Raw genomic sequence first — 101,371 nt, forward strand, 5'->3', positions numbered from 1 at the left:
TTACGATTTTGGGTTCAAATTATGTTTCCTGGTGGTTTTCTGAGCAGAGACACATGCTCTGTCTGCCACACATGGGGTCTGAAGCCTACTTGCCTTAGCGCTATCCAGGTTCACAAACCTACAAACTGTGCAACTATTGGCAGATTAGTTAATCTGTGCCTTTGTTTGTTGTCTATTGTTAATATCTGTACTTTATAGAGACCACTTCAATTCTATTCTTATGAGGATTAAATGAGAGACTCTGTAGAGAATTATACATGGCATGCACAGGTTTTACATTAGGTAAACTCAAGTCGTTGAATGGTACAATAGATGATGGGCTCCTCCAAGACAAGGACTGGATCTTATTCATTGCTAACATTTTTGCTGCACACAGGGTTTGGCTGAGTATTGGGTACAAAATAAATGTTTACTGAATGACTAATAAGTTGGCAAGAGCTCTGCTCTGGTGCAAATCCCTCCATGATCTTCTGTCAATGACAATCTTCTCCTAAAAATCCATCCTCCAACTCCTTCCTTGCCCCCAGTCTAGCTGCTATTACCACTTGGGCTTCCCAGATGGTACAGTGGTAAAGAATCTGCCTGCCAAAGCAGGAGACTCAGATCCCCTGAAGGAGGAAATGGCAACCCACTCCAGTATTTCTGCCAGGATGGGCTACAGTCTATGGGGGTCACAAAGAGTCAGACGTGACTAAGCATACATGCATCATTACCACTTAAACACCCAGCTTTTCTTCCCAAGGCGGGATGGAGAGCCTTGGCTTGAGGCATAGGTCATCCAAGTTATACTTTAGGCTTCAAGTCCAACCCCATGGAGGAATTCACTGAAGTGTCCTGTATAGTTTCCCTGTAGCCAGTGTGATTGATGTGCCAAGACTTGTATGGTAAAGGACATGTGGCCCCATGGGCTGCAGGCCTACCCAAAGGTTGGAGCCTGAAGACAGATTGAAGAGGAGTTCTGAAGCTCTTCTGGAGAAACTAGATCAAAGGGCAGTACAAGATGGGATGAAATGGGGCAGGAGGAGGGCAGACAAGCTGGGGAGGAGGAGGACTGGAACCTGGAACTATCTGGGCCTTGAGTCTAGGGAGGGAGACAGCCCTCAGCAAAACATAGGGAGCACAACTGCTCTAGGGCTGTGCTCTCTAGGGGAAAACTTCACTGCAGCTGGGGTGGGTAGCATATTGCTCTCCTAGGACACTAGATGGGCTTCCCAGGTAGCTCAGAGGTTAAAGCATCTGCCTGCAATGCGGGAGACCTGGGTTTGATCCCTGGGTCGGGAAGATTCCCTGGAGAAGGAAATGGCAACCCACTCCAGTATTCTTGCCTGGAGAATCCCATGGGCAGAGGAGCCTGGTGGGCTACAGTCCACGGGGTCGCAAAGAGTTGGACACGACTGAGCGACTTCACTTACTTACTTTCACTTACTTAGGACACTAGATATCATGGAAGTGAAGTGAAGTAAAAGTTGCTCAGTGGTGTCCAACTCTTTGCAACCCCATGGACTATACAGTCCATGGAATTCTCCAGGCCAGAATACTAGAGTGGGTAGCCTTTCCCTTCTCCAGGGGATCTTTCCAACCTAGAGATTGAACTCAGGTCTTCCGCATTGCAGGCAGATTCTTTACCAACTGAGCCACAAGGGAAGCCCAAGAATACTAGAGTGGGTAGCCTAGCTCTTCTTCCTGACCCAGGAATCGAACCAGGGTCTCCTGCATTGCAGGTGGATTCTTTACAAGTGAGCTATCAGGGAATCCCTAGATATCATGGAACTGCTTGCTAAAAGTTCAGAGCACTTTCCCACCCACCCACTCATGCCCATCCCATTCTTTTGCAAAGGTTCATGCCTTGTCAGCACTGGGCCTAGGAATTACAGGTTTCCCTTGGTGAATTCCGATCTTTCTTAGCTATAAACGACAGACCAAGGCTTCCCTGGTGGTTCGGATGGTAAAGAATCTGCCTGCAATGCAGGAGACCTGGGTTTGGTCCCTGGGTCAAGAAGATTCCCTGGAGGAAAGCATGGCAACCGACTCCAGTGTTCTTACGTGGAGAATCCCATGGACAGCAGAGCCTGGTGGGCTACAGTCCACAGGGCCTCAAAGAGTGGGACATGACTGAGTGACTAACAAGAACCCTAAGTGGAAGCAGAAAAGAAAGTGGGCAAATTTTGACTTAAAAAATTTTTTTTTCTCTAAAATCCACACTCCAGGCCCATGGTGGTAGGAGGCAGCACCAGAGTTGGCTAGGGCCCCCTTTTATTAGGGGCTCTCTCTTGATATTTGGCTTCTTCCCTCTCCACCCCTGGCACATGGGGTGAATGGCAGGGCACACAAACGAGAGCAGAAGAACTCCCTCACAAGCCCCAGGATCCTGGGAGAGTAGAGAGCTGCCCCACGGCCTTCACAGGAGGGGACAGAGGGGGCGGAGAGGGGAGAGGATTGCTTATTTGTTTCCTGGAACACTGTGTTAAGAATCTCAGCAATTGCAGTTAGTGCCCGGTCGTTTGGCAAGCAGAGTAGCTTCTCATCGTTCCCAGCTGCACGGGATCTAATTCGCAAATACACCATCTTGCATTCAACACTTAAATGGAAAACAGCAGCCCCAGGAGGGAGGCAGGCGATCTACCTCTGTAAGCCCCTTTCGGAGGGATTTATGTTTCTAGGTCGGCTGACTGACTGGCGTCGTCTCCGGAGAGGATTTCTTTGAGCGCCGACCCTCTCTCATCTCGGGTCCTAAAACCCACTCTGGCGGTTATAAACTGCAATTAAACGTCGGGAGAAATCGAGATTTGGTTGGGCCTTGGCCTGCCAGCATAAAATAGTAACTAAAATCTGTTTGAGAGCTCAGATTTTAAAAGGAAGATACTGCTTATTCTTCCCCCACTGGAAACCTAGTTAAAGGAAATTAAGGCCTCTCTTAAAGGTAACTAAGATTAGAGAGCTCGGTTTCCGTTTTCTGTGTTTCTGTGGGCCGAACGCCCAGGTCGGTCAGCGAGTTTCTTTCTGGGTGGAATGACGGATTCCTCTCTCCTGAATCCTAAAATGATAGCTTCTCTTGGTTCTGCAGCTGCGAACGACTGGCGCCCAGTAGCCCTATCCTGGCGGGGGTGTTGCTGGGAGTGGGGGGTATTGGGGGAGAGACGTAGGAGTGAATGGGAAAGGGGAAAGAGCCAAACCTCGGTAAAAAGTTGAGAGAGCTGCGAGGAACGAACAGCGGCTCCTCGAGGCTCTCTGCCCCTTTAAGTGCTTCACTGACTCAGCTAAGCTTCCCCCTCAGGTCGCGTTTTTTATGAATGAAAAACGTCCTTATATTCATTATATAAACAAGCCTGAGCTGATTGGTCAATGGTCCCCCACTGCATAAATTATGCAAAACAGACCCCTGAGGGGGTAGGGAGGGACGCGCTGTTGACCAATGGGAACCGGAGTTGATGGGGCGGCTTGGCTGGATTTGCCCGCAGACAGGGTAAACAAGAAGCGATGGACAGCCGCTGGAGCGGCCTCGGGCCAATGGGAACGCGGCTGGGCTACAGCCGCGGGCCAATAGCAGAGGGCGGAGCGGCAGGCCGCTGGGGGCCGGGCCAGCGCTCCAGCCTGGTTGGCAGCTGCGGCGCAGAGTCCAGCCGCTGGTGCGCGGAGCGGTTCAGAGTCCCCGGAGCGGTTCGGCCCAGCCATTAGCCTAGGCTCCCAGGCCCGGTGCGCGCGTGCGTGAGCGCGCCTGCGCCCCGGGGCCGCTGCAAGGGGAGGAGAGCCGCCGCCTCAGGTGAGGGGGCGTCAAGTGGACAACGGGGGCTTCTGAGGGGGGTGTCCAGGAAGGGCCCAGCTGGCTAGAGTTCACTGGCTGATCAGAATCCTCAAAGTCGGGGTGCACTTTTTAAATCGAGGTTGGGCCCCCCTCCCTCGCGGAGCTCACCTTCCCCCTCCCCTCCCGGGGCCCGGTCCGGTTCGGTTCCTGGGAGGCGTCGGACGGGGGCGGCTAACGGTTCCGGAGCGCGAGGAGAACGGGTTTCCGCACGTCGCGGGGGAGGCCGGCGGGAACGCGAGGTGCGGGGGCTCCCGGGTGGGGATGGAGGGGTGCGGAGTTGCGGTCTTTACAGTCTCTGGAGATCTGAGAACCTCGAGGGGACTTGGAGGCTCGCGAGAAAAGGCACTCCGCCGATCTTTGCAGTGGGGAGGATGGGGGAGAAAGCAGCTTAGGGGGAATGTTTGAGAGGTGATGCACCCCCACCCCAGTACCAGGAGGGGTTAAGTGACATAGGCATGTGCAGCCTGTGGCGTTGGGGGTCGGCCAGGAACTTATGCAGGCCTTGCAAGTTTCAGGTTGTGGAAAGCGGACACCCAATCCCCCCCATCTCTGAGGGCGTCAGGTTGCCGGCGATTCTGGAGAAATCGGGGAACATAAGAACCGCGGCCTGGGGATGGTGGAAAAGAAAAAGATGGGTGCGGAGGGGGATGGAGAGACGATGGAGCTTCGAGCTGGATTTGGGATCTGACCGAATTTTCAGAGGGCAGGGGACCTCTAGGGGGGAGCCGAACTCCTGATTGAGGAGGGGTGCCAAAGAGAGATGTTTGGAAGGGTTTTTGGGGTGGGGGAAGGATTGGAGGCGGTTGGTAGCTCCCGGCGCCGCAGCTCGTTTTTATGAATGTGGGTGACTTTATGAATGAAGCGGGTTTCTTTCCTTGGCTCGCTGCTCCCTGCGGCTTTTTTTTTTTTTTTTCCCCCTTTTTTTTGTGAATGAAGCATTGAGCTTTCTTCCTAAAACGCTGGGGTGAGGGGCCTGCGTCGGAGGCAGGGCTTGCGTTGGGAGTGGGGGCGGGGGCTCATCTGAAGGAGTTTTCATGAATGGAGAAGGCTGGGAATTGGGTGGAAGTGTGTCTTGTTTTGTGAATGGGGCCCAGTGCGAGGGATCCAGTTACAGCCTTTACCTGATGTGGCGGCTGCGGCTCGCTCTCTCATTCATAAAACCGGGCCCGCTGCGCGCCGCGGGGGAGGGGCCTCGATCGCGCCGCTAAGCTGTGTTAAAGTTTTTCCTGGGGGTACCGGGAGGTGGGGGTTGGGGGGGGCACAAAGGAAGTGGTATAAACTCCTGGATGAATTCGAGCTCTCCCTTCAAGCTTAAAAAAATATGTATACTTTGAACGCGATTTTTCTAGCCCTTGAACTTTAAGAGCTGCTTTAAAGACCTTCGATACCTCTTCTTTTGAGTTTGCTTATAACAGCTTTTTAAATTTTTTAAAAACAATTTTTGCTGTTCCTGGTGAAGTATTTTTGCGTCGTATTTCATTGTGAGTCTCTGAAAATATCTCCCCCTCCGATCTCCTACCCGTTGTCCACTTCTCCTATAGACGTTTATAGGCTTTCTAAGGCCATGATTTATTTAAACTGACAAATTTCTGATGGCTACAGAGAACTCGTTTTCTTGCCCTTCAACTCGCTGCTGATGCCCTCTCTGATTTTGTTTACGGGTTGGTGACATTTGGGAAGAAAACTTTATGTTGAACTTTTTAGCGCTTGTTTGGAAGACATTCAGGCAAGCTACCTGGAGTGTTTTTCTAGGAAGTTACGAAGTGTGTAGTTTTGCTTCTCTCCCTCTGACTTTGAAAATATTTTATTACTTGGACTAAGGTGCGGAGGGGAGGCTGGCGGTGAAGGGTTTCCTAGTATACTAACATACAAAAATTTGATACGCTTCACATAGTATGAAAAACAAATTGGATGCCATTGCCCACTGAGAAAAGGTTCCCTATTTAAAATTTGTATACTAGTTAAAAAGATTTATCCTTAATTATTTTGAATTGCTTAGAGCTGGGATGAGTGAAATTAATATTTCTCTCATTTTATTGACCTAACTGCATTTTTATTTGAAGAATGGTACCTTCCTGACATTGTTACTTTATACCTCCCAAATTAGAAACAGTTCCCTCCTGTCCATTTGGATCCCCAGCCTCTCTTTCCAAAACCCAATACTTGAGAGTGCTGAAACAGTTTAATTTTCTAAATCATGTAAGAAAAATTGATTTCACTATAATAAACAGATTTTTCTTTCCATTAAACTTTTACTTTTAATGATTTTTAAAGATCTGTGGTAGACATGCATTTAAAATATGTGTAATGGAATTTAGTTAACTTTATGCATTAGTTTTCTTAGCTGTTTTATTCTTTTAAAAGTTGGAAATGTTATAGCTTTCTTTGTGAGTTGCCATGGAGAGATCTGTGACATTACCAACACTATACCTGTTTGGACAAAAGATTTAAGTTTTAATGAAGAGTTGTATCTGAAGATAAGTATATCTCTGGATCCTTGTATTCTTGGAACTATATATAGTTCTTTACAACTGACCTACAAAATACTTTTAGAAGCACTATGTATGTCAGATTCTTAATTGCAAATAATTTGGTATGCTTAAACCCAGTTTCTCTACTTCCTGTCACTGTATTATCAAAAATTAAATTCTCTTAAAAAAAAAAAAAACCCTACAAACACCCTGGGGAATCTTTTTACAGAAAGAATCTTGAAATCATCTTTTTAGATGAAAATAAGGTCCTTTTTTTTTTTGGTAGGAGACAGATGATAGTAAACCTATAATCTTAATAATTAAATAAAAAAGATTAAAAGAATGACTAGGTGAGTGGATTTGGCACTAAGTGTACCATGAATCTTTGATGCCCTTAATCAAGCCCAGGTTAGTCTATAAGGCTTACACCTTGAATGGTGGTCTTTAAGTACCTCAGAGAAAGTGAGTGATTTCCCACAGAAAAGAACATTGCTAAAAGAACAAGCAATATAAAATCACTTTATTTCTTTCCCCTCACCTGGGCTAAAATCTCCCAAATTCCTATTACAGGAGGACCCCTTCCCCCCAGAAATTGCTCAATGCTGAGAACTTCCAAAGTGATATTAGAGACGCTGGAAGCACCATGGATGGGTTTTATGATCAACAAGTCCCTTTTATGGTCCCAGGGGTAAGTTTATGTGGCTTTTGGTTTGTTTTGTCTTCCTTCTTCGAACGTGAGTCTTATGGCACAGCCCCCTTTGGACCCCTTTACTACACTTACATCTTAACTGTCTATTGGCCTCTTTCAGAAATCTCGGTCAGAGGAGAGTAGAGGGCGGCCTGTGATTGACAGAAAGAGGAAGTTTTTGGACACAGATCTGGCTCATGATTCTGAAGGTAGTGCAGCTCTCCCCTCTGCTGTGGCTTGTTCTTATGGCTCCCTGTGAAAACCGCAGCACACAGCCAGCTTCTTCCCTCTTCCCCCTAGGAGAATTCTCCTCATTCTGGTTCTTCTGTTTTCAATTCCAGAGTTGTTTCAGGATCTCAGTCAACTTCAAGAGGCTTGGTTAGCTGAAGGCAAGTTTCTTGGCTGTTCTGTTTTCCACATAAAACATTTTACTGTGCTTTTTAATCAAACTTAAAGATCTAAAATAAAAAATCTCTTTTCTAGCACAAGTTCCTGATGACGAACAGTTTGTCCCAGATTTTCAGTCTGATAACTGTAAGTACCTTTCTGGTGGTGGCACATGTGTTCTGAGAGTGTTTGGTCCTCGATCATCCGTGTCTAGAATACTTTTCAGCTGTAGCCAGCCTCTTTGGACAGTGGTATGTGTTTGGTTTCTTTTAATAATTCAGAGTTAACCCCCTCCCCAAACTCTTGTTTCATTCCTTACTGAAGTTATTTCTAAAGTGCTTTTATTTTATTGCGGGTAAGGTTTCCCAAACATGATTTTATCTTAAAATTTTTGCCTAAAGAATTTTGCAAAACTTCAAGCTTAAAAAATCCTAATTCTTAAGTTAACTAAAGTTATATATAAGTTATTGGACCAAGCATCCATTAATCAGACATTCTCTTCCAGTGGTTTTTTTTTTTGGTTTTTATAAATTAAGTCCTTGATAGAAATCATGAGCCTGACATTTTTTTTTCTTTTAAAGGTGCAGAAAATAGTTAATTAAAGATTCCAGTTAATTGTGGCTTCACCCAACATGTTGTCAGTTTCTTTTCTAGCTCCAAGTTGACCAAAAAATGGTCACAGAGTGACCTGATTTACACTTATTTTTCATGTAGTTGTCAAGACTATCATTCAAAGAGTAAAAACCTTTACTCAAAATGGTCTTTAAGTGCTCATATCACTGAGATAACAAATGCCGTGGAAGCTCAGAAGACGGCTCTAGGGTACTGGCAAGGGCACAGTTAGCTTTGCACTGATCTTTTGGGGGCTGTCCTCAACAGGTTTGGGAGCTTTTATGGTCCAGGCAGAGCTATCAAGGACAAAGCTGACTGATGAAATTTGAGCAGCACAGGGCAGCTCTAGAGAGCATTAGTCACTGGCGAATGAGCAGGTTTAGAAGAGAGGCCTGGAGAAAATGCTGCCTCTTGAGAGTTGCATCATAGAAAAATTTGTATCTTAGTCATAGTTTATAATAGCAAGCACCTGAGCCAGGCAAGGATTTGATTTCTCATTTTGCACCAACACATTTTTCCGAGCTTTGTTTTATCTTGTGTGTGTGTATGTAAAAATGCCACTGGGAGAGAGGATATCTTTGGATCTAAGTAAAAGCTGTATGTTCTAAATCAATACATGAAAGGCCAGAGATACTAGCTAAACATTCTTTAATGATAGGCCTCATATTCATGGGGAGATGCTAGGAAATGTGAAAAGGGAACAAAGTGTAACTCACAGATGCAGGGTTACCTTAGCTTTGTCACAGCTTGATGTGGATGTTTCCCATAGGAAAGTAAATGCATGTTAATTATTGCCCTCTGATTGCTTTCAAATGATTGGGAAACTTGCCACTGAAGGGCTAAAGAAAGATAACCTAAAGTGTGTGTGTGTGTGTGTGTGTGTGTGTGTGTGTGTGTGTGTGCACGCTCGCGCATGTGTTTGCAAGATAAAAGACAGGATTGTAATCCTACTTTGTTCTGTGTTGACAGTTTGGCCCAGCCTTTCCAGTTCTTGCTCAGAGCAGCATAAACTGCAGTCTGTTTGGGAGGCTTTCTTGGCAGAGGTTCTTTGAAATGCTTTTATGACACTTTTGTTTGTTTCTCTATAACCCAAAAGAGTTAGAAGGGAGGTGAGATGACTGCATTCAGATAGATTTCATGTGCTGAAGCAGAGGTAGGTTCCTTAGAGAAAGATATCAGCAGACAGGATATTTGGATAGATAATTTATCTGCAGGAAGAGGCTTCAGTAAAGGAATCAATAAATGTGTTCTGGCTCCTTAGAAATAATTCCTGCTTGGCAAATAGAACGTGCTAAGTTCTTTAAAGCGCCATACCTAAAATGGAGCTGCTTTGGGAGATGTTTCTGCTTAACAAGTGTGATGTGTTTCTTTGTTTGCTTTTTGCTTTAACTTCTTAAGGTTGGGGTTTTCTGTCTTTAAGGATAAAGCAGATGTTTGAGTAGCGTTAGAGAGTCTTTGAGAATACAGCCCCCCCCCCCTCCCGCCCCGACTCTTCTTTCTAGAGATGGAGCTGAAAGAAGGATAGATTCAGACAGAGGTTAGGCAGGAACACAGATGTGGGGAGGTGTATTCTTGAACTATGTCTCTTTGCTGTTATATGTGTGACTTCTCACTGCAGTTGAGACAGGCAGTATAGACTCACGGGAGCTGGCAGAGCCCAGGGCTGGGCAGACCCTTTCTCTGTGAGTACATCTCACAGTCTCCTATTGAGGATCAGCTTCCACTCCAGCCCCCTTCTGGAAGAGCCCTGACTGTTTCAGGGAAGTAGGAGAAGCTCATGCAAATTTAATAAAATCTTAAACGAACTGGTTTAAATCACTGGATCAATGAACTGGAAACCAAACTTGCACTTGCCGGTAAAGCAAATCCCTCCCCTAGGGTGGCTGAAACATTTGTAACAAATACTCTTATGTGACCTGCCATGAGTAGTAGTCTACCTTTCCTGTTACTGTTGACTTCACTAGTTTTCCATGTTGAACGTGAGAGTTTTGGTATGTATGTGAGAGAAAAAGAAATACCAAGTAATGTGGGTAACTTATTTTAGAAGGTCAGGTTTGAAGATGATGGCTTACTTTTTTTGGTAAACGCTATCAGCTCAGCTTCTAAAGAGATTTTTGTATATTTTCGAGATTTTGGTTCCTACCCATAGGCATCCATTCATAAATATTTTTTTTTAATAAATGAAACCACTGTTCTTAAGAGTTAAAAGAGAGGTGAGACATTTCTTAAGTCTTAAAGAAATGCCCAGCCTACTTCTAGTTGTATAGATTTCCCTTTACTTCACAAATACAGAAGTTAGTTAAGTATCCCTCCTAGAATCTCTTAAAGGTCATGTTCAAGGGAATAAAAAGTGCCACCTGTAGACATAGGGATTCTGCCTTTGCCACCCATTGTCCCTTGATCCTGATAAATAACCCTGAAGATCCCAGATTGTTTGAGCTACAAGTCCCTTTTAGAGATGGTCTTGCCTAACCCTTTCATTTTATTAAGGGGATAATATAAGGTCCAGACAGCTGGAGACATACTGGCGATTAGGGGCAAATGGGAGGGGTTAAGTAAAATGAGGGAGGAAAAGTATATAAAATCCTGTCCTTAAAGAAGCTGTCACAAAGCTGCAGAGCCAAGGGCACTGTCACACTCAGAGGCTCCCTCATGATTTCAGATGCCTGGAGCTGGCCTTCAGGAAAGCCTGGTTGAGGGTGGGCTGCCCAGTCTAATCCATAGTTCTCTTCATTCTACAGTCCCAAGAAACTTATTCAGTACCTTGGTGCTTTGAGTTTTTTGCATAGGGTTTGAAAGAAAGAGAAATGATAAAACAGAAAAATCAGAAAACTGACATGTTTTCCAAAAGACGTTTGTGTGTGTACACACTATTGTATCCTGTGTATTATAAATGTGTTTAGCTACGTGTGCAGTAACACACAGAGCTACCAAGCCACGGAATCTGGGCCAGTAAATAAGTGTGTACTACATTTTACAGAATTAGCTGCAAATCGAAACCGAGGATAATAATGGAAAATCAAAGTGCTTAGTGTTGGGTTAGGGGTGGGAGTTGATAATTCAGTGTTCTGAACTGTTTGTTTGGACACCTTAATATTCAGTTTTCTGAACTGATTGTTTGGGCATCTTAGGGTATTACTCACTTTTCTCAATCTGGTTCTTTGGGACCCATGAACTGTAGCCCACCAGTCTCCTCTGTCCATAGGATTTCCCAGGCAAAAATACTGAAGTGGGTTGCCATTTCTTCCTCCAGGGAGTCTTCCTGACCCAGGGATTGAACCCGTGTCTCCTGCATCGCAGGTGGATTCTTTACCACTGAGCTCTCAGGGAAACCTAGGGTATTACTAGGTTCTAGCATATATACAGGGAGAAGGCAATGGCACCCCACTCCAGTACTCTTGCCTGGAAAATCCCATGGATGGAGGAGCCTGGTAGGCGGCAGTCCATGGGGTCGCTAAGAGTTGGACACGACGGAGCGACTTCACTTTCACTTTCATGCGTTAGAGGAGGAAATGGCAACCCACTCCAGTGTTCTTGCCTGCAGAATCCCAGGGACAGCAGGGCCTGGTGGGCTGCCGTCTATGGGGTTGCAGAGAGTCGGACACGACTGAAGCAACTTAGCAGCAGCAGCAGCAGCATACATACATAGTGTTTTTAAATGCAGATTTAAGTTTTGAGTTTTTAAAATTTCACTCGTTTCAGTGTGATATTGTGACTGTTATACCTGTCAGCATTTTGAAGAACTAAAATATTTTACGCTGAGAAGACACGGTAAAATCTTATTTTAAAACATGATCTCTAAACAAATATAGTTTAAAGAATGGTTTTAAAATCCAAATGGCCATGTTTTCCCCTTGAAGTGTTCTTTTTAGATCTGTGCTTCAAAAAGAATGGACTGACTGGAGGAAGTAAGGGTAATTTCCTAAGACTGGCTAATTAACTGATAAAATCAACTTTTCATAAAGACATTTGCAATAGATGGCTGGGAAATAGGATTAACTGTTATGGCAGCCCTTGAACCTAAAGTACATTGATCTTAATCCCATTTCAATATGAGATTATTCATCTGGATTTTTTTTTTTTTTAACTGCTCAGGAGGTTGATATGGTGGGGGGAGGGGTGACTTCCTTTGGGAGAGAGCAGTCATTTTGGCCCCAGACATACTGTAGCAAACTCGCCGTTTACTTGCTTTCTGTTCTTGGGCCATTTGTATATGAAAGGAGCATCCTAAAGTCTTTCTTAGCACAAGGTGAAAAAGACAACAGTAGGCACTTTAAAAATAAGAGGCTTGAGGGAGTTGAGGCTCTTATTTAATCCTTTGCCAGAGCCTATAGCTCTGAAGGTAGGAGAAACGAGAGCTAAAGCAAGAGCAGGAAAGCTAGAGGTTATTTGACTCCAAGTTTTACAAACCTTTCAATGTCTTTGTTAGCTAGTCCACTCCCTACCTTACCACTGAGAAAGAGCTAAATGATTTGAAATCCTCTCCTTGATAGCCTCCAAAATCCTCGTAATGCAGGACTCCTAAGAACCAAAGCCCTAGCATTCCCATTTATTGAACAGAGCCATGTGTTTACACAAAATCTGTTTTCATCTAACTTTAATTCAGTTAGGCTTATTAAAAACAACAGACTTTTTCTCTTCCTCTTCTATGTCTCTCTGCTCTCAGTCCTCTAATAAAACCCAGTAACCCTTCCAGCCTCCCATGTTTGGTGCAAAAGACTTGGGATAGAAAATTACACCTGTGTCTGCTGGGCAGATCACTTTTGTAGATTCCAGAGGTAACAAAATCCCAGCATCACGAAATTACAGTCTGTCCTCTGTTTTTCAGCATTCTTCTGCCTTAAGATTAAGATGTGGGTAGTCTGATAAAGCTGAGAATTTCTATTATCTGCCATTTCACCCACCTAGTATCACTGTTTTAACTTCAGTCCTAGAAAAAACATTACCACTGGTGGGGTGGGGTAGGGTCGGATGTGTAATCCTCTACCCAGAGACTGTTCCTCCACATGTTTCTGGGGTTTTAATTGTGATAAAGCTCATCTGGGCTCAGAGGCTGACAGCTCCCCCTTGGGCACATGGCTGCCCTTGAGGCAGCCTGGGCCCCATCTGTGCCCTGGCACATAGCGCTTCTCCACTTGCAGTCCAAGGAGCTCAGAGTCTTGTCATGTTGCAGCTCCCAGCTCTTGGACAAGCGCCAGGCATGCTGATGCCAGTACCGGATTAGGTTTCTTTTTTAAAAATTCATTTTGTGAACTCATCAAGCTCATTTAACAGAGGCTTTGGTCGTCAGTTTCTATCATTGTCCCATTCCTGTAAAAGACTCAGCTTAAAATAAAGGAGACACAAAGACACTAGGCCCCTAGTGTGTCTGGGTGGGTGCGCACGTGAGTGTGCGAGTGTGTAACCAAAAGGTTAAGTCCACCTTTGAGTTTGGCAGGTAAATGACCGTGGACTAGCAACTCAGAAACTCAGATGTTACAGTTGAGAAGAGTCCTTTCATAAAGGGGCCCTGCCTGGCAAAGAGGCACACCTGCCTAACAGGAGGAGGCATCTAGACGAAAGCTGCAGCTGAGGGTGAAGATTCCAGGGAGCAGGACAAGATCTAGCCAGGAGTTTCAGACTGTTCTGCAGAGTAGCCAAGGCACTGAATGGAGAGTCTGGTTAGTTAGATTCAGAGAAATGCTTCCAGTGGTCAACCATCTGAGTTCACTGGCTTGTGGCAGTGGGGGCAGGCAGTGAGAAGCGGTCCACATAAGACATTTGAAAATAGTCCAATATGTTTTGAAAAAGAGGGAAAACCCACGTGCTAACATTTATCCCCTGGATCTGGTTTTCCTGAAGCAGCATATTCTTCCCTTGAAACGAAGTCTACACTAGACTGGCTTCATAACATCTTCCTTAAGGTGATTATTGAAGGTTTGAAAAGAATAGAAACCCAACCAGTTTTTAGCCCTGTACTTTGTGTTGCCCTTGGAGTAGGTTTCACCCACAGACGATAGATCTCTTTTGATGTCTCATGAGCATTCAGGGGGAGTATTATAAACCTTTCAGGCCAGATGCAAAGCCAGGAAAAGAAACTGTGAAACTTCATAATAGATAGCTTGACCCCTCCCCCCTTTGCAGCCAGACTCCTGTAGTGTCTCCAGAGACCCACTCCCTTGGGGAGGAAACCAGGTGGCTCCCAATACTGTTATTGGAATGGAAAAGCAAGGAGTCTGGAAAGGCTGGCTTCCAGAGAGAGCTGCCCTCTAATGCAAACCAGCTCACCCCTGGGAGCAGGAGAAATACCGCTGAAGTCTGTTTCAGCTGGTAGCTACAGTCAGTTTCTGAAGTGGGCAGTGCGAGATAGATTCCTTTTGCCAGAGGGCACTTGCCGACCTCACTTGGAGCTGACTTGCACACCCTTGCGGATTTCAGCCAGGGTCTCGGCCATCTGAGTCTTAGGGAGAGTGTGGAGCAGGCAGGCGCCTGCAGTGTCTGAATTTCTTACATAAACACTGCGCGCTGGGCGAGCAAGCGTCCCTGAGGCGACAGCTGGGCTCTGCTCCGTCTGCCCCAGCGAGCTTAGCTGCTGAGTTCCCCACCCCCCTTGCCTGAATGGAGCATTCCAAATTGGTTGTGAATGGAGGGCGGGGCTCCCTTGCAGACTTTTTCAATGAATAACCAGACCCCATTGTGCAGCCTGTGGAAAAACAACCAACTCAAACAACACTGGGACTGTTAGAAATATGCTTGTGATTGGCAGTTTGGAGAACCTCCAAAATTAGTTTCCTTTGGCTTCCCTGCTGCTCCCTGTTCTCCAAGCCTGGGCTTAATAGGGTTTGAGTTTTCTTTTAAGTGCTGATTTTTAACCCTCCAACTACCAGGCTGCTGGCCTGGGCTTAGGCGGAAGGGCTTCTACCGACCCTCCGATCTGCCCCCACCCCTTTGTCTCTCATTTTAGACCGAAGCTGTCTAAAGGGAGTGATAATAGGAGAGGATGGTTTAGCTTCCCTGGAGAGAGAGGTGTTGAGACTTGATCTGAGAATATTACCCTTTTATCTCTTGGTTCCCTTGGGGCTGAGGCTTTATCTCTCCACTGAAGATTCCTGCCTCCTCTTCTCCAGTCTTTATTCCAGTCCTGAAGAACTGGTGGGGTGTTTGCCTGCCACAGCACTCACATGTACCTTTTAACATGGGAGGACCCAGCTGTAACTTCTCTACTCCTTGGCAGTCTCTCCCCCATTTAATTTCCCACTGTGGCCAGAAACATACCATTTTAAAGTGACCCTTCCCAGACTGCTCCTCAGGTAAACTCTCCCACCGGGCACTCAAATGCCTTGCCTCGTCAAATGAGCATCTCAGGAAGTGCTAGAATGAACCCAGCCTCTGATGAACCCCCAAATCAGAGTGGCCTCCTCACTCCAAAACTAGGCCAGCTTCTAGGGGTACACTTGCCTCAGTATTGCCCACCCTAAACATCTCCCAGGCTCTTGGCTAACAACTCACAGACAACCCCCACCCCCAAAAAGGACTGTGTGGGCTAGGCCATGGCTGGGCTTGATAAGCATGGAGGACAGTCCATTAAAAACCAAAACAAAACTTGATAGTAATGATCCAGTGCCATTTTCTCAGGGTTTTCAACTGAGATCTCTTAGTTCCTGCTCTTCATCCTCACAACCTAATGAGGCTATTTGCATTTGTGTTTTGCTCTAAGGATTTTTTTCCTGAAATATTTCCCTTGCTATAAATTGGTTTTCCAAGGATGTCGTCCTTTCCCTATTAAAAAAAAGAACAGGCCTGGGCAGATTGTCCTTTTGTGAGAGTTTGAAACCTCTCAGGAGGTAACCCTAGATATCTGCTGTGTAAGAGGATGCTGATGTTTGTGCTGCTTCTCCAGAGGGGCTGAGGAGGACTTAGCTTACATAAACACTTTTCAGCTGAGTGCCTGGAAATGCTTTGTAATTGCCTGAAAGGGCACTTAATGAGGGTCTTTTATACTTTTCCCATAGAAAAGGTAGAATAGAAGGAGAGGCGGGATGTGTCCTCCACTCAGCTGCCCACTGTAAAGACCAGATCCTGGAAGGCCTACCCCACGTTTCCTAATCTGAATTTTAGTAGAGAATAATTCAGTGGTGATCACGTCACTGGGTTGGGGTACCCTCAGAGTCAGAACATTTCTGCTCCTCCCCAGCTTCCTTTTCTTTCTTTCCCCACCAGCCTTGAAATCTTTATTTCTTGGGGAATAAGGAAATAGCAACATAGGGCTTTAATGTAGTCTGTATTTTGACATATTAAACATAGTCCCTGCTTCTCAATTCACATTCCTGTTGAAGCAAGAAGCAACCAGTTTCTCTTAGGCTCTCAGTGTCCAAAAGCAGAGAACCCCTGTCTTTTGTTTCTTCACCTCTGTCTGAGCCACAGCATCCTTCTCTGCGCGCAGCCAACCCTTGGGGAAATGTGTTTTGCTCACCACCACTCCGTTCTCTTGCCTCCCTACCCTGTTCAGCAGCCTCCAACACCAGCCTCCAGCCTTCAGGGAGGTAAGTCTGTAACATTAGTTCTAAGAGTCCTTGGGGTGACCTTAGGGGTGAATAGGAAAAAAAACGAGCTAGGGCCATTTTCCATTTTCTGATTCTTTTAAAATGCAAACTCTACCCAAGTCTTCCCAGGCTGCCTCTAGATTTTGTGCAGCTAACGCTGTACCCCAGTAAGACTCTGTGCGAGGGGTCAAGTCACCCTGTAGGCCCTCTTCACACACTTGATGTGTTTCTGCCTTTAGGAGCAGCAAAGCTGTAGATAAAGAGGAATGATTCTCTCGGAGGGGAAGCCACTTTCCTTAGGGTTTGAGTTTCCTCCTGTTACATTTTTAAGATGAATTTTATACTTGAAGGTAAAATTTTCCACAGTGATTAAATCCCACTTCAAGTATTGTTGCTGCTTTAATGCCAGTTTGGATGAGAATCAAATGAATTGGGAATAAATTATAGAAGGGCTGTTAAAGAAGGCTTGTTTTGCATTTTTTCTCTATTCAGGAGGATTGCCCTGTTTCCCTCTTTCCTGACGGTGTGTTCCATCTTGAGCAGCCCCTCATGGTAGAGTCTGCTGTGGCTGACGGAAAGCCTACAGTGGGGGAGGCCAGCCCTTCACTTCCAATAGAGCTGGGAGAAGAGGGCTCTCTCTAGGCTTCTCTCTTGATGGTGAAAGTTAAAGAAGTTGTCTATCATATTGGTTTCTCCACAGCCCAGAGTTTGCGGATGTGACACTCTCATGCAATTAGAATACACGTACTGTGCAACATTCTCTGATGGCAGAGCCCCAAATCTACTAATATGCAAGCCCTACTTCAGTCAGAGTTGGGCCTCTTCTTTTCTAAGCTCCTTTTTCTCCCTTTCATTTCTAACTCTTCAAGGCCTCTGGGTTTCCATTTTCGGAATTCTAAAATAACAGCCCTAAATTGTTAGGATAAATGAGTTGCTGGAAGAAAAGGAACTACACAAATCCAAGCTGTTTCAAGAATAATGCTGAAGTGTGGCAAGAGTGTGAACTTGAAGGAAGTCAATCTGAAACTAGTTCATCCAGGTCAAAAAAATCAACCTGTCTACTACCATTGGCATTAGATTATCTTCCCTGTTTGAGAACACCCGTTTTCTGTTTAGAAATGACTATTTGAAAGATGCAGTTTTGTGCTGAGGACATGTAACTGTTCAGTAATAGGTCCTCTTTCTGACCTGTAGTTCCCTTCTGTGAGTCAGGACATTCCTGATTTAGTACATTCATCCAAGGTGGGTTCCTCTTACTAACATGACCACTTCTTTTGGGAGGAGAAAAAAGTATTAAAGAGTCTTTTCCCGTCTATTTTAGCCAGACTTAGAATAGAAACCCTTAAAAAAAAAAAAAATCACCTGTCATTACTGTTAGTACTAGTAGAGGTGAAGAAAGGATAAGGCCAATATCCTAAATTCCAGTTAGAAACTGGTCCTCCTAGTCGATAACCAAGGACATGAGCAGCAACCTCCTTACCCTGGCAGACTCGCCCCTGGCCCACCGGTCCCCCTTGAGGACTCCTTGGCCATTCAGGCTTCCCTGTGCTTAGCCCATCACTTTGACCTCTTCCCAGCTTCTCCCAGCGTTTTCAGCCCCTTTGCAGAAGAAGAGGTAAATAGACAGCCTTGAGGCCCCCTTCTCTTCCTAGCCAAAGCTATGCCCCCTGCCCACCCTTTAGGACTTGGGCATCTTCCTTGACTTGGGTCATGATTTTTCTTCTCTGGATGGGGGGAATAAAGAGGTAGGGGGAACCTGGAGCACCCCCTGGAGACTAGAGGACCCCACACACATTTTGAGTGGTCAGCCTGGGTGGTGCAATTCTATCTTTTGGGTTGCAAGCGTACATTAATACCTGCCAAACTGACTTCCATGGGTGAAATTTAGTTTTTCATCTTTGCCCAATGGTATTTCAGCCAGCAGCTGCTGTTGCTGGAAGAGGCAGTGGAAGAGGAAGGAAACTTGGTGGGATGATGTAATTAGTCATTGAGCTGGGCCTAACAGAAGCAAACCTCCTCTCACCTCTCCTCCCCATTATATGAATTTACTAGAAAACATAAACATGCGTGCATGCTAAGTCGCTTCTTTGCAACTCCATGAACTGTAGCCCACCAGACTCCTCTGTCCATGGGATTCTCCAGGTAAGAATACTGGAGTGGGTTGCCATGCCCTCCTCCAGGGAATCTTCCAGACCCAACCCATGTCTCTTATGTCTCCTGCATTGGCAGGCAAGTTCTTTACCACTAGCGCCACCTGGGAAGCCTCTAGAAAATATAAACATTCTAGTTCAAATAAGATCCCAACCTAATAAAAATGCCCCCAATAAAGCCCTTTCCTATAAAGTATAACCCCCTTGTCCAGTCAGTTCCTCTTTTCCACAGAGAAATTAAAATCCCTTTATAAGTAAAACTGCCACTTATCTTTTCCTGCTTTTACCCTAGCCGCAGGGCTTTGTTTGGATGTCTAACAGAAGCTACAACCTGGGGGCCCCTGAAGCTAGAGCTTTGGTATCTTCAGAGCTGGAGTTCTCCATTGAGAGCTCCAGTATATTAATATCTAATATCTCCAAGATATTAATATGTTGTGTCATATATTTGACATTCCAGGGAACGATAAGAGCATAAAATACCGTAACACCAGTCCCGCCCAAACACAAGTTAGCAGCACGTTACTCTCCAGAGCCAGTATGAGCATCGCAGCTTCTTGCCATTGAAACGCTGACCCCATCTGAAGCCTTTCCCCCAGAGACAGCAGCGTTTGGCAAGCCCAGTACTTGTCTAGGACACAACCTAGACCCGTATCACTCTTGTCAGCTTGAGTCCATAGCAGAGATTTAGGGTCATCGCTGGTAAACAAAATGGAAAAGGGGCTTACAGAGCATGGTTTTAACTTCTTCGTGGTATCAATTCTGTTGTCTAATTTAAAACCCAGGTGGGAGACATTCTATCAATAACCCTTAATTCCTGTCTTCCAGGAGAAATTCCACTGCCTTTGCAGGTGACCTCTCAGGAGTTTCAGATACCGCTCTCTACTGATGCTATTTATACCTTTTCAAAGTTGGGCCATTTTTTTCTTTTTGAGCTCCTTTTTCTCCCTTTCATTTCTAAACTTGTATTCAAGACCTCTAGGTTTCCATTTTCAGAATTCTGAGGTAATCTCATGTCCCTGCTAACCCTGTTTTTCTGCCCGTCCCATTTGTGAACTGATAGGTATGGAGACTGTCTCCAGAGAGACCCCTGTGTTAAAAACTTTTTATTTTATATTGGAGCATAATTGACTAACAATGTAATGTTAGTTTCAGGTGTACAGCGGAGGGATTCAGTTATACATATACATGTACCTATTCTTTTTAAAATTCTTTTCCCATTTAGTTTATTACAGAATACTGAGCAGAGTTCCCTGTGCTATATGGTAGGTTCTTGTTGGTTATCTATCTTAAATATAGCAGTATATACACCTCCAATTCTCAGTTTCCCCAGTGGCTTAGCAGGTAAAGAATCTACCTGCAATGCAGTAGACACAGGAGACTCAGGTTTGTTCCCTCGGTTGAGAAGATTCCCCTGGAGGCGGAAATGGCAAGCTACTTCAGTATCCTTGCCTGGAGAATCCCATGGACAGAGGAGCCTGGCAGCTACAGTCCCATGGGGTCGCAAAGAGTCGGACATGACTGAGCGCCACTCATGCATGCACACACACATGCATTAATCCCAAATTCCCAATGCATACCATCTTTCAAGTAAGTGCCTATCATTTTTTATATAAACTCACCAACAAAGTATTCCTGGACTTACATTCCCCCAAAGGTTCCTGCCCTAGAATTTCCAAGTATTGATACTTGGTATAACCTCATTTACTCTTATGAGTAAGAGAAGTGTCTTCTGCCCTCACCTCTTTTTCCACTGTAGCAAGACCTAGCTCTTCTTCTGCAGGTTATTATTTTGCTCTGGTATTCCCTAGCCATCTTCATGCAGAGTTGTCAAGATTCAAATCTTGCTCTTGGGTTGTTTCTGTTCCAATACTGTGTAATTCTAACCCTATTTGTTGGGATCTGATAGCCTTTTCCCGTAGTCCATACCACGATAATAAGTTCAAAGACGTTTTTCTCAAGCTGACCCATATTACCCCAAATTTCTAGCTCTAAATCATGAAAAGTAGAGTGGTTTGTTTTTTTTTTTTTGTCCACACCCCAATTCCCGAAGCCTGTCTTATGCTGACTGTAGGTTTTTCCCGCAGCATGGAATAAATCTGATTCCTGGCACCAGATGTTCTAGGAACTAGCTTTATCAGTTTCTAATTTGGCTCTTGTGTTATTTATTGTACAGAAGATGGTATTGGCCATATAGGGAGGACTTCCATAGTTGTTAATTGATGAATTCTGCTACTTCAGGGTTGATTCTTTACCTTAGGGCCCTGAGATATACCACGAGGGTAATTAATATCCAGTCCTTTGGTCCTCACTGAGAAACAAGGAAGTAATAAACTGGAATAATCAACACCATAATTCCCTACCACCATGATTAATCTCTAGTCTAAAACCCTGAATATTATTGTTACTCACCATAAACCTTATAGTTCTATTTGATTTCTTAAACTATGTAAATTTATTAGTATGATGGAAAACAGATTACTTAAAATCTTGAATACTATTGCTGTGACAGTCATGAAGAGATCTTTTCCTATACCTGCTGCTGCTCCTGCTGCTGCTAAGTTGCTTCAGTCGTGTCCAACTCTGTGCGACCCCATAGACGTCTGGCAGCCCACCAGGTTCCCCCGTCCCTGGGATTCTCCAGGCAAGAACACTGGAGTGGGTTGCCATTTCCTTCTCCAGTGCATGAAAGTGAAAAGTGAAAGTGAAGTCGCTCAGTTGTGTCCGACTCTCAGTGACCCCATGGACTGCAGCCTACCAGGCTCCTCTATCCATGGGATTTTCCAGGCAAGAGTACTGGAGTGGGGTGCCATTGCCCTCTCCGTTTCTATACCTACTGATACTAAATTCTATCCCAGAACAGAAACCTTGCTTTCTCCATGTAGGACTTTGCCCAGGACAAATATAGCTGTTCTTGCTGTGTGAGATTCAGAACGAACCTACCCGGAAATCTCAGCCCCTAGATGTGGTCTGCTCACCCAGGTGTTGGCTGCACCAGACGTTTGTCATATGAGTTATATGGAGAGCCTTGTTTCCAGTCCAGAGTCCTGCTGCCATTCTTGATTCCCAAGACAAATGCACAGAGGATTCTCCAAGCCAACAAACTTAACACAATTTAGGTCTTAAGCTCCACCCTTTTCTGATCGCTTATCCTAATAAGCTAGGTTGGGCCAGTTGGAGCCCCCAGAAACTCTTGTGCCTTTCTCCCCACCCCCAGGTACTCAGGGCCCCAAAAGACCAGGTCACCCAATCCCAACCTCCTGTCTGGGCCCTGGCCGTGCTTAAACCTCTTTGGGCAGAAGGAACCAAACCAGCTGCTTAGAAGGAAACATGAAGGAGAACACTGGGGAAGAGAACTTTCATTCCTTCTGTCACCAGCACAGGTTGGTGATGGCTGCAGGCTGCCCTCCTGAGGACTCAGGGGATGAAATCTTAGTTGTCCTGCCTTCTGGTTGTGTTCTAAACCTGTTATGCACATACATTCACAAGGAGTGGGCATTCTCCATTTTATTTTTTCCAAAAATGCTTTGTGATCTTGAGTTGAGCTTCTGTTTTAGTTCCTGTTGAATGTGTTATTAATGTGTATACGGAACTACTGGTCGATTTTACTTTTGTTACTGTTTTGTACTTGTGTAATTGCGGTCTTTTTACCCAGCAGCTGTAGAGATGGCATGGACGGTCGTCATGGTGATAACAGTGGCAGTTCATTTTTCCCTCTCAGGTGTTCCCTTCTTCTTTCTAAGTGGGCCAGGGCCAAAAAAATATTTGAGAACCACTGGCTTAGATGTTAGAGTATGACAACATTTGTCCTTGTGTAATTTTAGATTCCTGGGGCTGTATTATCCAAACATGGTAAAAAGTACAGATAAACAGGACAGTCTTCTTCAGGTTTGGTAATAGGCCAGGGGTGACTTCCTTCATGTGTAAGGGCATGGTTTTGAAGTTGTTAGCACGTCTGCTGACCTGTTCAGTCAACCGTAAGATAGGTTTTTTTTCTCCAAGTATCTCAGAGGAGATGATATAATAGCCATTTTATTGATTTTTTTTTCAAGACATATTGCTACATTTACTTCATTTCTCTATATATTCTTCCCAAGTTATTGGAAAGTTGCAAGCTTTATCACATTTCACCCCCAGATACTTCAGTGTGCATCTCAAAAGACTGAGGACATTCTTCTACATAGTCTAAGCATAGTCTAAGAAACTTAACTTTTATTCAGTAATACTCAGAATTCCCCAGCTGTCTTTTATAACTGATATCAATATTGTTTTTGATCTAGGATTTAAGAATCGTACATCAAGCTTATTGTTACATCTCTTATCTCGGACAAGAATCTGCCCACCTTGCCCTCCTCCCCCCAGTAACACTGACTGTTTTGTGTTTTTGTTTTTTTTTTGAAGAGTCCTTGCCAGCTGTTTTGTAGTTGACTTTTTAGGGTACATATTTAAAGGATATGTAGAAACACAAACATACAGAAATGCTGACCTTAGGCGTGGAAATTCCCTATGTTGTGGGTTTTCTCACCTCATATCCATGTTATTTTGTTGACCTTAAAACAGTGGTGAAAGAACTGAGTAAGTCAAATGGAGAGGTTTGTGCACGGTTGAAGAGAAGGCTTTTGAGGGACTTACAGTTTTTAGCACAGCTTACTAAATAGTTGATTTTTTACTATTTATGGATGATTTTTGCTACATTCAATTTTTTAATTTATGCTTACAAAGGTTAGCACTGTCAGATATTAGAGAAAATGGCAGTCCCCCATATCTCCACCAATTTTACTTTTAGAACTTGTGCCCCTAAATTTGATAACATTTCAAATTTTTATTTTTGGAAACTGTTGCCAGGCAGAAACAGTGCTAACCATCCATTCAAACGGGTTTGAGCATGTCTCTTATTTGGTTTAGAAATCCAAAAGGCATCCAGATATTTTTCCAGATATTTTTAAAGTGCCAGAACCTGTCCACTTAATCTCCCTTGAACCTATTTTGTTTCCCAGAACAGGGAATTATAGCCTGTCCTTGTCATTTGCTATAGCAATTACAAGAAATACCAAGATTAGGAATATGTTTTATGTTTGAAATGGTTTCTAATCTACTCAAAGTAGTAGTAAACTAAAATAAAGACTGATTTCCAACTTCCAGTAATATGGTAGAACTTAAATAAACCTCAGCCTGTCTATCCTTTTCTTACTAACTGGCTGACTATGCTTTGTCTCAGAGTTTGTCCAAGGAAGGCCAGGACTAAGGAAAGTCAGCAATATGTTGGAAAGTAGGTCTTTTGGGGTTTATTTGTGTGCAGAACTCAAGGGACACCACATCTAGTGACTTAAAGCCCCCTCTCGTCTTTGCCAGTGGCACCCTGACAAGCTAGGAGTAATCAGGAGAGTAGAGACCACACATGCTCTATTTTGCCAACATCATTTTTAAATTGACATGTCCCTCTGTCTTCTTTCCTGGTATTCTACTCGCTGCCACAACCAAAGAGCAGTATAGGCAGGTGTCTCGGGCTCCCCCTGCCACCATTCTTGGAACTACACAGTACGTATTCCTTACGGAGAAGGAGGTGAGGTGGTAGTGGTCTGAGAAAGGAACAGTGACCCACCGCTGGTGGCAGAGAGAGCAGTAAGCTGAGGGATGAAGCTTCTTTGTAGGATTATGGCTCTGGGAATCCTGAAAAGTCTCTCAACGATGGCCATGTACATCCGCACCACATTTGTTTACAAGTGCTATGAGAGGCTCTGGAGACATGGGCTAGCACTGGGGCATAGCCGCAAGGACGTGCCATGTGGAAGCAGATGTTAGTGTTCTGGTCAACTTGCATCATGAGACACAACCTTCCATGTACAATAAGATCATGGCTGTCAGGCGTAACCAAATAAGGTCTGCCCTGAGGTCAGGCCTGCATGCTGATTTGGGACAGATGAGTCTGCTCTAGATGAAGGTAATGAAAATGAAACTGAAGAAGGTGGAGAGGAAAACCCCAAAACAAAACCTTAACAGCAACACCTAAGAGAAGCAGGCCACTGTGTGAAGCCAAAGATGCAGGACTGGCTTAGTCTCTCCCCGGTCAGACCGCACTATGACTGATTGGCAGTTTCTTTAACACTCAGTATCTATTACATAAATGCTGTATGTATTCACAACAAAGGCTGTGGCAAATTGAAACTTTGACGATCATGAGGCACCAAAGGAAAGGCTTATTAGACAAGGTGGTTTTTGTCTTTCTGAAAAAATTCCTTTTGACTCCAACTGTCATTTATCGTAACATTCAACAAAAGTGTTTTCTTTTGTTTTGCTCCTCTGCGCTGCAATAGTGAAGTTCACTGCCAGCACTGGCATCGTAGCTGCCTTGGACAGAAGCCACAGGCCTGTACTTGTGGGCAGGAAACAGATTTTGTCAGAGGGAATTATTATTTCTCTTGAATGGGTTAGTTTGTCTACTTATTTCTATTTTGAAACAATTGGGTTATTTCTTGAAAGGCTGCTTCTGCACCATCACCAAAGAAGGATTTTCTAAAGCTTGAAGAAATCTTAGTGTTAACTCAGTGGTGCTGTTTGACCAGGACAGGAGCTGCCTTTTTGGGGGGCCGGGCCCCAAGGCATGTAGGGATCAAACGTAGCATGGAGTCCTGACCACTGGGCCACCAGGGAAGTCCCAGGGCTGTTTGTTTAAATAGAAACAACTGAAATAATGCATGACAAGAGTAGCTTGATAAATTTTCACAAATGGTACAGGTATTTAGATCAAGACCTAGAATTTATGAGAGTGAGGAGACTCTACGTGCCCCTTAAAGAGGCACCACCCCTAGAGACAGGAGTAACCGCCATCCTGACTTGAAACACCATAGAATAATTCTGTTTCCTTTTGAATATTATTGTAAATGGGGTCATGAGGTATCTGGCTTTTTTGGTTTTTTGTGAGACTCCCTGTTAAAGCTTGATTGTAATTTCTTCATTCTCATTTCTGAGTACTGAGATTTTGTGGTGACTGCAGCCATGAAATTAAAAGACGCTTACTCCTTGGAAGAAAAGTTATGACCAACCTAGATAGCATATTGAAAAGCAAAGACATTACTTTGCCAACAAAGGTCCGTCTAGTCAAGGCTATGGTTTTTCCAGTGGTCACGTATGGATGTGAGAGTTGGACTGTGAAGAAAGCTGAGCACCAAAGAACTGATGCTTTTGAACTGTGGTGTTGGAGAAGACTCTTCAGAGTCCCTTGGACTGCAAGGAGATCCAGCCAGTCCATTCTGAAGGAGATCAGCCCTGGGATTTCTTTGGAAGGAATGATGCTAAAGCTGAAACTGCAGTACTTTGGCCACCTCATGTGAAGAGTTGACTCATTGGAAAAGTCTCTGATGCTGGGAGGGATTGAGGGCAAGGGGAGAAAGGGATGACAGAGGATGAGATGGCTGGATGGCATCACTGACTCGATGGACTTGAGTCTGAGTGAACTCCGGGAGTTGGTGATGGACAGGGAGGCCTGGCGTGCTGTGATTCATGGGGTTGCAAAAAGTCGGACACGACTGAGAGACTGAACTGAACTGAGATTTTGTTTGATATTGAGCCTATAGATAAATTTGAGAAGAATTAATATCTTTGTAGTATCAAGCCTTCCAGCCTGTGAACTGATGTATTCTTCTATTTATTTAGAATTCTTTGATTTTCCTCGGGGTTTTATAGTTCAGTTTAGCTACCTTGCATGTCTTTTATTAGATGTGTTCCTAGGTATTAGATGTGTTCCTGGGTATTTGATGCTATCTGTTGCTATTTTAAATGTATTTCTTTAATTTCACATTGTTTAGGTTACTATGTATGTAAGTCATTCTTTTTATGTACTTGCCTTGTAGCCAATGATCTTGGTAAGTTAGCTTATTGATTCTCATACTTGGTGGATACTTTCATATTTTCTATGTACCCACTTGGCAATAAGTGATTGAGGTATTTTTCCTTCTCTTTTTTCCTTTAATTCATTTTTCTTAACTTACTACACTGGCTAGGATCAGGCTTGATTTTTGATCATGGTGTCAGATAGAAAAATCTTCCAAGGAGTTTCCTAGTAAGAAAAGGAACTATGAAATTAAGTTGGTTGATTTGTGAACATCCTATCTAAATTTTAAATGGTGTTATGGTGGTCTACAGAGCAATACATTGTACTTTGTAGTGCATGCCCACGGATGTAGACATATCTTATCAGCCAGCCAACCCGTCTTTCCTACCCCTGACAAGTGGAGACTCTCATTTGTGTATGGATCCTTAACAGAGTTCTGATAGTCAAGTAGAGGTCCAGAGAGCCCACTCACAGTGTTCTTGTCTCAGAGGTGGCATTTAGGAGGGAATTGTCAAGCAACAGCTTCAGGAGGGGTGGGGCATTTGGGGGTGCATGAGGGTATCCACAGCAATAGTGTGGCATCTGACTGGTCAGTGACTGGCTGTAGATGCCAGGTCTTCCACAGTGCCAGCTATCTGGAAAGATTTTGATTAGCTGGACAATAGAGGGGGAATGAGATCTTATTAGATGGAATACTGGGATGGGAGGCAAGGACTAAGAAGTAGAAACCGCTAGAATCAAGAGATGTTTGTTGCTAGTAGGAGTGAGGGAGGGAACCTGAGCGTTTTGGGGACCTAGAGACAGGAGAAAGTGTAAGTCCTTGAGTGGCTTCAGATGTGTCAGGCATGTCAGCAGCTGGAGAGTAGAGTACTCGAGGATACAGACCCTGAGAACTAGCAAAGAGCATTCCTCTGCTTCTCTGCAGTTGTCTTCTTTCTCCATCTCTTTCCCTATTTGTTCTAATCCCTTTTTGATTTAGTCCTTTTTGCTCAGATTCCATTTGGGAGGCAATATAATGGAATGACTGACAACTGATGGGTATACTGACCACTGAGAGCTATGAGACTTTGGCAGATTACCTTTAGAGCCTTGATTTTTCTTATCTCTAAAATGGAGACAATGAAAGCAGCTTTCTCACTGGGTTCGGAAGATTGGATAAAATAATGTTAAGTAAACTAGCCAGGGCCAATGATAAGGGATCCGTCTGGTTGCCTCTTTCTTGGTCTACCTGGTTCTTTTCCAGAAGTATTAGTTATCCATTGTTCTTTTGTTCTAGAACACTTTCTCTTAATAAGGTGTAATGTGGTATTTTTGTTGTTTTCATTGAAAACAGGGTTTATGTCCTCTTTTTGATGAACATAGTGGGTGAGTGCAGTATCGCCCATTTCTGCCAATGTGGCAGATGACTGAGATGACAGTTGGGGGCACTCTTCCTTCCTTTCCTCTCCAGTATCAGCAGCTTCAAGACCTCAAGCCATTCCTTTAACTCCTTTGGTCCTCAGGGTCCTTATCCATAACTGTAAAGGCCTAAATTAAGTGGACTATCAGACAGACTCTAGTCCAACTCTAATTACATTTATCGGAAGATGCTAGAAGTCAGATCCCTCACTAAATTATGCATGCCATGAGAAAAGGACCACCATGTCTTTTTGTTTACCAGCATATCCCTAACACCTTCAGGAACCTGACCCATGGAAGATGCTCAACAAATGAATCAATGGATGAATGAATGAAAGAAATCTGTACAATAAGGAAGGTGGCCCATATTTGCCAGAAATTGTTCATAGGACATCATTGGCTTTATGGGTCCATCTTCTGTAACTGAGCTTAATTAAACTCAAGTTTTCTGTTGTAGAAAATGTTTATCAATTCAAACAGCTTTTTTTTTTTTCTTTAACTTCTTCAGGAGTTCATGCTCCTCTTTTAATTGTGATTCATTGCCATGGTTTATAGTCCTCAGTCTCTGTCATGGTTTAGTAAGTCACCTGTGTGAAGGTAAGTACTCTATTTTTGAAACCATAGTGTATGATTATACAACATCATAGCACTATCTGCAAGGTGCTGTGCCATTTTCTCTATTTCTCAAGGCAGCATCATATATCTCATTTTACAAAGAAGGGACAGGTTAAAAGTTACGAGCATTCCTTGGGCTTCTACTTTCCTACTTAAAACACATGCATATGACTATCAGGCTCTTTCATACATCCTCTGACCCAGCAACCTCTCTGTGGAGACTGAGCGTCCTTCCTTACCCCTCAAACGGCCCCCTCCTGGCTTTCCTGTCCATTATCTGTGAAACTTCCAAATCTCATTCCTGCCACATTCTCCTCTCCCTCCTTCGAATGGTTGACTCCCAAGGAGAAAAAAAATATGACTAACATCATGTCTAGCCTTCAAAGGTAAATGTGGACCCTGCCATCAAATTTTAAAAATTAATTGGAAATATAACCCCTGAATCTTAGTAGAGCTTGAAGGGAAAAATTGAAGGCAAAAGGAGAAGACGACAGCAGAGGATGAGATGGTTGGATAACATCACTGACTCAATAGACATGAGTTTGAGCAAACTCCAGGAGGTAATGAAGGTCAGGGAAACCTGGCGTGCTACAGTCCATGGGGTCACAGAGAGTCGGATGCAACTTAGTGACTAAACAAGGATACTACAGACTGGGGAGCTAATAGACAACAAAAATTTATTTCTCACTGTTCTGGAAGCTAGAAGTTTGAGACCATGGTGCTGGCATGGCTGGGTGGGGGCTCCCCTTCATTGACTTGTGTCCTCAGACACCTCTACCCTCGTGATCTAATCATCTCCCAAAGGCCCCTCCCCCTAATATCACATAGGACATTAGAATTTCAGCATATGAATTTGAGAGGTTACAACAATTCAAACCACAGCACTCATTTACTCCTTGAACTCCTCCTTTGGATAGAGAACATAAGATTCCAGGTATAGGACAGTTATGGTATGATAGAGGGTACCATATAATGTAGAGCCCAAATGGTGTGGTACACACTAGGAGTGCCATGTAGATTTGAGGAAATTAAGACATCAGAATTGGGCTCCCCAGGTGGCACTAGTGGTAAAGAATCCACCTGCCAGTGCAGGAGATGCAAGAAACATGGGTTTCTTCCCTGGGTTGGGAAGATCCTCTGGAGAAGAGAATGACAACCCATTCCAATATTCTTGCCTGGAGAATTCCATGGGCCGAGGCACCTCGTGGGCTATATATATAGTCCATGGGGGCTATATAGTCCATGGGGCCTCAAAGAGTCAGACACAACTGAGCGCCCACAGATATCAGAGTTAGCCAAAACTTAAGACTTTCAAAATGGGTATATGGTATTTCTGAAGACATTATAAAAGTTTGCTTTCTGGAAAACTTTGGTTTACCCTCTGGTATTAATCTTGTCAGTAGAACTGATAACTTTTATAATACCGTGAAAATGTCAAAACATTTCTTAAGCCTGAAATGAGGAAGTTGAACAATGCCATTACTGTTTACTCTCCAAACTTAGGAGAAACAGTGATTATAAATGATTTTCTTAAAATAAAGTCAGAAAAGTACTTTCTAGGACATGTAACTGCTGCTTACGTTGGGGCATCATCACCAGTCCAAAACTTTTATGACAGAAAACTGGTAAGAGGAGAAGCAATGACCCAGGAGCAGTGCCGAGAACCAGAACATCCCCTGCATACCCGACTCTCCCTTCTCGTTTACCAACAGCATTCTAACAAGAGCAAGCTTAGCCATTTTCTGTGTCTGAATGTCTGAAAACATTTGATAGCAATTGAGGGTTGGCTGCCATGATGTCACCATCAAAAAAATCACGAGAGAGACTCTAATGACTTCTAAATATAATCTGCCAGTTCCGAACTTATTTTGTGTGTTTGGGAAAAGCAGTTGGCGTTTTGTAGGAAAGGAATTATGAAAACCTGCCCTTGCCAGTCAGTCACTGGCAGGACTTTGCTTTATAAACTTGTCATCTGTGATCAAGTCTTCAGTCTCATTTGTTCACTTCTGAGTCCAGAATTCAGGGTTGGAGGAAGCACCTGAGAAACCAGTTGGTGGAAAGATTGTTCAGTCTTAGAAAAGAATTGTCATTTCACTAATTCTACCTAATATAAATCACTAAGAAAACTAAGCTTCTGGAAGATGGCTCAGGAGTAAACATTGAGTGCAACAGAAAAATTCGGTGGTCACCAGAGCACTAAGCACTGTTAGCCATTTAACGAGAACTGCAATCCCATGGATAACAGCCGGTAGAGAAGCTTAACTCGTTCCTTTCCCTCTCCCTCCCATAGCCAGAAGACAATCCTTACAGTACAGCGTCTTCTAAGAGTTTGCCCTTCTACTTTGGGTAAAGCACCCTCTTTAAAATGAGTTAGCCCCTAAATACATTTGAAAAACTCTTAACTCCTCTGCTGTCTCAGCATCACATATGGAATGTTCGATCGACTTCCATACAAAGCAGCAGCTCTGCTTTGTACTATCAATTTAGGAAGAGTAATTGGCACCGTCTGTGAAAGGATTGGTTATGAGCGCCTGCCCTTCCTGGTAGGGCACTGGAAAGGCATGAAGCAGACACAAGCATGGAGGTTTTCCAGGCCTCCTGTATGCAGCTAGCCTCTCCTCATTTGTGGTTTGGGGTCCATCCTTGTATTCCTTTGCTTTTGAAAATTTGAGATTGACATGTACACACTGCTGTATTTTAAGTGGATAACCAATAAGGACCTACTGTGTAGCACAGGGAAGTCTGCTCAATGTTATGTGGCAGTCTGGATGGGAGGGAAGTTTGGGGGAGAATGGATGCATGTATATGTATGGCTGAGTCCCTTTGCTGTGCACTTGAAATGATCACAATGTTGTGAATCTGCTGTACTCCAATATAAAATTTAAAAGTTTTTGAAGTGCCCCTAAAGATTGCATATTTCTTACTCAGAGCTAATATTTACAGTTGCTTGAGGAAGGAATTTAAAATCATATATTTTTAAGTCATATTTAATTTGTATATACACCTCTTTTTTTTTTTTTTTTTTTTTTTTGCCATGGCAATTTTAAGCCTTAGATAAGCTAACGTGTAATGTCTACCAGTATATTTTTGGGTGTTTTGTCCTTCTCAGAAACAGAATTGTTCTTGTCTGCAATCCTTGGTATTCTTATCACACCTGTGTTTTTCTTGAAGCACCATCACCTACAGGATCTTTAAGGGCTTCAGAGCCTCCAGGCAGTGGACCCAACACAGAAAAAGTTTGCGGGGGTGGGATTGGGGGTGGGGGTGGGGAACCTTGGCTAATTTAAAGTGTCAGATGATGATTTCTGACTTTAAAGAACTTTTCATTGGTTTTAGATGGAAGGCTCTGTGTTAAGTGTTTGGCTTCCTCTGGCGTGTGACTGGACATGAGTTCCAAGAACAATCAGCTAGTATAGGGTTTGCAGAAGGAAGCATTGTGCTCCCTGTTAATCACTGTCGTCTCTGTCCCTCCCCTCATCCCTCTTCTGATTTCAGTGGTGCTTCATGCCCCACCTCCAACCAAGATCAAACGGGAGCTGCACAGCCCCTCCTCTGAGCTGTCGTCCTGTAGCCACGAGCAGGCTCTCGGTGCTAATTATGGAGAAAAGTGCCTCTACAACTATTGGTAAGTGGAGCCAGAGAAAGGCTGGCCAGGAAGTGGCCGGCTCGTTGATTGTTTCCAGTATTATTCAGCAGACGCTCAGTGTAGCACACCCGTCTCTGGTGGCAGTATAATGATCCTCTAGCTGTAGCCAGTCCAAATGGGCTTTGTCTGCATGTAACGTGCAGAACTGTTAAATCAGCCCTGCAGGGGACTGATTTCATGGGGCCCTGAGCCCTCCCAAGGGAAAGAACCCTGAATGCTGGGCTATTTGATCTGTGGCTTCAAGGGAGGGACTATATACTCCTTCATGTCTATCATATGTTAATGTGAACTTTAAGCACCAAAGAAGTAATCTTCACATCAGAATATATGAAGAAAATCCCCATGCCAGTGCCCTTTACTTAAGAATATCCAAGCCCCAGGAATGAAGCTTTAATTTTAAATCATTCTTTGCTCTAGAAGATAAACATAGATCTGCCTGAAAATGGGAGGAGAAGCTTTGTTAAGTGATGTTACAGCAGAAATTTGTCTTTCAAAGGTTCTTGTTCCTGGGAACCCTGGAATTCTTGGGAGAGGGGGCCAGAAAACTCCCCCAGGACCTAATTTCTCCCCTCATCCATCCACCCCTGCACGCGCATACATGGAGAATTCTTTTAGAAAAGGGGAAAAAGGAAACCGGAAGCTGAGGCTAAAATTATCTTTGAGAAGAATCACTAGAAGTGTTAAACAAGTCCCTGTGACGCAGTGTGTTTGTCACTTTTCAGAGGTACAAATATTCCCTCGGGGCTGCCAGCAATTTAACTATGTTAATGCTGTCATTTCCTGGCAACCGTGGGCTGCAACCTCGAGTTCTGCTGGACCTGGTGACCACGCTAATGGCTTCATTGCGGCTAAATGGTTCCTTCTCTTTTTCTGTTTACAGTGCCTATGATAGGAAGCCTCCCTCTGGGTTCAAGCCATTAACCCCTCCTACCACCCCCCTGTCTCCCACCCATCAGAATTCCCTATTTCCCCCACCTCAGGCAACTCTGCCCACCTCTGCGGCACATGCCCCTGCAGCTGGCCCAGTCCCAGGTGTGGGCCCCACCCCCACCCCTCATTCGCTTCCGGAACCTGGACCACAGCAGCAAACCTTTGCGGTCCCCCGGCCGCCACATCAGCCCTTGCAGATGCCAAAGATGATGCCTGAAAACCAGTATCCATCAGAACAGAGGTGGGTGCTGATCTGGGCTTCCTTTACCACCTCCTCCCACCCCTCTATCTCCCAGGGCAAGGGAAAGCAGTAGTCATTTACCAGGTACCTATAAAGCTCTCATTCCACTGAGGCATGTTTTGAGGTAGGACTACTAATAATATGAATATGACCTGTTTATATTATCACTTTGGGGCTTCCCTGGTGGCTCAGTGGTAAAGAATCCCCCTGCAATGCAGGAGACTAGGTTCAATCCCTGGGTCAGAAAGATCCCCTGGAGGAGGGCATGGCAACTCACTCCAGTATTCTTGCCTGGAGAAGTACGTGGACAGAGGAGCCTGATGGGGTCGCACAGAGTCAGACATGACTGAGCAACTAAACAACGTATCACCCTGCTCCTAAGGTACTGCAGAGGGGATATAGGCCTTGCAACACCCTTATGAAGTAGGTAAGGGAGAGGTGGCTGGTACTCTTCCCCATTGTAGAAGCAGAGGAAGACGGACCTGCTCAGCATGTTGACCCTGTCTGTTGACCTTGGCTGAGGGCAGCTTCGCTGGTTCCTCATTGGATACCACCTGCTAGAATCATACCTTGGTTCATGCTACCCACTAATACTTTATTACTATTTTACTTACGTATTAGGGAAGATTGCTGAGTTATCAGAGGTGTTATTACTCATTTGATTTTAATACATTTTCACAGTAGGGGATTACCTGAGGACTGTATTTTTTTTTTGGACTGTATTTTTAATTTTCTACTTTTGAGATAGAGATCTTGATTTCACTCCAGGTATTTCTGCATTCTTAATAAGGAAATAGAGGCATCAGAATAACTTGTCCAAAGTGATTCATTCTCAGAAAAACTAAGATGTAAAAGGAATCTACTCTGCAAGCACCAAACTTAACCTCTTAGGTCCCAGCCTTTGAAGTTCATTATCTGTGGTATTCTAGAACTTTGTGTGTTTGTGGCCTTCCCTTAATACAGGATATTCTGGGGGCCTTTTTTATTTCAGTCCCTCTGGAATGAAGTGATAAGGTAGGCAGGTAGTTATCTGTGGTTACCAATGGCTACAAGGTGATGACTGTTGTTTGTCCTTTCTTGCTCTGCTTGGGGGAGAGGAAGAATATGTAAGTTATCTTCCTCTGGCCTGGTCCAACCCAGATGCCTGCTGGTATTTAATTGGAGGTCACTATTTCTAGATGAAATGCAGAAAAAAGCAAGTACTCTTGTCTGGTTCCAGTTCCCTTCCCCCTTTGCGGTGAAAGTCACCATAAAGAACTGCATAATTTGTCTGGTTAGTGTTTATCCCCCTGCTGATCCAGGGGCCGTGAACACCACTGGTACACAGGGCCTGAGGGGAGAGAGTGTTGACTGTGGGCTGGCTCAGTGGTGGGCCTCAGTTTCCACAGGAAGCCGCTTCATCTGAAGGAGGCAGGTACCTCAAAGTGTGTGTTAGTCACTAGCTTGTAATAACAGTTGTACTTCTTTAAGAGAATTTGGAAATTTGGAATTTTAGTGTAGAAATTCCAGGGGTTTTGTTTTTGTTTTTTAAAGCTGGCAACTAATTCAACTTTACTGCTGTAAAGTATTCCAGCAGTAATACTTTGCAGACTAAACAAAATCTGTGGGCAGAATCACCCCCGAGGCCTGCCAGTTTGTGAACGCAGGCCTGGATACCATTTTTATTTCAATAATTTCGGTTTTGTGTTTTTAAACTGTCTTTTCTGATTGTATGCAGAGATTAGTAATTGAAGAGGCGGGTTGGGGTGGGGTCTATATTTTGTATTTGAAATAATTAGCCAACTTTAATTTGTTATACCATATGTAAAGGGAAATCACTTTGTGTTAAATCTCTTATTCATATTTTCCCTTAATCTGTTTCATGTGCAGAGAGCCTGTGTAAACAGGTTGTATCAATGGCTCACTGAACTGGGGGAGAATCTCCTATTACTAATTCTGCTGGTAGTTATTCATCTTCCTGCAGCCCTGGAAGATAGGATGCCTTAGTCTCAGTGATGGAGTAGCTTTGTCTCCAGGCTACCCGGCCTCCTCCCGAAAGGAGGACATTTGATCCCTGCGATTTGAGTGTCTGTCCTCAGGTATCCAAAGGCAGGAGCCAGAAAGTAGATATTTCTTTTAGGGGGCAATTCCTCCCTGAAATCTGCCTTCCATCTTGCACTCACCTCCCTTTACCCTCCGCCTTTAGGACTGGTGGGTCTGAAATCAAGACCTCACCCACACACACAGTGATACTGAGATCTTTAACAGAACTGAGGTGAAGGGCAGGTGCCTGCATAGATAAAACACAACAAACATGGGCTCTTGGGCTTCTGTCCCAGAGCACTGTATTATCAGATCTGAAGGTGTACTAGAGGAGTCTTCAGCGGGGGATTATTAGTAGCATAGACTTCTTGCTGTATTCCAGAGATGGAGTTGTGGGTCTGGGGCAGGACTTGGAAATATTACTGTCGTACTTTGAGAAATCATGGTGCACCCCTGTCTTTTACCCCCACACCTATTCAACTTTTTTTTTCCCCTAAGAATCAAGTGCCCAGTACTCAATTTTGTTTTATTGTGCTTGTCTATTATTGAGATAATGATATCTGTGTGATGCAAAATACACCAAAAACATGACAAGTGATTATGCTTGTAGATAGAGGATTGCACACAGAAAATGAGACAAACTAAAATCCGTAGTCCAATTCTGGCTCATACTGTAAAGAATCTGCCTGCGGTGTGGGAGACCCAGGTTCAGTCCCTGGGTTGGGAAGACCCCCTGGAGGAGGGCATGGCTACCTACTCCAGTATTCTGGCCTAGGGAATTCCATGGACAGAGGAGCTTGGCAGTCTATAGTCCATAAGCTCACAAAGAGTCGGGCACAACTGAGCCACTAACAACACAATAGAAATTGCAGTCAGGTATGATAAACTCCAGTACTCTTGCCTGGAAAATCCCATGGACGGGGGAGCCTGGTAGGCTGCAGTCCATGGGGTTGCTAAGAGTCAGACACGACTGAGCGACTTCACTTTCACTTTCATGCATTGGAGAAGGGAATGGCAACCCACTCCAGTGTTCTTGCCTGGAGAATCCCAGGGACAGGGGAGCCTGGTGAGCTGCCATCTATGGGGTCGCAGAGAGTCAGACACAACTGAAGTGACTTAGCAGCAGCATGATAAGCTTAGTAACTACACATTTAATAACTTATGCCTGCTTGAAACTGGAGTAGATTAGTTAGTAACTGGAGTTTTTCTTGTGCTTTTAAGTTAGAGGGAATGTTACTTCAAAATTAGCCCCATAACAAAAATGTGGTATTTTGCAGGATAGAAGGAAATCAGTCTTATCTGAGATTTTCTAAATAGCTCTGTAACAAAGGCAAGATAAAAACAAACAAACAAACAAAATGTATCTTACAGGTTAAAAAAAAAAAAATTAGACCTCAGAGCATCTAAAGGACTTCCTAAAAGTCACATAGCCAAATACCAGGTCCTACCTTTAGAAACCAAAAACATAAGTACCCCACTTTGGTTATGCTTACAGGAGAGGGGTTGCTGACAATGTACTAAAAGCTAAGTAAGGGACCTTGAAAAATCATTTCAACCTTGAATTTTATCCATCTGTTTCTTTAAACTAGCAGGACTTTCTCTTAAAACTACAAAATCCTACTTAATTCCTACATCATTTATCTAAACCCATGTTGTCACACCTTTATTTTTTGTTTTGCTGAGTGCTTTATTCCTTCAATTGAGTAGAACAAGTTCTTTTGAGGTTTAAAAACCATGATGTATACCCCTTTCTTTAGGCCATATTTCGCTCAATATCTTGTCTTCAATGTGTTTATTGACAGTGATTGTTTGCTAAGACTATATAATCTAGTCAGTTATATTCTTAATGTTTTATATAATCAGTTTATAATCCTTTACAACTCAAAATTTGTTTTAAGAGATAAATACTGTATTTGAAAGCCATGATTTATATTTGTGATTTCCTCCCCCCAAAGAGGAAAAAAATGCCATGTAATTTGGCATGTTCAGACATGTTTCATTTACCCTTAAAGACCAGCTGCTCCTTGAAAAGGAGGACTGCTTCTCATTCAACCTTCCCACTCTCATAGGAGTTTATTGTGCTGTTTACAATGTGCACAAAAATCCTCCTATGTTATGCCCATAGTACTAGCCAGATATGGTATAAAGAAAAACTGTCATTCCATCTCAAGTTGAGTCCCCGCGGTGCAACTGAAGAGACTCCTCTAAGAAATGCAGCATCTAGAAATTTTGGGAAAGATTGAAGGCAGGAGGAGAAGGGGGAAACAGGATGAGATGGGTGGATAGCATCACCGACTCAATGGACATGGGTTTGAGCAAACTTTGGGAGATAGTGAAGAACAGGGAAGCCTGGTGTACTGTAGTCCATGGGATCGCAAAAAGTTAGACACGACTTAGCGACTCAACAGGAATTTTGAAATCCACTGCACACTCATGTGACAGCAAGAAGCAAAAAATCAAAAAGCAAAATTTAAGAAGATACCCCTGATGGGGAAATCGTCTGCTTCGGGCTTACCATGGTGGCTCAATGGTAAAGAATTCACCTGCCAGTGCAGGGGACATGGATTCGATCCCTGGTCCTGGGGAGGTCTCACATGCCTCGGAGCAGCTCAGCCCCATGCACCACAACTACCGAAGCCCACGTGCCTAGAAGGCTGTGATCTGCAATGAGAAAAACCACTGAAATGAGAAGCCCACGCACTGCAAGAGAGTAGCCCCTGCTCACTTACAACTGGAGAAGGTTCTCGCACAACAATTTTTTTAAAAACTCCCTTTTTAAAAATCCTCTACTTCTTGATGCTCCCTACGGGCATTAGTATTGCAATAGGCTATCACGCTGAAATTGGTAATCAGAACCCAGTCCCCAGAGTCATCAAGAAAGGGTCTGTTGTCTGAATGGCCTGTTGAGTAGGTTCTCTCTGTGGTTGTGATCAATACTTCAGAGCTTAGAGGATGAGCTTACATGTTCTATAATTGTGATTTAATAGAAAACTACTTATTCCCTGAAGATGCTAAAGAGACATAATACATGCAGGTTTTTCTCTTCTCCTTTCTCTCAGGTCTACCCTAATTGTTCATTTTTGTCCTTCACATTTTGTAGTTTTTAGACAGGGAAGAACCTGACGGTGAGTCACACTTGTAGCCTGTCAGACACATCCCTTTCCATGCACTCCTGTTAACAGTGTGTTACGTGTGACAGCACAAATTCACTTTACTATCCGAAACTGAGTTTCATAGACGCTTAATGGAACCTTCAGCAGACTGAGTTGTGTACTTCTAGTCAGACATGACTTAGCAACTAAAAACAACCACAGTTCGAGTATGGGAAGTTTTTTGGGTTCTGCATCTTAAGAGGGCTCATTTTCTGCATTTCCTTATGTTTAAAATAGGGCTGTTTTTGTTTTACCTTTTATTAAGCTGAAGAAAATTTCCTTCTATCCCTAGTATGTTGGGTTTGGTTGTTTTTCTTTTTTAATATGAATACATGTTGAATCTTATCAAATGCTTCTTCTGCCTCTATTGAGATCAAATGAATAGCTCTCCTTTAATTTTTCTATGTAGCGAATTACACTGATTTTATATGAAACCAATCTTGTATTCTTGTGATAAACTGAACTTTGTTCTATATAATCATATATACATTGCTGGGCTAGGTTTTCCAACATGTATTTAGGACTCCTGCATCTGTATTTATGATTGAGAATGATATATAATTTCCCTTTCTTATATTATCCCTGTTGGGTTTTAGCATTGAGGTTATTCTCACCAGATGAGTAATGATATTTTCCTTACTATATATTCCAAAATAGCTTGTGTGAAATTGGGGGTTTTTACTCCTTGAAATTTTGGAAGAATTTACCAGTACAGCCATTGGGGCCTGATATTTTCTTTGTGGGAAGATTTTTAATTACTGGTTCAGTATCCTCACCTTTTATGGTCTTGGTCTGGATTTCTGTTTAGTTGAGTGAATTTAACAAATTTTTCTAGGAATTTGTTTCACAAGTTTTAGAAATTGGCATATGGTGTTCCCTGGTGGCTCAGTGGTAAAGAATCCGCCTGCCAATGCAAGAGATGTGGGTTCGATCCCTGATCTGGGAGGATCCCACATGCCACAGAACAACTAAGCCCATGTGCGTTAAAAATGAAGAAGTAAAAATTGGCGTAAAGCTGTTCCTAATGTCAGCATGCTGCAGTCCATGGGGTCACAAAGAATCAGACGTGACTGAGCAACTGAACAAAAGTGCCCTTTTAACAACCTCTATAGCATCGTCTGTTTATCCATTTTTCATTTTTTATTCTATTTATCTAGACTGTGTTAGTCTTAGCAGGTTATATCACTTGTCTTTTCAGTAAATCAACTCTAGATTTGCTTGTTCTATTGGATACTTTCTATTTCATTGGTTTCTGCTCCTACTGAAATTTTCTATATTTTTTGCTTATTCTGTTTTAGCTTCTTTGGTTGGCTAACTTGTAGCTTCTTTATACTCTAAATACATGACCAAATAAGATTTCTCCCAAGGCTGGGGTGACCATACCTTCAGTTTTTCCTGGGTCACATAGCTTGTGAAAGTAATTCCTGATAGCTTTTCTTTTCACTCCCCAAAATACCCTGGTTACAAGTAATCGATTATTTGATCTCCCTACCAAGTCCTGGTTTAGGTATACCCAACAAGTTCTGACCTGTGGTATTTTGAAAATTCAGTTTCAACTATTTATTATTTCTTTAATCCTAGAGTTCTTCAAGTGTCTATTTCTGAATTTCCAAACTTAAGTTTTCTAGCTGCCTGGACTGTATGATATTTAAATGTCATCAAGAAGGTATTTAAAAGCAATTATTGAAATAATTATATGAATAATATAGGCTCTGGAGTTGAACTGATTAACAGATCTGGAATTGAGTCCCATCTCTGCTACTTCCTATCTGTATGACCTCAGGGAGGCATTTAACTTTCCCAAGCTTTGGTTTCTTTATCTGAAAATGGAAGACTACTAGATACTTACCACATAGAATCATTGGGTGACTTAATCACAGTGGCATAGGGAAAGTACTCAAATGTTAGCTTCCATGACAATCTTGTTTTAAAAATCACTTTTATGTTCCATAAAGAAAACTACTAAAGGAATCTTCCTAAAATGCTATAGATACTATTACCTAGAAACTTTTAGCTCTTTGTTTAAAGTTTTAAAAATGTAAAGTTCTCTACCCCTAATCTTTTCATCTTTAGATTCATTAATGTTGTATACATAAAAAACTAATACTTTTACCATCTAATCTCCTGGGAAGATCTTGTATTTATATCACCTTCCACATTTGATCTTGAAAAATCAAATATCTAGGCCTTTAAAAGGCATACTTGGTTTCTCATCTCTGTGTTCTATCACAGTTTGGATGGGCCAATTTGAGTTTAATTGCCGACAGGCCTAACACAAAGTTCTGAGAGCTGTTTCAGAGCTCTTTGGTGGGCTTTTAGGGACAGCGTTTGGGTTTTCTTTTGCAACAGTGCCTGGCTCTTGGTATATGGCAGGAAAATAAATATTAATTGAAATTGGGTGGCACGATGCTACCTGGAATAAAAATCAGCATTCTCTTTTTGAGAAAGGAGACTAGAGGCTGTCTAGGTAGCAAGGGAACTCATGTCTGTGAAAGTCTCCCAGTTCCTTAAGATCTTCCCTACCATTTTGCATAATTTCTGAATTTAGTTTGTGGCAGGCTGTAGGGAGGAGGATGGATCGTTGATGTTTGAGAGTAATGGTATCTAAGAACCTAGCAGTGTGCTGGGACCTTTTACATGGATTGTCTTATGTAACCTTTACAACAGATCTATGGGACAAGTAACCTGATTGTTCTTACTTCCCTGATGAGGAAACTGAGGTTCAGAGCAGTTATGTAACTAGCTTTGTGACCTTGGGTCAGTAAGTGATAAAGATCAGATTTCAGCCCAGGATGTGCCAACTTCGCAGCCAGAGCCTCTTTTACTGAGCTGTGCTGCTTCGCTGTCAATTTTTTCTTTGCTCTAACGGGAATATTAAGTGCGTGGTGGTTGTTTTTTGGCCATTTTTCCATATCATTTCAGCTGGCCTTTGAACTGCTCACTCCTTCACTGGGCACCCAAAGCCACTGTGTAGCCTTCGTTGAATCCACACTTTTCTCCTTTTTTTCTCTAAGTATTGTGTTTACTCTGTGTTGGCAGCAGAAACCAAAAAGGAAATGCAGAAAAAGCATCTAACGGTTTTCATAATGTAAACCAAATGTTGGTAGCGTGGGTGAGCTCTTGGGAGGAAAGGCGCTATATAAATCTGACAAATAAATAAATAACTGGTTCTTTAAATAAATTGGCACTGAGAAAGCCTTAATCTGTAACCTATTGAATATAGGCTTGCTCAGTAGTCAGAAGTGTCCTTTTGCTCACCAACTGTGAGCTCATGATGGCCTGAGCTCTGTTGGGATAACGGGTGGGGGTAGAGGGTGGGGTGGCTAGTGGGGGGAGGAAGAGGTCTGTTAGGAACCAAGCCTTCCCTCCTTGGAAAATGATTGCCTGCCTCAGTAAACAACAGGCATCTCTGTCGAAGCTGTACTATGTATACAACACATTCTCAGCTACTTCAAAAGGATTGCGGGAAGGGGGTTCAAATGAAGGTCAGTGGTTGAAGTGCAGAGTGTATTTTGAGGACAAAAACTGAATTACTTTACTAATCTCTGCAAATAAAAGCTGTTATCGGCAGCAAGCTCGGAGAGAAATCTTTCTTCCAAATATGCTGGTTTTATGACCTACCCTTAAGCTGCCCTTTGCAACAAACCAGGACAAGCCAATCCCAGTTGTAGAATGTGTTCCACAGATCCCAGGCCTGTAAGCTTCATACATCCTTAAAGTTATGCTGCAGGGAGGGGATGAAGGTTGCTGGCTGGTACCCACATGGAAGCACCTTTTCCTGAGGGCATCGGACGAGGCCAGCTCTCGAGTTTCATTCTGGAAAGGGAGACGATGAGCTCTGAGTGGAAGTGAAGAGGTGGGCCTGCCAGCTGCACTGGCTCTGGTTACAGAGCGGAGTTGGTTCCATGCCGTCTCAGAGCCATCAAGGAAGCGATTTGGGGAGGTCACCTTGGAAGGGGCTAGGAAGGTTGCAGAGGCAGGAGGGGGGGAAACGTGGACAGTGGGTGCCCTTGTTACTGTTCTTGCTGGCATAAGCTCTGGGTACTTTAATGAAAATAAGCCTAAAGAATATCTTTACTTTCCTGCCCACTTCAGAATTTTCTTTACAAAATTAGGTTTGCAGCCTGTTGCTGGTGCCTGTATTCTAAATATCAAGCCTAAACACAAGTTTCAGATTTATACTTCAAAGACCATGTGCAAGGCTTTCCTGAAATAGCAGTAACCTTGAAAATCAGCATGCCTGATTGCCAGTCCACAGTCACAGCGTTCAGTACCCCCTGATCCTTAGAGTTCATAAAACTTGTTTCAGTAATTTCATCAGGCAGATCCTGAGCTTTTGGTATAAAAGGATAAATGTATGTAAAATAGTTCGGGATCTTCCTGTTATAAAGGATCTTGTGGTACTGCTACTGGTAAGATAGTAAAGACTCAGAGAGCGAGCCCTGATTTAAAACGTTTTATTCTACACACGAATCTCTTCACTAAAATTTTAAATCTTGATATTCTAGAAATCTGTTGGCCCTTAGATGTCACAAATTGATTCAGATCAAGTTATTTGCTTCAAGCTATTGATAGGATTCAAACTAAAAGTAGAGAATAAGACCTTATAGGCTTACATTGTTGATTTTTAGACTTATTTTTATTACTGATGAAGTTGAACTTTGTTTATGACCATTTGCATTTCTTTAGTGATTTTCCTATTTGTGTTCTTTACCCATTTTTTTCTGTTGGCATGTCCATCTTTTATTAATTTCCCCCACCGCAATCTGTATTCTTTTATTCTATTGCTTTGCAACATTCTTGAGTTGGGGGTAGGTTTTCTTTCTATAGGCTACTAAGAATACAAAGCATGGCCCTTATATCAAACCGTATGAACATTGCTATAGCTGCTAGAGATTTTCAGTTTAATTTGAAGTCTTATTTCTCGTATTTTCTGACTATTACAGAATTATTCCCACAGTTTGTTTTTCTTTAGGTTTTGTTTCTGGTGTTTGACTTACAGAAATTTATGCAAGGATACATACCCATGTTTATCTTGATTTCTGCTATTGGTATGATATATAGAAAGGTTTTTCCTCCACCCCCCCCAAGATTATTTTTTCTTCGTATATGTTTACTATCATGGTTTCACATTGAAATCTTTTTTTTTAATTTTATTTTATTTTTAAACTTTACATAATTGTATTAGTTTTGCCAAATATCAGAATGACTCCGCCACAGGTATACATGTGTTCCCCATCCTGAACCCTCCTCCCTCCTCCCTCCCCATTCCATCCCTCTGGGTCGTCCCAGTGCACATTGAAATCTTTATATAAAATTTATTTTGGCATATGGTATAAAACAGGACTTTCCAAGTCCTAAACATTTTATCTTTAATTAGATCTGTTGCTCAGAAAAGTTTTAAGTTTTGTTGTATAGCCTACACATTTTGTGGTTTTTCTTAGGGATTTTGTTTTTGATTGCTGTTACATATGGCTTTTTTTTTTTTTTTAGAACTATGTTTTCTAACTGGTTAATTTCTGGTTAAATGCTCTTTGGTCTTTAAAAATTCTGTCTACAGATGAGCAAATGAATCAATGAACAAACATAATCTAATGTTAGTGGTATTTGCAAATAGTTGGTTTTATATATTCAGATACATAATCTGGCTCAACTATACACATAGACTGTGCATAAAGTAAACGTGCACAGAAAATAAACCATGATGTAGTAATTTTTTTTTTTTTTGTCCAGTCCCTGACTCACGAGGTTTAAAATGTGTGATATAATTTTGGGGAAAAGGATGAAATATCCAGAACTAAGCATTAATGAGTACTTTGAATTTGTAATCCTCAATGCTAAAATCATAGTAGATATTCATCCTATATTTACTTAAACAGTGTAACTACTTTCTTCTTGCAGATTTCAGAGACAGCTGTCTGAACCCTGCCACCCCTTCCCTCCTCAGTCAGGAGTTCCTGGAGATAATCGCCCTAATTACCACCGGCAAATGTCAGAACCTATTGTTCCTGCAGCTCCCCCACCCCCTCAGGGATTCAAACAAGAATACCATGACCCACTCTATGAACATGGGGTCCCAGGCATGCCTGGTCCCCCAGCACATGGGTTCCAGTCACCAATGGGAATCAAGCAGGAGCCCCGGGATTACTGCGTTGATTCAGGTGAGCAAAACATCATGTGATTCTTTTCTTCATCATCTCATTCATTTGTCTGGTTGTTACTGAGTGCCTTCTGTATGCAGGGCTTTGGGGACTAGTTTTCTAAAATTTGCCCTCAAAGAAGTTAGGAGCTACTAAAGCAAACATGTTTATGCATAACTTAATACAAAAAAGAAAAGTCATGCAAATGGTAGGAAGCACAATAGACATTCAGATGTCATGCAGAGTATACCTGAGTCCATACCTGAAGATTGCTGGCACCCAGCCTTCAGTTCAGTTGCTCAGTCGCGTCCAAGTCTTTGCAACCCCATGAACCGCAGCACACCAGGCCTCCCTGTCCATCACCAACTCCTGGAGTCCACCCAAACCCGTGTCCATTGAGTCAGTGATGCCATCCAACCATCTCATCCTCTGTCATCCCCTTCTCCTCCTGCCCTCAATCTTTCCCAGCATCAGGGTCTTTTCAGATGAGTCAGCTCTTCGCATCAGGTGGCCAAAGTATTGGAGTTTCAGCTTCAACATCAGTCCTTCCAATGAACACCCAGGACTGATCTCCTTTAGGATGGACTGGTTGGATCTCTTTGCAGTCCAAGGGACTCTGAAGAGTCTTCTCCAACACCACAGTTCAAAAGCATCAATTCTTCTGTGCTCAGCTTTCTTTATAGTCCAACTCTCTCATCCATACATAACTACTGGAAAAACCATAGCCTTAACTAGACGGACCTTTGTTGGCAAAGTAATGTCTCTGCTTTTTAATATACTGTCTAGGTTGGTTATAACTTTCCTTCCAAGGAGTAAGCGTCTTTTAATTTCATGGCTGCAATGACCATCTGCAGTGATTTTGGAGCCCAGAAAAATAAAGTCAGCCACTGTTTCCCCATCTATTTGCTATCAAGTGGTGGGACCGGATGCCATGATCTTCGTTTTCTGAATGTTGAGCTTTAAGCCAACTTTTTCACTCTCCTCTTCCACTTTCATCAAGAGGCTCTTTAGTTCTTCACTCTGCCATAAGGGTGGTGTCATCTGCATATCTGAGGCTATTGATATTTCTCCCAGCAATCTTGATTCCAGCTTGTGCTTCCTCCCGCCCAGCGTTTCTCATGATGCCCTTTAAGGCCTGTTATCTTAAAGTCACTGGACAAAGGATATTTCTGCATGTTAGTCCTGCCTCTAGTTTTGTGACCTTTTTTGAATACAGTGACCCATTGAACTCCCAATATAAGTATAGGAGAGTCCACACGTAGGACGGGACTCTATTGTTGAATAGTGTTCTGAGAAAGTATCTGGTTTGTCATGGCTGTATGGGATCTGGGTATGCCATGGAAAAGTTTGTCCTGTTGGTTGCTTCATAGGAGTCACTACTCTGTTGCAATACTTTCATCTGGGAAAATTCCTGTGTCCTTCAGCTGCCAGTGTACACAGGGAGAGGTGTAACATCTTCAAACACCTATTGTTTGCTTTTGGGCTTCTTGTCTAGAAAGTTAAACACAAAGTACCAGCTGTCTTTGGGGGTCCTCTTTACTCCCACCCACACATTCACTGATTACCCGTCTTGTAGGCCAAGCTTATCAAATGAGATCATTAATGGAAAGAGTGGGAATTTGCAGCTTGCACGTTTAGAAACTCTTTCCTCTTCTTTCAGTTAAGCTCAGTCGCTCATTCATGTCCGATTCTTTGTGACCCCATGAATTGCAGCACGCCAGGCCTCCCTGTCCATCACCAACTCCCGGAGTTCACTCAAACTCACATCCATCGAGTCAGTGATGCCATCCAGCCATCTCATCCTCTGTCGTCCCCTTCTCCTTCTGCCCCCAATCCCTCCCAGCATCAGAGTCTTTTCCAATGAGTCAACTCTTCACATGAGGTGGCCAAAGTATTGGAGTTTCAGCTTTAGCATCATTCCTTCCAAAGAACACCCAGGACTGATCTCCTTTAGGATGGACTGGTTGGATTTCCTTGCAGTCCAAGGGACTCTCAAGAGTCTTCTCCAACACCACAGTTCAAAAGCATCAATTCTTCAGTGCTCAGCTTTCTTCACAGTCCAACTTTCACATCCATACATGACCACAGGAAAAACCATAGCCTTAACTAGACAGACCTTTGTTGGCAAAGTAATGTCTCTGCTTCCTCTTATTTCCCCTTATTTTAGATTTTTTTTTAGTGGGGGGGTGCAAAAAATGGGTGGTATGCCTTTCCCAAAACAAGGCCAGAAAGACATGACCTCAGGGCTGGAGGTTTAAGGGCTTTCCCTCTGCCAGTTTCAGCTGCAGAGACCATTGACAGAAGTGTGTTTCTCTTTCAGAAGTGCCTAACTGCCAGTCCTACATGAGAGGGGGCTACTTCTCCGGTAGCCATGAAGGTAAGTAACTCTTTAAGAAATCATAATACTCAAGGAAGCCCAAAGTGGCTCAGTTTCCAAGCTAAGATTTGAGATCATAGTTCAAACCTTCCTTAGCTCGTGAACACAAGCGCTCACTGATTGTGATCCCCAGTCATCTCGGACACAGAGTTTGAGGCACGCCCCTGACCTGTGAGGGCTGCCATCCTTTTCGGTAGTAATGACCCTAACTTTTAAGAAAGAAGTGAACTGCCTGGTTTCTACTTTTCCACGCAAGGAGGCCATACAGCTGTAGATAACGGTACCTAAACTGGAACTTAGGAACCCCGTCATGACCTTCAGGACTTCTTTTAAACATTCAAACAGGGAAGTCTTTCTTTCTTAGAACGGTTCCTCAGAAGTATGTCTTATTTCCTATCATGCACATCTCTGTAAGTGTCGAGAGCGGTGTGATTCTCCAAACCTGCAGCATCAGCTTCACCTGGGACTTGCTAGACATAGAGATTTTCAGGCCCCACTCCAGACCTACTGAATCAGTCTCTAGGGGTAGGGCCCAGCTCTGTATTCCAACAGGCCCTCCAGGCAACCATGATGCACCCTCACATTCAGTTCAGTTCAGTCGCTCAGTCATGTCCGACTCTTCACAACCCCATGAATCACAGCACGCCAGGCCTCCCTGTCATCACCAACTCCCAGAGTTCACTCAAACTCACATCCATCGAGTCAGTGATGCCATCCAGCCATCTCATCCTCTGTCGTCCCCTTCTCCTTCTGCCCCCAATCCCTCCCAGCATCAGGGTCTTTTCCAGTGAGTCAGCTCTTCACATGAGTTGGCCAAAGTATTGGAGTTCCAGCTTTAGCATCAGTCCTTCCAATGAACACCCAGGACTGATCTCCTTCAGAATGGACTGGTTGGATCTCCTTGGAGTCCAAGGGACTCTCAAGAGTCTTCTCCAACACCACAGTTCAAAAGCATCAATTCTTCAGTGCTCAGCCTTCTTCAACAGACCAACTCTCACATCCATACAAAACCACTGGAAAAACCATAGCCTTGACTAGACAGACCTTTGTTGGCAAAGTAATGTCTCTGCTTTTGAATATGCTATCTAGGTTGGTCATAACTTTCCTTCCAAGGAGCAAGCGTCTTTTAATTTCATGAGAGAACTACTAGAGTTGTAAGGCTTAGGTTTGGCTACACGTTAGAATCACCTGTGTGCATATTGCTCAGTCCCTAAGTTATGTCTGACTGCAACCCCATGGACTCTAGCCCACCAGACTCCTCTGTCCAAGGAATTCTCCAGGCAAGGATACTGGAGTGGGTTGCTATTTCCTCCTTTAGGGGATCTTCCCGAGCCAGGGATCAAACCCACATCTCTTGCATCTTCTGCTTTAATAGGCAGGTTCTTGACTGCTGAGCTACCTGGGAATCCCTAGAATCACCTGGGGAGCTGTTAAAACTTCTGGTGTCCAGGCTTTACCCAGAGCAACTAAATCAGAAATTCTAGGATGGGGCTCGGGCGTTAGTAGTTTGTGAATCTCCCTGGGCGGTTCTGTTGTGTCCAAGGATGACAACCACTGTTCTAGAGTTTTAGAGCTAGTTTGAAAGAGCTGGTAAATCAGCACTAGCTGGTTATTATGAGTGATTTGGTTCACAAGAGTGATTTCTATAGGTGGCTGTCTCCCAATGACTTGGTTGGAAGGGAGACAAGTGTGGCTGCCACGTGCACCCAGGGATATTCTGAGTGAGTGTCCAGCCCTGGGAAGGAAGGGCTGTCTACTGGACCTCTGTGATGGGCACATATGTGTAGTAGGGCTCTCTTCCAGGTTCCCAAATGTTTCTGCAGCAGTTGATGTCTGCAGCAGGTGAACTAGGAAAGAGGAAAACACTTTGCATAACTACAACATTTAAAGAGGCGCATGCTCTTAAAGGAAATACTTTTAGTAAGGTACTGGGGCTGCTTACTACACACAGAATATCTGGCAAGCTTGTGTTTTCCCCCACTTCTTCCCTGAATCAAAGTAGTTAGTTTCAAAGATATCTGCATTCTTAATTACTCTAAATTACTCTGACACAGTTTTTCTCTCCTTATCCAGGCTTGACCACAGATGCCCGTGAAAGTTAGTGAGACAAGTGTCTCTGATTGGCATCTGTGATGACTAAGATAGCCATCCTGCCTTAGCATTCACCTGGAATCTTTACATACTATTTTGAATCTTTCATTTCCACTTTGCCCCTCAAGCAGGTCCTTCCTTCCTGCCACCTTTGAGTGATTAGATGGTTGTGACCACAACTGATGGCAACTGCTGTGCAAATGCAACTGACAAATTCACTTAAACCAACAGCATCTTCCAGATGTTTTAGAGAACCACAAGTGGCAATGACTAGAAACCGCAAAATATACCAGAACGATACTCATGGGCAGGGCTTCATCTGATTAGTTTGAAAACCAAACCTAGAATTTAATCTAGGTTTACATTTTTTCCCCTATATACTGTGAGTGTATTATGCTCAAAGAAAAGCTCTAAATATAAGATAGCAATTTTGGCAGGTGTGTAAACTTTGTAGTTTACTTTTGACTTTATATTAAGGCTGTTAAAACATCAGAGTAGCAAAATTCATGTAGAAAATCAGGAAATACATAGCTTCCCAACAGCCAAGGCAGTAAATATGAAGCATGATGGATTATGCAATTCTTAATATACATTGTGACAGTTTGTTGTAAGTCAGTTTCCTAGTACCAAACTGGAAAATTATAGGAGTCCCTGAGAAGTTAGCATTGCATTCTTAAATCTTTTAATGGAAAACTGTAGATTCCTTCATATTTATTCCAGTAGTTATAGAGCACTTACATACTAGGTGCAGTAAGGATGCTAAGATATTCAGAATATGGTCCTTACCCTCTAGAAACTTAGAATTCCATGACAGAATAAGGTAAGTGCTAATAAGAGATTAACTGTAGAGATTTATCATAATGTGCAAGTCCTTACTGTCTTGATTTCTTTTAACTATCCTGCATTGCACACCTATGACTGGGAGCTATTCTTAAGCTCTCTGTTGTAAGGATAAATCAGTCAATGAACAGAATATATATCAACTCATTAAATTCTCACTAACAAGCCTGTAAGGTAAGAATTATCTTCCAAATCCTTAGATGAGAAAAACGGAGCACTGAGAGATTAATCTGTTCTAGGCCACACAGTTAACCTAGGTCCAGTCAGTCTGGCTTCAGGGCCCATGCTCTTCACATTACACCATGTTTTGGGGTTTTTGTTTTTTTTTTTGCCTACTTTGTCATCTGTCTCCACTAGTTGGGATGCAAGCTCCATTAGAGCAAGCACCCAGTCTACCCTCTTCTCTAGCATAAACATGTGCCCAGCATAAATATCTATTGGATTACATAAAAATATACTTCTTTGTAGTTAAGCAGAGAAAAAAATGCTTGGGGCTGAGGAAACAAAATGAATAATACGAAACCTGAAAACAATCCGTTTCCAAGTTGGGCAGTGTTTTCCCAACCCCAGGCCTCTTTAAAATTGTGCTGATCCTGCCAAGAAGAACTTGATCCAAGCTGATTGTAATGAACAGATTATTTCTTGGAGCCTTTACCAGGGAGTTTAAGTCATAGAAAATCCCTCTCAAAAATCTAGTGCTCATTCTTCACTGCAAATGGCCTCCCCTGCCTGCCGGGACCGCATACTTGACACTCATAAGCCTAGTCCACATGCCAGACGAGTTGACCGGAGAACTGAGCGTGGGGAGTACCGCCATGCAAACAGGAGCTCCTGGTGCGTCCTCTTGAGAAGCATGTGGTTAGAAGGGAGTACACAGGGATGCTCACCCCTGAAATAGGCTGGACCCCAAGCAAGGGTGTGGTCCCACCATGCCTGTCTATTAACTGGCTTTGCTCTGAGCTGCTGGCCTCGTCAGGGTGCCTGCTGACCTGGTAGTCAGCACTGAAACCCGTATTAGGGGTTAGTGGGTTTACTTTTTTGGCCCTATCATGTGGCATAGTTCCCCAATGAGACTGAACCGGTGCCCCCTGCATTGGGAGCCTGGAGTCCTAACCACAGGACCACCAGGAAAGTCCCAGATTAGTGGGTTTAGAATGCCAAGCCATCATCCTTCCTTCTCCTGGACACCTTCCACTTTTTGCCCTGCCTTCCTTTCATTTCCACTTAACATATGTTGTTGGCCCAGTCAGTTCCCCTCTTTTCTTAACAATGCAGTAAGTGTTACTGCTGGAATATCTCTTCATATTCCTTTCACAGTGTCTAGAGGTGATGATCCCTCCAACTTACCTTTCAAATTATTGTTTGTCACAGTCTTTACTCATTTGGCATCATTTTCTACCTTCCAAGCTCTTTCATAATTGAATGAAGTGTGTGGGCAGCATGGACAAGCTGTACGAAAGATGGAAATTAATATTTGCTAAAAGGGAAACGGCAAGACCACGTATAGGTCAATTAGATCCCCCCCAGTGAGGCCAGCTGAAATAGATGAGATATCATTTCAGATATAAAGGCTTAGTCACTGATCCATGCAGACCTCAGGAGTAAGATGTGCAGGAACGTTCTGGTGATTCAGTGCCTCCCTGCAGTCTCGGCTCTAATAGCAGGAATCGATGCCGTTCTGACTGCAAAGCGGGCAATTGCATCAGAACACAAACACCTAGGTTCTTGTGAAGTTCTCTCGCAAATTCAGTCTGGCATAGATACAGCAGTTCATTGGACTGAGGACCTGAAATGGTAGAAAATTCTGTTTTAGTCCTTCAGAGTTTTCATAGCAGAGATTCATGTTAAGCAACATCTTCTTTCTAAATTCTCTTTCAGGTTTTTCATATGAGAAGGATCCCCGGTTGTACTTTGACGACACTTGTGTCGTTCCCGAGAGACTGGAAGGTAAGTAGCCCCATCTGGTTTGGTGCAAAGCTGGAATTCTTACCGTGTCAGAGCACCTTCGTCAGTCGTCTTGATGCCAGGTTGGCGACATTTGCCCAAATCAGGTGAGAAACTTGAGACTAAAGTACCGCATATGTATCTTTATCCCAAACAGGCAAAGTGAAACAAGAGCCCACCATGTATCGGGAGGGGCCCCCTTACCAGAGGCGAGGTTCCCTTCAGCTGTGGCAGTTCCTGGTTACCCTTCTTGACGACCCAGCCAACGCCCACTTCATTGCCTGGACAGGCCGAGGCATGGAATTCAAGCTGATAGAACCCGAAGAGGTAAGCACTGGGTGCTGATTTTTGATTTGTTGATGTTTGTTCCTATTTAGTTCTCCATCTAGCCTTTATTACTGTGTCAGATATGCTCTTCTCATTCAGATTCTGGCCTGGCCAATGGGCTTGACAGTGCGTTTTCTATTAATGGGACAGGCAAAGTTCTCCACTGCAAAATATGTAAAAAGTATTAGTAACCCTTCTGCAAACTCTGGGGAGGGAGGCCATGAAGACTTACATTCTAAAAGGGTCTGCTTTCTCTCTTGGAAAGTCTTTCAAGTGTTCTTTCAGTGATACCAACTCTTTTGGTGCAAGCCCTCATATGACACAAGCCCTGTGTCAGAGATTATGTGAACAGATTGTAAGACATTTTTGGTAATATAGGTTGCAACCATCCTATGGTGTATTTAAAATGGCTCTAGAGAAATAACATTATCAGAGATGAGTCAATCTCAATCTCAGAAACCTAGTGTTTTGTTTTGCTTTCATGTAATATCACAGGAGCTTCCCTGGTGGCTCAGTGGTAAAGAATCTACCTGCCAGTGCAGGAGACACAGGTTCAATACCTGGTCTGGGAAATCCCCACATACCGCAGAGCAGCTAAGCTCTGTGCACAAGTACTGAGCCTGTACTCAAGAGTCAGCCATAACTGCTGAACCCACAGGCCGAAACTACTGAAGCCCGAACACTCGAGAGCCTGTGCTCCGCAAAAGAGAATCCCCCGCAGTGAGAAGCCCAAGCACTGGAACTAGAGTCGCCCCTGCTCACCTCCGCTAGAGAAAAACTGGTGCAGCAATGAAGACCCAGCACAGCAAAAACAAAAAAGTTAATGTCATCAGATTCTTACTATCTCTTTTTTAAAGTACCACAATGAGATAGCAAACCTTCCTTATTTTGTTAATAGAAAAAACCTCCCTTATTTTGTTAATAGAAAAAAACATTGTTACAATCTTTTTGCCCAGATTGACAGAAAGGCCAGTGGACAGAACCAATGCCATTTCTTCAAAGGAGAGGACACATCATAGAATCTCCCCTTTCCTAAATATCACAAAGCAAATTAAGTCAGGCTCTGGGCTTGCCATTATTTCAAAGGGGTTGATTTTTGTTTGATTTAGAATCTAGAGGTTAGAAATGGAAAAGAAATAACTTCCCTGAAAGTCTGACATATGTTTCTTTTGGTAGCATATACTTGAGCGTTACACATTAAGCCAGCAGAACAAAAAGGTATCTTTGGGTTGGTGTGATTAGAATGAGACAATGCTCTCGAAGGCCTCTGAACAGGAACTGCGGTTGTAGATGTTCAGTCAGTTCCAGGGCTCACTTTAGTACACCCAAGGGGACAGGTGGGCATGGGGGTTGACGGCAGGAAATTGGAGGGAGAAAATGGCCTGAAAGTTAAGATGAGCAAAGGAGAATGTGTGAATTGGAGGCTTAAGGAGAATCCTGACTGGTAGAGGAAGGCAGGCTTCATTAAAGGCCGTTAGAGAAGATATACTTATGTACATACATATACAATTTCTGTTAAGACTTGTTCTACCTTCAAAGCCAAAGTTTGGTACTGCTGTGTTCTCCTGAGGGTGTCTTTTGGCTAAGTCATGTAGAAATGGAGCCATGTTTCTGGCCACACGGAAAAGCATCCACCCCACATTCTTTTCTTCATAATGTGGCCTGGTTTGTATGAGGCTTGAGGAAAGCATGTCGCCCAGACTCACTGAGGCTTTTTGAAAGTCAAGTCTGTCATGTGAGCAGCCCTTTTTGATTTATCTCATTTCACAAAAAGGAGCTTTTAAGACTTTTTTGCCACTGCCTTGGGCCTAAGCAGAGGCTGTACAGCTGCAGGTAAACCTGGTTACGACCCTTTGTAAAGCTGTTATTGAATATGTTGCTCTCCAACCAGTGGTAAAGAAAATGATGAACAGATGGCAAAGGACCCCGGCTTTCTTAAAGAAACTAATGCTAATCCAGAATGCTCACATAAATGCCAAGCTGCCCGGTCACAGGGGAGTCTCCTGGTGGCCTTGCACCTCTCTCAGCTGATTAAACAGCTCTGTTTCTTCAGAAAGTACTTCTTGCCACCGCAGCTTGAAATCCCCGAGCATTCCATGAACTCTGAAATATTCCATTCCCTTAACCCCAGGATCAGCTCTGTTCCAGTGTGCACTTTGGCCCCAGGACATGCAGCACTTTTTTCCCCACTCTCTAATCCTTGTATAACTTGGCAGGCCCTCCTCTTGGTAGTGTCAAGAAGATACCAACTCCTCGAAAAATGCTGTAAGAAGTTGTCATGGGGGGAGCTTGAAGGGTGAAGCGGAGGAGGAAGCTGTTTGGGACGTAATTGTAGGCAGCTGTGTGGCTGAGTAGTGCACTCTGGGTAATTATCCATAATATCCATTACACTGTGCATGGAAATTGTGGTTTTAGAACTGCGTTTTGGCAGGCCCCCTAATCAAATGTCTTTTGATAGTCATCCAGCTTAGCACCCTCTCAATTATGACTGACTCGGCTTTAATCTGGAGCCATTTTAACTGTGAATCTGCATTAATGAATATTTTGGGGGGTAGGGTTGTTTGTTGAACATGTGGCAGATAACTGATGCCATCGGGAGGTTTAAAAGGACGTGCTGCTTAGAAAGAGCCGCTCCCTGTGCTGTGGCTGCGCTCTTACAAAGAGAGGAAGAGAGATGTGAGTTTGGGTTTTTGTTTTGTTTTTAACTCCTTCGGCCTCCATCCTCAAGATGCTATCAAAGTAACAAATGTGAAAGAGGAAGGAAAGAAGGAGCTGGCAGCAAGCTATTGCCTGCTCCCTCCACCCCCCCAAAAATGGGGCAGCCGTTATTCCCAGCTGCTCTGCAGTTGTGCCGCATCATGATTACTGCATTAGGAGCAGCCCCAGTGAGGGCTACTGAATCACAGGGCCCTGGCCCAAGAGGATGAGTCAGTAACTATGGCCACCAGAGCTGCTTTGAAGTCTACACATATACAAAACCTGTCTCCAGTACAGCTACTGCATATGCAAGTGACAGCAAAGAAAGGTCATGGCTGAAGTTAAATAGTCAAGAACTGTTTTCCACCATTGCAATACAGTCAAATGTGAGGCTGGGCCTCTTTTAAGGGTTCCTGCATCACTTGTGGCCAACAGCAGTTCAATAATACCTTCAAGGTGTTATTTCTTTTGGGAAAAAAAAAAAAAAAAAAAGGACATGTATTGATTTACCAGCTTTTCTTTCTTACCACTATTTCTATTGGCTTAAACTGTTTTTCTCTAAACAGGGGATATGTTTTTGCTTAATTTTGCCTTTTTGGTCATTTCAAAGAGTTGAATGGGTGCAATATGGAGAAAGGCAGAGAACCAGGGTATCGTGTGCTGTGGGGCATGCAGCAAATGAATGGAAATTTAACCTTCACATAGTTTCTTACAAGGGAAAAGGGAATCATGACTGTTGAATTTTTGTAATATAATTAGGACAGATGCACTTCTTCCTTATCAGATCATTTCTGATATTTATTAAAGGTCATCTTGAATCCTGAGTTGAGATGTTGCTTTCATTCTGCCCCAAATACTTTTGAATAATACTTTAAGTGAAATGTGGCTTTATGATCCACTTTTCCATTTGCAACCCACTCCAGTATTCTTGCCTGGAGAATCCCATGGACAGAGGAGCTTTGTGGGCTACAGTCCACGGGTCGCAAAGAGTCAGACACGACTGAGCAACTTCACTTTCACTTTCCATTTGCAGTCTCCCTACTTCTCATTCCATGTTTACCTTTTTTTTTAAATGAATGTAGTTATTTTGGTTAAGTTTCCAAAACTGACCCAGAATGTTCCAAATATGATCGCTGGTTTACATGCATTTAAAGGCCTCATATTTCCAAGGTTAATCTGCCTTGACAGTCATCCTTATACATAGGGCTTGGGATGTTGGATACTTGAGCAGAGTTGCTTGACTGTCTTGCTGAGCTCCACTAGTAAGTGTTCTTGCTTTAAGGCTTCTTTGCCCCGAGTTCCAATTACATCCCCCATCACTGCACCTCAGGTGGATCGGGTTAGATATAATGCACTTCACAACTATTTGGGAAGCCATGTTAATTTTTCATTAAATGGATAATGGTGCTACATGTTTTAATGTCCATTCTGCAAGTCCACTGGGAGCAGGGGATTGGATGGCAGCAGGCTGAAATGATCTGATTCCCTTTTACTCCATGAGCTGCAATACGTAAACATCTCCCAGCCCCTCTCCAATCTTATTAGAATTGAACTTTTGCTCTGCTGGCCCATTAGCAACTCACTAGTGTGTTTCTAATGTTTCAGGAATGACCATTCTAATTATTCCTTATTGACTGCTACAGAAACCATAGCACTTAATGGCAACATGTTAATGGTCTATGGGTATTGGTCAATAATTCATATGTGGAGAAACAGTAGAGAGCCTGCTTCCTCTGGGATGCTAGCCAAGCCCTCTGCAATCTTAAAATACTAGGATTCTTCCACCTCCAGGTCTCACCTCTTAGCATCTATGACTGAATCATCACCTTTGTTGAATATTGGTCTTAAGGGAATTAAGTGCTTTTCCATTCAGGTCAGAGAAATGGATCACTGACCAGAGCAGTTGGGTTCTAGAACGCTCTCCTGGGATTGGGAGGAAACCCACTAGACCCAAGGAATGAGTTTCCATTGCTTTCCTGTCTCTTCAGGTCGCTCGGCGTTGGGGCATTCAGAAGAACCGGCCAGCCATGAACTATGACAAGCTCAGCCGATCTCTACGCTATTACTATGAAAAGGGCATCATGCAGAAGGTGAACAATTATGAGAGACAATTAAGATCACTCTCAGAGAAACTGTCCAGGGCTTCTGTAATAAGACTAATGGCTTAGAGGAAATGTTAGCTTCATAATTCTGTGGTAGGAAAAATCTTGGAAAAATGAGTTTAAATGTGATACAAAGAGCACCTTTAATACTCTCGGGTACCTGAAAACCAGAGGTTGTGGAAGACTCTGTAGGAAAATTAGCCTCCTCTGCTTTATTTAGAGAAATAAACCATCTCTACTTACAGAAATGTCCAGATAGGACTTCCCTGGTGGTCCAGTGATTAAGAATCCACCTGCCAATGCAGGGGACAAGTGCTCGATCCCTGGTTCAGGAAGATTCCACATGCTGTGGGGCAACTAAGCCCCTCCGCCTAGAGCCCATGCTCTGAAGCAATGAGAAGCCACTACAATGAGTAGCCCCCCACCCTGCCGCAACTAGAAAAAACCTGCATACAGCAACAGAGACCCAGTGCAGCCAAAGAAAAATATTTTTTAATTGTCCAGATACTTAGGCCAACTATTACATCCATAAAGGAGCCAGGGAGAGAATCAACTTAAAGGTCTCTGCTCCCACAAGAGCTTAGTTGAAGTCTTTAGTTGTTAAGACACCAAGACCTCCAAATATGTTGGTTTAATACTCTTTAAGTGTTAGGACTAAGAAAATCTTCTTCAAAAACTGGAAACTACAAGTTAAAAAGCCAAGATTTGCAAAATGGGAGCAGAATCGCCTGATAACAAGTTGCAGAATAAAGGATGAAGCATATTTTGAGGAAGCCAGAACAAAATCCTTATTGTGATAGGTGGTGAAAGACCAAAATCTTAAAAGCCGTGTATAAGCAGAAGATGAAGACGGCAAATCTTTGGTTTTTCTTAACCAGATTTTATACTGTACTGTTACCCAGATTCTAGCACTTATACATTTAGGCAGTCTTTACATGGTAGATGCACTCAGAATTACATGGTCATTGTTGCTGAGAACTTGTGCTAAAACCAGGCTTATCTTCTCATAGGCAGGTGGTAGTATGACCCCATATTCCTCTCATCTCCTTAAATTATTAAAACTTTTCATGCATGGTCTTCTGGATAAAACTCAGACTTTCATGCTTCGTACAGGCTCTAAGGCACCATCCAACCATCATTTCCTCACTTGCACTTGTCTGCTTCCACTACCACAGCCATCTGTCTCTTAATATGTATTGTTTGGTAAACAAACACTATCAGTCATGTAAGTTATTGAGCGTATTATAAAATGAAAAAACACCTATTAAACTACCATCCTACTTAAGAACATTCCTAACACCTTCATTACCTGGCCAGCTCCTACTTGTTTATCAATCACCTCTTTACTCCAAGAATCTGAAGTTCTCAAGCTGAGTTACATGGTCCCATCTGCATCTGAGACCACCTGCGTTCATCTCCATCACTTCCCTACTCACTGTATTGCAAATCACTCCCTGGCTTGTCAGTATCTGCCACAGGAATATCACCTCCTTTAGGGCAAAATTGAGAATTCGACTTCAGTGCTTGGCATGGTTAATACTCTAAAATGGGTTATCACCCCACCCTACCTATTCACCCCCTTTTTTTAAGTACAATTCAATATGGTTTTAATATGTATGCAGAGTAGTACAACTGTCACTCACAATCAGTTTTAGAACATTTTGTTGTTCAGTTGCTAAGTCGTGTCTGACTCTGCAACCCCATGGACTGTAGCCCACCAGGCTCCTCTGTCCATATGGTTTTCCAGGCAAGAATGCTGGAGTGGGTTGCCATTTCCCTCTTCAGGGGATCTTCCCAGATCAGAGATTGAACCCATGTCTCCTGCACTGGCAGGCGGATTCCTGACCACTAAGCCACCAGGGAAGCCCATTAGAACAATTTATCACCCTAAAAAGAAACCCTGAACCCATTAGCAGTCACTACCCCTTTCCCCAGTGCAAGCTTCACACATTCTCCCCATTCAGTGTTAACACTACCAGGTACAATTCTAAACTTAGGAAGGAGGGCCAGTAGAAAAGAAACCACTGGCTTTGTGGTTCCTAAATACAGACCCAATCCAAGGGAATGTAACCAAGACAGTTAACTTGAACTATCAGCAATGAATTGCACCTATGAACTTCCTAGGTTTTCGAAGAAAGAAGAAGAGAACTCTGAGAATTAAGCATAAAATAGTACAGAGGAAGGCATAGAAATGAGACTTGGGTAGGCTCAGATCCTAACACTCCTATTTATGCTTTAAGGGAAGTCAACCTTTCAAAGCCTGTCTCCAATGAAAGTGTAGCTAATAATTCTTGATCTGATCTCAAAGGGGTAATATATATGTGAAAATGCCCTAGAAATAGTAACATGCTATCCAGTGTAAGAGATCATTGCTTTATTATGTGACCTGTAAGAAATGAAAACTAAATGAAAGGGGAGTGGTAGCATACTGATCCGGGGAGGGACTCGGAAAAGCATTAGTTCCATACCCTCAGGTTTCGAAAGGGAAAACTGGGATTCATCGAGATTGAGACTTGCTAGTGACCAAGCCGGAGAAGGCAATGGCAAGCCACTCCAGTACTCTTGCCCAGCAAATCCCATGGACGGAGGAGCCTGGTGGGCTGCAGTCCATAGGGTCGCTAGGAGTCAGACACGACTGAGCGACTTCACTTTCACTTTTGACCTTCATGCATTGGAGAAGGAAATGGCAACCCACTCCAGTGTTCTTGCCTGGAGAATCCCAGGGAGCGGGGAGGCTGGTGGGCTGCCGTCTCTAGGGTCGCACAGAGTTGGACACGCCTGAAGCGACTTAGCAGCAGCAGCAGCAGTGACCAAGCCAGGGCTAGAAGCCATTCGCTCAACTTTCAAAGCTAGCATTACCATCACTGTATCCTCCTGCCTAGCTCTTCCACATGTGAGCTGACTCTGGCTGGGGAACCAGAGATTTAACAGTAAACTGGCTTTTAAAAAAAACCCAAATAGGAATGAGTGATTGTATACACCTGCCACCCTTAATCAAGACTAGTTGGTTCAAGTAATGTTATAATGCATAAAATTCATATAAAGGTAGTTTGCAGTTCCTTCAGTGTAGCAAAACCATGACATTAGTCATTTTCAACTGCAGGTAAGCCAAAAAGCAGTTCTATTTGGTTTGGGAACAAGCTGATAAAATCCCACATAGCTTCTGAATTCCTAGTCCTGTGGGACAACAAAGCTGTCCTGTGAAGACTGTAAACTTGAGGAAGCTGAACACATGGGCTGACTCCTGCATCTTTCAATCCTTGTGAGGATGTTCTTTTAAGAAGAACCTGAGTTTGATATTCATATATTCTTTTCAGCTGCTAAGCTGTGGTGTCAAAACACTTAGCAGGTAACACGTACCCATGATTTATCAAAATAAATCGAAGAATTTGGATAATCAACTACCATTGAGCCTCTGGTCCCAGGCTGCCCAAGAGCTTGGTGGCTTAATCTCATTCTTCCCTTAGTGCCCACACCCCATGCCCTGGTCCAACCGGGCCTCATAAGGTGCATTTTCTCTCTAGGTGGCTGGGGAACGGTACGTCTACAAGTTTGTCTGTGACCCTGATGCCCTTTTCTCCATGGCCTTCCCCGACAACCAGCGTCCATTCCTGAAAGCAGAGTCTGAGTGCCACCTCAGCGAGGAGGACACCCTGCCGCTGACCCACTTTGAGGACAACCCTGCTTATCTCCTGGATGTGGACCGCTGCGGCAGCCTCCCCTATGCCGAAGGCTTTGCTTACTAAGTTTCTGAGCAGCTGAGCGGCCAAACCTTAGAGCTAGCAGTTCCCATGCAGGCAAACGAGAACAGTGGTTTTGTTTGTGTTTCTGGCTGTTCCTAAAGCTTGCCCTTTGAGTATTATCTGTCTCCGGAGATAGAGAATCCAATCTGTCTCCGGATTGGCACCCTTAAGGACAGAAACTTTGGCGGGGGAGTGGGAACAGGGAGGGGCAGAAAACCACCCAAAAGCTGGTGCCTCAGCTCTTGATCCTGACAAGGTTTCTGGGAAGTGATTGAAATGGAGCCTCCTTCCCATGGACAATATATATGCAAAGCAATACCTTGTTCAGGTTGGTACCCGCAAACCAGGACAGAGTATGTGACAATCTGCATTGATCAAGGACTACTAAATGCCTTTACATAGAAGGGCTCTGATTTGCACAATTTATTGAAAAAGTGAGTCACAAAACCCATAGAACAGGAGGTAGGCTAAGTTGGGGAGGCTCAAACCACGAAGGGTTGCCAAGTATTACCTTAAAACTTGGACAGCTCTTGCAGCTCACTGAAATGTTTCCCCTTGGTCTAGAAAGAAGGGGAAAAGGATGAATAGCTGTTACCCACTCCATGGTTCTCAAATAAACCATTGCTACTCTTGGGAACCTTCTGGCCATGTGGTCACCAAGTAGAGCAAGCCCCCTCTCTCTTCCCAGTCACATGGCTGTGTGTGGATGGCTTTAATTTTAGGAGAAGGTGATTAACACTTTTGACAGTATTTTGTTTTGCTTTGATTCGGGGGATTGTTTTGTTTTGGAAAACCAGTTTATAAACTGATTTTTGTAGTTTTGGTATTTAAAGCAAAAAAAACAAACCTTTTGGTAACTGTGCACTGTGCCCTATAAACAGGGCAGTGCCGACTTCTGAAGACGCTGCAGCTTGAAAGGGGCTTTGCTGGGGGCGTCCCCTTGGCTGAGTGCAAGCCCTCTTTATTGCCTGCTTTGTGCTTTCTGCACCAGACAGCCTGACGGAACATTTGCACCTGAGTTGTACATTTTTGAGGTGTGCAGGGCAGCCTGGACACACCGTTTAGATTCTATGTGTATAGTCCCCAATGTTCCCTCCCATGCCCTCTCTGGAAAGCATATGTACATAATACATGTCATGTCCATTTGAAACCTGGTCACCTGATGGAAACCCTAGGGAGTCTTCCCTGGGCATGACGGATGACAATTTCCATTTCATCCATTTTTGTTTTTCCTTTTTCTTTAAATCCTCGGACTTTAAACCCTGCATATGATTCAATAGGGTTTGAGACGTATGCGCGACACCAACAGGTAAAACAGTGCTAGCGCCTTAGTTTCCTGCCACTTTACAAAAGAGTTCTCTGATCACTGGATTTTATTGGAAAAGTTTTAAACAACCCAGCTAAAGCTACATGAAAGCTCAAAGTAGAGGAAAAGGCATTAGAAAGTGGTAGCACCTTGGTGCCTGCTGTTGAGAATTCTGTGCTTCCCCTGACACTGAGCACAGAAACAATGATTATGCTACTCTTCATACACAAAGGACAGTGCTTTGTTTTTCTATTGATGGAATGCTCTGCAGTCTCAAACAGTCCCCCAGGTGACCAGGAGCACATTTGTGAAGAGGGTCACAGATAAGGGGTGCATTTCATAGCTGTGGAAATACAAGGTTTCCCTCTTGGAAGCTAATTAGCCCACAAAGGTATTGCGCCTGTAGCTTGGGCCTTAATTAGCATTGTATTCTAATCAAAGGACTCTTTCCAAATGGTATTTATAGCTTTCTAACCTACACATAGTCTATACATAGATGCATATTTTACCCCAAGCTGGCTAGAGGTTAATTTGTTGTAAATGCTGTATAGGATTTTTTTTCCTTTCTTATCTGGGTTTGGGTTTTGTTGGGATTTTTTTTTTTTTTTTTTGATGGATTTATGCTGTCTTAGCAAGTATGAAAAGAATCGTCTGTAGCCTGAGCTCCCCTCCCCCGCTATGGCCACGTGGCCCGTGCGGTCTCGGGACACAGGATGGCGGCGTCACCGTTGCATTCCCATCGGACTCATGCACCTCCCTGATGATTTGGGGTTTTTCGGTTTTTCGTTTTTGCTTCTTTTCCGGAGTGTGGAAAATCTACAGTGCAGAAAGGCTTTAACCTGCCAGTTGATTTGAAATACTTTTCCCCTGCGCAGGGCTGTTTGCATCCTGCCAAGCTGCGTTATATTCTGTACTGTGTACAATAAAGAAGTTTGCTTTCAGTTTACCGAGTGCCTGAAACCCGCATCTTTCTTGCCCCCATCTTAAAGTAAGCAGAAGTCACCTGGCACCTTCCTCTCCCTGTCTCTCCCCCTCTTAGCTATCTAGCCTTATGACTGTAGAGTTGAGAGTCAACTTGCGCACAGCTTCTCTCTTCTAATCTCATCTCTCAAACTCTGGCTAAACATTTGATCCAAAAGAGTAGAAGGAAAGTAGAAAGCAGAGAGGTTTTCCCAGCCAGTGGGGAGCTGACACCATCCCATCCCTCCCGTCGAACCCACCTACTCGCCAACTCAATTTTTTTTTTTTTTTTTTTTAAAGCATAGCTCGCTTTCCTTAGGCCCTGGGTTCATTGTGAGAAGATCACTAACTAGGCTGGGAGTTTGAGTTCCAGGATGTCTGGCTCAGCCCCTTAGATGAATTCTTGGAAAACCAGACAGAAGACGACCACCTCTTTTCCTAGTTTCTCCCCAGATTTTGACCTTAAATAAAAATTTTATTAGTAGTTCCCTCAAAAAATAACAGCTTAGGAAGATCGTGGCTCTTTTGTTTTTTCCAGCCATAGAGAAGAAAAACCTTTCTTCTGAGTTTGAACCCTGTTACCGAACCAGGTTCATTTTGCCTGATGCTCAGCAAGCCAAAATGCTGAAATGCCGAGGTTTGCAGCAAAAAGAGGAGACAGGAAAACAAGCCTGAAAACTGCCTCCTGGAAGGCTTAGGAATAAAACATCAGGGTAGAGTGAGATGTGGGGAGCCTGGGGAAATGTGATTGGGAAAAGATGAGGGATGGAAATTCTGCACAGGTGTAACCAGGATACAGGCACATTGTGAGGGTGGAGTTTGCAGCCTTCGGAAATCAAAAGATCACCCACTTGTGCATGCCCAGTGGGAGAGCAAACATGTTTAAGCCACATGCTGCTTGGGGACATGCAGGTCTTTAAACAACCTTGATTAGGGAAGGCAGGTGAAATGAATTTAACCCACAATTTTAGGTGCATATATATCACTTGGATAAAGTTTGCAGGACTCCGTGCAGTATTAAGCTTTTAGTGCTCTTATTTCACCCTTTTTCTGCACCTTAATTTGGGCTTTTCAAGGCTCCTATTACAGTAGAGAAACAAGTAGATCCTTTTTTCTAGTCTGTAACAAAAGGCTTTCTGTGAGTTATCTGTATCTTTCTTTCACTGTTTTACAAGCCCTAAGTGTAGAAACATCTGAGCCTGAATCAGTGCACAGCCGCTTGAATCGGAGCTCGTGAGGAATGAATGCCTGCCACATAAACCCATTGGCTTCAACAGCTTAAGAGATGCTTGGAGAGAAGGCTGGGGAGCCAGGACAAAGTAAGCCCTGCCACTCAGCTTCACCACAATTAGACGTTAACAATCAGCTCCCCATTCTTCATGGGATCATGATCCCCCTGGGCCCAGATCCAGATTGTTAACCTAATGCAGGAGGTCACCAAACACTGGGCCACCCTTCTGTAGAGCACTAGGATAAGAAAGCCTAGAAAATAGGAAGTTTACTCTTCATCGAGGTCCCCTTTCTTGAGCCAGGCCAGTAAAACAATGCTTTTTCAGTGGTTAGATGACAGAGAAGTAGTGTGAGGGCAAAAGAATGTGGTTTTGAGAGCCAGGGTATGCACAGAATCTAAATTCTAGTGCAGCTGGGACCAATGTAAACCAATGTGGCAGAAAAACACTCACGTACACAGACAGTCGGAAATCTTGGAGAGCTGGTCGATGCCCAGTGGTACAGGTGGCTGGAGCTTAGTGTATGGCTTCTAAAACACACAAAAAAGGGGAAAAGATCAGAAAATGATCATGTGTTAAAATTATGTTTTAACACATACATAACATAAGCATCCAACTATCTTACTCAGCAAGAGTGGATTATACTTGGTGGGTGGGGGTGAGAGACAAGCCCCTGTGTCCTTCTGGTCCCAGCAAAGACACCAGTGTCCCGTCTGGAAGGGGCCCTTGAATGACCAACTTTTTTTTGCTCCTCTGATTTAAGAACTGGCCCTACACCCAGGTCTTGTTGACCTTGGCAGTGGACCTCAGATAACTAACCTCTGGATAGCACTTCACAGTTTACACAGTACATTTTTATCTGCATTATCTTTCTGGCAGGCTTTCTTAAATGGTAACACTTTGCTGAAATTAAATCTGAAAGTATCCATGGCTGTTAGCCTCCAAAATTATGTTCTTGGAATGTTCTCAGTGGCTACTATGGAAAGAGAGCTAGACACTAGGAGGCGGAACATAGGGGTTCTGGTTCCAGCTCAGAGATTGATTGGATTTGACTAGATGATCTCAGAGGGCCATCCTGGCCTAATCTCCTACATCGATGAAGCCCCTGATGAATTGTTACTTCACAGATCCCTTAGGAGGTAGAGGAGAAAGGAGTTCCTTGGGAACTCAAAGCGGAGGTTGGGGGTTGGGGGGATGGGTGTGTGTGTGTTGGCAGATTTAACAGATATCTCATCTTTGAACAAACCCTGAAGGTTGCTTAGCCCCACCATTAAAGGCATATGTTTGTTCATTCCCTGAGCATCCCCTGAACACCTACTAGATGCCAGGCACTTCTGGATACGGAAAATAAAGGTTTAGGATGACATGTTCAAATAAATCCCTATTCTTGACCTTATAAATGTTTAAGTGCTCTACTCACTAGCTCCTATTGCAGCACCACTGGCCTCATCTTATTCAGACCATATTTCAGAGCCTGAGGAGGCTGGCACATTTACCCACCAACTCCTGCCCTTACTGGTTAAGGGTCATCCCCAGGGAGGCCAACCCTTCAATTAATTCCTACAGGAAGGGAAGAAGAGCAAGTATTCAGTGTGGTGGGCAGTAATGGCGGGTGCAGTAACTCAGGTGGGCTCAGGAGCAGGCATCAAGATCTGTGACATTTAACACCAGTATGTCCTGGTTTTGTCGAACTTAAGGTGGGTGGGTGATTCTTTGCTTCCATTATTCCATTAATGGACATATATCAAGTGTTTATTGTGCAGGGACCACCCAGTGGGTAGGGACTACCCAGTGAAAACCCGCACCCCCTAAATAGCTCACAGGCTAGTGGGGAAACATTTGTCCACCTGAAAGTAGAATGCTTTGGAGAAGGCAATGGCACCCCACTCCAGTGTTCTTGCCTGGAGAATCCCATGGACAGAGGAGCCTGGCGGCCTACCGTCCATGGGGTCACAAGAGTCAGACACAATTTAGCGACTAAACCACCACCATCCGATACATAGTGCCTATTCTATGCCAGGTACTGCTCTAGGATTACTGGAGGGGGAAAAAAACAGATAAAAATCTGTGCTCTCAAGGATCTTACATCTGGGGAAGGGAGCAAAAAAAAGGAAACAAATGATAGCATTTTTTAGATAATGTTGAGTAACTTATGGAGAGAAATTAAGCAGAGAAAGGGATGTGATGAGTGGTGGGGATGGGGGGGGGTGTTGCAATTTTAAATAGGAAGATCATGGAAGACCTCACAGTTGAGCAAAGACTTAACAATAGATAAAGAGCCAGATGGTTATCTGAAAGAAAAACATGTAGACAGAGGGAAGAGCAAAACCCCGAAACTTTAAACATGCTTGGACTATTTATGGAATAACAAGGCCTGTGAAACAGGGTCTGAAGGAGTGAGACAGGACACAGTAAGAAAGTCGAAAAAGTAACTGGGGTGGTGGGTATCATCTGGGGTCCTGTAGGTTTTTTATGAACTCTGGCATTTACTCTGTTAATGTTTAGCTGTTAGAGGCTTTGAGCAGAGAAGTGACATGATCTGACTTATATTTTAAAGGATCACTGGCTGCTGAGTTGAAATCAATTGCAGGAGAGTGAAGAAGTAAGCAAGACCAAGGAGTAGGCTGTTGCAATAATCCAGATGGGGCGAGAGGATGTTCTGCATCACAGCACATGGAGGTCATAATCTGCATTTATTTTTAAGATAGAGCTGATAGGTTTTGAATGTGTAGAGTGAGAGGAAGAATGGAGTCAGTTACGACTCCAAAGCTCTGGGCCTGAGCACAAGGAAGTGTGAAGCGCCGTTCAGTGAGATCGGAAAGCCTGAGGAGGACAAATGCAGGGTGGGAAAGGGGGAGGAGAGGCACTCTGTTTGGGACATAATAACTTTGAGACGCCTATTAGAAATCCAAATGGGAATGTCGACTTGGATATACAAGTCTGGAGTCCAGGGGAGAGATCCAGACTGGAAAGAGAAATTAAGTGCCATCATTGTGGAGAGAGTATTTAAAACTGAGACTGGATGAGATCACTAAGGCAGTAAGTCTGGATAGAAAAAAGAAATCCCGGAGACACTCCAAGATTAAGAGGTTGGGGAAATGAAGAACCATCAGAAGAGACTGCAAAAGAGTGGCTGGTGAAGTAGGGATAACCAGGAGGGTATTTCCAGGAGGCAGGAGATCAGCTACAGCAGGTGCTTCTGATGTGTCAGGCAGGGTGAGGATGGGGACTGAGTTGACAACATGGAGTTCATGGGTTACTTGCACAGGCAATTTCTATGGAGTAAGAGAGATAATAGAGAGAGCTGATTGATGCTACTAGAGAGCCAAAGGAGGTTTGCATTTAGTCTCAGTTGGGGGCAGAGATCAAAAAAAGCTCCTTGGATTCCAAAATCCTGGGTTTGAGTTTAGCCCAGTCTCTCTCACTAAGCCCTTCCATTCTCAAACTCAAAATCTGAGAGGCTTAGGAATCCTGGCCAGTATCCTGCCCAGAAGGTATAGGGTGAGCCATTTGAGGATAAAAGAGAAGAAGATGCTGTTACCAACACCTTTCCCATCCCAATGGGACTCTATTCTTGTTTTGTGCTCTTAAATTTCTTTTTCTGAAATGTTAAGTGTTTTTTTAAATAACTTTTTTTCATATTACACAATTAGCATATGTTCCTTGTAGAAAAACAGAAAAAAACCATAGCCCAAATTTAAAACTACTCTGAAAACTCAACATGGAGACCATAGCTAACACTTTACATCTTTTCAGAAGGCTTTTCTCTGTAATGTTATTCAAATGGAAAATGTGGCTATACCATATATTATACATAGTTTTGAAATTTATTTTTAACCATATATTTTAAACATCCTTCCATATCATGAAATAGTCTCTTATAATTCCTGACCACATGCTATCCCTAAGTTCACAAGTCTTATGACATATTTAAGCAATCCCCTTCATTGGAGATTAAGGCACCACAAATATACATCCAAAATCAAGCCAAGTGATGTCCATCCCTCAAAATCAAATTAACAAAAAATAATAATTTGAGCTTTTCCTAGGGTTACCAATTAGCAGCCAACTCCTATTAATTTTATCTTCTATTAATATTTCTCAGATCCATCTCCATCGTCACTGTCATAATCAATTCACCGTCATCTCTCACCTGCACTTCTGCTGGCCCCCTTAGCAGGGCTCTTAGCCAGTCTTACCACATCACTCTTACCCCATTCCCACTCTTCTCCATATTGAAGTCAGAGTAATTTTTTTTTAGCCCAACTCATTCCCTTTCTTGGGACTTTAATGACACCCACTGGAATACCTAAAATTTAAAAAGACTAACCACATAAAATGTTGGCAAGTATGCAATGCTGGTAGGACTGTAAAATGGTACAGCCACTCTGAATATCTGTTTGATAATTCCTTTTTTTCTAGAAACAAGTAATATTTTGAGTTGGTAAAATGCTTTTTTGAATACACATTTCTGGTATCTGGGACAGAAAACCAAATATCCATTTTTGTGTAACTCATGCAGCATTGGTTTCATCTATGCCACCTCTCTTACCTAAGTATTAAAAACATTTGACATTGTTATTCTATGTCTTCACAACACACCCGGTAAGTAGTGCGGTAAGTAGTATTGACCCCATTCTACAGATGGGGAATTCAAGGTACAGAAAGATTTAGTGCCTCCTCGAAAGCCGCATGGCGTGGCGTAATGTGGCAGCACTTCCATGTTTGGCAATTTCTTATCAAAGTAAACATGCATCTACTCTATGATCCAGCAGATCAGGAAGCAACAGTTGGAACTGGACATGGAACAACAGACTGGTTCCAAATAGGAAAAGGAGTATGTCAAGGCTGTATATCGTCACTGTGCTTATTTAACTAATATGCATAGTACATCATGAGAAATGCTGGGCTGGATGAAGCACAGATTGGAATCAAGATTGCTAGGAGAAATATCAATAACCTCAGATATGCAGATGACACCACCCGTATGGCAGAAAGTGAAGAACTAAAGAGCCTCTTGATGAAAGTGAAAGTGGAGAGTGAAAAAGTTGGCTTAAAGCTCAACATTCAGAAAACAAAGATCATGGCATCCAGTCCCATCACTTCATAGCAAAATGATGGGGAAACACTGGAAACAGTGTCAGACTTTATTTTGGGGGGCTCCAAAATCACTGCAGATGGTGACTGTAGCCATGAAATAAAAAGACGCTTACTCCTTGGAAGAAAAGTTATCACCAATCTAGACAGCATATTAAAAAGCAGTGACATTACTTTGCCAACAAAGGTCCATCTAGTTAAGGCTATCGTTTTTCCAGTAGTCATGTATGAATGTGAAAGTTGGACTATAAAGAAAGCTGAGCACCAAAGAATTGATGTTTTTGAACTGCGGTGTTGGAGAAGACTCTTGAGAGTCCCTTGGACTGCAAGGAGATCCAACCAGTCCATCCTAAAGGAGATCAGTCCTGGGTGTTCATTGGAAGGACTGATGTTGAAGCTAAAACTCCAATACTTTGGTCATCTAATGTGAAGAGCTGACTCATTTAAAAAGACCCTGATGCTGGGAAAGATTAAAGGCAGGAGGAGAAGGGGACGACAGAGGATGAGATGGTTGGATGGCATCACTGACTCAATGGACATGAGTTTGAGTAAACTATAGAAGTTGCTGATGGACAGGGAGGCCTGGCGTGCTGCAGTCATGGGGTCACAAAGAGTCAGACACGACTGAGCAACTGAACTGAACTGAACTGAACACAGGTTCAATCCCTTGGTCAGGAAGATCTGATCCACTGAAGAAGGAAATGGCAACCCACTCCAGTATTCTTGCCTGGGAAATCCTGTGGACAGAGGAGCCTGGTAGCCTACAGTCCAGGGGGTCACAAAAAGTTGGACAAAACTGAGCAACTGAGTACACATATCATACCTTGTATATGACACATTATTTTAAATAATTCCCTTTGGTGGTTAGGCTTTACAAGTTAAAAAATTATGCTATATAGAGTGATTACTACAATTATTAGTTCATAATTGATCAAAACAGCATAAATATATGACCAAATCTGATATGTAATTATGAAACATAAAAAGTAAAAATTTGTCAGAAAAGAAAAACTCTCAGTGATCTTATTGGGATAGAAGTGTTATTGTTTTTTCCATTTCTTCACTTCAAGAATGAGACATGGTTTAGCATCGGTTCTGTTTCTAATTTTCAATTTAAAGTAAGTGCTAAGAAATATCATATAACAGAAAGTGCTAGCTGTCCACCAAAACAAGTTTTCTTCTTCCTTGGTAATAAGATTGCCGGCAGACAAGTGGCTGGACTACATTTCCCAGCATCACTTGTAGTGGGCTAGGGCAGTTATCAATGTATTACCTCTCAGCTCAAATTTATCCTTTTTGTTTGCTCTGTGAAACAGATCTGGGCCCTTTAAACGTCTTTCCTTTGTTAGCTGGCACTGAATCTCTGTCGACAGAGGGCACTGGTGTGACATTAAAGGGGAAGAGGGTTTAATTCCTAGTTCCTGTGTGCAGCCTCCTGACGTGATCAAGGTTCCCCAGTATCCAACTGCTGCAGGGCACAGTAGCCAGCTTCCAGCAGCTTTCTATGGTACCACTTACTTTGGGTGATTTTGCAGCAGAGTGCCTCTGACTCCTGCTATGCTCAGCTTCTCCAGTGCCTGTGAGGGTTCCTGCAATACACAGTAGTCAGCAGTACCCAGGAACCAGCAGCTCCTTTGGCATCATTCCCTCCCAGGCAGTTAGATAGCATAGTGCAAAGGTAGATTTCCAACAAGTTCCACCAGTCAGGCATTTCTCTGCCTTTTGGTGAGCCATAGCCATGACCTCTATTGCAGTTTTACATTGTCTGAACCCTGCACATTCCAAAAAATGTTTCACCTTTGCTTGGCTTCTGGAAGATAACCTCTAAGCCCTTGGAATATTCTGCTTGAGAAGGGTGACTCTGTTTACCTAGGACCTTGGACCTTACTGGTGGTCTGTGCTAACAATGTGACTTATGGTGGGGCAGTAGGGGGAGGCCTTGGACCACACAGTATCAACTGACCTCTGGAGACTGAGTGACCAAGGTCACCCATGTGGGCAGTAAGCCTTAGACAGCAAGGCTCGGGTGAGCTTCTGTCATTGGCAGTACTTCATAAATATATTCACACATCATTGCTGGGAGAATTAAATGCTGTCCATATGACTCCCCTGGAACAGGACAAGCGGAAGCTTGCCACAGGGTCTCCCCTGGACTCTGCCTAGTGCCTTTTTTCTTGCTGATTTTAATCTATATCCTTTTACTTTCATAAACCGTAACCCAGAGTACAGTAGCCTTTCTGAGTTCTTTGAGTCCTTCTCACAAATCATTGAACCTGGGTGTGATTTCAAATACACCTCTCCAATGAGTGTGACTCAGCCCTGAGGGTGGAGAAGAAGGAGGGTCCCTTCCTTGGGCACTCCATATCAGCTCTATGAATAGTACCTGCTCTGTATCTGCTATTTCTTTACTTCTGAATGACCAATCTCGTTATTTCAATCTCCTGTCACAGTTAATAAACTCTTCCTATTCAGATTACTTTGTGGCTTCTCTCTTGAGTGGACTCAGATAGATACGGTAGTCATGTTACTTAGTTCTCTCTCAGGGGAAATACTGTGTGCTATTTCTGGACTGGGCTTCCCTGGTGGCTTAGCAATAAAGAATCCATCTGCAATGCAGGAGATGCAGGTTTGATTCCTAGGTCGGGAAGATCCCCTGGAGGAGGAAATGGCAACCCACTTCAGTATTCTTGTCTGGGAAATCCCACGGATAGAGGAGCCTGGTAGGCTACAATCCATGGGGGTCTCAAAGAGTCAGACATGACTTAGCGGCTAAACAACAATTTCTGGACTAGGGCTATGAAGAAAGCGTGTGTACTTCCTCCACGCACTATTCCAGTTGGATGTAGATGATGACAAGATGCTGTAGGGTGATGGAGGCACAAGGTGGGAGAAGCCAGGTTCTCTGATTCACCACCTGCAGAACTCCTGCCAACTAAGAAATAGCAGTGATGATGTTTGAATCATGTTTGAGTCTATTTGTAATAGCAGTTTAACTTACCCTAATTAATACACCTTGGTCACTTAAACAAGTACTGAGGAATGGAAGGGGTTGTGTGTATGTGTTGTGGTTGTTGTTGTTTTAATAGAAATGCCACTCCATTCTTGGAAGTCTTTCCAAATTCTATGCCAAAATTCACACACTGATCTTTCATCAGAAATTATCTAACAACTAACAGCTCTATTAGGCTGTCCTTCAATTGTTGAAAATAAAGGATTGAAAACAATTTAACTTGACAAAAGTAAAAGTTACCAGTTATTATAATCTAATCATTTTTTCATTTTTTTATAAGTATACCAAAAAGGTTTTACCAAATGCTTCCGCATCAGTGGTTCTAAAAAATGTGGATTTCGGATGAGTTACATTAGCGTCCTCTGGCTAGTTTATTAGAAATGCAGTTTCAGGCCCCACCCCAGGCCTGCTGAATCAGAAACTCTGGAGGCAGGATCTGTGTTTTACCAGCAATCTGTGTTTTACCAACAAGCCCTCTAGGTGTTTCTGATGCAAGCTGCCCCTTATGTCTGTGATTCTTTCACCTGGACTTGTATTTAATCTGACAGTTTCCAACAGGGTTCAAATATTGAAAAATTAACTTCAATGTATCTTTACTGTTTGTATTAGGTATCCATTAGCACACAACAGTATTACCACAAACACAGTTTCTTCAAACAGCCCACATTTATTTTCTCCTAATTCCTGTGAATCAGGAGTCCCGGAACGACTGAACCAGATCATGTACTTCAGGGTCTCACACGGCTGCAGTCAAGGTGTCAGCTGGGACAGCAGTCTCCTCTGGGGCACAATAGGGACAGGATCAACTACTAAATCCGTGTGGTTGTTGGCAGCTTTTATTTCTTTTAATTTAATTGACAAATTGAATTTAATTGAATTGAAAATTTTTTCCACAGGCCAGGGGTGGTTTGGGGGATGATTCAAGGACATTATATCTATTGTACACTTTGTTTCTATTATTATTACTTAGCTCCACCTCTGATGATCAGGCATTAGATCCCGGAGGTTGGAGCCTCTCAATTTAGATCATTCAATACTGCTGCTGCTGCTGCTAAGTCACTTCAGTCGTGTCTGACTCTGTGTGACACCATAGACGGTACCCAACAGGCTCCTCTGTCCCTGGGATTCTCAAGGCAAGAATACTAGAGTGGGTTGCCATTCCCTTCTCCAGTGCATGAAAGTAAAAAATGAAAGTGAAGTCGCTCAGTCATGTCCGACTCTTAGCAACCCCATGGACTGCAGCCTACCAGGCTCCTCCATCCATGGGATTCTCCAGGCAAGAGTACTGGAGTGGGTTGCCATTGCCTTTTCGCATTCAATACTAGACATTCTGAAAAACGTTTACTAGAACATCTTTTGGCAGAGCTGGAACTCATGATCAAACCTATCAGCCAACATGACTACGTACTACTTTCTAATAGAAACAGTATGATGTCATTTTTCAAATCAATGTGTCAGTAAAAATTTTAAGAAACAATATAAAAAGTTTGGAATATGTTTTGTAGCACATAATGTAAGAAAGATTATTAAAAGCAGGTCAAGATCAAATTGATGCAGAGCTAATATAATTAATCATATCAGAGTTATCAAAGCAGGATGATAATGGTAGTATTCATTATCTTCTAATTATCTAGTATAATATGTGGCTAAAGTTATCAGTTATTATTAATGGGATGAGGGTTACTGACAGCAATGTGCTCTTTCAGTAAATGTGTGTTCATGTGAATGTTGAACTCTAGTGGACAGTTTTTGGGGATAATGCAATAAAATAATGCATTAAAAAGCCAAAATAGCTCCATTTACTTCATTAGACATTATGATTAAATTTCCCAAAGGTATATATATTGCTAAAACTAATTGGCCTGGCAGCTAGCATATAATTTTATTTTTAGTTAATAGCAGCAGGAAAATCTTATTATAAGCTGAAATAAGATGAGTATTGACTATAATCGTAATGCACATTTCACAATATGATTTGACAAAATAGGTTTTAACTATTTAATTGAATGATGCACACCAAATTTGTAAACACGTGAGATTTTTTTATAAGAATATATTTTGTGGGCTTATATGAAATATTTCCTTTGCAAATTTGTCTTATTTCAAGTCTATGAAAAGTTATAAAAATAATATAATGAACACAAGTAAATACTTCATTTAAATTCATCTATCCTTCTACCTACTTACATACTTTTCAGTGAAAAGTGTATGAAATGCAAGCTCTGAAGTGAATGGACATTTTCTGAGCCTGTTGTGTAGTAGATTGTCGCACAAGCTGCGTTTGATGTTTTCTCATGGTTGCATTCAGATTAAACATTTTTGGCAGGACTGCTACTTTTGTGTTACTGTGTTTCCTACTACATCACCTCAACAGACACATGACGTCAATTTACCCTGATATAAGTGATGCTGAGTTCTGTCACTTGGTTAATGCACAGATGCCAAAACAAAAAGTACTATAAAAGTACTTGGTTCCCTACTCATAATTAATAAGCAGCCTGTTCCTCAACTAAATTTCACCTAATCATGTTATTATCCTCTGATAACCTGGCTGAATAAATAAATATACACATTGGTTTTTGTCTAATGTTGATTTTCTGATGTGTCTTGAAAGGTGAGTATATCCAGAAAACTTGGCAGATACATTTAAAAAATTAATATCCTTAATCTGCGTTGCTTCATTTGTTAGAGAGGCAACTCTCTCCAGATAGTGATTGATCCTAGGAATGAGAGTTGAGGACATCTGAAAAGAATTCCCTCTCTCTTAGGTCAGGTCCTCCAGAAGCAGAGCCTGAGACTGGGATTCTGTGCAAGGGATTTATTGGGAAGTATTCTCAGGAGAGAAGTAAAGGCAGTCGAAAAGGGCAAGGGGACAGGCTAGGCAAGAATGCTCCAGAACAGCGGTCTCCAGCCTCTGGGATCTAATGCTTGATGATCTGAGGGGGAACTGATGTAATAATAATAGAAATAAAGTGCGCCATAAATGCAACGTGCTTGAGCGCATGCTCAGTTGCTCAGTTGTGTCTGACTCTTTGCAACCCTATGGAATCACCAGGCTCCTCTCTCCATGGAATTTTCCCAGCAAGAATCTGGAATGGGTTGCCGTTCCTCCTCCAGGGGATATTCCCGACCCAGGATCAAACCCGTGTCTCCTGCATTGCAGGCAGATTCTTGACCACTGAGCCACCAATGATGTGCTTGCATCATCCCCAAATCATCTACCCCCCAACCCCCGTCCTGGTCCATAGAAAAATTATCTTCCACGAAACCATCCCTACTGTAAAAAAAGGCTGGAGACTGCTGCTCTAGAACATAGTCTTACTTTAAGAAAAGAAAATTGCCCTTTTTCAATTATACGACAGTCAGTCACTAGCAGAGTCTGGGGGCCCCAGGGGGCATAGCCTCCCTGGTAGGAGGGCTCTCCTGTTTGACCAAGAACAATTCTCTAAAGAAGAGGGCAGTTAAAAATTATTACCAGCCAACACTCACAGCACATTCAAATTCAAAATGTTTAAAACATTGAGCCAACTAAGCAAAAGTTACCTGAAAATAAATTTCCTCTAATTTATGAAACTTGGAACAGATAAATAGGTCAATGAAAAAGATTAGAGAGATACATTCATATCATAATTTTATATATGATAAAAATATTATTTCAAGTCAGTGGATTTTTTCAGTTACGGGTCTTTTGCTGACAAATGGAAACTGGAACTGTGTATGTATAAATTGGCTCAGGTCACTGAAAAGTCCAGGGGTAAGACACAGTTGGATCCATAGGCTAGGATATTTTCATCAGTATCTAGTCTCTTTCCATCACAAAGACTCTGGCTACACATGGTGGAAGTCCCTGAAAACCCAGGCTTACACTTTTACAGCTTCAAGTCTAACAGAAAAAAACTATCTCTTCTGAAATAATACCAATGAAAGTCTTAACGCTGAGTCATCTTGACTCTGATCATCTTAGCTTGGGTCATCCCCCAGCCCTGAACCAATATCCGTGGGCAGGGAGATGATACTAAGGTTGATTTACATACCCAACCCTGGAGCAGGAGCTAGTGTCAGTTCCAAACAAGCCATATGGACTAAGAGGAGGTTCCCCAAGGAAGCTCAAGGGGCTGCTATTAAAAAAAGAGGCAAAGGATTCTGGGCAGGAGGCAAAAACAACAGATGTTTCCCATAAACTCATTATTCAATAAAGATGTTTAGACATCTGATAAGCCATCTGAAAAGACCAAGGTTGGGGAGCGGGGAGCGAAGAGAGGCACCTACTTACTCTTTACATCAAAATAAATTCCAGATGATTTTAAAATTTTTATGTAAAAAGCAAAATCACAGAAGTACATGACTAAATAATTTTAAAAGCTGAGAGTAAAGACAGTCTATTAAAGCATGACACAAAACACAGAAACTATAGAGGATACTGATAAAAGTTGACCACAAAACACCTTAAAAGCTTTTGTACATCAAAAGTATACTGAATGAGATAAGATTCACAATGAAGGTATAATAGTTATGAAAATCTATATACAATGTAATGTAAAACACCATAAATTATAAAAGATATAAGAAGAAATAAACACAAACATGTTAGTAGGAAATTTTAATTTTCCTCTCTCAGTCCATGACAGGTCAAGAGGCTAGACAATGATGGATAAGATCCTTTATATATATAAGTATTAGTAAGGAAATCTGATAGACAAAATTTCAACTCTGCACGCTGAAAAAAAAAAACAACTTTCTCCCTCCCCCAAGGGCCCATGAAACATTCACAAAATTCCATGAAGTGTTAGGCTGTAAGAAAGCATACTCAGAACAATATACAATAAAAAAAAAGAGAGAGAGAGAGAAAGACTACAGCAACAATAAGAAAATGAGAAACTAAAAATCCTTCCACCTTCAGAAAAAAAGAATGTTAAAATTCTATCTTTAACATTTCTTGGGCTTAAGGGAGAATAACAACTAAAAGTGTACTCTGTCTAGAAATGATAACGAAAACAACATATCAGAACCTAGAATTAAGCAATGTGAAGAGGAAATTCCATATCTTTATTTGTACGGATAAATAAGATAGAAGAGAAACCAATTTAAATTTATGACCCCCAAATTATAAAAAGAACAAGATAAAGAATAGAGAAGTAGAAAGAAGAATAAATCAATGTGTTGCATGCGTGCTAAGTGGCCTCAGTCGTATCCAACTCTTTGCGACCCTATGGACTGTAGCCCACCAGACTCCTCTGTCCATAGAATTCTCCAGGCAAGAATACTGGAGTGGGTTGTCTGCCCTGCTCCAGGGGATCTTCACGACCCAGGGATTGAACCTGCATCTCTTATGTCTTCTGCATTGGCCAGGTGGGTTCTCTACCACTAGCATCACCTGGGAAGCCCAAATCAATGTGTTAGGAAATGGAAAATAGTAAAAATAAGAATAAATAAAAATGAAATGAATAAAAGAAAAAATAAAAAATAGCTTAAAATTTAACCAATCTTTTTAAGAAAAAAAAGAATACGGCAGGCAGAATAATGACCTCCCAAAGATGCCCACACTCTAACCCCTAGAACCTGTGACTATGTTACCTACATGGCAAAAGAGACTTTGCAGATATGATTAGGATGAAGGACCTGGAGACGGAGAGAGTCTTCTGGATGATCCAGGTGGATTAAACCTGATCTATGAGTCCTTAAAATCAGAGGACTTTTCCTGGTTGTGAAGAGAGAGAGAGAGGTAGGTGATGGATCAGAGACATGTGAGACTTTGTCCTGCCATTACTGGTTTTTGAAGATGGAAAGAGGAGACCAGAAGCCAAGGAACACAGGTGGTCACTAGAAACTGGAAAAGGCAAATAATCGGCTTCTCTTCTAGAGCCTCCAGAAAGGGACACAGCCCTGTGGACATCCTGATTTTTAGGCTGGTGATGACCAAGTTGGACTTCTGACGTACTGAAATTTAAGATGATGAGCTACTATGCTTGTGGTAATTTGTTACAGCAGAAAAGCAGCAACAACAACAACAATAAAATTAATTCAATGAGAAAGTGAAACTTCACAAAATAAGAAATGACAAGGGAGAAATAAACCTGGCATTGCTACTGCTAAGTTGCTTCAGTCGTGTCTGACTCTGTGCAACCCCACAGACGGCAGCCCACCAGGCTCCGCCGTCCCTGGGATTCTCCAGGCAAGAACTCTGGAGTGGGTTACCATTTCCTTCTCCAATGCATGAAAGTGAAAAGTCAAAATGAAATCACTCAGTCATATCCAACTCTTAGCGACCCCATGGACTGCAGCCTACCAGGCTCCTCCATCCATGGGATTTTCCAGGCAAGAGTACTGGAGTGGGGTGCCATTGCCTTCTCCAACCTGGCATTAGAGAAAATTTAAAAATCATGAAACTGATTTGTTAATTCTATGCAGATAACTTTAAAAATGTGAATGAAATGAATACATTTCTAGGAGAATACAATTCTCTAAAATGAACTCCAAGCATAGGTAGAAAATAAAAATAGACCAGTTTCCACAAAAAAGAGGTGAGAAATTTATCAGTGAGCTACTCGCTCAAAAAGCAGCACACTCAGAGAATTTCATAGGGACTTTTTACCAGCCATTCAAGTTGATACTGCCAGTGTTATTTAAACTATTCCACAGCTTCGGGGAAAAAAAGAACACTTGTAAATGTTTTTCATAATAAAAATATAATATCAATACACCAAGACAGAATGCACAAGAGAGATAAATCTAATTTATAAATATGAATGCAAAAATCATAAATAAATATTAACAAATACACCCAGCAGAATTTAAAAAATAATAATAATAATAAAGCCTATGTGACTTTTACTCTGTGAACACACAGATGGTTCAATACTAGCAGACCAATCAGTATCACTTCACTTCAGTTGCTCAGTCATGTCCGACTCTTTGTGATCCCATGAATTGCAGCGCACCAGACCTCCCTGTCCATCACCAACTCCTGGAGTACACTCAAACTCATGTCCATTGAGTCAGTGATTCGATCCAGCCATCTCATCCTCTGTCATCACTTTCTCCTCCTGCCCCCAATCCCTCCCAGCATCAGAGTCTTTTCCAATGAGTCAACTCTTCACATGAGGTGGCCAAAGTACTGGAGTTTGAGCTTTAGCATCAGTCCTTCCAAAGAACACCCAGGGCTGATCTCCTTTAGGATGGACTGGTTGGATCTCCTTGCAGTCCAAGGGACTCTCAAGGGTCTTCTCCAACACCACAGTTCAAAAGCATCAATTCTTCGGTGCTCAGCTTTCTTCACAGTCCAACTCTCACATCCATACATGACTACTGGAAAAACCATAGTCTTGACTAGACGGACCTTTGTTGGCAAAGTAATGTCTCTGCTTTTCAATACACTATCTAGGTTGGTCATAGCTTTCCTTCTAAGGAGTATGCGTCTTTTAATTTCATGGCTACAATCACCATCTGCAGTGATTTTGGAGCCCCCAAAAATGAAGTCTGACACTGTTTCCACTGTTTCCCCATCTATTTCCCATGAAGTGATGGGACCAGATGCCATGATCTTCATTTTCTGAATGTTGAGCTTTAAGCCAACTGTTTCACTCTCCTCTTTCACTTTCATCAAGAGGTTTTTTAGTTCCTCTTCACTTTCTGCCATAAGGGTGGTATCAGCTGAATATCTGAGGTTATTGATATTGCTCCCAGCAATCTTGATTCCAGCTTGTGCTTCTTCCAGCCCAGCATTTCTCATGATGTACATTGCATATAAGTTAAATAAGCAGGGTGACAATATACAGCCTTGATGTACTCCATTTCCTATTTGGAACCAGTCTGTTGTTCCATGTCCAGTTCTAACTGTTGCTTCCTGACCTGCATACAGATTTCTCAAGAGGCAGGTCAGGTGGTCTGGTTTTCCCATCTCTTTCAGAATTTTCCATAGTTTATTGTGATCCACACAGTCAAAGGCTTTGGCATAGTCAATAAAGCAGAAGTAGATGTTTTTCTGGAACTCTCTTGCTTTTTCCATGATCCAGCAGATGTTGGCAATTTGGTCTCTGGTTCCTCTGCCTTTTCTAAAACCAGCTTGAACATCTGGAAGTTCACGGTTCACATATTGCTGAAGCCTGGCTTGGAGAATTTTGAGCATTACTTTACTAGCGTGTGAGATGAGTGCAATTGTGCGGTAGTTTGAGCATTCTTTGGCATTGCCTTTCTTTGGGATTGGAATGAAAACTGACCTTTTCCAATCCTGTGGCCACTGCTGAGTTTTCCAGATTTGCTGGCATATTGAGTGCAGCACTTTCACAGCATCCTCTTTCAGGATTTTAAATAGCTCAACTGGAATTCCATCACCTCCGCTAGCTACCTTTGTTCATAGTGATGCTTTCTAAGGGCCACTTGACTTCACATTCCAGGATATCTGGCTCTAGGTGAGTGATCACACCATCGTGATTATCTGGGTCGTGAAGATCTTTTTTGTACAGTTCTTCTGTATATTCTTGCCACCTCTTCTTAATATCTTCTGCTTCTGTTAGGTCCATACCATTTCTGTCCTTTATCGAGCCCATCTTTGCATGAAATGTTCCCTTGGTATCTCTGATTTTCTTGAAGAGATCTCTAGTCTTTCCCATTCAGTTGTTTTCCTCTATTTCTTTGCATTGATCGCTGAGGAAGGCTTTCTTATCTCTCCTTGCTATTCTTTGGAACTCTGCATTCAGATGTTTATATCTTTCCCTTTCTGCTTTGCTTTTCACTTCTCTCCTTTTCAGAGCTATTTGTAAGGCCTCCTCAGACAGCCATTTTGCTTTTTTGCATTTCTTTTCCATGGGGATGGTCTTGATACCTGTCTCCTGTACAATGTCACGAACCTCTGTCCATAGTTCATCAGGCACTCTATCTCTCAGATCTAGTCCCTTAAATCTATTTCTCACTTCCACTGTATAATCATAAGGGATTTGGTTTAGGTCATACCTGAACAGTCTAGTGGTTTTCCCTACTTTCTTCAATTTAAGTCTGAATTTGGCAATAAGGAGTTCATGGTCTGAGCCACAGTCAGCTCCCGGTCTTGTTTTTGCTGACTGTATAGAGCTTCTCCATCTTTGGCTGCAAAGAATATAATCAATCTGATTTCAGTGTTGACCATCTGGTGATGTCCATGTGTAGAGTCTTCTCTTGTGTTGTTGGAAGAGGGTATTTGCTATGACCAGTGCATTCTCTTGGCAGAACTATGTTAGCCTTTGCCCTGCTTCATTCCATATTCCAAGGCCAAATTTGCCTGTTACTCCAGGTGTTTCTGGCAATGGCACCCCACTCCAGTACTCTTGCCTGGAAAATCCCATGGATGGAGGAGCCTGGTAGGCTGCAGTCCATGGGGTCGCTAAGAGTCGGATACGACTGAGCGACTTCACTTTCACTTTTCACTTTCATGCATTGGAGAAGGAAATGGCAACCCACTCCAGTGTTCTTGCCTGGAGAATCCCAGGGATGGGGGAGCCTGGTGGGCTGCCGTCTATGGGGTTGCACAGAGTTGGACATGACTAAAATGACTTAGCAGCAACCAGGTGTTTCTTGACTTCCTACTTTTGCATTCCAGTCCCCTATAATGAAAAGCACATCTTTTTTGGGTGTTAGTTCTAAAAGGTCTTGGAGGTCTTCATTGAACTGTTCAACTTCAGCTTCTTCAGCGTTACAGGTTGGGGCATAGACTTGGATTACTGTGATATTGAATGGTTTGCCTTGGAAATGGACAGAGATCATTCTGTCTTTTTTGAGATTGCATCCAAGTACTGCATTTCGGACTCTTTTGTTGATCATGATGGCTACTCCATTTCTTCTAAGGGATTCCTGCCCACGGTAGTAGATATAATGGTCATCTGAGTTAAATTCACCCATTCCAGTCCATTTTAGTTCACTAATTCCTAGAATGTTGATGTTCACTCTTGCCATCTCTTGTTTAACCACTTCCAATTTGCCTTGATTCATGGACCTAACATTCCAGATTCCCATGCAATATTGCTCTTTACAGCATCAGACCTTGCTTCCATCACCAGTCACATCCACAGCTGGGTATTGTTTTTGCTTTGGCTCCATCCCTTCATTCTTTCTGGAGTTATTTCTCCACTGATCTCCAGTAGCATACTGGGCACCTACTGACCTGGGGAGATCCTCTTTCAGTATCCTATCATTTTGCCTTTTCATACTGTTCATGGGGTTCTCAAGGCAAGAATACTGAAGTGGTTTGCCATTCCCTTCTCCAGTGGACCATATTCTGTCAGTATAATTTATATTAATTCTATCAGTATAATTTATATTAGTAGGCCTAAGAGGAATAATAATATCATTTCCATAGACACTGAAAAGGTATTTGACAAAAGTAAAAGAGCATGCATTTAAATCATAATAAGTGTAAAAGGAATGAAGAAATTCGAAAATCATCATTTGGGAATCATTAGGGTAATGTAATTAATTTAAGCTAAGAATCATCAAGAGTGCTAAAATTAGTACATGAAATGTTTGAGGACTAACAGGATACTTGCAAAGTCTCAGTGTATCTCCCCAAAGATAACTGCAATGGAAAAACGTGGAAAGACCACGAAGTAATGAACTTTAATATCACAGATAATAAGACAAATCAACATCATGTGCCTCTTGGTATGATGCACGCAGAAAACACAATACCACTTCTGTGGTATTCCTGCCAAAGAAGTATAACCCTGTTCTAATCGTGAGAAAACATCAGACAAACTTAAATTGAGGGATTTCCTACACAGAAGAAAAAAACCAAAAACCGACAACAACAAACCCTGGCCTCTACTGTTTTTTTTTTTCTTTAAACATTTATTTATCTGGCTGTACTGGGTCTTAGTTACAGCTCGAGGGATCTTTGATCTTTGTTGAGACATGCCGAATCTTTAGCAAGCTCCTAGTTGCATCTAGTTCCCTGACCAGAGATCCAGCCCAGATCACCTGCACTGGGAGCACAGAGTCTTAGCCACTGGACCACCAGGGAAGTCCCTCTACAGTTTTTAAAATGTCAGTGTCTTGAAACACAAAGAAAAAACTGAAGACTGTTTCAGATTTAAAAAAAAAAACTACAAAAACCAAAATAATTTCTAAAGGAACATGACAAATGAATACAAAGCATGCATGATCCAGAATTTTCCTTTGCTATAAAGGACATTATTGGGACAGTGGGTCAATCTGAATAAGGTCTGCAGATTAAATAATATTATGTTAATAATAATTTTCTTATTTGATAATTATATTTACATTTATAGAAAATGAAGTATTAATATTTAAGGGTAAAGGAGAACCCTACATGCAACAGCTCAGGAAAATACATATATGAATAAATCCATGTGTTAGAAAACACAAGGGGAAAATAGTAGAAATAAGAAGTCAAAGATATAATGAAGGAAATAAAGGGATAAATATATACATATAAACATATGTTTATGCATTTATATTAGAGAAAGCAAATATAAAATGCAAGCATTTGGGAAATCTGGGTAGAGTATGTGGGAATTCTCTGTACTATTTGTGTGATTTTTAAACAGATTTGATTGTGATAAGGGGAGAGATAAGTTGGTCAAAGTTTGGAGTTGGTTTGGTTGTTTTTTTTTGTTTGTTTGTTTTTTCGGTTTTTTGAAGGAGAGAAACTTGAGCACACTTAAATACCAACAGGAAGATGTTGCTGCCACAGGCAAATATGAACAGGAAGATGTTGGTGACAGGGGGAGAAAGAGCATGAGAGCAAGAAAGGGAAAGAACAAATGAAAGATAAGGCAATGGCTGTGACCGTGAAAAACAATACGTGTGGAATACATGTAGACTGCAAAAGGGCTTCTGTAAAAGAATACAAACCATGACGTCAAGAGCTAAGCACCAAGGCTCACTGATGGAGGTGTTTCAGGAGCAGGCAAGCCAGGAGGCTGGAAGCACGGAGGAATAGAGGAGACCTAAGAGGACCTCTGGACCTGCTTCCTCATTGCTTAGATGTGGAAACGAAGGCTTGGAGACATGAAATTACATTCTTTAGATCACAAAGCTAGTTAATGGCAAACATCATTTTCTAACCCACAGCAGTCCATAGTGTCACAAGGAATCAGACACGACTGAAGCGATTTAGCACTAGCACATCACCGAATTTGTCAACAGGGAGGTACAGTTCCCTTGATGCCATGGAGTGTGTGGGAACCTTTTTGATTGTCATAAGACAAGGGGATGCTGCTGCCATTCAGTGGATGGGGAACAGATGTTAAACTTGCTACAGCAGCCAGGAAGATGTGCACAACGAAAAGAGCAGTGTCCAAAACACCATCTCCCCCTCTGTCAGGAAACCTTCCAGAAGTTGTGCCTAGAAATCAGACTTCTGGAGTCAAGGTTCAGGCCACCAGTATTGAGCTATGTGACTGGGCAAGTCATCAATCCTTCTCATCCATCTTCAAAATGAGCATTTTATAGTAGAAGGAAACTCACATCCTTCAGTCTTTGACTTGTCATCACATGTGGTTGGCTCCTCAGAGAACGCCAACAGCGGCTATGAGCTGCTTCTGCCAATGACACACAGGTGCAGGCAGAATATTACTAAGTCCCCAAACCCTCCACTTTGTAACCTCCTTGGGCTGGGCTGGTTCACAGATTCACTAAACTAGGCATCTAGCATCTTAGGTGGTAACTACTCTCTTGTTTGTAAAACTCTTTGTAGTTACAAAACCTTTTCATATGCATTATTTCATTCAATCCTCCCATTAACCTTGTGAAATCATTATCACTACAAGTCCAATTTTATAAATGAAAGAGACTAGGTTCAGAGTACAAATGACCTGCCCCAGTAAATGGGTCAGTAGTTGAAAGATGGGGCTTGCCTGGTGGTTCAGATGGTAAAGAATCTGCCTGCAGCGTGGGAGACCTGTGTTCGATCCCTGGGTTGGGAAGATACCCTGGAGAAGGGATAGGCTACCCACGTCAGTATTCTGGCCTGCAGAATCCTCATGGACAGAGGAGCCTGGTGGGCTACAGTCCATTGGGGTTGCAAAGAGTCAGACACGACTGAGCAACTAACACACACCCACATTTTAAAGATGGAGCTGGCTTGAAGCCCTGTCTCCTGAAATCAAATTCACAGCTTTTTTCAGGTCCCCTCACACTGTCCCCCATTGCCTTGTGGACAAGTGCCAGTCTCGAACCTGCTCCCTTTGGTCAGGCTGAGTAACACCTTCTCTTTCCCATCCTCCTTCTCTCAGACCACTCCTTTCACTTGGATAAGAAATCAACTTAAAAACAAACAAAATGACCTCAAGCCTGCTCTCAGCTTCCTTACGAAACAGCTTTCTGACATGAACAATAGACAGCCAACTGATTTGAAAGGTAGTGAGCTCTCTGTCACTAAGGGTGTTTAAGAAGATATTGGAGGACTATCTAGCAAAGATGTGGTAAATTCCTGATTCGCAAACTAAAGGTCTCTGAGGTCCTTCCCGAATTTGAAGCAGAGGCCTCTATGCTTGGGAAGACAGCACCGTTCAGAAGCTGGCTGGGCAGAGGACCAAGCTGTGGAATAGAGACAAGTCTGGAGAAGAGAAAGAAAAAAAATCTGAGAGAGATTGTGAAGACGAAAGCAGAGTCTGGTCTTCCAAGAAAGAGACAGGATACCCAACAGGGATGGGGAGAGAAACTGGGTTGATGCCTAAGGAGGAAGCTAGGGGAAATGTCAGTATTTCTCAAATTGCCTTGCCCAGAAAACGTGTCCACGAACACCCAGCCAAACTTCACTGCCTACAACTCAGGCACCACAGACCAGAAACAGAGGAGCAGTCTCTTGAGAGAGAAGCACTTAAATTGAGTTAAAAATATATTAACTTCACAACAATCAAAAATGCTAACATCTCAAAGAGTATCTTTGGATGAGACGTCTTCCATTTCCCTGAGAGTAGGTGGTGTGGGCTTCTTTTTAAAGCATTACCTGAATCAACATGTGGGGGTGGAGGGTGGGGAGGACTGGCCTTTGGTGGGAAATATGCATTTCATCTTTCAGTTGGAGCCTTGTTTTGAACACACTTCCAGAGGAGTTCTGGGACTACTGCTTTTCTTATAATGGACACCAGGCTCAGAATGTATCTTGGTGGCCTGGAGTCATAAAGAATTTCAGGTGAAAAAAGGATTCTCATTTACAGTATCCTACAGACTGCCCTTTCCACAAAATCTTTTAGAAATTCAATTCCTCTTTTAACCAAAGGTACAAAGACTTTTAATAAATTTTGAAAAAACTTTTAAAAGTAACTCCTTTTCTTACACATATAAAATACAGATGTACCAAGAAGAGGAAATACCTGTTTCTCCAGCACTCAAAAAAATAAGCGTTTTGGTTTGTTTATTAGAATCTTTTTTAATTTTAGTTTTTTGAATAGTTCAAAATCAAAGTGGTATTAAAAAGATATTCCTTAAGAAGTGGTGTCACTAACCTGCCTTTATCTATCATGTTTCTTGTGCACTCCCACCCTCTTGAAGTATTAGTCACTAGTCTTATGGACTACAGCCCGCCAGGCTCACGCTGCCCATGGAATTTTCCAGGCAAGAATACTGGAGTGGGTGGCCATTACCTTCTGTAGGGGATCTTCCTGGCCCAGGGATTGAACCTGCATCTCCTGATTGCAGGCAGACTCTTTACTGTCTGAGCTGCCAGGGAAGCTGACTCCCACCCACCCTCTTCAGTGAACACTTCTTGATCGTTTGTGTATCCTTCCCATGTTTCTTAATGCAGATACAAGTACAAACATAAATTCTCATCTTACACCTTCCTTCCTATAAAAAGCAGCATATTACATGTACTGCATCTAGTGTTTTGCACTTGACAATATATCCTAGTTCAGGTTTTTTCCATGTGTTTATGCAAACATTCTAGTTTTTTACCAAAACAGGATCATACTTTTGTAACTTGCTTTCTTCATTTAGGAATTTTTTTTACGTAGATGTGTTCTACAGCATGATTTTTTAAGGGCTATGACATCAGGAAAAAGCTGTGGGATACTAATGTGGCTGTTTTTTGCCTCCTGTCCCAGGTGGTGCTAGGGGTAAGGAACCCACCTGCCAGTGCAGGAAACAAAAGAGACCCAGGATCCATCCCTGGGTTGGGAAGATCCCCTGGAGGAGGGCATGGCAACCTATTCCAGTAGTCTTGCCTGGAGAATCCCGAGAACGGAGGAGCCTGGTGGGCTCCTGTCCATGGGGTCGCAAAGAGTTGGACACAACTGAAGCAACTTAGCATGGACGCACAGGATAATCTCTGGAATAATAGGGAAGAATGCTCTGGCTCCTGTAGTCAAGAGGCTTATGGGTGAGTTCTGGCTCAACCAGTTACCAGCTGTGTGCACACAGGTAACACTGAAGCTATGAGCATCAGTTATGAATATTTACGCCTTTCACCCACAATACTGCCAGTCTAGCCTCTAACCCAGGACTTTTCAGTTCAGTTCAGTCGCTCAGTCTTTGTGACTCTTTGTGACCCCATGAACCGCAGCACGCCAGGCCTCCCTGTCCATCACCAACTCCTGGAGTCCACCCAAACTCATGTCCATCGAATCAGTGATGCCATCCAACCATCTCATCCTCTGTTGTCCTCTTCTCCTCCTGCCCTCAATCTTTCCCAGCATCAGGGTCTTTTCCAATGAGTTAGCTGTTCAAATCAGGTGGCCAAAGTATTGGAGTTTCAGCTTCAACATAAGTCTTTCCAATGAACACCTAGGACTGATCTCCTTTAGGATGGACTGGTTGGATCTCCTTGCAGTCCAAGGGACTCTCAAGAGTCTTCTCAAACCCACAGTTCAAAAGCACCAATTCTTCGGTGCTCAGCTTTCTTCACAGTCCAACTCTCACATCCATACATGACCACTGGAAAAACCATAGCCTTGACTAGACGGACCTTTGTTGGCAAAGTAATGTCTTTGCTTTTTAATATGCTGTCTAGGTTGGTCATAACTTTCCTTCCAAGGAGTAAGCGTCTTTTAAAGATTAAATGAGACAATGGTTAGGAAAAGACCATTCAATATAAGACAACAAAATGTTAAAATATTGACATCATACACACACACATACACAAATATATACACCCATACATGCATAAATATCAGCATTTTAATAGGGAACTCTTTTCATTGCTATTTTATGGTTTTTCAAAAACATTTTTTGCAAAATGTAAGCTTTCTAAAAACATTTCTCTCTTTATATATTTAATGTATATGCAATATAGAGAAATTAGGAAGGAAAAGGAGAAAATTGAAATAATCTACAATTTATAAAAAGTCTTCCAAATTTTTCATATATAAACATACATGAATGTATGTGTACACACACAAATACAAACATAATTTACAAAACTGGGCTCATACTGTTTAGTTTGCTTTTGTAATCTCCTATCCCTACTCAGTAATATACTATGAGTACTGTTTCATATTCACAAATGTAATTTTATTGTTATTAATCATTATATAGAGTTCTATTGTATTAATGAATATACCACACTTTGTCTAAACAATCCACCATGGTTGGAAATTTAGATTCTTTTGCTGCTGCTGCTAAGTCACTTCAGTCATGTCTGACTCTGTGCGACCCCATAGTCGGCAGCCTACCAGGCTCCCCCGTCCCTAGGATTCTCCAGGCAAGAACACTGGAGTGGGTTGCCATTTCCTTCTCCAATGCATGAAAGTGAAAAGTGAAAGTGAAGTCGCTCAGTCGTGTCCGACTCTTAGCGACCCCATGGACTGCAACCCACCAGGCTCCTCCATCCATGGGATTTTCCAGGCAAGAGTACTGGAGTGGGGTGCCATTGCCTTCTCCGAGATTCTTTTGAGATTTTGTATTATTAAATATGATGCTATATATAGGTTTCTACTCATAGGTCAAGACCCAATCCAAATATCCCTTGCTCTTTGGAGATTTCTCCGACCCCTCAAGAAAGAATAAGTCTTTTCTACGGCCCAGAGCGCCTGTCTCATTCCATTTGTAATTATCCATATACCTTTCTATCTTATCACTTTCTCAGCAGTGTAGATTCCTTGGAGTTTAAAACTTTGTTGTATTATTTCCAGCTATGCCCACAAGATGCCTAACACGGAGAAGGTGTCATCACTGAATGTTTATTGAGTGGCTCACTAGTACCATGTGCTTAGTACAATAACAAATAAACAATTAAAGTTACATTATTGGAAAGCAGGCCTCTTTTTTTTTTTTTTTTTTAGCAGGCCTCTTATCTTAGCAAAAGCCATGGTCAGCAGTCTGTTTAAGGGAAGGTTCAGCTGTCCTGGCCACAGGATGAGCCAGCTTTTCCCACGTGCATATTTTGTCATTCTTTCTCTTGATCCTGACTATTGAAGCCCTCTGCTCCTAAGTGTCTTGGCTCACTTAGGCAGTCAAGGGATACCATGGGCTCACCAGGGCCTAAAACTTTTATAATTAGGGGAACTTTTTAAAAGAAAAATACACAAAATCATGAATATGAAATAGGTACAAAAATTATGTTTATTTTAACCATGGAATGAAATCACAAGTTACAAATCTTAAGAGCTGACCAACATCACAAAATCCATCTGTCTGACACATTTCTCTAATTTAAAAAAAATTTTAAGTTATTCTGAGAAAAACATACATTCATCTGAAATTGAGTACACAAGAACAAATCAAATACATTTTAAATGGCTACAGTCTGGACCAGGAAATATGCACCATCAGCCTGTAGCATGTTGTTATGCCAGAAAGTAAAGACACACTAAAAAAAAAAAAGATGTTCATCTGTCAGAGGGACACAGGAGCTGACCAGAAAAGCTACCAATGGCCAAAGCTGGAACAATTTGAGCAACAAAAATAAAGAAGTATTGGATTATATGGGACTTCCATGGCAGTACAGTGGTTAAGCCTCTGTGCTTCCAATGAAGGGGGTATGGGTTCAATCTCTGGTTGGGGAACTAAGTAAAATCCCACGTCTTGTGGCATACCTAAAAAAGTAAAAATATTGGGTTATAACCCAAAGAATAAATATTGAGAGTCCATACTGATATAAATAAATGATTGAATAAGTAGTAAGGAAGGAGGGGGGGAGGGAAGGAAGAAAAGGAGGTGGGAAGAAGAAAGGAAGGCAGGAAGGAGAGAAAAGTCTTCTAAGTCAAAGAATTCCAAATGATTTATGTAGTTACCACTCCCTCAAGCAAGGTTATCTAACTCCCCATCCCTTAAGGGTGGGCTCCTGACAGAAATTCCTTTCCAAAGAGTACAGTAGGAAAGGGAAGTGTTGGGAAGAGGACAGTGGAGAAAGGTGACAAATGACTACAGCCAGTCATTAAGGTTGGCATCAACAGTGACAAGCAATGTCGACAGCACATACCCTGGATATGACATGAGAGAACAGCACTTTTCCTCTGTGGTTTCTGTCCCCCAGCTCATAACCCCAATCTAACCATGAGAGAAGCAACTAATTCCAACAGAGGGGCATCCTAGAAGAGCTGACCAGTATCCCTCAAAGTACTGGTCAAAGTCTTCCGAAGAACGAAAATTCAAGAAACTGTCACAACCACGGACAGCGTTAAGGATACATGACACCTAATGTAATGTGGTGCCCTGGTCGGGATCCTGAAACAGAAAAAGACGTTAGGTCAGAACTAAGGAAATCTGAATAAAGTATGAACTTGAGTGAATGAAATGGCAACCCACTCCAGTACTCTTGCCTGGAAAATCCCATGGACAGAGGAGCCTGGTAGGCTACAGTCCATGGGGTCGCAAAGAGTCGGATACAACTGAGTGACTTCACTAGTTAGTTAATGATAATGTAGCAATACTGGCTCACTAATTATAGCAAATATACTTACGTAAGAAATTAATAGAAGGGGAAAACTGGGTACAGGGTATGTGGGAAACTCTGTACTGTCTTAACAACTTTTCTGTAAATACAAAACTGTTCTCAAAAATAAAGTCTAGTAGGAAAAATTGCTCTAGTGTTGTACTGAACTCCATAAATGTTTAATTAAATTATTCCTCTTAATGAATATGTGTTGGAATTTTATCATGAGGCTACTTGTTCTTAGGCCATCTTGCTGCATCAGGAGAAATTTTCCCTGTTCTTTTGTGCGGCAACCTGCTCCAAATATTCTTGCCTGGAAAATTCCATGGACAGAAGAACCTGGGGGGTTACAGTCCATGGGGTCACAAAGAGTAGGCACAACTGACCACAGCACACATTTGTCTAAAACAACCAGACTTGATCAGTATATGACAAGCTTCCATATCCTACCTGGAAGTATATATTTTAAAATTAACAGATAAAAATGAGGACCTGGTGCCCAGTAAATTGGCCCTCATCTCCCCAACCATCAGTGGCATCCAACAGACTGCCCAGGACTCCAAGGAGTAAGTCTAATTATTCTTTCAACAAATATTTGTGTTGCTAGGGGATACAGTGGTAAACAAGAGAAACAAGACCTCTGCCTTCAGTAAGCAATGGTCCAAAACACTTGCCTGGTTCTATGTCCTGGCTGGACTTTAGATTCACCTGGGAAGACTTTTTTTTTTTTTTTTTAATATCAATCCCTTGGCTCTCTCCAGCCTCTCTGATGGTGTGACCCATGAGCGTGTATGCTTTAAAAGCTCCCCAAGAGATTCTAAAGTATAATCAGGATTGAGAAACCTTTACTAAATGATCTAAGAACAACCTGCTCTAAAATGAGTACCCTGTGGTCTTAGTCATTATGGAAAAGGAGAAAAGGGTTGAAGTCCAGACACTGGGGAATGTGCCCTCCCCCTGAGGGAGTCTCAGGGGTAAAGGAGCAGGCATGGCAGAGGTTCCTCAGCTGAGAGCAGGGCTGGCGCTGACAGAAGTGGGGGCGAGGGGAGGCGCCGAGCAGCAGCCCTGCGTAGCAGCCCACGCACTTGCTCCTTTTAGAACAAGTCAGCTCTTCTCAGACATATGTACTGAAGAAGCCTCCTCCTGGAATTTTCCAGACAGAGCTGAGGACTACTCCCAGCATAAAAGCATCAAGCCTAGATTTTTGGCTTATCTTGGTACAAAGAAACTCAAGACTGGAAGGTCCTTAAAGGGGCGCTATTCTCCCCCCACCCACCCCTGCCCCGACGTGCACACACCTCAATACCGATAGTGCCACAGGCTATTAAGTTTCACAGGGAGTTTTCGTTGCGGGTCCTCACAGACCATGTAGTTACTTGATCTTCCTTTTGGCATGTTTGCAGCTGTAACCAAGTACTCTGTTAAAGGAAACGCCGAGAAAACATGTCTGAGGGGTAAAGAAAGGGAAGAACATAGACCTGGTGGCCTAGAGTTGACCGATTTCACACCCCATTATAACCTTATTGGGAGGGTATGACTCGCCCCACTTTGCAGAAGAGGAAGCTGTGCCTTCAAGAGTCAGATGTCTTCTCCAGGGTCGTTTAGCAAGGACAAGCTAGGATTTACTTCATCTGTACAACTTTATGAAGGAAGTATTATCATCTCTGTTTTCAGATGAGGAAACTGAGGCAGGAGGATGGTGGACAGCAGCATTAACCATTCACGTTGGTCTCCTTCTCCAAGGTCAGTGCTGTGGTGTCAAGCTGCCTGTTGATCTGGAGGGCGCTGCGCTTCCTACCTGGCCCACACCAGGCAAGATTCTGGAGAACTCTGTGCACCATCTTTGCAATTTTTCTGTAAAATCATTCCAAAATAAATTAATTTTCAAGCAGAAAATACTCAATATTGTTGCTCTCAAACTCTTTACATGCAATAAACAAGATAAAATTATATTTAAAATATTAGTTTTTTATTTTTACACATTTTAAATACCTATTTCTATATATATTTTATAATATGCATAATATCCCAATACAGTAACACATATCTGAGTTATATTAGTTTATTGGAGTTGCTGTAACAAAGCACCACAAACTACATAGCCTAAAACGACAGAAATGTATTGTCTGTTCTAAATGCTAGAAGTGTGAAGTCAAGGTGTGGGCAGAGGCATGCTCTCTCTAACGTCTCTAATGCATGCGTGCATAGTTGCTCAGTCACATCCAGCTCTTTGCATCCCTATAGACTGTAACCTACCATGCTCCTCTGTCTGGGATTCTCCAAGCAAGAATATTGCAGTTGGCGTTGGGGGGTGGAGGGGGGGCGGGGGGTGGAATCTTCCCTTGCAGCCCAGTGGCAAAGTCTCTGAGCTTCTACTGTGGTGGGCACAGGTTTGATTCCTGGTAGGGGAACTATTCCTCATGGCACGTGGTGTGGTTAAAAAAAAAAAAAAAAAAACCTGGGGACTTCCCTGGTGGTGCAGTGGTTAAGAATCTGGGCTTCCATGGCAGGGGGTATAGGTTTGATTCCTGGTTGGGGAACCAAGTTACTGCAATGCTGTGCAATGTAACCCCAAAATAATTAAAAACTGCAGATGGGTTCTTTACCCTCTGAGTCACCAGGGAAGCCCTTTAAAGGCTCTAGGGGAGAACCCATTTTGTGACTTTGGTGTCTTCTGGTGTCTGGTCTTTGGCATTCTTTGGCTTCTAAACACATCTCTCCAATCTCTGCTTCCCCTGTCACATGGTCTTTTCCCTGTGTGTCTCTGTGTTCATCTTTTCTTATAAGGACACCAGTTATATTAGATTATGGGCCCACCCTACTCCAACATGAGCTTATCTTAACTTATATTTTAACTGTATATGCAACAACCTTATTTTGAAATAAGTTCAAATTCTGAAATTCTAGGAAAGACATGAATTTTGGGGACACTAGCCAATCCAGTACAATCTGCCCTCTGGCCCCCTAAAATTCATATCTGTCCCATGTACAAAATACCTTCACCTGATCCCAGCACCCCCAAAGTCATTCCAGCATCAATTCTTAAGTCCAAAATCTCATCTAAAAAATCATCAGTTCAAAAATTTCATCATCTAAATCATTTACGACTTATGGATATTGTACCTCCTGGAGCAAAATTCCTCTCTATCCGTGAACCCATGAAACCAGAAAACAAGTATGTCCTTCCAAAACACAACGGTGGGCCATGACAGGCCCGGTATGGATAGTTCTAGTCCAAAAAGGAGAAAGAGGAAGGGGAAAAGTGGCTCACGGGTCCAAAGCAAGTCTGAAACCCAGTGTGCAAATCTAAGTAACGGTCTAGGTTTAATAATCTAGTATTGCTATTTTTATATTTGTTCAAAATGTTCCAAAATTAAAAAAAAATAAAAGGAAAAATAGCTTCTTTTCTCCCTACTATTAAAAAGTGCAAGCTAATTGCAGGAAAAAAATATAAGCAAACAAACAATAAATAAGTCACTCTCAATTTTGCAACCCAGAAGTAACCCAGTGTTCACATCTGGCACATTTCTTCATATACATCAAATTTGTTTTGCATATTTTTCACTTTTCTACATTATATCTGCACTATATATATGAGAAAAGGAAAATGATATATGTTAGACATAGGCTGTAACTACTTTGGCCAAGCAGTCTGTGTCCATGCCACAAATTTCCTAGCCATTGTTACAAATAGCCTTGTTGGAAGAGGTGGTTGTAATTTCAGCTGAAATCCAGCCACCAGCCAGCAGCCAAGGATCACCAATAATGAGATTTGTTGGAGCAGGGAAGATTTCTAATAATAGAATGAAAAGTTACCTTTTTCAGATCAAAGTCCTGGGTTTTTTAAGCTTTCAGAACAATGACTTGCATTTTTTCTTTTCTCTTCTGGCTATGATCGAGGCTCTGAAGAAGTTAAGCTCTGAAATATATCATCACAAAATATTGTGGAGGGAAAGGATCACAGAAATAATTTTTTGAGCTAAGGTATCCATAGCTGTCAGAATCTGTAGAGTTATTTATTTTGTTTTCAAGTATTGACCAAACTTCTAGGACTTTGCATCAATTCTGGGAGGGATATTACATCAACAAATAAATGTGGATGGAAAAGAAACTTTCCTACTATGACTAGAGAAAAACTAGGATTGAATTAGACTGGTTGATAATACAATATTGAAAATTATTCAAAATGCCTCATAAAGTTCCATCAGCATATTTGTATCTCCAAACACTCAATAAATTCCCTTTACTGATTAGGGTTTGGTAATAATGTTGAAGTTCAACTATTTAATAAAATGTTTCATTTTTCTTTAAAAATAAATAAAATCATAGTTAAATATAACAATCCCAGCAACCTAGCATCCATCACCTCCCCTTCCATCAGACCATGCATCTTTCACCCACGACTGTTTTTATTAACTGGGATTCTGTCCACCTCTGTGTAACTTTATGAAATATGTTTTGGCTTAGAGCACAGAAAATCCATTTAGACATTAATAGTCTAGCTGCAAGTTATGTGATTCATTCACAAGAGTAACAACAGTGTGCTGTGATTTTTTTCCAGCGTTTTCCCCTTAATTTTATTGGCTAATAAAATCCAAACACTGGAACTTTTTGCCCAGAAAGTGATGCCAAAGGAAAGCAGCTCCCCAACCAGACCCCCAGGGACCTGAGTCTTGGGTAAGGCCCCAAGGAAAAGAGGAAAACCTGAACTCCAACTCATAGGCCTCCGCACTGGGTCAGCCAGAGGTCTCCTGCTGCCTTCCTGACTGAAGGAGAAAGACTCGGGACACCCTCTAGTTCTAGAAATTCAAAAGGACAGTATCACAACAGAGCATTCCCTCACTTAATTCCTTCACTCAAGCATTCTTTTTCTTCCAAACCTCAACAAGCAATTTTGAGCAAATATCATATAAAAAATCCTATATAAGGTGTTGGGGGTATAGAAAGGAACTGATGGATCACCAGAAGAGTGACATATAAACCAGTAATTGCAGTCTAGCCTGGTAGGCACCAGAATGAAATGGAAACAAAGTACATGGAAGCCCAGGGTAAATTTGGCACAAACTCAGGCAATGGCAACCCACTCCAGTACTCTTGCCTGGCAAATCCCATGGACGGAGGAGCCTGGTAGGCTGCAGTCCATGGGGTCACTAGGAGTTGGACACAACTGAGTGACTTCACTTTCACTTTTCACTTTCATGCATTGGAGAAGGAAATGGCAACCCACTCCAGTGTTCTTGCCTGGAGAATCCCAGGGACGGGGGAGCCTGGTGGGCTGCCGTCTACGGGGTCGCACAGAGTCGGACATGACTGAAGCGACTTAGCACCAGCAGCAGCAGCAGTTAAACTAAGATTTAAAAAGGAAAACAGCTGGCCAGTGTAACCATTTGTAAAAATAATTCTCCAAGAGCTATCATTTACACTGTATAAAAACAAGTTGCCAGTCCAGGTTCGATGCACGATACTGGATGCTTGGGGCTAGTGCACTGGGACGACCCAGAGGGATGGTATGGGGAGGGAGGAGGGAGGAGGGTTCAGGATGGGGAACACATGTATACCTGTGGCGGATTCATTTTGATATTTGGCAAAACTAATACAATTATGTAAAGTTTAAAAATAAAATTAAATTAAAAAAAAAGAGTCAGACATGACTTAGCAACTAAGCTACAACAATAAAGTTCAGTATTAATGAACTCTTAAAAAAAAATGGATAAAATATATTTAAGAACATCACCTTAACCCCATTAGACAAATGAGAGCAGACCAAGGTAGGTAATTAACATGATAATAGCAAAAGTAAATAAACAGGAGCTTTAAAAGATCCTTTACTTTAATGGTCTTCAAAGACACAAAAATCAAAACAATAAAAACAAAAATGAATAAAATCCAATTCACAGAAGTCTACAGAAAAATTGAAATTCACTTAATCCAGTAGCAACATAAATGTATGCAAACTTCTAGGAAGACAGTGGGCAATATGACACAAGTCAAAATAATAATTATATTTTAAGGGACTTCCCTGGTGGTCCAGTGGTCAAGACTCTATGCTTCCAGTAAAGGGGGTTTGGTTCGATCCCTGATCAGGGAACTAAGATCCCACAGGCTGGGTGGTGTGCCCTCCCCCAAAATATCATATTTTTAAAACCGAGCTTCTCAATTCCACAGAATTTATCCTAAGACAATAATTGTAGTGAAAGAAAAAAGCTGTATGTATAAAGATGCTTGCCACTGTTACTTCTACTGTTATTACATATTACTGTCACTGTTATTTACATTAGGGATAAACTGGATATAACATAGATACTAATACAAGAGGAATGTTTTAGGAGAGTACAAAAAATAATTATAAAGGCTCTGTCATAACATGAGGAATGGTTTTCTTCTTAATATAAAATTTAATAAAAGAAAAACACAACATTGTACATAAGAATAAATATAACTCTAGCCTCCAGACCCATCTAGGACTTCAGCATTAAAAACCCTCAACTGGGAGGGAGGTCCAAGAGGGAAGGGATATATGAATACACACAGCTGGCTCACTTCATTGTACAGCAGAAACTAATGCAACATTGTAAAACAATTACACCTCAATACAAATTTTTTTAAATTAAAAAAATAAAGAAATCACAATGGAAAAACCCTCAGCCGAAACAGGTTTCAAAACGGTTTAGGGAACATTCAGACAGATAATTTCATAGTCAGAGTGAATGCACCCTTCTCTTTTATGTTTCTTTCTTCCTTAGCCACCTCCCACTCTTGTCATCCCCTGCTTGATTTATTCCATTTTAAGATTCTTTTTACCTCTCCATCTCCCTCCCTTTGAGGGTAAAAACTATATCCTATATATCCTATATTTTTGTAACCACCTACCCCTTCACCAGCCGCCAACAAATTCAATAAAGTCATGATTATCTAATTTACTTAACAATGTACAAATATGTATGAGGGAGAATGCAGAGAAATGACAATCATTTTGTTAGGCTGGTAGAACTGAGCATTTAAAAATTTCTTTCTTTTGTGTTTTGTTTTACAATTTTTTTTTTAGATAGAACCCCAATTACCTGGGCAAGGTTTCAGTGTGCTAACAGAAATCAACCTCTAGACATTTCTATCCCACATGAGCTGGCAAGCTTATCTGGAAAAATAAATTGATAAACAATCCAAGACTTTTTTGGAAAAAAAATTAAGGAATGGGCCTATTTCTGTAGCGATGATAACTTCCTTTAAAGCTACAGTAATTATGGCACTAATAAAGAAGTCAACAATCTGGGCTCTGAGTGTGACTGTGGTTGTATCTTCACTGGAATAGGTCTGACTTTCAGACACACACAGAGCACATATGTCCAAGTGTGCGGCAGTGCTGGACACCCACACACTTCACTGTGAGCCTTGATGAGGTTGAAGGGCCCACACTTGGCAGGGTAGCATAGAACCCACCTTGGACAGGACTCAAGTTCACAGAGAAGCATCATTGATTTCCTTTTTCTTCTTGTCAGTAATTCTCCAAAACGCTGCAGTTTCATGATACGGCTTTTAAAGGAATTAAACTTGAATAGCACAAAATTGTATAATTATGTTAAAATTCAATTGCAATTATTAACAGATCCAAGTCTGCTACATCATTATTAGGTAATAATGATGATGCTGATAATAATGATAGCTAACATCCATAGTCTGGTGACCAAGTGCCAAATACAGTGCCAAACAATTGGGAAGATAATTAGGCCTACCAGACCGATTGTTCATATGTGCCACTATTTAGCGTAAAAAAAATTCTAGGAGGAACTTCCCTGGTGGTCCAGTGACTAAGACTCCACACTCCCAGTGCACGGAGCATGGGTTCAATACCTGGTCAAGGAACCAGATCCCACGTGTTGCAATTAGGAGTTTGCATGATGCAACTGAAAGATTCCCGCATGCTGCAACGAAGACCTGGCACAGCCAAATAAATAAATAAAAATAAGTATTAAAAAAATTCTGGGAAATTCAGGTTAGCCACAATGTGGAGGCACATGAGTCACATTTAGCTCCCAGAATATGTACTTGGTGCTTAGAGAGGTGCCCACATCCCCACAAGGCAACAGTGGGAAGGAGCTGAATTTCTGAGGTTTCATTTAGACACGACGTGCACTTTCCAGCTCACCATACTCTCTATGGTTCCCTACTGAGCTGACATCAAGCCTCCTCCTTTCATTTCCATAGCTTGCCTGCTATGCATTTCAGCTTTCAGTCCCTCCATCTAGACATCATGACAGCAAGTCAGGCATTGGCCACTAAATGGTACAATGCCTATCAGCAGGCAGAAAACTGAAACAGACAGTAGCAATTGTATCACCTGATTGCTTTTCCAAACTCTTTAGAGCAGTGAAGTATTTCTTCTAACAAAGTCTTACACAAAGACCTGATCTCTAAACAGGAGCTGTTCTGGCCGAGAGTGGGGAAAACCCCAAGAAGTACCCAACGTGCTTGGCTCCTTCTCCTCTGTACCCCTGGGAGACCTCTTGACACTTTAGGGATGCTGGCTACAGTCCAGTTTCCTCATTACAAAGCAGAGGGTACATATAAGTGAAGCCACCTGGTCCTCAGTCACACAGTTAGTTAGTGGTTGAGAACCCAGGTCTCTGTTAAATGCCTCGATATTTGGCAGTTTCTTCCGTTAAAAAGGTGGTGAATTTGTAGACAGTCAATGAAGATTAAATAACTACTACCCATCTGCTTGTTTTATCAAGCCCTCTTGTTACTCCATGTCACACAGCAGTGGTTACCTTTATTAGCAAAGTTTTAAACTAAATAGTCAAGCATAGAATCATGAAAGCACAAGGTCTTAGAGCTGAAACACTAAAGGTGTTTTTCCATCCCACCCCCTCATCTTATAGACCAGGAAAATGAGGAGTTGCTTGAAACCAATTCTCGTCCTTAAGTGTTCCAAGTTACCATCCTGTTCAATATATCCAGGACTGTTACAACTTGACTTGGTAAAAGCCAGAACTTTCTATTTTTAAACAGTTTCTCTATGAAAATCACGAAGTTAAGATATAAGTTAAAGTTGTGATTTCTTTCTCTTTGTGAATTTTCTTCCATCTTTGAAACATACTCTCCCAGCTGGGCATGCAAATATCTCTTTACTCCAGAAAGTTCATTTACAAACTTATGGGAAGATTGTTTCAGACTGAACTTTTCCAAGAGAATTCAAGTCCACAGTCTGTAGTCAAAGGGCTTTTATATTTAAATTTCCAATTCACCACATTGTAGGCCAGTAACTTTAAAATACAATAAATTCAATTAATAGACAAGTGAAATTTTTAAAAGACTAACAAAATACAATTTTTTATGATTAGATAGATGCCAAACCAAGGGAAGACCAAACATAAAATTACCCTATAAATTTCCATAATAATTTCTAGATGCATGCTTTCTTTCCTATACTCACCCCATCATGAACCAGTAACAAATATTTCATGGACCAATTTTGGAGCTACTTTAAGAAGACCCAGGTAAAGCACCACCCTGGTGGTTGGTCCGGATATAGGGCATGTCAGTAACGCTGCTCATCTGAACAAGGTCCTGCTTCCCATCTTTTAACCCCAGCCCCAGTCAGCCACTTTGAGGATGTGGTTGTGGTCCTCAAAGGTCTGGGTCATGGTCTCCGTACAGCTCCAGGGGAAAGACAAGTACACAGGCTTCTTTGCACCACCTGAGAAAGGGCAGGGCTCAGATCATGGCAGGCTTGCAAAAGGGACTGTGTTGTGTTGTGCTAAGTTGCTTCAGTCGTGTCCAGCTCTTTGTGACCCTATGGACTGTAGCCCACCAGGCTCCTCTGTCCGTGGGATTCTCCAGGCAAGAATACTAGAGTGGGTTGCCATGCCCTCCTCCAGGAAATCTCCCTGACCCAGGGATCAAACCCGCATCTCTTATGTCTCCTGCATTGGCAGGCGGGTTCTTTACCACTAGCGCCACTTGGGAATCCTGCAAAATAGTTTTAAGTAGCATATAATTTGGGGACTTCATCAAAAGTAACAGGAATTGTTAACACACTTGAGTCATATTCGGATGTAAGAAAGATAGTTTTGCCTGCAATGTGGAACACGGTTTAGAGGGAAACAAGATCAATTAGGAGGCTTCTGCAATTGTTTTGGATAGAGATGATATGACCTGAACTCAGTATCTATAGCAGTAGTGCTTCAAGAGTGATTTAGAGGAGCTGGTTATTGATTAAATGTAGGTGATGAAGGGCAAGTAAAA

At 42.5% G+C, this 101,371-nt stretch overlaps 1 protein-coding gene and 2 long non-coding RNA genes across 7 annotated transcripts; 1 reads left to right on the forward strand and 2 right to left on the reverse strand.

Annotated features, from left to right (window-relative positions):
- The first annotated feature begins 2,001 nt into the window (after positions 1–2,001).
- ETV5 (ETS variant transcription factor 5) lies at positions 2,002–62,977 on the forward strand. 4 transcript variants are annotated; one of them, XM_055568808.1, is made up of 13 exons: positions 2,002–2,627; positions 6,844–6,961; positions 7,083–7,170; positions 7,303–7,350; positions 7,445–7,495; positions 31,969–32,098; positions 33,000–33,290; positions 44,366–44,625; positions 46,925–46,981; positions 51,791–51,859; positions 52,014–52,183; positions 56,869–56,970; positions 60,507–62,977. In XM_055568808.1, the coding sequence occupies exons 1-13, from the start codon at positions 2,584–2,586 to the stop codon at positions 60,726–60,728; spliced, it is 1,650 nt and encodes a 549-aa protein (XP_055424783.1). In that variant the 5' UTR covers positions 2,002–2,583; the 3' UTR covers positions 60,729–62,977. The 4 variants fall into 4 exon arrangements, with proteins under 4 accessions (XP_055424783.1, XP_055424784.1, XP_055424785.1 ...); XM_055568809.1 differs by having other exon boundaries at positions 2,003–2,920; XM_055568810.1 differs by lacking the exon at positions 2,002–2,627 and adding an exon at positions 3,552–3,760.
- On the reverse strand, positions 52,209–76,965 carry LOC129643758 (uncharacterized). The gene is made up of 3 exons (XR_008710488.1): positions 76,362–76,965; positions 64,678–64,750; positions 52,209–52,346 (listed from the first exon to the last, which is right to left on the reverse strand). It is a non-coding gene; the product is annotated as an uncharacterized LOC129643758 (long non-coding RNA).
- A 12,840-nt stretch (positions 76,966–89,805) lies between these two features.
- On the reverse strand, positions 89,806–99,785 carry LOC129643757 (uncharacterized). 2 transcript variants are annotated; one of them, XR_008710487.1, is made up of 7 exons: positions 99,465–99,785; positions 98,978–99,061; positions 98,567–98,676; positions 94,946–95,048; positions 92,649–92,983; positions 92,428–92,547; positions 89,806–90,921 (listed from the first exon to the last, which is right to left on the reverse strand). It is a non-coding gene; the product is annotated as an uncharacterized LOC129643757 (long non-coding RNA). The 2 variants fall into 2 exon arrangements; XR_008710486.1 differs by having other exon boundaries at positions 92,428–92,983.
- Between the last annotated feature and the right edge of the window lie 1,586 nt (positions 99,786–101,371).

This window comes from Bubalus kerabau, chromosome 2, assembly GCF_029407905.1.
Source record: "Bubalus kerabau isolate K-KA32 ecotype Philippines breed swamp buffalo chromosome 2, PCC_UOA_SB_1v2, whole genome shotgun sequence".
NCBI classification, from domain to species: domain Eukaryota; kingdom Metazoa; phylum Chordata; class Mammalia; order Artiodactyla; family Bovidae; genus Bubalus; species Bubalus kerabau.

Excerpts from the sequence above, each read along its gene's own strand:
- ETV5 (XM_055568808.1), top strand. The coding sequence starts at position 2,584 with ATGGAAAACAGCAGCCCCAGGAGGGAGGCAGGCGATCTACCTCT. Across the intron at positions 32,099-32,999 it reads AAGTGCCTCTACAACTATTG|TGCCTATGATAGGAAGCCTC; the intron begins GTAAGTGGAGCC and ends TTCTGTTTACAG. Across the intron at positions 56,971-60,506 it reads AAAAGGGCATCATGCAGAAG|GTGGCTGGGGAACGGTACGT; the intron begins GTGAACAATTAT and ends TTTTCTCTCTAG.